The 144,179-nt window shown below is 40.7% G+C and overlaps 1 protein-coding gene across 1 annotated transcript; it reads left to right on the forward strand.

The window, feature by feature from the left end:
• Positions 1-5,171: 5,171 nt before the first annotated feature.
• nxph1 (neurexophilin 1) lies at positions 5,172-101,665 on the forward strand. Its single transcript, XM_059972611.1, has 3 exons — positions 5,172-5,271; positions 5,391-5,543; positions 100,518-101,665. The coding sequence occupies exons 2-3, from the start codon at positions 5,490-5,492 to the stop codon at positions 101,277-101,279; spliced, it is 816 nt and encodes a 271-aa protein (XP_059828594.1). The 5' UTR covers positions 5,172-5,271; positions 5,391-5,489; the 3' UTR covers positions 101,280-101,665.
• The last annotated feature ends 42,514 nt before the right edge of the window (positions 101,666-144,179 follow it).

Genomic DNA, 144,179 nt, shown 5'->3' on the forward strand with positions numbered 1-144,179 from the left:
TTGCCATCCTTGTTTTATTTTTAAAGAATTCTTCATGTAGCAAATGCCTGATCAAGTTCACATAGCCCACACTAATGCACCTGGGAAGGATGAAAGGGAGCTTGTTAAAACAGCTGATAGTCTACATTCAGCAAGGCAGCGGTGCATCATTCCTCCTCCTTCCACTGCCTCAGTAAGTCTGGTCAGCAAGGCCCGCAACATAAGGATGCCCACAGCTGTGAAACAGATGATGACGGGCCTGTGTTTTTACCACTTTCACTTTGGTACGAATGCTAGGAAGTGCCAGTCACCTTGCAGCTTTGACAGTGGCAGTGCATTGGGATATCAGAGGTCTGTGAGCACTGTGGGTTCCAGCTGCCAGAGTCAGCTACTGTTCACTACGGACACCCTTTCAGGGCAATGCTTCCTGTGTGACACGGGTGCTCAAGTGAGTGTGCTGCCAGCATCACCTATTCATGAGAAGGCAAAGAGTGCTGAAACCTCGCTGGAGGCTGCCAATGGCTGTAGGGTCCAGACTTATGGGACATGACAGGTGACGCCTTGCATCAGTGGGCCCTAGTCGATAATAAGAGCTGCCGGCTTGTGGATGTCAGGGACTTTGTGTCATTACCCAGCTATCCCAGTAAGTTCCCCACAAAGACTCTGTTAAGCACATACACCAGTGCATGTAAGTTTGCTTGACTGCTGGCTCATCAAAACTTGGAGGATTCTGCTACCATGCCATCATGACATGACAATGAGGAGGTCAACACACCTCGGGTGAGTCAGAGGCCTCTGCTGGGTCTCCATCCTTTGAACCTAGGGCCTGAGTATTGGACAGGCTCTCAGTGCCCGTTCTAATTAATTCTGGAGGGTGGGCGCTGTGGGGGGCAACATGTGCCCTTCTTGTGTGGTCTGTTTTGTCATGTGCTTTTTTTGTGATGTCATTTCGGAGAACGTTGTCTCATTTTTTAACTGCATTGCATTTGTGCAATGGCAATGAACTGAAATCTGAATCTGAATTGGTGGAAATGTACATAATTCACAACCACCAACATAGAGTTGGGTTTCACTTTAAGTCAGGTTTGATGTGATGATGTAATTACGTAACGTAGTTTTACTGCGCTTTGTGTTCAATGTTTGGAGTACAATAAATGAGTTGCTATGGATTTTATTAAATATAAAACGCATCTGCTGTTTTTTTTTGGCGAATGGCATGTAAAAGGGAATTAGTAACAGAGGATGGAACTGATGGGATTGCTCTCAGGGCCAGTTTAGATTCATTGGACTGACTAGCCTCCTTCGGCGTTATAATAACCTCTGGAAGGAATGAAATAAGCTTTAAAAAAAAACGAATACAATTGGGAAAGAAACACAAAAATTCAACTAGCTTTAAGTATTTTGCTGTTGACAGTCTGCAGCCACAGGGAGGCGCTGTCAGACCACTAATGGGGATCTTGAGCGACTTGGTGGGAGACGACGGAGTGAAGTAATTAATCTGTCCTTTTTACACAGGCGCGGCAGGCAATACGTTACTCAGTCATTCTTTAAACGTGGGTTCTGGTATCTGAGAAACGCTCATTTCCTATAAAATCACACGCACTCTGAATAGATCAGACTCACAAAAGGACGGCAGAGCTTTGCCGGCTGCAGCTAGGACAGATGGAGATTAGGGCACATTTGTCAGCCCTACCGTAAAACAGGAGGGATGGCTGAATCAGCAAAAAAAACATGTAGGGTTTAAATCACATCTAGGTTAGCATTACCCAAATAAAAACGGGTATAATGAGCAGCCATATATGGAAAGCGAAAGGAAGACACCACTTGGTACTACGAGCAACTTCACTATTAATTTAGGCGATCGACGTTGTCGGTAGGGGGCGGGAAAATTGAAGTTTCCAAGGTCGGAGCGCACGCAGGTAAACTAAGTGCATTCACCTCCGACAGTTCGTCTCACGTGCATTACGGTGACTCCGCGCACTGATTAGAAACCCATGCTGATTACACTGGCGGTGGGAAGAAACCTGCACATGACTGACTGTAATCTGTCTATAATTCATTATAAATAACTGCACTCAGATTTATTTTCGCTGACATATGCTATGCGGAAAGGGCAAAAAGACGGAGGATCGGCGCTGTGCGCCTGGCACAAATCGTTCTACAGTATTCTCTGTCATTGTTACTCTCAAGGGGTTATCAGGCGCACCCTGCGTTTTTATTATACATTTGACATCACACAATTCTTTGCACTTCCCACACTACTAGGGATATTAATGATAACAGAAGGGGTCAGGTTTTCGCCGCTCAGTGTTCCCAGGAAGCGTCTGGTGCCGGATTGAAATCGGCACATCTCCGTCGCCCGCTACCAAACGAACTCACGGCGTCCCGTTCGGATTTTCCTGCACGTTTATGCCTGTTCATGTTATTTAAAGAGGAGTAGATCTCAAGAAGTGATGTTTCTCTCTTCTGATTCGGAGTCCCTTTCAAGGTTCCTAGAGCCGACGCTCGACGGGGACCACGGTTACAGTTGGAGACGCAGAAGTTGGAACCCCGAGCCAAATTTGACTGATTACATTTGAATCGTTTGTTGTCCTGTTTCCCTTTTATCATTAGCACACCCCAAAATCACAGAACATCTTCCAAAAACGGACTTTTGGCCCATCTGTCAATTCCGGACAAAGTCCCGCCTTTCAGCATTCAAGCCGTACAGTTTGGCTTTTTAAGCGTGCATCAATTTCCGTTTAAACGTGTGGAGTTTTTCTATCCCTACCACCCTTTCTGGTAGAGTTCTTGACCTTTACAACGTTCTGAGTGTTCTATTTAATCCCTCTTCTAATTCTTTCATCAATTACTTCAGATTTGTGCCTGTCTGTTTTGGCCCTCTGTTAAGGGAAACAGAGTCAAAAACACACTTTATTCATTATGTCTTACGCGTCCTGCTCTAGTCCCTCCCTTTCCTTAATCTTCTCTGACAACAAGCCCGTACTAATTGCTGCGAGTACTCTACATTTCTGGTAGCATCCTAACGAATCTCCTCTGCACCTTCGTCAGTGCAATCGGCTCTTTGAGGTCATACGAATTTCGGAACTGTATGCAGTACACAAGCCGTGGTCTTGATGGTGTAGAGTAGACAAACCTGACAATAATCATCATGATGCTGTTATATTCTGACAAAGGAACTCAGTCCCTATGCCCTTTAACTATCCTATCTACCTCTTCTATTACCTTTCAAGGTCTGTGGACCCACACTGCCTCTGTTCCCCCACCCTTCTCAACATACTCGGAAAAGCATTATCTCACTTAGTACGATGATCAGACTACCCAAGTGCTCCCGAAATAGAAAACATCCCTTCCCTCTATTCTGCACAGAGCTAGTTCAAGAGATTTAAATACTGTAGCTTCGGAAATGGATCCCTTCTCGTACCTCCCTGCCTATGCCCAGTGCTGTCAGATCTCCTCCCCGACAGAGGCTGGAATGATATCAGTATCATGGTTCTAACACACTATGTGTCTTCCCAGGCGGAACCTTAAGTGACCCGCTTCCTTCGGTATCCACAGATCCTCACATTCTGATATTTAGCTGTCTAAGGCGAAACTTGAAGATGAAGATTTTCTCCTCTTGAGGGAGTCGTTTCTCTGTACTGTACTTGGAATTAAAGAAAGCGGATCTGCATGGGGAACTTCCACGGCCCGCCACCCACTCGTAAAACTCATATGCAAATGTACCAGTGAAGAGTGAATTCGTGCATAATGATTATCATATATTACATGATCTCCATTTACTCCGAGTGCATTTTTAAAAGATTAAGAACAAGAAGCGAATGGCGATTTCATCAGCTAATGGGATGCAGCGGGAGGTACGGATTACGTTATTGTTGATTCACTCATTCCCGCCTTTCTGTTCTGAGCTCCGACTTTTGCAGCTACTGTATAACGTTCTCCACTGCAGCGCTCCGCCACTCAGTCAGAGTTCCGCTGTGAAATCGGGACACTAGTGCCCCTGCGTACACGGGAATGAGCCCTACTCCCTTCGATCTGGGTGCGATGTGGGGAGAGTTTAAGAGGCACGCTGTCCTATATATTGCTAAGCTTTCCAGTTCTTGTATCTTCGCAACACGAACGAACGAGCGATGAAGCTCACACCGCATGAGCAGGTTGGAGAGTTTCGTAAACCATAATTATGTCAGCAGATTGAATGCCCATTCGAGAAAAAAAACCTTCTCCGCATCTTTTGTTGACATGAAATCAGAGTCATGTAAAAAATGGACTCCAATGTACTGAAAGGGACGGATTATACCTTACTATCATTACCTCAGTTCAAATGAATCAAAAAGGTATTATTATCCGTCTGACAACGCTCCAGTAATTATATATTATTAATAATGGTGACAACAATTCAAAAAGGATGTTGATTGAGTAAACAATGAGAAAGGTATTTTAGAGTTAGAAGAGTGCAACTAACGAATAGGCTCAGAATGCGAGTGTGGTAGTGATGTTCAGTCCATGACACCCAAACAAAACAATAATCTGTGCAGAACAATGCAAAATGTACTCGAGGTGCTTCAAAATAATGTCACGGACTGGTTCAACTATCTGCGGGAAATGCATAAACATTAGCAAGATAACAATTCAATTTGAAGTGAGAGGAAATAATCTAATCCGTCTGCAGAAATAATAATGTGATTAACATCATAAAATATGTCAACATTATAATTCATCTGATGAAAACCTAGCAATCTAATAATTATAATCAGTCGCTACAGAACTGGTAAATAAATAATAGAAACGTTCGCAGGGAAGTACTGAACGTTGTTATTGCTAATCAGAAGCGATAATGCAAAAAAGCATGCACGAAGCAAATAAGCTAAATTCTGGTGCGTAGATTATTTACTTTCTTCTGCCAGTCAGCACTCTAGAAGCACCTGTACCAATGAAAAAGAAGGCAAAAAAATCTCTTCTAATAGACGAGCCATGCGTGTAAACGCTGTGGTTGCCGTGATGGGTTTGCGGTTTCTCTCTCTCTCTCTCTCCCACCCCCTCCCCCCTTTGCAGGGCCCATGCTCTCCCCTCCCCTCCCTTGCTGCTGGGCTAGGGGTCGGGGTGTTCGAGGGGCGGAGGGTGGCAGCTGCCGGCCTCTGATTGGCAGCCGGCTGCCCGATGTCATGGGCAGTGACGTGCTCGAGTGCAGCCAGCGCGGGCTCGATTGGCGTTTGCAAGCGAGTTGAGGCGGTGGCAAAGAGCGGCTGATCACCAATGATCAGATTTAATCGTCCCTGAATTGAAACTTGGCAGGCACTGAATTATGAGATTGCTTCACTGTTTTGCTGGATTAATTCGCATTTAATCGTATTTTTTTATCTGAAGTAACCTTGTCTAGTGGTCATGGGGTCTATAATTTCATTTTTGTTTAGATGTACAGGCTCGTGAAAGATCCTTCTTTACTCTAGCGGATACAAGGTGGATCTATGTTAAGAAGCAAAGGGAAAGCAGAGGAAGTTTAAGAGGGGAGAATGCAGGCTGTTTATTGGTACACTGTCCTTCTCCTCCAGAGCACACTTTACCTGGTAAGTTTCTGAATGCTTGTTACCTTCAACGTTATGAGAAATGTGGGCATGATAGACTATGTTGCTCCTTACAGTGATACACTTGAAAATGAAATACGGAGTGTCGTCTGATGCTAGTCACTTAGTGATTTGATGCCGTAGGAGAAAAAACCGCGTTTAGCTCGGTGGTTCCTTAACAGAGTGGCAAACTTCGTATTTATAACAAACGTGCAGTTTTCTACTGAGAGTAGAATAAAAGGGACGGTGTAAATGACAGTCGTCTCGAAGTCATTTCAGCTCGTAGGTCTGAAAATAAACGCTGTCAAATTTGCTGATCTTTGACAGCAACCTGAAAGGGATGATATCAACAGCGGGGATACTGACCGGAGTATAACTGAAGGGGGTGAGTGGAATTCAAGAAACTCCTCGCAGAGTTGCTCGCACTTTAGATCGGTTTAACACAACGCGTAGTTGCAATGTGCGGGCGAAATTTTCACCCTGAATCATCATAACCTATGCAAATTTTATCATTTCAAATGTATCGCTAAACCACAAAACAGTAACTTTTGCTACTGTGTTCCTATCGCAAAATAACCATCCGATTTATCGTACCTTATCTCATTAATAATTTTACAAGTAACTTCATTTTATTTGCGTTTTATGTGGCACCATGTCTTTGCAATCTGGGCTTTTTTTTTGTAATAACAGCAAATAAACCGTGTGGAAGAACGAGTGGAGTCTGGCTACTTAAACTGCCGGTCTCTGAGGAATTGTTCCTTGAAACGGAGAGGGGCCGTGGTTGCAGTTACAGAATTACGCCAACAGAGAGTGCAGTAGATAGCAGAATGTTATTCATAGACATACTTCATTGGACGCGGAAGGGTTAGGAAAGGATACATGTTGTTGCTAGGAACCCAGCGCCTTTTTAGTACAATGGATATGAACGCATTATTTCAGTTTACCATCTGTGGAATTCTGAGTTTGAAATTCGATCTTGAATGTGTAACTGATTTGCACTCAAATGATCGGGTTGTTTCCATTGCGCGAGTAAAAGGTTTCGCCGGGAGGTTTCCGTGATCCATTTAATTGACCTGTTCCTCAACTTGTTTGAAAGACTGGATAAATACTGTAACAATCGGATAAGCAGCACCAAAGTAAAACCAAGGAAAAGGGGGGCAAAAGTATAGTTACGGAAAGGGAAGCAAACGACTGAGAATAAATATTAGCAAATAAGTTCGAAAATTCCATGGTAAAACAAAGGGATAAAACTGCAACCTCATTTTATAAGTGTGCGCCCATTCTACTGTTTAAAATAGCACAGTTAGACTGGGGACTCGTGACGGATTCATCTAATGTTTAACTTCTGAAATGCATCAACTTGGCTTTTCTAACATTATTGGTGCTAGAGATATTAAACAATTTAACCGACCAGTGACACCAAAATCACAATTACTCATAATTTTAAAAATCTTTATAAAATGTTCCCCAAGAAAAACTCGACTGGATAACTTTGAAGTCCAAACACATCAAAGGTCGCTGTCCTTACTCTGGAATTGCCGCATTGGTGCACGATTTGTTTTCACGTCCTCTTATCAGGTTAGCCGCATTCATTTTCTTCCAGTTGTGAACTGGAAGCTTTTCAAAATAATTCCTTTCGCAAATTATGCTGATATAATTAACGCTTAGTTACAGACTTCATTAGGTGTAATGCTTTCTGGCTGTAAACTCGTTAATACAGAAAGATTTGTCTAATTCTCACACCCTGCTACTGAAATCAAGTTTTCAATGATTCGTTGCATTAGAATTGTATACATTCAACAGAATTGATATTGGAAGTAAAAAGAAATCTGTTCAATTATGGCAGAAATGTATCAAAGACGGTAATAAAATAATTAAGAGAGATTAAATTGCTCAGGGAATTCGTGCAGGTCTCGACCTATTGAACAAACGGGATTTGAATGAACTGCGGTTCTGGATTCTGGCTTAAACGCATCGGCAACAAAAAGCTGGCTTGTGATGGTCTGATTTCTCGTGGATGCTGCAAAGGCACATCAGTATTGGTTTGACTTTGAGGGTTAGATAAAGGGTTAATTAACACACGCTAGCGCAATATAGGTGAGGCTCCTTTAATCACCCTATCGAAAAAAAATACGTTTTAACACGGCGTTGTTTATTGTTAACAAACATAATTTTATATCACTCAGGATATTATAAACTACAATATCTAATGCTCGAGTCAAATACCATCCTCGTATTCTTGATGAAAATATGTTACCTAGAAGTAGACATTTTAAAATAAAACTTTGCTGAATACTGAAAGATTTAGACAGGGATTTAGCAGATTTAAACTCTGCTGTGTTTAAGCATAACAACAAAAAAGTGGACACGTAACGAGTGTGTTATGAGAGAAAGTAGCGCTTTTATGATAGAATAGCCTGGGAGTTGCCACACTCTGTCCAAAGAATAGATAGTTTTCTTTCACAGCTAACAGTCATGTTCTAGTCGTCACCGTCTCACCTCCCACTGTCACCCCACCCCAACTGTTTGGGTTCGCAAGGAGGCATACACACACGGCTAGAAATATCTCTTACGAGGTATCCTCAGGTTTAAAGGACGCAGTCCTGGACGCTAGCCAGCTATCGGATAGACCTCAAGCCTTGGGCAAGAAAAGCAAATGACGAAGCAACGGACAGCTGTTTTATTTAAAAACAGGATGAAGACGATCATCTGGGAGGCGCCTGAAGCATATGGCGCAGGATGAATGGGCAGGAGCCCAAAGTCATTCCTTCCAGCAAAACTCAAACTGGGACTCAAGATGCGCAAGGATTCCCGTCACATGAAGGCTCGGGGTGGAGACGCTATATATTGGCCACAAAGATAGAGGATATGCGCTTGAAAGCAAATATATTGTGCACTTCTCAACTTTGTTTTTGCTGGCAATACCACAGCTTTGCTCCGGTCCGGGTAGCAATTATTTTGGTGCCTAAAAGGATAATTGAATAGTTTTCCTTTGTACCGTCGACTCCACAAATAATGCAACATATGCCTGAAAAGGTCGTGTCTACTTTCGGTAATCATTAGAGAGTGCCATTTAATTACAGTTTGGGACATTAAATCAGAAAAAAATTCCAAATTGTCAATAATTTTGACGATTGCTTCACTAAAGTTTATTGCCACATTCCGAACATCACTCTACATTCTTCCGGGGGCATTTATGGCAAATCAAAGCAATACTTAATTGTACATATATTGTCCGCCAAACGACATAACTCACATCCGCTGCAAACAACTGACAGTTGCTTTCCTTTGGCAGGGTATCGGCTGTCAGCGGTAATGATCGTTTACCCTCACCGATATCGCCTCCGACGTTTATAAGCAAATTTACAAAATTGAATTTTTGATTGCTATTGTTTAGTTTTAGATAGCGATGGAACGGTAATATACAAAGGCTATGTGAATTATACTTTTAAAAACTTGAGATATAAAGCTTTATTTGCTACGTACATACTTGAGCTCAATTTTAAAACCTTTTTCCCCCCTACAAATATGAACGCCGTTGGTTCATCTCGGATTTTAGAAGAGCTTCATTATTTTTACTTGTTGGGATGGTCACCATCCCCGAGATATCTCGTCATCATTAGATCAATGGTTGGTGCTGTTCTGTGTTCTCTTCTGTACCATACTACCGGAATTATTGACTACATCACCAAGTCCCAAACCCAACCCGAAGGCGGTTGCAAGTTCATTCCCTGTTACTAGTACTGTAAATATAATAGCACCATGGCTTTTATGTCATTATATCTGGTTGCCTGTGGAGGCCTGGACGCACGTGTAAACGCCAGTGTGTCCAATCTGTTAACTCAATGCATATATGCTAATTTCCCTCCAAAGCTCCTCATGCGATGTAATGTCATTTTGTCGTAGCTCATTTTATGAAGATATTGATGTTGATAATAGTGGCGCGCACTTGGCTCTCTTGGAATTCTGGCGAACTCAGCCGTAAAAACGTGCTTTATATTGAAATGATTGAATAGATTTCGCCAAGACAGAAATACGCTGAAATGTTGGGCATAAGTCTACGTAGGATTGGTACACCAGTAACCCAAGTCTAGGTGATGAAGATAAACCATGGGTTGCATCAAGAGGACACTTACTTACCTTTCTTTCGTGGGCAGCATTTGGATTTCCGGGTAGGAGTCGACAGGACAAGACGAACATAAATATGATGAGGACGCGGCCAGGAACCCGAAGTCCCAGGCGTTTATCGCGACCGGTTAATCTCGGCACATTTTGGGCTAACAGCGCATTTTATGACACAGGAAATAAAATTTATGGGAGCAGGAATATTGGAAGCTGCTGTTGCGACCGACCCTTTACAATCTTGACATCCCCAATTATTGCTGATCCGTCCATTGGCATGCAGAAAACAGCATTCTTGTGCACAATACAAGATTATCCTGGTGTCTTACGCCGCGACTCCTGTAATTCAAACAGAGACCTACACATCGCTCTTTAAACAGAAATCTTATATTCAGGACTGACATGTTTACAGATTGCATTTTATCAACATAAAGTTTAAAACAACCCTTTATTGTTTTGCCATTTACTGTACAAGGCGCTCTGTTGTCAGTCAATCAATTCAGCTCGAAAGTCGAATGAATTATCTTTAATGAAAACGTTCCCCGGATGAATATTATCAGCGATTTCTTCTGTTTGCTCTGCTTCCCACAAGTCTAAAGACTTGTGATGCAATTAGATAAAAGATAGGAAACCTGATTCAAAAGATATTCTTTTGATTTCTAAACGTCTTCAAAACTGATTGGCGATCTGCTTGCGCATAAAAATGACAGAGTAAAAGACTGATGCATACACAGTAAGAGTCCCGGTAATTAATAATGGGAAATGGAGTAGCTATTATTTGGAGAGTTGTCAACCAATCATCCATTAACCGGTGATATAATAAAGGCACTTTTTGTGCGATTGTACTGTTCCTTTAAAAGTGACATCTGACTCTTCTGTTTGGTTCCGAACCTCAGTGTAGGCCAGTGGGATCATTACCGGTGGCAGTAACTGTTGCGAATGCCCGTTGTTAATTCAAGAATTTCTTATCCAATTCCACTAAAGTGCAACATTTCGTCAGTAGTCTTAAGCCATAATAATCTAAACTGGGAACAAATGAATATGATAGATACCGGGAGTCTTTCCAAAACTGCGTCCTTGGCTATGTTACATTGCTACCTGTTCTAAAACATTCCCGTTCAAATATGCTGGACTCTGAAGGCGTTCTTTAGAGCAGAGGGAGAGCGAAGATTTCGGTGACTAGGCCAAAAGCCATGTAAAGGCTTCGCCTCTTTAACGCCCATTTAAATGCAACACCGAAATGGATATTCAATGCACCATTCACATTACATGCTTATTTAATGGATATTAATTGCAGTCTCTTGAAATGGAAAAGACAAAATGATGGATTGGCTTCTGGATTTACGATTGAGAGAAGTGCTCGTTTAGTAATTCCGCTGATTTATTAAATGTCCCAGCGATGCGATCATCTTTACATACAAAACAATATTTTTCACTGTCATTATATGATAGCCAATGTGCCTAGGAGGCAGGGACCAGTATTCCAGTAGATTGGCAACCTTGTGTTTTTCTTAAGAATATGGCAAAAGATGAACTTTATTTAAAAATGCGTGTGGTCTTCCATTTAAATTAAGAAGTAAGAGTTTTGAGACACAGTGAAGTGCCGTTCTTTGAGGACCTCTGTTTCAACGTAAGTGCTTTGTCACCTTTTTAAATCGACCACTTGCTGTAATTAAAAACGGACGCCAGTTTGCAGAATTGTACGTATTGAGAATTGAACAGAATTTGATCATGTTGGTTTAACGTTGACTCTGGTTGGTAAAGTACAGGCTTCTTAAGTTTTCTTCGCCTGTTATTAAAATTTCCCCAGTTGTCATTTGCCGAATAGTGGATTTCAAATTTTCTTCTTCCTATTTCCTTCTTTTGATTAGAGAAATGAACAGAGATAATAGTTAAATTCTGGGATCCAGAAAGCCACGTATGACCTGAAGAATGCTGCAGGTTCAGCACGCTCCATTGTTTACCTAAGAAAAGGGTACTCCCGGGAATAAGTGTACCATTCGCCCTACTACCCCCACTCACGACTAACATAGCTGTCTTGGTTTTGGTACATTTAAAATCTTAAAAGTATTTTAGTTTCAAGAACCGGGATTCAGAGGCAGGACAAATCTTGAGACTCGGGTCGATGAATTTCTTAATTAAAGTTTGTCGACCTGAAACGTTAACTCTGTTTCCATCTCCACAGATGCTACCTGATTCGATGGCCTTTCCAGTTTGAATATTTGAGAACGAGATACGAGGGGCTTGTTTGCTAAACGCAAGGCAACCCAGTGCAGTATAGAATGGCAAAGCTGATGCATATCGATGCTAATAAATATCCTCTTGGCGGGGTGTTGTGGTTTATGAAGAGTACACCTTCAGCCGCGACCCCAAACGCCACAACAAAGGGAATAGCATACAGGTCGGGACCCGTACTTGCAAGACGAGCAGACAGTAACAAAGGAGGAATCTCATTCCAAAAGTAAAACGATTGAAAACACGCGCGTTAAGGCAAATGCCAACCTCTGCGAAGTTTCCTTGAAATTAAAACAAAATTCAAAGGACAATCCAGATTGCATTTAGTAACATAAATGACCCTTTCTTTCAAAATTTGTGTAAGCGTATATTTCGTAATTTGCTGTAGAAACAATTATTCATCGAATTGCCAAAACTGAGTACGACGGATGCTGGAAATCTGAAATACAGATATAAAACTCCAGAACTATTCAACAGCTCCGTGCCGAGAGAAACAGAATTTAATTCAGTGATCATTCATGGCAAATTTTTAATGAAATATTAGAGCTGTTTCTTCTTCACAGGTTCGGTCTGAGTATTTCATTTAATTAACAATGGCGAGCATTGTGATTGGATTGTGCATTTGCTCCATTTATGAACTTGAAGTCTCAAAAGACCGCAAACTTGCTTTACGCGGATCTAATCGGTGACCAGATAAGTTGCCTCTGAAGTAAACTCCTGTGATTTTTAACTACAGAGAACTGGCTCCATTTTTATTTCGCAAATTCTGTCGTTGTGCGCACGGCCGTGTTCACTGCAATGCAAATCTTTCCGACTTTCTCCCAATGCACTTAATTGTGGAGGAACACGGGACTTGCGCCATACCGAGACAAACTCTTGTATATACATGGGGAGCTTTACACTGAATGAGAAAGGAGTGACAGAAGTGGAAACGGAGAGGGGAGATCTTAGTCGTTCACAATCCCCACACTATTACTTCCTAAGTTGGCAAAAACACATATTATTAATAGATATAGCAAGCAATGTCTTAGTGCGATCATTGTAACAACTATCATAATCGTTGCTACTGTAAAATGAACATATTCAGTCTTATTCCTTCAAGGTATGTTACATTGCAGTCATTGCCTATTACACTCGTCGTACTCAATAAAGTGTACGACAACTTGCAAATTACGTAATTAAACGGACGTTATCATTGCACATCAAAAAGCGTGCATAGCGAATGCTTGTCGAAGCGACTCCACTTTGAGAAATTCTAACGACGTGACCATGAAAGTACTTAGAAACACGTTTCAAGTTAGTGGAAAGCATCATGACAAATAAACAAAACTTCATTATTTGTGTCTTCTTCAGGGCCATAATTTCAAACACATCAGACGCAGTTCTTCCAATATGCGTGGAAGACAACCTCATGGCACACTAATGATTTGTTCACTTTAACTTCTGCCTCCAAACAATTTCGCGCAATTTTCGAGCTATAAACAGAGTTCATTAAATCTTTCCACACAAAACGTTGCCTTTGGAGAGGGAAAGGCGAAGGGAAGTAATACTGATTAACCAGGTGGTGAGGACAAACAAAACTCTGAGGCAAGGTGCGTAATATTCCAGCGAAGATACAAGGCATTAATTAGCTGCACTCATCACAACCTGGCTCTTCCGACTTGCTCACGGATTCAGGAGCTCGAATTGGTTAATACCAAGCCTCAGGTGCCTTTGGAAGAACGCGAGGTGAGTTAATGAGCAATGCGGGTTGAAGATGACGACAGAGAAATTGCAAGGATGTCCCAGAGATCTGGCCCACGAAGTACTAATGATCCAGCGAACGTGACGGAGCGGTGCGGTTTACTTGCCCTGAAATAGGCGCAAGTCTTGAAAAGTGACCAACAAAGCCACAAGCTACTTATTAAAATATAAAAGGCTCGAAGTACTTCGCTGGTTGGCAGGTAAATATTTTCGAGTCTACCAGTCGGCAGGACAGGACACCCGCCGCTCCACGGTAAAAAGGGAACTGGGCGGTCCTGTCTGTAACTCTGATCAGTAGCTTCGTGCTTCGAAAGACAAAGGCCCGTTCGACGGGTAATTCCCTTTCTACCACTATACCCAGCAGGATCGTGGCCCCTGGTTCAAATACGCTAGCTACATGACATCTGTTTACTTGGAGCAGTTACAAAAAACGCGGGTCAGGCAGCATTTATAGAGGGAAGTATAAACAACTAAAAATGAGAAGGCGCGATCCAAGACGTCGACTGTCCAAATCCCCCGCCCCGAGAGGCTCTTCGCCTATTTGCTTCGGTTTCCAAAGGGGTTACCTCGCCCACCATCATTCTGAGGATAGAGTTCCATTACCATTTCGAAACGTTGATAATGTAGAAAAAAATGGCCTGATATTTATACTAAATGAAATGGATATTGAAAGGGCTTCTAATTTACGCGAAGTCCGTCGACATTTAACGTCATTGAAAGATTGTTGGTTGAAATGCATTTCTATATGTTCAAAAAGCTTTCGTAATCTCTTAACACGCAAGGCTCCCCAAACTATTCAGTTCTTAACCCGGAAGACGGCTGACACGCAGTTAGGAATCCAGAATGTTTCAATGACAACTTTGCATTTTCAGCACAGTAAACTATCGTCAAAAAAAAGGCGAGTCGGCTACCTGGTCCCTCAAGCCTGCCCCGCGCTTTAATATGATCTACTCTAGGCTTTCACTCAAGTTCATTATCAATCCGCAAACATTCCTAATTGCCACCTATTACCAGTCTCAAAGCCATCTTGGGTGTTCAACTCCAGAGCTTCACAACCATCTGCGAGAGAAAAAAGTGCTATGTTCCTTGGTTTTAGATGGCTGGCTCCTTATCCTGAAGTTATATCCCCGCCTTTGAGACTCTCTCTCTAGTGAAGACATCTCAACATCTACCCTATCATGCCCTCTTAGGATCTTATCTGTTTCAAGACGTTCAAATACCATTTTTTCAAAGCTCTTAAGAATACAGACCCAACCTGTTTAGCTTTTCTTGACCGGATAACCCTCTCAGTCCATAAATTAGCTCCTCGAGTCTCCTCTGGACTGCTTCCAGTGCTGCCATATCCTTTCTTAGATAAGGAGTCCAAAGCTGTGCGTAGTGTTGTATCAAATCTCCCTGTGTAAAACTCTACTCCTTTTGCAACAAAGGACATTGTGCCTTTTCACGTGCTCTCAATTAAAATAAATTTGACTCTAATTCACTGAAGGAAACTTTAGGCTCCGATTAACAGAAGCTTGTTGGAAGAGATGGCTGTTTAATCGACCTGTTGGGGGAGAGAAATCTGGCAAGATCGAGAGAGGGAATTCAAGTTTGACTGAAATAATTGGAAAACTCCGAAACCAATAAAATAAAGTAGAAATAAAGGAATGCAGGGGGCTGGAAGGGAATACAGATGCAGGGAAGTAGCGCAACGTGGAAGGGATTGATAACTTTAAAATAAACCGTAATATTATTAGGGTTGGAAGTCTTTGTTGCAAGAGTTGCTACAAATCTCTTCTGCAGTGTTTTGTGGAGATATATTCCCAACTATAAAAATAATTTAATTGCCGTTAAATACGTGGATGTAAGAGCCACTACTGAATAATATGTGAGGTCAGTTTGGAAAGTCAATGTAGATATACTGAAATTGCCTACTATTTCTGTATATCTTCACTTGTGCATATTAAAGGAAATGCAATTTCTCTTGAAAGACTTCCCAATAAAACTATCTCTGCAAAGAATTGTGCACAAATGTGCTTCAAATGAAAAGAATAAATTACATAGTTTAATTGCAGAACAATAGATTCTGGTCCTGCTCAAGTCTGGAGTCTTTCTCCAAATGGTTCAAACCAAAGTACAATGTCCCATCATGAACAATAGGGTCTGATAACAGTTTTGATGAAACACATCTTTATAAAATTTAAAACACTATTATGACTGATTGTGATGGGCACCAAAGCAGCCATTGATGGTGCTACGTGGGGAACTGATATGAGGATCATATGTTCACATTTGGACCTTATATCATGTTATCTCTCAGATTTTATTTCCCATCCTCTTTTTATCCAGGCATTTCAATACTTGATAGGATGCAATGATATCCACCCTTATTCTTTTAAACTCCAGCAAGTACAGGCCCAGAGCTATGAAGTGCTCCTCATATTTTAACAGTTCCATTCCCATGATCATTCTTGTGAACCTCCTGATGACAGCATATTTTTTCTTAGATAAGGGCTTCAAAATTGCTGACAATACTCAACACTACCTGCTCCTCCACCTATCTTCATATTGTCTGGGAACTTGGATGCAAATCCACCAATCCTTCATCCAAATTATTGATATACAATGGAAAAGAAGCAGTCCCAACACCAACACCTGCAGCACACCACTAGTCACTGGAAACCAACCAGAAAAGGCCCAGTTTATTTCCACTCTTAGCCTCCTGCCAGTCAGCCAACCTTCTATCCATGCTAATATCTTTCCCATAATACCATGGGCTCTTACATTGTTAAGCATTCCCATGTGCCTTATCAAGCCTTATCAAGGGCTTCAATAAGTCCAAATAAACAACACCACTGACTCATCTTTGTCTATCTTTTCCCCCTTAGAAGACCATGCTGAGTTTGGCCTGTTTTATTGTGTGCCTCCAAGTATTCCCAAATCTCATCCTTAATAATAGAGTCCACCATCTTCCCAACTACTGGCCTTATATTTCCTTCTTTCTGCCTTCTTCCCTTCTTGAACAGTGGATTGCAATGATCAATTTTCCAGTCTTCTGGAACCATTCCAGAATTTAGTGGTTCTTGAAAGATCTTTACTAATGCCTCTCCAGTCTCTTCAGCTACCTCTTTCAGAACCCTGGGTGTAGTCCATTGGGTCCAGGTGACTTATCTGCCTTCAGGCTTTTCAGCTTCCCATGCACCTTCTCTTTAGTAATAGCAAAACACTCACTTCTGCCCCCTAACACTCTTGCATTTCTGGCATTCTGCTAGTGTCCTTCATAGTGAATACTGAACTAAAGGACTTATTAAGATTCTCTGCCATTTCCTTTTCCCCATTATTACCTCTCCAGCATAATTTTCCAGTGGTCTGATAACCACTTGGCTTTCTTTTACTGTTTATATACTATACCTGAAAAAACATCTTGTATCTCCTTTTATAGCACTGGCTAGCTTACGAGCATGTTTCAGTTTTTTCTCTTTATCTCTTTTTAAGTTGTCTTCTATTGGTTTTAAAAGCTTCCCACAAAATTCTGTTATATTATGTCCCTCTCTTTTGGTTTTATTCTGTCTTTGATTTCTCTTGTCAGCCCTTCATCATATTTGTCAGGCATCATTCATCACTGGAATGTATCTGTCCTGCTCTTTCCAAGTTTTCCACATAAACATCAGTCATTGCTGTTTTGCCATCATTTCTGCTAGTGTCCTCTTACAATCACCTTTGGCCAGCTTCTCTCTCTCCGTAATTCCCTTTTACTCCACTGTAACATTTGATGTTATATTCTCAAAATGCAGGGTGAATCCTATCATATTATGATCACAGTCCCCTAAGGTTTCCTTTACCTTAAGCTTCCTAATCAAATCTGGGTCATTACATAACACCCAGAGAGCTCAACTCCAAGCTGCTCTAAAAAAAAACCCCGCAGGCATCCTACAAATTCCCTTTCTTGGGATCTAGCACCAACCTGATTTTTTGAATCTACCTGCATATTGAAATTTACATGATTTTCACAACATCACCCTTTGACATGTGTTTTCTATTCCCTGTTGTAATTTCTAGCTCAAATCTTGGCTACTGTTTGGAGGCCTGTATTTAACTCCTATCAGGGTGTTTTTACTCTTTCAGTTTCTTAACTCTACCCACACGGATTCTACATCTTCTGATCCTATGTCACCTCTTTTCAATGATTTGATTTCATTTTTTAATAATAGTCACCTCACCCCCCCTGCCTACCTTCCTGACCTTTCAATGCAATGTGTACCTTTGGATGCTAAGCTCCCAAACAAGATCTTCTTTCAGCCATGACTCACAGATGCCCACATCATACCTGCCAATTTCTAACTGCACCAGAAGATCATTTACCTTATTCCATGTACTATGTGCATTCATATGTAACACCTGCAGTACTGTATTCATCACCCCTTTTGATTTTGGCCCCCTGTTACACTTTAACTCATTTCACTGACTGAAATTTTACCCTATCATCTGCTTGTCCTTCCTCATAGCCCCACTACACACTGCATTGACATGTATAGCAACTGCCCCATCCTCAACCCTATCACGCCAGTTTCCATTCCCCTGCTAAATTGATTAAACCCTCCCCCAAGGTTCTAGCAAACTTTCTCCTAGTGCTAGGAGTGCCCTTGGGTTCAGGTGTAACCCATCTTCTTTTTACAGGTCCTACCTTCCCCAGAAGAGATCCCAATGATCTGGGTCTGAAGCAAAACACTGACCCCTGTACCAGTTCCCCAGCCTCGCATTCATCTGCCAGATTATCCTATTCTTACCCTCACTGGCATATAACAGAGGCAGCAATCCAGAGATTTCTATCCTGGACATCCTGCTTTTTAATTTACTGCCTTAATCCCTATTCCATCTTCAGGACCTCTTCCCTTTTCCTGCCAGCATGTACCTTGACTTCCAACTGTTCCCCCCTCCACCCCCCTTTAGAATGCCATGGTTCCATCTAAGACCTCCCTAACAGTGGCACTTGTGAGGCAACATACCATCCGAACATCTCTTTCACGTGCACAGAATGTGCTTTCTGCCTCTCTAATTATGGAAATCCCCTATCACTACTGCACACCTGCTCTCCCCCTTTCTGTTCTGAGCCACAGATCCAGGCTCAGTGCCAGAGACCTGATCACTGTGGCTTCGTAGTCATTGCAAACTTAAAACTTTGTTTATTGACCAATCCTTTGGTCATCCATCTCATTTGCTGTTTGAAACCCATTCTGTGACATGATTTTGCCACATTCTAAATGTCACCAAAGGAGTGGTAGTGACACAATATTACCTTCTCCGTGAACATCATTGGTTTCCCATTTCCATCACTCTATTTGCACAGAGCAATCATGAAGTTCTCAAAAATTATGTTTGCAAGTACTTGTGGGGCAGCACTACTAATAATTTGAGCTACTTTTGTGAAAATTATGAATTCAAATCCAGCCTAAATCTATCCATAAACAAATTCTGACTTTCTTTCCAGTCCTAATGAAGGGTCTCGGCCCAAATGTCGACTGTTTATTTCTTTCCATAGATGCTGCCTGACCTGCTGAGTTCCTCCAGCATTTTGTGTGTGTTGCTGTAAATCTAATTAATTTGATGCACGTGTTTACCCGCCTTCCCTAAACCTGCTGAAAACTAGGGTAGAATTTGCCAAAGAACTTTGTTGTTTCAGTAAGGGAGTTTATTTTTATTTAGTTATTTTATTTAGAGATTCAGTGTGTAATAGGCCATTCAATCTGCAATGAGCTCTGATTTAACCTTAGCCTAATCACGTACTAATCGGTACATCTTTGGACTGCGGTAGGAAACCGGAGCAGCTGGAAAATGTCCACACATTCTGTGGGGAGGACATACGTCCTCCTTACAGAGCATGCCAGGACTGAACTCTGATACCCAGAGCTGTCATAGTATTACGCTAACAACTACGTTATCACAGTGCATCACATCCTGTCCGGGTTGCCACTACATCAGAGTCCAAATTTGGGCTTGCTCAGATACCAGCAAGCTAAATGGATGCACCTGGGGTAAAGAGTATGTGTCAATAGTCTGGGAAGTAAGAATGCTTCCAAAAGAAAAATAGCTCTAATTCATTCATATTTCAAAAATATTTCCTCGTTCCGATATCTAAGTACAGCATAGGTAAAGGTGGACATGGTAAAGATCTAACAAGGACTTAGAATACCTGGGTTTAGTATAATTTCCCTGGTAACGCATACTTAGGCTTTATCTTCTGTAGTTGTGGTTTATAATATTAAGATTAGTGTGAGCCCTACAGCGCTTGCAATATTAAATCTATTATGTAGAACCTGTCCACCCTTAACACCTTGGTCAAGGACGGAAATTTCTGCAAAGTGTCAACATATTTCTGTAACTGAATGAAAAATAGAACTCAATTGTCTCAAAAATCTGCTGTTCATCTTATTTTCAACTGGAAGAGGGTAAATCTGCACATCCAAGCAGTGTTTCTCTAATGTATTGGAGTAAAGTGCTTTACTATGCTCTTCTTATGTAAATTCAAGTAAAGTGATTATGTATCATACCATACAAGTCTCTTGAACTACTGGCCCCATTAAAACTTAATGTTGTTGTATCCAATTACAAACCATCAAATGTTATTAAATTGAATGAACAACTCGGGTTTATTTTGTGGTGTTTGAACATTCGTGTTCCATCTTTACCCCTATTTCCCCTATAAGGGCCTTGACTTTTTGCAAATAAATGGCACCAAAATCTTCTTCTATAATGTACTTGAATTGTGGAGGAAGTTTGTCTATCACTACAGAGTTAAGATGTGATCATTGCAATATGAATATGAACAATTTTTGCATATAGTATTACTTTATTTACTTTCATAATTGTATCTTTCTTTCCCAACTTTCTATTGGCTTACTTTTTATTCGCCATTCTGTTACCTACATGACACCAAGTATAATGAGTAGTCGTCTATTCTAATTGTTATCAGTAGGCAAATTCCCATTCTGGATTCCTACTTCAGATGCACAATAATGCAACCGCGAGTCCCAGAACAGTTGGCTAATGACTACTTCATTGCTATAATGAGCTTTTTTACTGAAACATTAACAATTTAATCTCATGATTTCACGTAACTTTCATTGCATTCATGGGATTTGGACTTGCATCTCAATAATGTTTGAAACCTATATGGATTCGTAAACTCCACGTCTTTCTTTTCCTATCAGCTGTTAATTAGCTCTTGCGATTTATAGCTCCATAAATCCACAATTCAGTAATTAAGTCTATGCCATAGACAATAAAATGTCTGAGTGTTTCAGTTATAATTTATAAATTTGCAGTGGACCAAGAACAGGTTAAATGATGCTGTGAAAGGACATCTCATATTGGAAACATTACGGACACTGTAAGACGTATGACATTTATTTTTAAGATGGCATTGTTTTATTTTTGCTGGTATAAACATATAACAAAACAAACCTATTTATCTTCCTGTAATCTGTAAAACACTGTCTCCTCCTCTAGCCCAACTGCTCTTCCATGAAGTCATCTTAAGCAGACACTTATTAGTCAATTTCTAAGACTCGGCCAGAGACAAGCCCCTGATACATAACCTGCCAAGTGCAATACTTTCAAAAGGATCAGCAATCAAGCACACTGATTGTACACAGTGCAAGGCATTACTTGTCTCTAGTTGTAGCACTTCCTGTTTGAAAATAAAAAGGGATCCAAGGTAATTTAACGCAATCCTGTGAACACTAATCTTCTATCGATGCAACGTGTCTTCAGAGAGCAGCTGTTGAAGAGTAGCTGTCATTGAATACATGGTTATTGACGGACTGGACTGTGATTCATGGGGCACTGATCAATGAAATAAAATTGTAATTGAGGATATTGTGAAAGCATTATAAGGACATTGTTAGTTTACTCCATCCAGTATCCTGATGCAAAGGAAGGAAAACATTCTACTTTAAGGCAACAACCTTAATTTATGACACTTTTCACTCTTTTTCTATTTGGATTTAATATCATGAAACCTCCATAAATTATGCATGTCTTGACAACTGTCAGATTATTGCTATCTCCAAGGTATGGATTAACATTTTTATACGTTGTAACAATGAATAACTTTTGTAACCAGAGTGACTACCTTTTCCAGAGCAGCATTACGCAATCTTTCTTGACATACTTAATTTAATATACATCTTAGCTCAAAGCTTCTCCTCTGCCTCGATCAACAGTAGGTCAAGCAGATCTTTTGGAGGGATTCTTGATACATTATCGTAGGACAGTGGTTTACAGGATTTGCAATTAGCATCAGGTTTTATCTACTTTTTATCCCCTAAGTGATCACCTCTCATTGCTTGCACTTGTGGTAATCAGTCCTGGCTTCTGCAGAACAAATTTTTCTCTGACACTAATGCCAGGCAAGCTCATGCATTGTTTTCCAGCCTTCCACCCCACCTGGAAAGCTGAGGTGGGGACAGTGGTGAAATATCTTTTGATTTAATTTGGCTTAAAATGGGTTGCGTTTTTGATGTTGTCAGGTATCACATTCTATACAAATAGTTTTGGCTGTCAGGCAATTCTGCTCTGTCTTCTCCATGAGGACTAGTAATTTACTTTTAAAAGGCTAAAGAGTCCATCTAAGAAATGGCACCTAATTATAGTGCGCTCCGCTGGACTTTTTTCAGCGATCTGCTCCTGCTTTATGTAAGGATGATTTGCATTCATGCAGGGCCAAGTTTGTCTTTGGAATAACACAGCTTCATGCCCAATAAAGAAAGAAGAACAAAAAAAAACAGCCAAAGCTTGGCAGGACATTTGTAGGGAATGACATAATTGTAATGGGTCATCATTAACAGAAAAGGTTTGAGATAGAGCAGGTCTTAAGCAAATTCAGAGACAAGGAAAGGGGTGAGTGGTAGGGAAATGGACAAAAGGCATAAGGGAAGGGTTTTGATAGAGGAAAACAAAAGACATTGTAGGGATTTTGGTAAAGGGCACAGGCAACTGGTGATGTGTAATTAAAAATATTTGGTTTGCAAGTAGTTCCAATGGCAATGGTAGAATCAACAGTTGCAGCCCCATAAAGTGAGCAGAGGTTAGAATGGGAATAGGTACAGGATTAAAGCTAATCTGATGACTAGTGTTTTCCTTGAACACTTGTCCAAGACTGAACAATTTGAAACTTGTCTTGCTTTCATCAAGTCCATAGTCAATTTTCCTTTCTTTCCACAATTGCTGCATCAATCTTTCAGGCAACTGTCTAGTCATCAACTGACACCTAAAATCATTACTCCTCACTCTCATTTGCTTCCTCACTCTTCCTGTTTCCATTTCTATTGTCTGAAAACCTTATACTGTGTCTCTATTTGTATTTCAACCTCTCCCATTTCCCACAAATTCTCAACTTTTTTTGCTCTTTCCTCTACTTCTGCCTCTGCAATTGTTTAAAATATATTTCTAAACTTTGCCATTTCTGGTATTGTGTGCTAACCCTATGTACCTCTACATGGCTGCAGCTTGCTCGAGGATTTCCAGCTTTCTCTGCTTCTATTTCAGCTGTACAGCCCTTTCTTTCTGAGTTTTTTCTTGTAAGTGTTGTTTTATTGCACTCCTAAATTTGTAATGTACAGTAGGTGATGCTGGTAACCTTGATTTTGGAATTATTATTTCTGAATAGCACCTGAGTGACTGACTTCTATTTATTTGGTCAATTATATTGCTTTTGCCACTCTAAGATGCCATTAGTGAAAACTCGGCTAGGTCCTATGTGCAATGAAAGGCCATGAGGGAGAAGTGCATTTGACTAATTGGTAAACATACGATGGTGCATCGCTTGAGGATAGATTTTTCTGGGTCTGGAGTCACATTTAGATGAGGACTACAGATTTCTTTCCTTAGGAATGTTAGGGAATCAGATTGGCTTTAAAAAACCAGAAAAAACAATCCAGTGGCCTTATGGTCACCCCTTTCACAGGGATCTTTGAGTTTCTCACCGTGCAACCAGCTTGTGGAGTTGTGGTTAACACAACACTTTACAGTACTAATGAGCTGGGTTCAATTCCTGTTGCTGCCTGTAAGGAGTTTGTACATCTTCCCTGTTATCCTGTGGGTTTCCTCTGGGTGCTCTGGTTTCCTCCCACAGTCCAAAGATGTACCAGTTGTTTGGTCAATTGTGCAGGATTAAATGAGGCTAGGATTAAATCCAGGGATTGCTGGGCAGCTGGGCTTGAAGGGCAGAGGGGCTATTACATGCTGTATCTCAATAACTAAATAACTTTTGTGGCAAGAGAAAACCATCTGCTGGGGTTGAATAGGAGACCCCAGAAAAACAGGGTACAGACTGAAATGTTCAATTTGACTTTTCTCCCTCTTTCACATGAAAAGATAGCCAAAACCAACTGAAAGTGATGTGGAAGCAATAGTCTGACTGCATCACTAAACCCTAAAGTCAGGCCAAAGTCTATGATTCATCGTTCATTTAATTCAAGGTGCCTGATCTCACCACATCCTGGAACATAGAAACATTCCATTAATAACTATGACATATATGGCATGACAATCATAAATCCAAATTAATATTGTAAATAAACCACTTACTTCTATCTAGCCATAATTATTAATGATACATGCTATGATCACAATAAAATTAAAGTGCCAGTAAAGTCAATAAGAATCACTTGGATTTAAGATTACAAGGCTCTTGTGGTCAGATAGCGGTCTGTTCTGATGATGCAGTATTGATTTGAAATGTTAACTGTTTCTCTCTCCACAGATTCTGTCTAACTTTCCCAATATTTCAGGCATGTTATTTCTATATCAGATTTCCAGCAGCCACCACTTTGTAGTTTTCAGAACATTGGTACATAGATTATGAACAGGGTAGTTTTACATTTACAAAGCAGAAACATAAATATCTTCGCAAGAAGGTAAATTTTATGAGCAATACTCTTTGGAAACTAAACAACTGAATGACTGCAGCGTAACACCTAAGTGTGGCAGGTGTTGACTACAAAATACATGATGATAGTTTCCAAAAAATAATGTGAACATGGTTCTATTACCAAATGGTTAATGTTCACCATAAGAGTAAAGATTGAATGCTCAGATGTAATTTTATTATAATACATTACTTTGCAAGTGCTATTTACATTTTAACTGAGGTACTGTAGAATCATTTAATGTGATTCTGTAAGAATTTTCAAAGCTCCAAAAGACTAATTTGAATTTAAAACATGGGGAGTTAAAAAATAGCAATGCACAGTTGTGAGGGAGTAATGAGAACCATCCAGGTTTATGGGCTGAAACTAAAACATAAACATTGCTTTGAATTACTGATGTTTCATTAAAGACATATGTTCCTTACAAAGGCAAATTATTGAAGGTGCCAGACATTTGAATAAAAGGCTGCAAAAATGGCAGGTCAGCTACCTTTTTACAAGGGTGCCATTTACTTTTCATTTGCAGTGAAACCTCCTTCAACAGTGATTGTATTGCGAGTTGTTTAATCATATTGACTCACTCAGTATTTGCTAAGTGTTCAGCCAATGAACTCAGAGCTAGTTTTATTAATGTAATTACTCTAAATGTCACTGAATTGCACCACTGCATTAAAATATAAATATTTCTGACAATTGCACAATATATAATCGGATATTTATCTGGTGATTGCATTCAAAGATTATCAATCCCTTTCTAATCAATAGTGTTGGTTTTATAAACTGCACTGAATCTAATTGTGAGACTTGAGTTTTCTTACCTTAAGTTCTTCTAGAGTTACCCATACTCCCCTCACTTCCATCTCCACCTTCACCTTATTTTGGACCAAAATGAAATGTGTAATATCAAGATGTTTGTTTAACGTCTTGGCTGGAATTCTTAACTGTAATTTCGACTATAATAGAGTCTTATAACCTCAAGGCATTCTTGTTGTATATTAAATTAGGTTCAGTTATAGGAAACAGATCACAGATGCTAACTCACCATACTTTACTTTGTCAAACGTATTTGGACTGCTTTGTGTGAAATTAAAGAATAATAGTTTAGTATAAGGCTTCCTCTCCCCTCATCCTGTGACCACCAAACAACCCCATTTCATCACCTCTGCCAAGATTTTATTGTTGCCCATTTCTATCAACTTGTCTAAAGCACGTTTGATAATAACAATGAATAATTCCCTCACAGACTCAATACTCTTTTTAGAGTTGAAAAAAGAAGTCTTTTTCAGGCTTCAAGAAACAGATTAAGTTACGGACATATAGTGAGTAAATTAAGTTGGTACGTGTGCATTTCAATGCTGCCATTTACACATAGATTATAATGTAGGGTATAACTAGAAGGCTGCCAGATGGAAATGTAAATTACAGGAGTAAATAGGAATAAATATACTTCTATTCAATATACTATGTACATATGTCATAGATGAAATAAATTAATAATAGGTTAACACTGTAGGAGAAGGGTGGCTTAGCTTTTGACTTTGTGGTCCATTTGATTGAAAAATATAGGATCACATGGATCACATAAAAAATCACTGATTTAGCTAATATGTCAATGCTATCTATCAACATATGTGTATGTGTATACATATATCTATATAGATATACTAATAAAGCTCTGTGTTCTGATTTAGCAATAATCCAGACCTGAGGCTGTGGTAATAAAATTAGTAATAAGATTAGCTCTTTCCAAAGTAATGATGTACATTAAAATAGGTCTTGTTCAGCAAGAATTAGAATTTAGTAGTCAGGGCTCCTCTGAATTGATTGCAACTGCTGGTAGGGTGCATATTACCCAAGGGCAGAGAAGTTCTGCTCCAGATCTTCATTCTTAAATGGTGAACACCAAGAAAATCCCAAGTTGATATCTTCAGCTCATAATTCACCTCCAGTTCTTCATTTTCTTAACATGCTAAGACGTCCTATATACCTGATAAGGTGGTAGCTAGTACAGTTCTAAGATGCATCGTAAAGATGTTCTGATGTGATCATTTCACAACAATATTGACACGTGATTCAGGTGAAATTATTTTTACAGGCTCTGTTGTTTCCTTTATCTTTCATTGCCAATATTTATCTGAACTCTCTCTTCTGAACTTGTTACTTCCTTGTGAAAAATATTGCTTCAGTTGCACAATGCTTATCCTGTGCACCCCATCAAACTTGTAAGTCCAGACGTTGATTGTCACGCACATCTTACCTCTGTCTGGAGCATCGTGCTCTTTTCATTCTGTAATACACTGCGGCTACCTCCTGAAGATGGCTGAGATGGGGATTAACATTAGGATGATCCTGGTTGTGGTTGTCATGGTCATAGGAACATCCTGGTCAGGGAAAGCTGCTTTCAGTTTCAATGCAAATTGTAATGGTTAAGAATCTAGTTTAAATGAAAATAGTATCATTTATCTTTAAAGAAGGTTTGGAATATAGATACTAAGATGCTGGTGGATATTTGAGAGAGAATGAGGGGTGACAATATAGAGGTTGATAAAATCAAGTAGGATGTGAATGAAGTGGATGGTCAGAGCCTTTTCCAAAATTATAGGGCACAGAGATAAGGTAAGAGGGCAGAGGTTTAAAAGAGACATGAGATACAACTTCTTTACCCAGAGGCCAGTGAGTGCCTGGAATGAGCTGCCAGAGGAAGAGGTCAAGGTCAGTAACATTACAGCATTTAAGGGCATTTGAATAGGTACATAGAGGGGAAGGTCTTGAAGGGTTCTTGAGTGAATGCAGGCAACTGGGACTAGCAGGAAAGATGCTGTGGTCAGATGGGCTGAAGGACTTGCTTCTATGCTGTTTTACTCTGTGGATTATGATTCTAATAAGTAGGGAAAGGAGAGAAGCAAAGATACACACAGCCATATTAAAGCCTTGTGCTTCAACCATTTCCAATGAGCTGAAACTTTAGGCAATATGATTATTAATAAGAGCTATTTCATGAAGAAAGACTTATACTGCTGGCTGACTAGATTCTTGTATTCATTGCTGGTATATCCTGACATTGACATCAAAATCAAAGTCAGAGCGGTAAATTTATTATCGAAGTACCTTTATGTCACCATACTCTAGCTTGAGATTCATTTTTTTGTAGGCATATGCAGGAAAATAAAGAAATACAATTGAATTTATGAGAAACTGTACATAAATAAAGACTGACAAGCAACCAACGTGCAAAAAACATACACTAAGAATAAGTGAGTCTGTAGGTTGTGGAATCAGTTCAGAGTTGAGGTGAGTGAAGATGTCTACACTGTTTCAGAAGTCTGATGGTTGCAGGGTAATAACTGTTCCTAAATCTGAGGCTACATGACCTAAGGCTCCTGTAGCTCCTGGTAGCAGCGAGAAGAGAGCATAGCCTGGATGGTGTGGGTCCTTAATGACAGGGGTCTTTGATGACTTCAAGGTAAAATCAGTTCTAGTATTGGTAGAATTGATTTATAATTTGCTGCACACAATTAAGAGAAACAGAAATACAATTGAAGTTGAGGATGAAAAGCAAAAAAAAACCAATAACTGCAGTTTTTTCATCATTCTTTTGATGAAGGACTATCAGCTGAAAACTTTAACTGTCTTTCACATTCTACAAATGCAGAGTGTCCTCAGCATTTTCTATTTTTAGTTCCCATAGGCCTCATTTTCATTAGCAAAAATAGTTAATATTTTATCATTGAAATGGTTTTATTTCTTACAGTTCTGTATCACAACGCAGTGGTTGCCATTATTTAATAGGTTGCACGTTTATTACTTCTCTCTTCAGGGGCACAAGCCCCTGAAGCACAAGCTTAAGGATACTAAAGGATTAAGTACCTGTGGTACTTGCACTTCAATTCCTTACAAACCTAATGAGACAAATGTACTCCTTTCATGAAACATAAGCAATCAATGATTCATATTTTTGTTTTATTTTTGCCTTCTGTGGCATTTTTTTCCTAAAATAGATGTTGGAAATCTCCTTACAAGCCTCCACCATTATCACTAATAACTGGTTGCTACAAGTTGGATGGTACCAGCCTCAGATATCCATGTTTAATACTTGCTGTTGGAGGCATCTTAAAAATAATAACTTGTAATTACTTTTCTATTGTAAACCCGCTGTCCATAAAGAATCATGTGAATCAATACACACTCAGTGGCCACTTTATTAGGTACCTCCTGTATCTAACGAAGTGGCCAGTGAGTGTGTGTTTGTGGCCTTCTGCCACTCTAGCCATCCACTTCATAGTTCAACATGTTGTTCATTCCACTGTTGTAATGCGTAGTTATCTGAGTTATTGTCACCTTCCTGCCTGCTTGGTTCCTTAAGACTGTTTAGCAGGGGGTGATAGTAGGGATAAGCTCCCACCACCTATTAAATGCTCCCAATGACATAGGTTACAAATAGCCTCTGACAACCATGTCCAGCTCCTGACCTTCACATCTAGCTTTGCTACTAAGCCTGGCAAAACCATTTCTATGGACAGGAGAAAGGGCCAAGGCAGGTTAGTGGTGTGTTAAGACCGCAGTTGCTTTGGACAGCTGGGGCTCTTGAGCCATGGTTGGAAGCTCATCTAGGAGAAGGAAAGTTTTAATCTCAAGCCTCTGCTGCCTTGCGGCTATACCCACTCATGGGGAAGACTTTGTGAGCAAGCCCTGAGGAAAATCTAGAGCTGGAGCTCCAAGGTGGTTCTATGTTTCGATCAATGCTGACCTGCAACTCTTGCAATGCCACCAGTGCCAAACTATATCACCACTGCTTTTTCTTTGGATTGATCAGCTGTGTGGAGAGGGGGAGCCCGCTACATGGACAACAGCCTGCTCCCCATATCGCACTGCCCTGGGTTGCATGTCACATAGGCAGAAGGGATGCCACATCCATCCTGTCAGCTTGAACCAGACTGGCCACACGCTTATTAACAAGGCATTTTCGCACACAGTAATGCCACTCACTGGATGTTTTTGTTTCTCACACTCTGCTCTGTAAACTTTAAAGCTGGGCTTCCCAACATTTTTTTTAATGTCATGGACCAATACCATTAAGCAAAGGGTCCATGGACCCCCAGGTTGGGAACTCCTGCTCTAGAGGCTGTAGAACATGAAACTCTGTGGAGAGCAGCAGTTTCTCAAATACTCAAACCACCCCATCTGGCACCAACGGTTGTTCCATGGACAAAGTCACTTAGATCACAGTTCTTCCCAGTTTGATGTTTGGTTTGACAACAGCAGCACCTGCATGTCTGCATGTTTTTATGCATTGAGTTGCAGCCACATGATTGGCTGATCAGATATTTGCACTAATGAGCTGGTGCACAGGTGTACCTAATAAAGTGGCCACTGAATGCATTGAACCATGTATGATATATACTTTAGCTACAGGAGTTTTTTTGCACTTGGACCAAAATATAATGAATGCAAGTCTCTGTCGGTTACCTGCTTGTATAATCTAACATGACATTCCAGCACAGTATTGCAGGTTGGCTGATTTGTCTGTGTGTAACTTTTCGATATTAAGCTGGTTGTCAGTAGACTTAAAAAATCCCTTAGAACTATTTAGTTTAAGTGTCCAGACTACCATTCTTCAACTCAGTTTATGAAGCTTAATGGAGGCATTGCTTGTTAATAGATGTGCTTTAATCATGTGGGCTGTGTTTCCAACAGTCTTTCATAACAATTATAATTTAAAGTGGAATTAGTGAAGTAAAGTTGAAAGTAAACAACCTATTATCATAAAATTTAAATTACAGCTCCGGGGTGCTTGGCATGGCCCCACTTCTGCAAATGGCTCTGATGACCTCTAAGCTGAATTCTAAATCCACATCAGTGGAATAGCTACTGTAGCTTAAACAGTATTTGAAATAGAGTCTAATTGCCTGGCACAAATTTGACAGGACCTGATTAGATTAGGTCTGGGTTAGTTGAAACTGGGCTGGTTGTTTATGAATGAAACCACTAATTTCCAGAAATACATAGGCTTATTATAATACATCCCCAGTTATGCTAGTAAACATCTTCAACTCAGCTAAAAGAAGAAGCAAAGAAAGGTATGTGTTCCCCAGTGTCACCACAGTAGAGCTGGCCAGTATTGTACAGAATATCCAGCCAAGCTTGAAACCCCACCATACAGAATCAATTTGTTCAGCCGTGAAAATATGAAGTCCATGGGTTCAGCTTGAGTTTTAACTTAATACTTCTATTATGATATGTTAGTTGTAGAGCATTTGTGTTTGGCTCTCCCCAGCTGAATTGATAATCTCAGCTGCAAAAATGTGGGAAAAAAATTGTATGCTGCTTCAATACATTGTTATAGGCAAAGAAAAGTGGCCTTTACAAAGAGTCTTTGAGTTCTTGCATTTGACTTAAAGCAAGACATTGTCAGAAGTACAGGGCTGCAGGGCCAATGCAAGGCAGCGAGACTGCAATAAGAGATTTGATGTTGTTACAAAATTGAAAAAAATGTAATGAATATCTTCTTTGCCCAAAATAACCAACAATGTCTATAGGACATAGTTAATATTAGAATATATCTTTCTTCTTTCCACTTGTTACTTCTTTCCATGTTGCATAATTTGCTAGAGATTTATTAGATAATTGACAAAATATCTATGCAATCTCACTTCCAAAATCACTTGACAACATTCCTCCTCTACCATTGTTGCATTAAGCAGAGAGATTCACACCTGGAGCGCCCTTTGAGCTACCGAGTCTTCCTGAGAAATAAAATCAGAATGGAATTTGTGATGGATCAGCTACACAAATGCAACAAAATATTTTGATTGCACTGAGAACTGCGTCAATAGTGATTAAAAAATTGCTATCCAACCCTATCATCTCATTTTCACATTTTCAGGAAACATTAGGCCAATTGTTGAGTGTAAACTCGTTTTTTATGTCTAGGTTAAGGGTTCACAGACCCCTTGCTTAACGGTATTGGTCCATGGCATAAAAATAGTTGGGAACCCCTGGTCTGGGTACAGAGCCCTATCAATAAGTAACAGTGGGTTTCAGTGGATGTATCTAAGAAATAGCACAAACTTGGGGAATTGCTGTGCATATGCATTATTCAGCATTAGACCATTATGAATCATTTATATGCAAATTTCTCTTGGATAAAGAATGATGCAACACCATGTGAACTGCAACTCCACTGAAAATCAAGAAGTATCTGAGCCAATATTCAATGTTAAAAATGTAGTTGTATAAAAATTCTCCCCCCAAAAGTCATAAATGCTGCATCTGTTACTCTCTGGTAGTTACATGATCATACAGCATGGAACCAGGCCAACTGCATATCTACGCTGACCCATGAGCATCCATCTTATACCATATTTCACCATGTAACCTGCATCCACTATACCTAGATGAATTCAGTGTTGTCTAGACATTTCATCAATGCTGTCAGCCACTCTGCCTCCTTCACTCTGTCCTGCAAGTGCTCACCAATCTCTAGGTGAATAGAACTTGCCCTCAGATCCCCTTTAAATCTCTTCCCTCTTACCCTAAGTTTAGCTCCTCAAATTTTTTTCCATTTCTGACCAGGTAAAAGGTTCTATGGTCTAATGCAGGCATGGGCAAACTACGGCCCGGGGGCCATATGTGGCCCGTTAAGCTTTTTAATCCGGCCCGCAGAACTTGATGAAATTATATTAATAAACCTTGTTAACGTTTTTTCCCCGCAATTCTGGTGTTTTCCCAATAGATGACACACTCTATATACATTTGTGGCGACCCATTTCCTGGCACATCCGAACCGGCTCACAATTAGCCAGCGTAGGGAGATAGCCTGCGGGGATTTGCGAGCACAGAGCTTTGGAGCCTCTGCGCCACGGGGGGCAGGTTGAGGGAGGCTTAAAAGTGAGGCTGGGGATTTCGAATAAAGTTTTTTTCTTCGACTGCAGTTACCGACTCCATGTCGTAATTTTAGCGCTGCATGTAGCACACCGCTACACATTGACCTTTGTTGATGTGCAGCGTATTACTCCACATTTGCGCTTTACTCTTTGTTCGGCTCGACCTATTTGTGTGAACAGGCGTTCAGCGTCATGAACATCAACAAGGCCAGCCACAGATCCAAGTTAACTGACCAACACCTCAGATCCATCCTGAGAATCGCCACAACAAAACTAAATCCAGACTTTGATGCGCTGGCTAAAAAGGGAGACCAACAACACTGTTCCCACTGAAATTAAAAATAAGTTTCTTCATTGTGTTATGTAAAAAATGCATTTGAAAATATTTTTCTCAATAAGCCTTACATGTTACATGTAATTTCTGTTAAGAGATGGACATGAGTAGTGCGCAGGTGCAAGTACGTTCTCAAAATAAAAAATGCGCTCCAGATCAAATAACGTGCTCTGCATACTGGCGCGCTGTCACTGTTTTGTCCCTGTGCTGGTCATTGTTGAGTTTTGGCACAGGGGACAATTGAATAAGAAAGAGCAGGACAAGTAGACCTGCATCTCCTACCGTTTTTAAAATAAAGACAGGCAGGAGGAGAGTGATGATGATAATATCTTGAAGGATGACAGAATTTTCAGTGCTTTAAGATAACTGTTACTATTAAAAAAAGCTGTATTTTATTCATTTAATTTTCAGTGTTTTAAAAGTCATTTCAATAAATAGCTAAATACCATGGGACTTCAAAGACAGTTATTTTGTTGTAATGCATTTGTTCATTTTCAATTGAAATTAAAGCACATGTTTTCTACATATCCCATGATATTTTATTTTCTCTTATGAGGTGTATTACCAAAACACTCTGTCCATCTGCTCCTGGTCCAGCCCCCCTGTCAAATTTTAGAACCCTTTGTGGCCCACAAGTCAAAAAGTTTGCCCACCCCTGGTCTATCCTGTCTTTACCCCTCAAAACTTAATATGCCTCAATCTTGTTTCCTCATAATTTCCTCGATTCCAGGAGAAATAGATCTAGCTTTTCCTCATAATGGAAATGTTCAATCCCAGGCAACATTCTGGTGAATCTGTTCTGTACACTCTACAGTTCTATCACATTTTTCCTCTAATGTGGTGACCAGAAATGCTCACAATACCCCAGCAGAAGTCTGACCAATGTTTTACAGTACAAAGTTGGTGTATAACTCCCCTGCCTTGCCCTTTTATTCAATGCCCTGACTAATGAAGACCTGTATCTCATTTGCATTCTTGACCGCTTAACCACAGTATTAAATTTCAAATTCTTTGGACTTGCATACATGGGTCCCCAGGAACTTAACTTTGATCATGTATATGTTAGCTCTTTAGTACTCCCAAAATACTTAACCTCATATGGAGTTCAGCATTGAACTCCGTCCATAATTTCGCAGCACATTTTACCAACACACTGATATCACCCTGTTTTTTAAGACTAACCTCTAAGCTCTCAATAACTCTTTCAAAATCCATGTCCTCTGCAAACTTTCTGATCACCCCTCTTACATTCAGATCCAAATCATTGAATTGTATGTTATAAATAGCAGGATTCCTATCACTGATTCCTCTGGGACACCACTAATCCAGGCATCCAATCATAAAAGCAGCCTTCTACCATCAACAACACACACAAAATGCTGGTGGAACGCAGCAAGCCAGGCAGCGTCTATAGGGAGAAGTGCTGTTGACGTTTCTGGCCGAGACCCTTCGTCAGGATCCTCGTATTTGCTTCTACCATCACCTTCTTTCTCTTACTGTCAAGCTAATTTTGGATCAAATTTGCTAATTTGCCCTGTCTCGTAGGGGCCTTAACCTTTTGGGACCTTGATGATGGCATTATGTAAATCTATATAAGCCTCATCTACTGCATTGCCTTCAACAATGCGCTCAATTAGCACCTCAAAAAGTCAATCAGATTGTTCAGACAGAATCTTCCCTTGACAAACCCATGCTGACCACTTCTGATCAGTTCTTGCCTTTCATTCATCATTAACCCTGCCCCTCAGAACTTTTTCTCTTAACTACTGAACAACTAATACTATACCATATTTAGAACTAAAACTTCCTACAGATGCTATTGTAGTTACAATTTTCTGAAGGATCTTTCATACAATTTGGCATTTCTAAATATGATTATACTTGAATCTACGGAATCTGTTTGCAAGCTTTGTCATGAGTTTCCAGCTCCCATCATAATCTTTTCATACACAAAATCTGTTAGTTTTGCAAAATGTGTTTCACTATTTTGGAAAAAAATTACCTCAATTCATTTTAAATGTTGAAATTATGATCTTCAATTCTTTCTGGATGAGCAATTTATTCAAACTCAATTCTATAAATCCTTTATAATCTTAAATGCTTCTGTTAAATCAACATTTATTTTTCTTTTATTGAAGGGAAGCATTAAAGGCAGCCAAACTCTTCTGATAATTCAAAAATCAATGAACAGAAGTAATGCAACAATCCTCCTATGACATCCTCTCCAGCAATAGTACCTTTCATAAAATGGAGGCTGATGAAAACTAGACAGAGTACATCAGTTGCATTCTCTCTGAAGCTAGATAACTTATCAGAATTGACATTATTTGAATAAAAAATTATATTTGATACTGCACATGTGTTTTGTGTATCAGAACTATCCAATATCTTTTGAAAGATTCCAGCAAATTGTACATGATGTTGCAATGACATTTAGATGAGTACATGGATCGGAATGGTTTAGTGGGATATGGGCCAAAAGCAGGTAATTGAGACTAGCTTAGGTAGATATCTTGGTTGCCATGGATGAGTTGGGCTGATGGGCTTGTTTCTGTATAACTCCATGTCTGTATCTCTGAAGTTTGATGCACACATTTATTGGTGATTCACATGAATATTATGTCTAATGAATTGGCAGACTGGCATTATATAATGGCAGTGTTTCTCTTATGTACAATAAGTATTAACAAGTGTAAAGATTTTTGGTTGCTGAATACATTAAATTCTATTTTTATTGCACACTATTGTGGGAATTTTTACAGTATGATTGGTTTAACAATCTGTCATTTCACCTGTTTTCCATGAAAATTGTTGTTTCTGTGAAAATATGCCAGAAGTATTGTGAGCACCTGAATGATGTTCTTGGCTATGTGGAGTAGTGTAGACTTAAACAAACACAATAGTTAAAATATCATAGATTTTAGACTGGGGTTTGGGAATCAGTAATAGTTAGAAGGTGTGGAGAACTGACACCGGTGAAGATACTAAACAACAGAGTTTTGAGTTGTATCAATTGTGTTAATGTATCATTTGCTGCTTGTTACTTTGTTCACATTTCTTATAGCTTAACCATTGCTGAATTTCCCTTAAGTACCCAATAGCAATATTTTGGATTTTCATATTAATTATTTTTTCTATAGACCTAGTGGTAGATTAAAAACAGAAGCTAGAAAACAGAATTCCCTATTGTAATTTGAAAACTGCTGCAAAATTCTGTCTGAAAATACATGTGCTTTTGAACCAAATGCTATGATTGAAGAAGGATTTCGTGTTTTCCCGGTGTATATGAAAAATAAACTCTTTTCAGGCTTCTAGCCAGATACAGGTATCAATTTTAACCAATGTTTTGATGACAAACTCTACCAGCTACATCAGGGATGATGCCTAAACATGTCCAGTCTGGTGGTATTTATACCCCCATCGTCTGTTCCTCCTGATTGGTTAGTCCTCATCCATTCAGGTTCCGTTATCCCACCTTGTTTCCAATCGCATTCCACTTCTTACTTAGAGCGAGACCTTAGTCTTTTCCATTAGTTTTATTTCAATGGCTTCCTTCACCAGGTTGTCCCAAAAGCCATTGGCACGGAAAGGTAGTTTTGTGCCGTTGAAATCAATCCTATGTAATCAATGTAATATTCTGCTGCCTTTGATTTCTCTGGGTAACCCAAATGCATAAGCCTCCTGTGCTCCTTAATGCAAGTTTCCACCATGCATCCCATCTGGCCATATAACTAAGTTATAGGTCTCACTCTAAATAAGAATTGGAATTCGATTGTAAAAAGTTGGGATAGTGGAAATCTGATTGGGTGTGAACTACCCAATCCGGAGGGATGAACGATAGGAGTATAAATACGACCAGACTACATATGCCCAGGCATTGTCTGTGACGAAGATGGCAGAGTCTGCCATTAACACATCAGTTAAAGTCAATACCTGGACCTGGCTGGAAGCCGAAGGAGAGTTTATTCGTTATGACTGAAGGTTTCTCCTAATTCACTTACATAATCAGAATATAAATCTTCCGAATGTCTTATCAAGTAACAATGATCTACTGTATTGATGTTGTAGCGGTGTGCTACACGCAGCGCTAAAATTACGACACGGAGTCGGTAACTGCAGTCGAAGGAAAAAAACTTTATTCGAAAACTTCAGCCTCACTTTTAAGCCTCCCTCAACCGGCCCCCCATGGCGCAGAGGCTCCAAAGCTCTGTGCTCGCAAACCCCCGTAGGCTATCTAATTGTGAGTTGGTTCGGATGCGCCAGGAAATGGGTCGCCACATAACTGCCACCTTCCGGGGGTCACTGAAATCCGCGTCGGATAGCAGCAGGCGTATGTCCTCGGGCAGCTGCTCCAGGAATGCCTGCTCAAACATGAGGCATGTGTGTCCGTCGGCCAGAGACAACATCTCATTCATTAAAGCCGATGGAGGTCTGTCGCCCAAGCCATCCAGGTGCAGTAAACGGGCAGCCTGCTCGCGCCGTGAGAGTCCGAAAATCCTGAGGAGCAGGGCTTTGAATTCCGTGTACTTGCCGTCTGCCGGGGGCGACTGTACGAACTCCGCGACCTGGGCCGCTGTGTCCTGGTCGAGGGAGCTCACCACGTAGTAGTAGCGGGTGTCTTCTGAGGTGATCTGGCGAACGTGGAATTGGGCTTCGGCTTGCTGGAACCATAGGTCCGGGCGCTGTGTCCAGAAACCCGGCAGTTTCAACGAAACCGCATGAACAGAGGCGGCGTCGGTTATTTCTGGTCCAAAAATCGTTTGGACCGTCGGGGTCACCAATTGTAGCGGTGTGCTACACGCAGCACTAAAATTACGACACGGAGTCGGTAACTGCAGTCGAAGGAAAAAAACTTTATTCGAAAACTTCAGCCTCACTTTTAAGCCTCCCTCAACCGGCCCCCCATGGCGCAGAGGCTCCAAAGCTCTGTGCTCGCAAACCCCCGTAGGCTATCTAATTGTGAGTCGGTTCGGATGCGCCAGGAAATGGGTCGCCACAATGTAATCTTAACTTGTTCTTGTTTTAAAAAGTATTTTGTGAGATATTTAAGAGTGGCAACCTGTTAAGATGAAAATTAATTTATCACAATGTAACAAAGGGGTGTTATATCCTCCAACTATGAATGACTTGAATTTAAATCATAGAAGTTTAACTTATAAAGCTTTTATGAACCATTTGCAGGAGATAGATGTGTGCACTAATCAATTCTTTTCTTAATATAAAAATAATGTTAAAACACTTAAAAGACAACTAATAATTTAGAAAAAAAATCAAAATAAATGATTACGGGATTTCTATTTAGGCTGAATATGGCTTGAAATGAAAACTCGATTTTATCAGAAAGCTAAGATGTACTTTAAGTTTTTTAGCAGCATAAATACCAATGCAGGATCCAAAATATATTATTATATGGTCATCAAAATTCTGGCTAAACCTGTAAGCATCTTAAGTTTTAGCAACATTGATATATTATCAGACCATTTACAAAGTTTTTTTCCATGGTTTCATGGATCATCAGACCTGATACAAAGTTTTCCTGTGCCGTTGGCAGATACTTACTGAGGTGAACTTTAAAGCCACACCTCTACCTTTTGTACATTCTCAGGATTTCTTTCTTCTCAGGATCATTCACGTCTGGATCACAGTGGGGCTGCATAATTTATCACGCAACTTCTCCATCTGCAACACAATTTCCCTGCCCCAAACTTAGCCAGTGGTGCCATCATTTACAACTGTGTCCCAACTTATTCAGAACTTCTCAGCTGGGCTCCCAAACCCCATCCTCTAAAGCTCAAGTTTACCAAAAAATTTGTGAGCCTCAATTACTTCAGCCCAACACGTCACCTATAAACTGCAAACCTTTCAACATGTGAATTCACATTGTTTTATCCACAATGTCACTTAGAAATCCCTTTGTGATTTAATATACATTGAAATATATTTTAATTTTGCTTGTACCCTTGAAGAATAAGTATTATCTTTTAACTTCATGGAAACTTGTGTAGACTGAATTCCACATTCAAAGTTAACATCCAAGACCCCCTAGGCTGCTGTATTGAATCCATCATGGCATTGGATGTATGCATACGTACTGTAAGCCACACTAGTTTTGATCTCCCTTACCCTGAGGAAAAGATTGTTATCACCCACCTTATTTATACTTCTCATAATTTTAAAGACTTTTGTAAGGCCTATAATTGCACATAATACAAATCTATCCTGGCCAACCCCTCCGTATAACTCAAGGCCTCTAAGACTGGCAAAATCCTTGTAAATCTTTTCTTCACTCTTCCTAATTTAACCCCATCTTTAATGTAGCAGGGGAAACAGAACTGTACACAGTACTCCAAGGGTGGCCTCATCAATAACTTAGCTCTTGGCACAGCTTTCCGTCAACTATGCACACTTAGGCTTGTCTGTTCCATTACATTCCCCACTGCTCTCCTATTCATAGTGAAGGTCCATTGGCGGTTTAGCTTTCCAAAGTACCACACTTCACACTTATCTGTATTGAAATCCATTTGTCACTCCTCCCCAGTTACTGAACTGGTCAAGATGCTTGCTGTATTCTAGAATAATCTTCTTCACTATGAAGAATTGCTTTAAATTTTCCCCCCCTCATCTTAAACCCAAATCTGCTAGTTATAGACTTTCCTACCTGACGGACTGTCTACATTTGTTTTGAGCCTCATGGTTTGATGGTTCCTTAAGGTTGTTGCAGCTGGGGGGAGGGTGGTGTGGTTGGAAATAGGGACAACTCCCATTACTTAGTAAATGCTCCCAATGACAAGTGCCTCAAATAGCCTCTGACAACCAAGTCCAGCTCCCGGCCTTAGCTACTGAACCCAGCAGAACTGTGTCTACTGACAGGGGAAGGGGCAAAGGCAGTTTACTGGCACCTCAAAACCCATTGCTTCGTGCAGACGGGGCCCGTCGGCTGTGGTTGGTAACTCATCTAGGAGAAGGAAAACTCTGATCTCAGACCTCTATTGTCCTGTGGTTATACCCACTCATGGGGAAAGCTTTGGGAGTAAATCCCCGAGGAAAAATCCGCAGCTGGAGTCTGCAAGGCAGTCATAAGCTGTATTCAACGATGACCGGCAACTCCTGCACCACGGGTGCCAAACTATATTGGTCTCTGCCGATCCTTTGGATTTATCAGCTACATGAGGAGCCTGCTACATGGGCACAGCCTGCTCCCATATCGTACTGTCCTGGCTTGTATACCTCATAGTCAGCTGGGACACAACATCCATGGTTGACCCTGACCAGAGGAGGACCTCATGGTTTTATAAACCACTTTAAGGTTGCCCCTCAGCTTCCTTAGCTCCAGGGAAAACAGCCCAAGCCTATCCAGTCACTTACACAAGTCAGGCCTTCCAGTCCTTGTAAATCTTTTCCATACCCTCTCCATCTTAATCACATTGTTCCTGAAGTATAGTGACCAAAATGGCACATAAGTTTCTAGGTGCTATCCCATCAATGTCTTTTAATGCTACAACATGACATCCTAATTCTGATACTCAGTGCCCCAGCCAATGAAAGCAAAGGTGCCAACAACCTTCCTCACCTTGCTAACCTGTGCTGCCACTTTCAGGGAGGTATGTATCTGCATCCCTAAATTTCTCTGTTTTACAGCAGCTCCCCACCCCACCCCCTCGGGGGCTCCAACATTTACTGTGTAAGTATTGCCCTGGTTTACTGTCTCAATATGTGTCAATTTGCACATGTTTGAGTTAAATTCCATCTACCATTTCTTTGCCCACTTTCCCAGTTGATCTAGATTCTGTTGCAGCCTTAAGCAGCTTTTTTCACTGTTCACTGAAATCTGAAAACAAAATCACAGAAATTGTCAGGAACACTCAGTAGGTGAAGTTGCATTTGTGGAAGATAAACTGCTTGGTTAGAAACCTTGAATTGTTTTTAAAGTTACAGGTGCAGCCAGTCCAGATGAGAATTTCCTTCCTTTTCTGTGCTTTCAGTTGGCATTGTGGTCAAGCAGTTGGTTAGTTTATTATTTTCCTGCTTTGTCATGGTGGTCATAATACAACCAAGTTACTTGCTAAGCTGTTTTTGAGGGCAATTAAGTGTGAACCACATTATTACAGGCCTGACTCTCAAAGGCCAATCAAGGTGAGGAAAATAGCTTTCCTTCCCTGAAGGGCAATAGTGACCCAGATGGATTTCAATGACAATCCAATAGTTCCATGGTCATTACTAAAAAGATGATTTTAAATGAAGGGTCATTAGCTGAATGAATGGTTTTTGTGAGTTGTGCAAGATGAGCAGAGCAATGGCAGATGGGATTTAATTTTGAAAAATGGAGTAGATGTGTGCTGGGAGAACTAAAAGGTTCAGAGATGCACAATTATAGGGCCTAGAAAGTACTAAGGAACAGAGACACCTTGATGTACATGTCTAAGGTTCCCTGAAGGCAGCAGCATAGACAGATATGATGAATAAAAAAAGCACAAAGGAAACTTCATTAGGCAGGGCATCGAATGTAGGAACAATGATATTATTGTATAACTATACAAAACATTAATTGTAGAGGTACAGAGCCAATTGAGTCTGTGCTGGCCAACAGCAGATGAACTGGGTAGTTAAATGTAATTGGAGAAATTATCTTTTTCAATACAATAATAATAATTAGTTCAAATTTATATTTGCCAAATGTTTTGATCAGTGACTGCACACAGAAAAGAGTTAAGAAGTATTTTCACACTTAATTAATGCAAACTTAATTCAAGCAATTTCTGAATGCCTTCAGTATAATGCTTGTGAACTCCTGAAATAACCAAATAATAAACAGCGAACTGGTCATTGTTCAATTTCTGAAGCTGGAAATTGCAAATGTATGAAACAACTGGAGCACCTGTGTTAATTCTGCAGGACTTTCCTGTTGCCTGTCAACCACATTCTCCATTCTAATCTGTTTTTCCGTGGTCTCCCCCTCTGTTAGAATGAGACTCAATGCAAACTTGAGGACCAACATCTAATCTTCTGTCTAGAATGTTGCAAACTTCTGGACTCTATATTGAATCCTCAAAGCTTAGGTAACTTATTTCCTATGTTTGTATTTGTTGGAGCAATTTCTGCTTCAGGTCTCCCATCTCTGATATTGACAGAGTTTTGATCTCTCTATTAGAGTAGCCTTAACTACTGGGCACGTTCTGATACAATATATAATACAGGTAATGATGTGTAGTCACCCTCTAACTGCTCTCATTGACTCACTTGACCTGGCCTCACCCTATCACAGTCATTCCTTTTTGGCCTGTCCATCACTCCTGCAACTTCAGCTGGACATAAAACTCTCCTTTATTCTCTCTTTCCCAGTTCTGATGAAGAGTCTCCAACCTGAGATGTTAATTCATTTTCACTTCCCGCAGATGCTGCCTGACCTGATGAATATTTTCAGCATGTTCTGTTTTTATTTCCTATCCTTCAACGTATATTAAAGCAGGTCTTTATTTTGCCATCAAGGATGAACTTTAGCTGAGGCCATGTGATTTCCAGAAAGAGCATTCACACATAAATAACAGCAAAGATGTGTTGAACACTGATTGATATCATTTCTGCATGACCAGCGGTCTCTGTGTGTAAGCTTATCATATGCTCAGAAATGTCAGATTCATTTTGCTCATATCTCACAAATGGATTTATATAAAAACATGCATCACCCATTTGAATTTCCTCGTACTCACATCTTTTTCTCATTTCTGTGGCATCTCAGTTTAATTGTTACTCTTGTTATGTTGAGAAGGTTGACAAGAAATACTCCAGATGTTTGGCACACTGGACAATGTATCTGAGTTGTCATGGGTACAGTGGGAAGGGACTAAATTTCTCCCTCTGTCAAGAAACAAACACAGAGACCCAAGAGCAAGTGTCTGTGGCTGGGAAACCAGCAACTATAGTTTGCTGTGTGACTTTTCAGAATGGTGCAATCTGGTGGAATGGGTTAGCTAATTAATTAGACACTACTTGCTTAGAGGTCCATATCTGATCAGTTATGCTAAACATACTTTTATAGTTGCATCTCTGCATTGTGCTCTGCCTCTGAAACGGGAGGCATTAGCTTCAATGGAATGAATTTGGAGGCATGGGAAAGGCTACACTCAGTGGCCACTTTATTAGGTACACCTGTACACATGCTTTTAATTTAAATATCTGATCAGCCAAACATGTGGCAGCAACATAATGCATAAAAGCATACAGACATGGTCAAGAAGTTCAGCTGTTGTTCAGCCCAAACACCAGAATGGGAAGAAACATAAAAACATAGAAAACCTACAGCACAATACAGGCCCTTCGGCCCACAAAGCTGTGCCAAACATGTCCCTACCTTAGAACTACCTAGGCTTACCCATAGCTCTCTATTTTTCTAAGTTCCATGTACCCATTCAGGAGTCTCTTAAAAGACCCTATCGTATCCGCCTCCACCACTCTCTGTGTAAAAAAAACTTACCCCTGACATCTCCTCTGTACCTACTTCCAAGCACCTTAAAACTATGCCCTCTCGTGCTAGCCATTTCAGCTCTGGGGAAAAGCCTCTGACTGTCTGCATGATCGATGCCTCTCATTATCTTGTACACCTCTACCAGGTCACCTTTCATCCTCTGTTACTCCAAAGAGAAAAAGCTGAGTTCACGCAAGCTATTCTCATAAGGCATGTTCCCCAATCCAGGCAACATCCTTGTAAATCTCCTCTGCAACTGTTCTATGGTTTCCACGTCCTTCCTGTAGTGTGGTGACCAGAACTGAGTGCAGTACTCCAAGTGGGGTCTCACCAGGGTCCTATATAGCTGCAACATTACCTCTCGGCTCTTAAACTCAATCCCACGATTGATAGAGGCCAATGCACTGTATGCCTTCTTAGCAACAGAATCAACCTGTGTAGCAGCTTTGAGTGTCCTATGGGCTCGAACCCAGGATCCCTCTGATCCTCCACACTGCCAAGAGTCTTACCATTAATGCTATGTTCTGCCATCATATTTGACCTACCAAAATGAACCACCTCACATTTATCTGAACTCCATCTGCTACTTCTCAGCCCAGTTTTGCATCCTATCAATGACCCATTGTAACCTCTGACAGCCCTCCACACTATCCACAACACCCCCAACTTTTGTGTTATTAACCCATCTCTCCACTTCCTCATCCAGGTCATTTATAAAAATCACAAAGAGTAGGGGTCTCAGAACAGATCCCTGAGGCACACCACTGGTCACCGGCCTCCATGCAGAATATGACCCGTCTGCAACCATTCTTTGTTTTCTGTGGGCAAGCCAGTTCTGGATCCACAAAGCAATGTCCCGTTGGATCCCATGCCTCTTTACTTTCTCAATAAGCTTTGCATGGGGTACCTTATCAAATGTGAACTAATTGATTTTGACCGAGGAATGATTATTAGTGCCAGATGGGGTAGCTAGAGTATCTCAGAAGCTGCTGATCTCCTGGGACTTTCATGCACGACAGTTTATAGAGTTACAGAGAATGGAGCAGAAAACAAAACAAATGAAGAAAAAACATCCAGCAAGTGTAAGTTTTGTGGGTGAAAATGCTTTGTTACTGAGAAAGGCCAGTAGAAAATGATTAGATTGGTTCAGGCTGACAGGAAGTGGACATAATTCAAATAACTGCGAGTTACAACAGTGGTGTGCAGACGTGCATCTCTGAACATTCAACATGTCAAACCTTGAAGTGGATGAACTACATCAGAAGAAGACTATGAACATATACTTAGTGGCAGTACTACAGGAAGTACCTAATAAAGTGGCTACTGAGTATATATAATGGATTTGAGGACATTAATACACAGATTGTGTTCTTTAACAGTAATTTAGAAGTTGAACTATTATAATTCAAAGTAAGTAGGTTGTGGAAACAATTTTGGCTTAATTGAATAGATATTAACTTGGAACCAATATGGTGATTAATAGTTTTAAAGCAATGGGAAGCAAATGGAAAATGTCCACAATTTGCAGAGCAGTGAACTACATTTTATGTTTGGAGATGAATAATTGGCAGTGGGGTGAGGGGCAGTTGGGGAGAGGGCAGGATGGGAAGATCCAGCTTTGTATCACCAGGGAAATAAAAGAAGGCATCAAACTAAAAAGCACGAAGTTGCCAAGGGTAGTGGGAAACTAGAAGACTGGGAAAATAAAACTTTAAAAACAATGAAAAACTACTAAGCAAGCAACAAGGAAAGATTTATTATGAAACTAGCACAAAATACAAAAACAGAAAGTAAAAGTTTTGATAATGATATTAAGTGGAAAAGGGTGGCTAAAGTGAGTGTAGGTCCTTTGGAAGATGAGAAGGTGCTTAACATGGAGATAGACAAGACCTTGACTGACTATTTTGTATCAGTCTTCTCAGTGAAGGACACATCTAACATGCCAAGGAAAGATGTCATAGATCCACTGGGAGGTGAGGATTTCTATGCAATCACTGTCATGAAAGAGGTAATGATGAGCAAACTAGTAGTACTAAAGTTTGACAAGTCCACTGGTCCTGATGCGATGCATCCCAGGAATGGCGAATGTTACAGTAGATATGCTTGTGATCATTCTCTGGATTCTGGACAGGTGTTGGCAGATTGGAAGACTGTGAATGTCACATTACTGTTTAAAAAAGAATGTAAGCTTAATGTCTGTAGTCAGCAAAATGGATGAAGGAGGAAATAGTAAAATAATTGGATAGAAGTACAGGGTAGTTTCATCAGGCAGACACAGCATAGATTAATAAAGGGCAGATCCTATTTGGCAGTCTTTCTGGAATTCTTTGAGAATGTGATGAACACAGTGGATAGGAGGAAACAAGTGGATGTTGCAAACTTGGATTTCCAGAAGGCATTTGATAAGGTGCCACATAAAAGACTTATGCATAAGTTAAGGATGCATAGAGTTGAGTGTAATGTAGTATCCTGGATAGAGGGGTGGTTAACCAACAGAAAGTAGAGAGTGGGATAGACGGGTGTTTCTCTAGTTAGCAGTCAGTGATTAGCAGAGTATTGCACGGGTCGGTGATGGGTCCATCACTGTTCATGATTTACATTAATGATTTAATGATTTCGAAGAGGGGACCAAGTGTGTAGAATCTGAGTTTGCTTAGTAAGATGAGTGGAAAAACAGATCATGCAGAGGATATGGAGAGTCTGCAGAGTGATGTAAGTAGGCTAATCGACTGGGCGCCTGTGTAGCAGAAGGACTACAACATTGGTAAATGTGAGGTCATCACTGGAAAGAAAACTAGAAGATCAAATTTTTATTGAAATAGTGAAAGATTGCTGGATGTTCAGGGAGACTTGGGAGTGCTTGTGCATTAATCGCAGTAGGTTAATTTGTAGTTGTAACAAGAAGGCAAATAGACCTGGAGGGTGGTTATTCTGTAACTGTGCAGGTTACTGGTGGGGCTGTAATACAATTGAACAGCTTCCTGGGTAGTATACATCAAGTCTACAGGTGGAAAGTCCACATAGCAGTATTTTATTATTCTTGTAACACACTGGAATTGGCTGTTTAGTTTATTCCTAAACAAGTGTGAGCATAATATCTTTATTTTTGTTGCAAAATCTAGAATAATGTTTTTATTGATCTATGGTTGTAGATTTTAGGTCACAAATTGACTGATTATTGGATTTTGATCTACACTTTGTTTTGCAAAAATATAGTTTTTCAAGATCAGACAGTGCCGTAGAAGTAAGCATGGGTTTTCAGTATTCTCTAAATATGCTGAAGCACAGCCAAGTTTTCTTCATATCTGGAAAATACTTGGACATAACAAGTTGCTATTTCATTAATATTTGGAGTTTAACATCAATTATTGCAAATTGTAAATCTTGGCTTTAGTTGGTGCTAGATACTGAGTAAGGCAGCATTTATTCCTACCCTGACCATACAATGTCAATATAAGGTTCATATCCCAGAATATTGAGCTGGTGCATATAAAGAGTTCTCATCAATATAACTTTGAGAGATGAAATATCTCATTTTTGGCTTATAACTTTATTTTATTGCTCTGATCTAATATTTTATCAATTCTTTTTTAGCTTGCCAGATAGTCGCTATTATTAATGGGATCTATTAAAGCACTCTCTCTATTGCTTTGAACCTCACTTGTATCAATTCAGTTGCAAATTTATAGTGCTTATTAGTGCTGGATATTATTTGTAACAGCCAAAATTGGTTATATCTTTATTTCTACACTTTCAGTTCTGGTGTGGCTGAATTAACTAATAGTCCTTCATTTGACAGAAACGCAGGGAAGAAAGGACTTCAAGATAAGTAGGAAAGGACATCATTTGTAAAGAGGGCATAATGTGGCTACAGTGGTTATAGAAAGATTAAGTGTGTGGGCAAATGAGGTTTAATGTGAGGAAATATGAAACTGTCCATTTTGAAAGGAGAAATAATAAAAAATTGAATATTACTTAAATGTTGAATGATTGCAGAACTCAGATGCAGAGTGATTCAGGTATGATAATATATGATTTAAGAAAGACCTGTCTTTAGGTACAGCAAGTAACCTACAAAGTGAACAGAATGTTATTATTCATTGCTCAGGCATTTAAAACATAATGAAGGAGGTTATGCTGCCATTCCCTGGGTTACTCATGAAAACACATATGGATTACAGCTTGGTCATTGTAATGGGTATTGATATTGATGGAGGGGAGTTTCTTTGACTGGTGGCATGTGACCAGTGGTGTTCCACAAAGATCAGTTTTGGGACCTTGGTTGGTTACAATATATACAGATGATCTAGATTAATATGTATATGGTCTGATTAGTTAAGTTTACAGCTGACATTAAAATTGGTGGAGTTGTGGATAAAGTAGAAGATGTTAAAGGATACAGAATAAAGTAGAAGATGTTAAAGGATACAGAAAACACAGGGCAGTTGGAAATTTGGGTGGAGAAATGGTGAGGTTTGATCTGGATGTGTGTGAGATGTTGTATTTAGGGAGGTCAAATGCAAAAGGAAATTATACAGTAAGTGACAGGACCCTTAGGAGCATGGGTGCACAGAGGAAACTTGGGGTGCAAGTCATAGCTTCCAGAAAGTGGCAGCACAAGTGGAGAGGGTGATGAGGAAGACTTGTGACATGCATGCATTCATTAGTTGGGGCATTGAGTGCAAAAGTCATGTTGCAACTGTAGAGAACTTTAGGCCACATTTGAAGTATTTGTGTGCAGTTCAGTTTGCTGCACACCAGGAAGGAGAAAGAGCAAAAAAATAGGTTCACCAGGATGGTCCTGGAATGGACAACAATAGTTATGAAGAGAGGTTGAACAAACTTGGACTGTTTTCTCTGGAGTGTTAGAACTTTATATAATCATGGAAAGGTAAATGGTCATAATTTCTAGCCCAGGTGGAAATGTCAAATACTAGATTGCATAGTTTTAAGTGAGGAGGGTAAAGTTTAACAGAGGTTTGTAAGGGCGCTTTTTTTTTTAAAACGAGAAAGTGGCAGTTCCCTGATCATGCTGCCAGTGGAATGGTAAAAGCAGAAATGATAACAATATTTAAGAGGCATCTTGGCAGACACATGGAATAGAATGATACAGGTCAGATGTAGGCATGGTTAGATTGTCAGTGCAGACATGATGGGCCAAAGGGCCCTTCCCAGCACTGTGCAGTACCATGTGCTATATTCTATGGAACGTGTATAATTTTGGTCTAGACAAGATGGAACTTAATCCCAACTAATGTGCGAGGTGATGCATCTTGGCAAGTCAAATAGAATAGGACTTGTACAGCAAATGGGAAGGAGCTAAGAAATTTTGCTGGAAAGAAGGACCCTGGGGTCCCAGTTCATTGTTCCTTGAAAGAACCAAGATAGGTAAATAGTGTGAAAAAAAGGCACATTGCATGCTTATCTTTCTATGTCGGGCATAGAAAATAAAAGTTGGGACATGGTGCTACAACTCTACAAAACACTGGTTAGATTGTACTTGGATTATCATGTTAATTTCTGACACCACACTATAGGATCTATTTGCACAGGGGAGGGTGCAGAGAAGATTAACTGGTATATTGTCTCGGTAGGAGGACTTGCAGCTGAGCAGTGATCTGATACAAGTAAATATAACTATAAGCTGCATTCGTAAGGCTGGTCCGAATTTAGGGGAAGTATTGTAATTATGCAGTTAGCATAATGCCAATACATTGCCAGTTTGTACTTTCTTCTTGTGACTGTGTGGGTTTCCTCTGGGTGCTCTGGTTTCCTCCCATATTCCAGAGATGTGCAAGTTAGTTGGAAAATTGGTCACATGGATGTAATTGTAACATGTTACCATGCTGTGTCTCTAAATAAAATAAAAATAAATAAAATCTTTTTCCCGTGCATGAGAACAAGGAGGCACAGGTTCAGTGTGAGAGGAAAAAGATTTAAAGGGTTTTAAGGAGGATTGTTTTTTAACATAGGGAGGGGTTGATATCAGCAAACCATGGTGTTTAGGAGAAATTTAGACATACCCTTAAATAGGCAAACCATAGAAAGATTCAGCCCTAATGCAGCTACATGGGATTGGTGTAAATAAGCAAAAAGGCCAGTATGAAGATTGTGGGCTGAAGGACCTTACTTTGCATACTAGAATATAGAAGTGGTGGGTGAGGGTGGGGTGGATACAGGGGAATATGTGGTTCCTTTAGTGATTGTTTAAAAATAAAGGACCAATTGAAGACAGAGAGGAAGGGAATATTTTTTTTCTCTCTCAGAAGGTCATGTTAGTTTAAAAATCTCATCCTCAAAGGACTGTGGAAACGGAGTCTGAATACTTTTAAGCAGAAACAGATAGAGTCTTGATAAGCTGGAGGAGGTAGGTTACTGGAATAGCCAGGAATGCGGAGTCCAGATTACAGCTGTGATCTTAATGAAGGGCAAAGCAAGCTTGAGGAACCAAGTAGGTTGCTCCAGCTCCCAATTAATATGCTCATATGAGGTAATGTTATTGGTTACCTGTCATTTTTAATTTATTTCTGAGAAACTTCTCTTTGATGTTAAATAAATTAGAGTTTGGACAGTTTATTTTGAAGTTGGAGCTTGTTATGTTTAAATGAGATTAAAGGGACCAGGAGAGATTACTTTTACTCAATGTTATGTGGTATAATTGCATTGCTTCATTCGTTTATTTTATATATTGCTGATGTGAGCCTATAACTGTCACAACAAATTAACATTACCAATGAAGCTGTAAATGCTAAGACTGTAGACAGTTAGAAATACACCAATGCATTTTGATCTCTGTGAACTATTAATAATTGTTGAAAGTAAAGTGTCTCATTCCTGTTAAAGATTATTTTGTACAGGAAATTGAGTTACGTGGTGTAGTGGTTATTGCCAATTCTGGCTTACTGAGTACAGTATTGGTTCCTTATATAAAGAGAATGTAAAAGCAATTCGGAGAACATTGACTACACTGATGGAGACACAAGAGACTGGATGCTAGAACTTGCAGCAATAAGCGATTCTGCTGAAGAACTCAGAGGGCTGAACCTGATGCAGGGTTTCGACCCAGAACATCAACAATCCCTTTCCTCTCACAAATGCTGCTTGCCCCATTGAAATCTTCCAGCAGATTGCTTATTACACAGATGCCAGACTAAGTGGTCTTCATGTGGAAATGTTGGACTGACTCGACTGGAGTTTAGAAGAGTATGACAGGTATTGACAGATGCGTACATTTCGGAAATGTCTGGGCATGATTAATGTGGAGAGAATGCTTCTGCATGTGGGAGAATATGGAAATGGGGATAATTATTGTAAAATATGTCAGAACTAATAATATTTGCAACCCGGGGGTGGGGGAAGGTTGTGAATTTTGAACTTCCTTCCTCAAAAAGTCTTTGAATATTTTGAAGTCAGAGGTAGAAAGATTCTTGATAAGCAAGGGGATGAATAGTCACCAGCAACAACCTGGAAAACTGAGTTGAGGTTACAGGTCAACCACGATCTCATTAAATGGAAGAGAAAGCTTGTGGCTGCTTCTAATTCCCAATGTACACAGTTTCATAATGTGGGGTTTGGGACTGGGACACTAGCGACATCCATCTTTGAAAGTTATTTTACCATCTAGCCAAGGCACCTTAATTTTTGATTATTTTTGCATAATGTATAAACTGGCCTTCCAGAAGTGATCCGTTCACAATCAGCTTTCAACAATACAAGCAACTTGAATAATTTTAATAGCATAGATTTTTTGAAAAATCATTTTGTGTTTTTTTGAATTCTGTGTCCTCAAGACTTGAAGTAGATGGGTTAAAGTTGATGGAAAATCAGAGTATTAAAAATCTAAAAAGAAACCTCCTTCATATCCACTCATATCCAATTTTAATGGAAGTGAAATGAATTTTGCTCTTTGGCGGTTCACTCATGTCTCACAAGGATACCACATTTTATGGTTTTCCATGTCAGGAAGATTTCAAGAAACTGGTAAATAAGAACAGGTGAAAGGCTCTCAATGTATCACGTTGTTTAAGTACTTTTTTGTGAGGGAAGAGGAACATGACCATTTCTTACAGGTTCAACAAGCATACCCGTTGGCAGATCTATCACTCACCTCCTCTTCCTCCCTCCTCCCTCCTGACAGAGCAGTGGGGTGATTGTTCTCCTAGCTAAGGATAGTGGTCACAGACTCAAGATCAGTGGAATGCCATGTAGGACAGAAATAAGGAGAAATGAGGTCTAGTTCATTAGACATAGGAGCAAAATTAAGCCAATCAGCCCATCGAGTTTGCTCTGTCATTCAATCATGGCTGATTTATTTTCCTTCTCAACCCCATTTTACTGCCTTCTACCTCTAACATTTAATACCCCTAATAATCAAGAACCTATCATGCTCCACTTTAAATATACCCAATGACTTGGCCTCCATAGACATCTCTGGCAGTGAATTCTACAGATTTGCCACCCTCTGGCTAAAGAAATTCTTCTTCATCTCTGTTCTAAAGGGACCTCCTTCTATTTTGATGCTGTGTCCTCTGGTACTAGACTCCTCCATTATGGGAAACATCCTTTCCATGTTCACTGTATCTAGGCCTTTATATATCTAAGTTTATATTAGATACCCACTTCATTTTCCTAAACTGCAGCAAGTACAGGACTAGAGCCATCAATTGTTCCTCATACATTATTCCTTTTATTCCCAGTATTATTCTCATGATCCTCCTCTAGACCTTCTCCAATTCCAGTGCATCATTGCTTAGGTCATGTATATGGAATAAGGGAGATGAACTTGTAGCACAGTTAGAGAGAGACTGACATGTGTAATGTTGTGGACATCACTTGGCTGTAAGATTATAGCTGGGAGCTTGACATCCAAAGGTACACATTGTATTGAAAGGACAGGCAGGTAGGTAGAAGGGGTGGGGTGGCTCTGTTGGTCAAAAATAATATCAAATCCTTAGAAACAGGTGCCATAGCATTGGAAGGTGTAGAATCATTTTGGGTAGAGCTAAGAAACTGCAAGAGTAAAAAGACCCTAATGAGAGTTATATACAGGCCTCCAAACAGTAGCACAAATGTGGGCTCTATATTATAACAGGAGATAGAGAATGAATGTCAAAAGGGCAATGTTAAGATCATTATGGGGGATTTCAATATGCAGGTTGATTGGGAAAATCATGTTGGTGCTGGATACCAAGAGGAGGAATTTGTACAATACCTACAAGGTGGCTTTTTACAGCAGCTCATAGTTGAGCCCTTGGGGGGTGGGGGGGAATCAGCAATTCTGGATTGAGTGTTGTGCAGTGAAACAAGCTTAAGGAAAAGGAACCCTCAGGGAAGATTGATGATAATATGATATAATTCACCTTGCAATTTGAGAGGATGAAGCTAAAGTCAGTTGTATTAGTATCATTGTAGATTAAAGGGAAGTACAGAGACATGAGAGAGGAGTTGGCCAAAGTTGATTGGAAGGGAATGCTCACAGGGATGATGGCAGAGCAGCAATGGCTGAAGTTTCTGGAAGCAATTTGGAAGCTGCAGGATAGATACATCCCAAAGAAGAATAAATATTCTAAAGGCAGGATGACACAACTATGGCTGACAATGGAAGTCAAAGTCAACATAAAAGTCTAAGAGAGGGCATATAATAGAGCAAAAATTAATGGGATGTCAGAAGATTGGAAAGCTTTTAAAAAACCAACAGAAGGCATATAAAACATTATAATGAGGGACAAGATGGACTATGATGGTAAGCTAGCCAATAGTATTAAAGAGGATATCAAAAGTTTCTACAGATATATAAAGAGTAAAAGAGATACAGGAGTAGATATAGGATCACTGAAAAAACAATGTGTTGGAGAGATAGTAATGGGGGACAAGGAAATGGTGAACAAACTGAATAAGTCTTCACTATGGAAGACACTAGCAATATTCTGGAAGTTCGAGAATGTCGGGGGCAAAAGTGAGTGAAGTTGCTATTACTAGGGAGACTGAAAGTTCTAAAGGCCTACACTCCAGAATTCTTAAAGGGATGGCTGGGAAAAGATTGTGGAGGCATTAGTAATGATCTTTCAAGAATCAATAGATTCTGGAATGGTCCTGGAAGATTGGAACATTGCAAGTGTCACTCTATGCTTCATAAAGGAAGAGAGGTAGAAGAAAGGAAAATTATAGGCTAGTTGGTCTGACCTCAGTGGTTGGGAAGATGTTGTAATCTATTGTTAAGGATGTGGTTTCGGAGTATTTGGAGGCACATGATAAAATAGGATAATTCTGTAACATGTAGTTATTTGAGATACTGTTGCCTTCCTGTCAGCTTGATACATTTTGGCCATTCTCCTCTGACTTCTCTCATTAATGAGACATTTTGAAGTAGATATTTTTGTTTGTTTTTGCACCATTTTCTGTGAACTCTGGAGACTGTTGTGCATGAAAATCCCAGGAAATCAGCAGTTTCTGAAATATTCAACCACTCCATCTGGCACCAACAATCATTCCACGGTCAAAGTCATTTAGATAGATCACATTTCTTCCCCATTCTGTTGTTTGTTCTGAACAACAACTAAACCTTTTGACCGTGTCTGCATGCTTTTATGCATTGAGTTGCTGCCAAATGATTGGCTGTTTAGATACTTGCACTAATGAACAGGTGTACAGGTGTATCTAATAAAGTGACCTTTGAGTGTATTTCTCACAGTTCACGCTATCTGCCCACCCCCACCAACAGAAACTCAGCCATTCAGCATTAAAGTTTAATAAGACTATTGTCTGAAGAGAGGAACTGGATAACACTTATTTACTGCACAGCCTTAGTACATCGGAAAAGATCATGGTGAGCTACATTCTTAAGTCATTGTAAAATATGGCATGGTTTGAGAGGGAAGTCCAGAATGACAACCACTGATGATGAAATGATGTTGTGTACTTGGTGCAGAATACAGAAAGTTGGTGTTCCCATGTGCTTTGGTGTTCTTAAATGTGTCCGAGGTAAAGGTTTGATCCTTGGTGAGGTGCTGCAATGCATTCTAGGAGGTGATGCAGAATGCACCTACAGTTTATTAGTATTTAAGTTGGAGAATCGGGAGCTAATGATGACATCTGCTTCATCCAGGACAATAATGTGGTGAATAAAAAGGTTCAAAGGTTCATTTTTATTGTCAAACTATGCATGTACAATACAACTCTGATATTTGTCTTCTCCAGATAGCCAAGAAATATAGGGACACCATGGAGTTGATGAAAGAAAAGACACCAACTCCACCCCTCAGCACAAAAAAGAAAAGAAACAAAACTCACAGACCCCAAAATCCCCACTCCCTCCCCAGCGGAAAAAAAAAGCGACAATAAAAATTCCCAACCCCTTCACTTACAGAAAAAGACAGCAATAAGAACAATCCCTGACCCTCTCACCCGCAGAAAAAAAAACAAAAAAAGAAAAGAATAATAATGACGGTAACTGCAAATTCTGGAAATCTGAAAAGAGTAAATGTTGGAAATACTTTATGGGTTGGACAGCATCTGCGGGAAGAGAAAACAAATTAACACTTTAGGAAGACCCTTCATCAGAACTGGGAAAAAGAGAAAACAAGTTAGTTTTAAGTTGGAGAGAGGGTGGTATAGGAATGGAAATGGGAATATCTCTTGTAGAATAATTTTACGATTGCCTAAGTGATTCCAATGTTTACAATATTTTCTGGTTAACAAATTATTAGGAAGTTAAAGAGGAGATAGAACAAAAGGATGTGTTAAAACTGAAATGCAGGTCAGAACTGTTGCTGAATCTGAAAGTAAAAGGATCATGTTGGAAATGATCTGCTTATCAGGCAATGTCTATGGAGAGAGAAAACCTAAGCTAATAGGTAAAAAATAAACTAAACTAATACTTTGGATATGAATGATCAGTAAGGTTACAAGGGGATCTATTATTTAGAGAAGTGGGTCTAGGTGTGCCAAATGGATTTAAATGCAGATTAGTGTGAGTTGATGCAGTTTTGGAAATCAAACCAGTGTAGAACTTGTACTATGAATGACAGTACACCAGGGAGTGTTATGAAACAGAGGGACCTAGGAGCATGCGTTCCTTCATTGGTCAGGGCATTGAGTATATGAGTGGGGACATTATGTTGCAGTTCTTTACATCATTGTTGAGGCTGCTCTTGTAGTTTTGGTTACTTTGTTATAGGGAAGATGTATGTAAACTGGAAAGAGTGAAGAAAATATGAGGTTGTTGCTTGGACAAGAGGGCCTGAGTTATAAGGGGAGGTCGGTCAGGCAAGGTCTTTAAATAGTCTAAAAATAGGAAGCATAGATTTAGGGTGAAAACAGAAAGATTTAAAAGGGACCCAAAAAGCAAGTTTTTCCACACAAGGAGGTTGTAAGTGTATGTAAAGAGCTGTCAGAACAAGTGGTTGAAGTAGGTACAATAGTATTGTGGAAGGAACACATGCATGGGTACATGGAGGGATAGGGCTTAGAGGAATATGGGCTGAACACAGGAAATTGGGACTAACTGGGTGGGCAATATTGTTGGCATAGGTTCGTTGGACTGAAGGGCCTGTACCCATGCTATATTTCTCTATGACTCTATGCCTCTAATATTGTAGATAGACAACCTACAGAATTAATCATTTCTGATACAAACTAAAAATTAAGTTTCTTGAAATTGTTGAATTTGATACTGAGTCCTGAAGGTTTCACTGTGCCCATATGGAAGATGAGGTGCTGTTCCTGAGGCTTACATTATTCCTCATTGGTAAAGTGCAGGAAACCACACAGATATGTCAAAGCTAGAGTGGTGAGCAGAAGTTTCAGGAAACTATGTAGATCATGTTGAGCAAAGAGAGCTGTTGGAAGTGTGGTTAATTTGTTCAAGTACAGAGTAATCTACTGCACATTTGACTAATGTGTTCCATGGAGAATATAAATATTTTGTGAAGCACATGCAACAAATGCTGGAGGAATTCAACAGGTCAGGCAACATCTATGGAGGGAAATGACCAGGCAATGTTTTGAGCTCAGAGCCTTCATCAGGACTGGAAAGAAAGAGGGCGCCTCTGATTCTCCACCTCCTACCCTTTATTCCTTAGTCCACTGTCCTCTCTTATCAGATTCTTTTTCAGCCCATTTCCTTTCAACCTACCACTTTATAGCTTTTCATTTAATTCCCACTTGCTGTTCCCCATCCTGCTGTTCTTCTGCTCCGTCTCCCTCTTTCCAGGCCTGTCGATGGGCCTTGGTCTGAAACATCGACTATTCTTTTCTCTTCATAGATGCTGGCTGACCTGCTGAGTTCCTCCAGCATTTTGTGTGTGTTGTTCCAGATTTCCAGCATCTACAGTTTCCCTTGTGTCTTGTCAAGATTTTGAGAAGCTAGGTGTAAGAAAATTTCTAGCAACAAATAGTCAGCAAGTTGAGAATAAATATGGGAAATGGTAAGTTTGTGTCAGCTATGCTGTGAAATGATGCATTCCCAACAGTCGTAGTCTAATGAATCCTTTCAGAAGTTTTGTGCTTAGAATTGAACTTTTGCTTCCTCAAGAGATATGGGAAGGATGCAAATAAATATTCAAAGGATTTAATCACGGGATTCAAAGTACATTTATTCTCAAAGTTTGTATAACTTATACAACCTTGAGATTTGCCTGTTTATAGGCAGCACCAAAGCAGTAACCTGAAATATCCCAATTAAAAAAGGAAAAGACCAACACCCAATGTGCAGAGAAAGAGACAAAAACAGATCATGCAAACTATAGAGGCAAGCAACAGCATTCCAAACTAAATTGAATCCGTAGGTTCAGATCCCCAGAACAGCCAGAGTAGGCCCAAAGCCTGGGTCTCAGATCATCACACAGCCGGGCAAATTACCGCAAAGCTGGCAGACATGAAGCGCAGAGCAGCCAGAGCAATCTCACAGTCTCAGCGCTGCAGTGAGAGGAGTGAACATCGTGGGAGTGTGAGCAAAATTGGCTTAATCCTCATTCTGGGCCTAGAACTTACTGCCTTGTCCAAAACCATCCTCGACCTCTCCAAATCAGCTTGGCATTTAGCGTGATCTAACCTCACACCTGGTTTAGGTGGATGGGAATTGATACTCCTCTGACTTGACTCCTCTCTGAATCACTGGCTCTAACTCCATCTCTGACAGGAACACTGTCTGTGACACTGTTTCGAATACATTACACTCCGACTGCGCAACGCACCAGCACGGCTCGTCCCTTGAGTCAGCTTCTCCCTTGCTCACCCTACATTGCTTGTGCTAATAGTTTACCACAATTTACCTCAGAAAAAGTGTTATTAATGAAGTTATTGGTTGTACTTCTTGCCTTTTGAACTACCAGTAAGCTGCTGAACCTCTGTAGTGCCATCTTAAACTGGAAGTTTAAGAATATGATGAGAAACGTATGCATGAATGGACCGGTTAGGCCAACTGGACATTTGGATGCTCCAGCTGCTTCTTTGTTGACATGTCCTTTAGAAACTAGGAATTTTTTGGAAGTAATTTATTTCTGTGAAGATCTATAACTCATCGTCCAATACCATCATCCATAAGGGTATCACGGTGGTGTAGTGGTGAGCACAACACTTTGCAGTACCAGTGACCCAGGTTCAATTCCTGCCACTCTCTGTACAAGTTTATACGTTCTCCCTGTGACCGCATGGGTTTCCTCCCGGTGATCTGGTTTCCTCCCACAGACCAAAGATGAACAGGTTGGTAGGTTAATTGGTCATTGTAAGTTCTCCTGTGATTAGGCTGGGGTTAAATCAGGGGTTGCTGGGCTCGTGGCTCAAATGGCTGGAAGGGCCTATTCCACGCTGTATCTCAATAACAAAATAAACATATAAATAATTTCAGTGTGTGCAAGACTCTATCTTCCTTAAGAGAGCCAGCTGATCTTCTAGTTTGCTTCTTACACTTCTAATGCCATTTTAGACAATTAGTGTAATCTTAACACACTGATACATTGTGACGCTTATGATATTATTCCAAGAACAATTCTGCAGAAAAGTGTAAACAATAGAGAAAAGTGATTCAGATTATCAGAATGTTTAGTACAATCCTCTACATCTCATTCCAACAAAATAAACATTGATTCCTTTATGTCCTATATTTCCCTTTAGTTTCTCCTTTGTCATTTCTTCAACATCTTGTAGCAGTGGCACTTTAATCAGTTGCTGGATACATTTCTCCTGATTTCAAATGAATATGATTAACTAACATATTTATGACCCTGATGAAGTCCCAAAGAAGTCCTGATGAAGGGTCTTGACTTAAAATGTCAGCCGTTTATTTCCCTCCGTAGATGCTGCCTGACTTGCTGAGTTTCTCCAGCATTTTGTGTGTGTTACTCAAGACTTCCAGCATCAGTAAGGTGTAAACATTTTCCCTACGTTCACCCTGTCAACCCCTTCCAGAGTTAATATAAAATTCTATCAGGTCACCATGTAGCCTTTTATTTCATTTCAAAACCCTCTGACATCAATTTTTCCTGATTGTTATAGTCTTTCATTTCTGGGGTGTATTGTCCTTGCAATATTCCTCTGCCATATGGTCGGGGCTCTATCTCCTCTAAATTCCTGTCAATTGAATGTCAACTAGATCAGGAGTGGTGCCACTCCAGGTCGTGTACCTGTTTTTCATTTCATCTCTGTGAGCAGAGCCTCTTGCAATGAGATGAGCTCCTTAACAACCTCCTACCAGACTGTCTGCAGTCCTTGTTCTGAGTTCTCTCAAAAACCTCAGAGAGAAACAACTGCTTGCCAAGCACTCCTGAGGTATTGTGTAGAGTCCGAATGCCGGTAGCCTATCACATCCCAACAGAAGATGCCATCTCAGCCAATACTAATAATAATCCTTCCCAGCTTGCTACATCCATTCGACTGGTGCATTCTGCAAACCAGTTGTACCATCAGAAACTGTGGAATATAGGGAGTAAGGCCGGTTAATTTCTGCTCCTTTCTCAAGAGCAATTTCCTAAAACCTGTCACCAATATGTAATCATCTCATGGTTCTTCTCAATATCACAGGTAGAGAGGTGAGTAACAGTATGGAGATTAAGAGAAGCATCCTTTATTGATTACTAATGAAGCGCAACTCGGAGCAGTGATAGTACGTATCAAACATCTATATCACATAGTACATTAAGTTATATAGAACCATAGATTAATATGGCAAGGAAACATTGTAGGCTCTTCTGGTCCATTCTGATCAGACCATCCTTTCCGCCAGTGCCTGCATTTTTCCCATAATCTTTCAAGCTCCTCCCCAACATGCACCTATCCATACCTCTTAAATGTTATAATTGCACCTGCCTTGACCAGTTCCTCTGGCAGCTCATTGCAGTTACTCACTATACCCAGAATTTAACTCTCAAGTCTCTTTTAAATTTCTCCCCTCTTATCTTGTAACTTTTCCCTCTAGTTTTAGGCTCCCCAACCCTGTCTATACTGATTATCCATACTCCTCATAATTTGTTAACTTCTATGAGGTAACCTCCCTTTCTCCTACACTCTGGGGAATAAAGATCAGGTGTGGCCGACCTCGCCCTCTAGTCCAGGCAACATCCTCGTAAATCTCTTCTGCACCCTCTCCAGCCTGATGATGTCTTTTCTATAACAGAATGATCAAAACCATACACAATATTACAATGTAGCCTGTCATATCATGTTCCTACTTCTAAACTTGATGCCCTGGCTGATAAAGGTCAGTATGCTAAGTGCCTTCTTCACTACCCTGTGTACTTACTTGGCTGTTTTCAGTGAACTGTGCACTTGTACTGGCAAGAGCCCATTGATGACCCAAGTGCAGAGGGAGAGAAGCAGACACGGATGAACAATTCACTCAGATTTAATAAGAACTAAACAGAACAAGGGAAAATAATAAACACTAGGCCAACAGGGCAGCTAACTAGAAACTCTCAAATTAAACACCATCACTGTGTTTTGAAAGCGGTAACCTAGAACTAAACTAAAATTGCTCCTTTAACAGCAGTTACCTAAAATAAATAATCTTCATTCCTGGAATGTGATCTAAGGTATGCAGGGAGCCTTGTCATTGTGGTGCTTCAGTCAAGACTTGACAAGACTGACGCACAAGGAAAAGAATTGAATACAATTACAAGAAACTATAATTAGCTGGAGGGAATGCATTCTCATGTGGGTGATTGTTGTCCCCTTTCAGCTGCCCACCTATAAAAGCGCCCAGACTCCATGACAATGTCTGTGGCTGGGACAAGTTTCTTTATCCCATGATACTCATTAGTGCCCTGCTATTCACTGTACAAGGCCCAGCCTGATTTGACTGTTCAAAATGTATCACCTTAAGCTTATCTAAGGAAATCTATTTTCCATTCCTTAGCCCTTTTCTCCAGCTGATCAAAATCTCTTTGCAATTTACTGTAATCTGGTTCACTATCAGTAAAACCCCCAATTTAGTATCATCAGCAAAGTTGCTAATTGTTTATAATTGTTACTTAAATCTATATAGATACTGTGCCCCGAGTTACTTTCATCTATCCCAGGATTTACCAACCTTTTTTATGTCATGGACCCCTATCATTAACTGAGTGGTCTATAGACCCCAGGTTGGGAATCTCTTCAAAAAAACTAAACAAAATTCATCAGATGTGACTTCCTGCACACAAAACTAAGCTGACTATTCCTAACAAGGCCTTGACTGTTCAAGTGACTGTAGATCTTGTCTGTCAGAATACCCTCCTGTAACTTCTGAAGTCAAGTTCACTGACCTGTCCTTGCTATCCTTTTGAGCGATTGAACAACATTGAACAACACTGATTTTCCTCGTAAACCTAGTCTTAATCTTTTTAAATTCATTAAGGGATTCATTGGTACCCATCTGACTAAACCAGTCCATGCTTCTTTCTCTTGCTTTACCAGAGTCTCCTGTCAGCCAGGGTCCCCTGAAGTTGCTAGGTCAACCCTTCACTCTAAGAAGAATCCCATGGACTCTTGATATGACTCTTTTTTTAAATTAATTTTTTATGAGTTTCTACAATGCAACAAGACAAATTAAACACTAAAAAAAAGAGATTTATACAGTGCAAAACAAACATACCAAAAGTATAGTTCATAACAATTAAGAAAAGCACCCATGGCAGAATCGTATAAAGTTAGTCACCACCCCACCCTCCCCCTACCCAACTCCAAGCCAACCTTATGATATATAAAAGAGTTAACCAGCACGTTATCATAACAGAGCTGTATTTATAAAAACAAGTTACATTGCCTACTACATAATCTATAATATGTTAACACATTCAAAATAAAACCCATAAATTTTAATCGTAAGAAGCTGGAAGTGAGGGATTTAAACACAAAAGAAGAAAAGCACCATTAATCTAAACGGGAATTACGAAAATGTTCAAGAAAAGGTCCCGACAATTTTTGGAACTTTGATATGACCCTTTTAAAAGCCTCCTAATTTTCAATTGTTCTTTGCCTTTAAATGGAATCACCCAGAGCTTGCCTATTGCCGTAAGTGTTGTCCCTACTCCAGTTCAGGGTCTTAACCTGTGAATCTGTTCAATCTTTATTGATAGCTATTTCAAAGCTAATAGAATTGTGGACACTGGAGCCAAAGTGCTCCCCAGTTGCTACTTCACTAACTTGGCTCGCCTCTTCTTTATGAGGAGTTCCAGTATTTTTATGTAATATCTATAACCAAAGTGCTATAAAGAAGCATGCTTGTATTGTACCTGAGTTGACACACTTAATCAAAACAACAGTATGGTTCAGATATAGAGGACATTACATGGATGTCTTTTTCGAAAGAGTTCCATTATACAGTATCTTTCTTTTTGTATTGTTTTATACTGGTTGTTTTCACCTCCCTCACTTCCTTTAGTTGGGTATAGAAATGGAAACGGCATCATACTTATTTGCTTCTAGGCTGATTCTGCTTGTTATAATGCTTGTGTGATCAATCAGGAGCACAAATAGTGCAATTGACAATATTGTAGGTGATTTAAAGTTGGCCACTGCCTGCTTCAAATGATCATTAACTTCACTTCCATGTGTCACAGAGCTATTTAAAAAGGATGATGCTTTTATCCCATCTTTTTGGGATGTGAAAGAGAGTTCCATGTTTATACTTTAGTTCATTGAGAAGAGAGTCAATAAGGATAATCTGTAGTGACTGAGATAGTATTTATTAGTCTAATATCTAAAAAGCACATATAACCTGCCAAGGCTTATCTTTTCCTTTTGAGTGCATGGTTTACAGCTGCTTTTTAATGTACAATACTGGTCATGTCTTCTACACTATGTGTAGTGTCTTTTATTGCTCTTAACCCAGAAGGTTTTGGCACCACTGCCCATTTTGGATTCTTTCCAATATTTTCTTTGCTTGACCTTGACAAGGAGTCAGAGAATTTTTTTTTTCAGGAGCTGCTGGCTGACAAAGTTTGAAATTAGCTTTAGGTTCAGATGGTAGTGTAGATCTGGTATTCTTTAACTAAATACAATCTGAAGGTACTAGAAAGATATTCAAAAATGGGGATTATTTAGAGGTAAAATATAAAATGAATACATTAATATATTTGCCGAGAAACATCTTCAGTGCTGGCTCAACAAATTGCTAATAATAACTGTGTTTTCTTGTTTTTCTTCAGGGTTTCAAACTTTAATTTAATTCAGCAGTTAAAATTATTGTTTGTGCGCTGCTGAGGCAGAGCTGTTAAGTCTCATTGGTCTGTGATGAATTAGCTGGGCAGCAATAGAGACATTGTAAATGAATTCAGCTCAGTAGATTGGAGAAAAAATATCAGACAGGGTGCTATGCTTGCAAGTACTGATCACAACTATTACATCTATTACCTTCAAATAAAGAAATTATAGGTACTGTTACCTGCATCCATGCCACTCTTCAACCTTACCACAATTCCATTCTCCAATGGAATAACTTTGTGATTATGACTATCTTGATTCACATGCAAAGAGTTCCTAGTGTACACGGAACATCATCCTCTATAGGTTTTTGTCTACAACTGAAAGCTAAGAGTAAAAATCAATGATGTGGGAATATCAGGAAGAATGAATTTAGACAAATACTATAAATTGCTTTTGAATAAATTAATGGCAAAGCCTTTGCAGCTTCCTGCACTGATGTTATTTAAGCATGCTTATGCTGCTCGACTTCTCTTGTTTTATCATCACTGGCATTCAGGCCAGTGTACAGATATGATCATGGATATCTTACAAAGTTCCACTTGGCAAGGCTCTCACTCCAAGCAATCTTAATATATACATTTCAGGATAAGAAGTGAAAATGTAGAAAACGGTCTTTCAAAGATATTGGCTTGTGGTCCTACATAAAATTTAAGATGTGGATTGATAGATCTTTGTAAGTAAGTGTATCAAGAGATTATGGATCAAAGGTGGATAATTAGAGTTGAAGCACACCTCACCCATCATCTAATTGAATGTCAGCAAACGCCCCAGGGTCAGAATAGCCCACACTTGTTCTCATGTGCATAATTGGAGTGCGAAAGATTATTACTTCTCGGCGCAGTTCAGAAGCAGACAGAGATCAGTGCCTAGTCATTTTGAATTAATAAAATCAATGTACTGCTGATATGCACATTGCAATTAGGGAAATAGAAACTGAGTGCTTAACTATGCTTTGAAAGCAACATTTGCAATGATCAATTGCACTACATTTGCAAATCGTTCATGATTTCTTTTATACCTTGACTGTATTCCTGGTGAAAAATTCCTTGCTGAATTACCTGGATCTTCAAAATGAGTGTCTCTGCAGCACATAATCTTCCGAATGCTATCTATCATGTAGTGTGCCCAAACTTAGTCCAATCACAGAAGGTCTATAAAAGATTTTCATAGTTAGAAATGCTATGTCTCTGTCCTAGCCAGCTGTCAAAACTGTCAAAGACTATGGATGTTACTGGCATTTTTCTGACATTCATACTCATTAAAAGACTATTAAAAACTAATCAAACTATTAATTTTGATCGAGAAACAGACATTTTAAAGTGTTTGAAACCAAAAGACTTTTAAGTAAAAGTGATTAATCATATGAAAATTTACCTTGTTGGCATTTCTACTGAAATGAATGGAGTTGCTCTCAGCAGACAGTTTCCCCAGCATAATGGCTGAAGAATTGCAGGGTATGTATGTAGTGATTGTACAGGGATGGAGTATAGTCTGAAAATTTCTCCAACACTTGCTGAAATTGACACATTGACATATTTTTCCATGCCTTCCTCTACTGTCATGATGAGGCCAAATTCAGTTTGGAGGAACAACACCTCATATTCTGCCTGGGAAGCCTTCAACCTGATAGCATGAACATTAATTTCTCTAACTTTCGGTAATTACTCCCCTCTCTCCTTCTCTTTATTTCCATTCCCCTTTCTGGTTGCCTTCTCACTCCTCTTCTCTCACCACCTCCCTCTGGTTTCCTTCTTCCTTATCTTTCCTCTATGGTCCACTGTCCGCACCTATTAGATTCCTTTTCTTCAGCCCTTTACCTCTTCCACCTATCTCCTCTTAGTCCTTACTTCATCCCTTTTCCCCCACACATGGAGCTTCCCCCCTCAGCTGGTCTCAAGCTGTTAGCTTGAGTTATTTCTCCTCCCCACCACCACCTGATTCTGATTGTGCCTTCTTCCTGTCCAGTCTTGGTGAAGATCTCGGCCCAAAACATTGACTGTTCATTCCCCTCCATAGATGCTGCTTGACTTCATCACATTTTGTGGGTTGCTCAAGATTTCCAGCGTTTGCCGAGTCTCTTGTGTCGGATATATCAAACTGGTGTCCTGTAAAATTTCACGAATATTTCAGGATTCTAACTCCAGTATTTTTATATAACCAATACGAGACAATTACATATTTTACCAGTACTTGGACTCACTGAAGGTAATTCTTTCACCCTTCTGCTATCAGGAGAAGAATTGAATCGTGAGTGAGCTTGCAAAACAGAGTCTTGTTCTCTATACTAGGGATCCCATCCTCTACGTTAGGAGTGGGTGCATGTACTTGATCCCTTTCCAGGCTTGCTGATATCAGATATGTCTGTATCTTTGAATACTGCATTTTACATCCTTGAAGATGCCACCCATACCTTTGCTGACTGCATTTGTAGTCAGACCATTTAAATAGCCACGCCAAGTGGATGAGCTCTTTGCTACCAACGACAGTGACAAAGCAATTATGTGAATAATCAAAAATAGATACAGAATAATCAAAGATTCTGGAGAACACAATGAAACCATCTGATCCATTGCACCACATTATTGGAAGCTGAATACTTAGCCCTATTTTAATATCCTTGAATTACCATCAATGGTTATTTCTGTCTGTCTTGGCGATAATACTCATCACCATTTCCCAAATGAGAGATTTTGGAACACTTTTGTAGTCACTGAAATATCACATAATACTTTGCAGATGCTCAGTTTATTGCGTTACAGTGGATTGTAGATGGAAAACTCAAAATTCATGTGTTGGACTGTTTGAGAAAACCTCCCACCTGAGAATCCCTAATGCGAATGTCTGGATGAGAAGCATCAATAAGATTAGGCTATCCCAGCAAGAGGCACCATTGGGTAAAGTGGCTGTGATTTTACTAAGCTGGCAGTTCAAGCCCACACCTTCCTTCAAGATTACTAAACTGAATCTGCAAAGTCAATCTTGTTTGTGCCGGAGATTCAGATTCAGATTCAGTTTATTGTCATTTAGAAACCAGAAATGCAATGCAGTTAAAAAATGAGACAATGTTCCCCCAGAATGATATCACAAAAGCACAAGACAAAACAGACTACACCAGAAAATCCACATAACATTTGGACATCCCCAATCCGGAGTCCGGAGAGGCTGCTGCGTATTAATATCGTGCTACCATCTTAGCGCGTTCCCTGGAAAGGAGCTCCACATCCACCAGACAAACAAGACCAAAAACTAAAGCTACAAGTCCAGCACAAAATCACATATTTACAACATATAGTTACAACAGTGCAAACAATAGCACAATTGTTAAAAAACAGACCATGGGGACAGTAAAAATAGTCCAAAGATGTTAAAAGACTATAAGTTCAAAAGAAACCACCACACTGTTTCCACAAGTCCCCAGGGTCCCGATAGACTCGTCATCCCATGCTGGCGGCAGAAGGGAGTACCCCGCTATGGACTTCCACGGCGCCAGCGTCAGCTTCGCAGACACAGCACCAGTGAAAATGCCCCCACCGCAGCAGACTCTGAGTCCGTCCAACCTCCGAGCCTCCAACTATCCCCTCTGGCACAGCTTCTCCGAGCACCATCCTCTGCCGAGCGTATTAAGACAGCCTCGCCAACGGCCATCGGCAACGCAACCCCGAGGACCGGGGGCCTGTTCTTCCCAGCAGAGTCCCGGACCTCACAGCAGCAGCCTCAACAAAGAAGGTCTTCCTGGAGACTTCCAGATGTTTCTCCATGCTCACACATCCACTTTTCATCCGATTATGATTGCGCATGGCACCCCGCTTCACAAATAACAGATAATCAGCTCCGGAGTGGCCGCTGCAAGCTGCGTCATGCCACCATCTTGTCAGAAGGTCCCAGGATTGAGAAACAAAGGCATAAGTAGCAGTGGTGTCTCAAACAGCATGATTGAGTGACATTAGTGGGTTGAAAGAAATCCTTTCCTCTTGGCTCCTGACTCTAGTGTCACCAGTTGTTAAGGCTGTCAATGTTATAAATGTGTAAAAAAAAACAGAAAATGCTCAAAATACTCAGCAGGTTAGGCAGTATCTGTGGGAAAAGAAAGAAAGCAAACATTTAAGGTCTGACCCCTTTTGTCACCATCCAAGTTCTTCTGAATACCCCCAAAACACTCAAAGTCTACTTAACATGTAAAAAAAGAATGAAATATAAATTACTGATCAAAATCTAAGTAACCTGAAGATTCCCTCAGATCTACCAGTCCAAAAGCACTTAACTGAGTAGAAACTCTGGATTCTTGAGAAAGACCATAAATTCAGGGTTTGATACAATTTTCACTCAGACCCAGGAAACCTAAACTGCACTTGATCATTCACATTGGGTATCCAGCTCTCAGGTGAGGTTAGACTTGGCGCAGATAGTCTAGTCCTAGTGAAATCAATGGGAACATAATAACAGTGGCAAACAGACCATTTAGTTTATTTAAATCCCTTCAATTAGTTTAACTGTGTATGAGCACTTAATTTTCAAGTACTTTTTAATCTAATAATTTTAACAAATATTTTAACCAATAATTCTTGAGTCTTTTTGAAAGTTTGTGAAGGCTAGAGATATTCACTGCCTGTTTAAGTAACACCTTTGGTAGCCACTCAGCCTTGGAGCAGAATGTCATGGCTGGCAAAGCTATTCTAGGGTTGTAGCCAGCCATTTCTGTTGTGGAAACCCAGTGCTGCTCTATGGTACTCTGGGTCACACCGATCTGTTGGGTGCCAGACGTCCAGAAAGTCTGCTTGGTCTGCCTCAGACTGGTCTTCAGAATGCTTCAACTGATTTATATGGCAATTGTTTTCGAGTTTATTAGACTCAAGAGATCTTGGCATGGACTGTACTTAATTAACAAGTGTAAAAAATTCAAGGAATCACGCTATTCTGCTCAATCCCCAATTATTAGGACTTCCGCAGCTGATTGGTTCTGTGACCAATTCTCCTACTTCTTTCCCTGGTCAGAGAATAATTACCTGACCTCGAGCAATTGCATTTAGCCCTCCTGAGCTCCCTGTGTGTCTAGGAAGCTTCATGCCGCATTGGCAGCTGGTGGACCTGATCTCACAGCCTGGGCGGCTTCTCTGCTTCCCTTCTTTTGGCTCAGAACATGTAAGCACACTGGCGTCTTGGGGACTTCCAACAGAATCTATTGTTTGTCTTGGCAATTGATCAAGATGATAAAAGGCGAGGGCTGCTTTTCTGAGTCTGCACTCTGTGGAGGATGCTCCCCCACCAGGCCCTCGAAGAGGATTGTAAACCGCACACCAACACTTTATTTTCAGAGCATTGTCTTTTGGAAAGTGAGCCTGCAAACTGGGAAAACTAATATGAGTGTACGGGATGTGCTAGAGGTCAGAGGTGTTCACATCCATTCTTTTCCACCACCCCAATAACGTGTCCTGTGTGCCAGGACACCCTTTCTATCTGGCCTCTCAGACATGCACCAGCATTAGAAAAAAACACTTAATCTCTTTCTTAAATGGGCAGCTACTCATTTTCATACAATACACTCTAGTTCTGGATTCTCCCACGGGAGGAAACATCCTCTCCGCATCTGTCTTGTCAAATTACTTCACTATGTTCTTTTCAGTGAAGCAGGCTTTGATTCTTCTAAACTCCGGATGTTACAAGCCTAACTTGTAAGGCCTTTCTTCCCAGTACAGCCTGTCCCTTCAAAATATAAGCTCACTAAACCTTCTCTGAACCGCTTCCAATATTTTGCTGTGAATAAGGAGACCAGATCTGTAAACGAAAAAGAAAAACAAATTGTGCAAACAATAAAAGTAAGCAAATAGCATTCAGAACAAAAGTGAGGCACAGACTTGAAGCTTGGAGATTGCCATAGCCTCAGTTCAGCACAAAGCCAAGGAAGCATGGTTGAGCAGTGAGCAGAACTGGCCCACCCTTGCCACTGGTGCCAACAGCCTGCCTTTTCAATCTGTCCCAGTGTTTAAATTGTCCAAACATCAAATTGTTCTTTGCTCTAGGACCCGGGCCCTGTCGCTTTGATATGCTCTAGGCCTGGACCCCACTGCCACTTTTAGGCCTGTACCTGACCCTTCTAAATCAGCCTGGCATTTAGGTCAATCAAATCTCTGGTCTTTCCTTGCTCTTGGTTTTGGTGGACGAGTGTTGCCCCAATTCTGCCTTGCCTCTGCTCACATTGACTCTGCCTCACCTCTGCTCACCTCGACCCTCGACTCTGCCTCGCCTCAGCTTGCCTTGATTGTTGACTCTACCTTGCCTCTCCATTGTTTGTGGTGATCACTTATCAGAAAAAATTTTCAGTAATAGGGTCCAAAGTTGTATACTTTGTTTTGTTTGCACCGATAAGAAGTCACTGGACTTCAGCAGTGCCATCTTAAACCTGAAGTCCACACATCTTTGGTGCCTTCAGAAGATCAGAATCAGGTTTCTGAAATATATTGAAAAAGTAGTTGTATTTGTGGCAGGTTCTTTTGATCCTGGGCATTAAAGTCTCCATGCCAGGTGGTGATGAAAATAGTTTGAATGTAAGTTGTGTATATAGCTTGTAAATAATTATGCCCCTAGAACTGATCCATATCGTACACCACTTGTTAGATCTTGGCAACTTGAAAAATACTTATTTCTGTTTACTCTCTGCTACTTGTCAGCCAATTGATCTTCCGTCCATTCCAACATGTTACCTCCTATCTATGAACCTATCTTTTCCTTAAAAGCTATTGAATGTGTTCTGGAACTCTGTGTATACTCCTTTTTATCAACATTGTGTTACTGTACTTCTCCAATAAATTGATCAAAAATCATTTCCCTTTCATAAACCCAGCTTGCGTTTTCTGATTACCTTGTACCTTGCTAAATGCTTTAACTTTTATTCTTTTGCCTTTACTAAGATCATCTTTAGACATTCTGTGGGTTGCCTTTTCCTATCTACTCTTTGTTTTTCAAGCTTCATTAATTCCATCCAACACTTTATTCTAGGTTTCTGTACGTCTTCCCCTTTTTGCCTTATTCCAACCTTTATACTCTTGATACCTATCTTGCATCATGGTGGTAAGTTTACTTAGTTCCTTTTGCCTTCACAGATTTTACAAGTGCCAGTTAAAACAATAGTTTTCATCCTAGCATATTATTTAGTATAATGCTTGTCAGAAAGTACTTACACCAGTGTTTATCAGGACTGCGGCCTCCAGTTGCACCCAGACAAAACATTGCCATGATTTGCTTCCTCTCATACGACCAAAGAGAGATTAACTTCCAGCCTGCAAACCTTCTGAAAGGTATCATTTGTATCTGGACTACATAGATTGTTGTTCACGTCTCACCTACATTTTACTTTAAACTATCATTTCATATTGAAAATTCAAAATTATGCCAACAACATGCTTTTCCCCTTGGAACCATCAGTTTAACACCAAACACATAGTCAATAATTTCATTTTCAGTGCTCCGGTAAAGTTTGAAAAAAATGTCTGTACAGACATTATCTATGGGTTGCCATGGAGTTAGTATTCTTCCACACCCTGCCTTCTTCAGCTGCTTCACCATTTCAGACTCATTTTCTGTTTTTGCATTTCATACTTGGCTTTCCTATCAGCCTTTTCTCCTGCACTCTACTCGGTTGTTAGCATTTTATTGTTCAAGCATTTTGCCCTGCTTAACCTTTCTTTCATATATTCATATTTGGGATGAAAATACTTATTGATACAATTGAGCGGCAATGCATATATTTCTATTAATATATCTTAAAAGTAGTTATTCCAAATATTTAGGTATTTTTGTTAAGTGCATGCAGCCCACGATGTGAATCAGTAGATTTAAAAGAAAATCAAAGATGATATTATAATAAATTTAGTAGTTAGTGTAGTTTGCTCTTCACTGTAATGCGAATTAAAAAAAGAAACTGTTAAAATGAGTCATTGTACTGGAAAAAAAAACAACTTAAATTGAATAGCCTGAAATTTGAGGTGAATGGATTCATTCGTGCCTAAAGGTTTTATTCTCAGTTTTTTATTTGAATTCTAAGAAATGTAACCAGTGTCAAGAAACAGAGACATCGATGCAAGTATATTGGAGAATAGCAAGTATGCACGTGTTTGCCAGTTTACCAAATTTTGGATTTTTAGTTTTGTTCTTAATGAATTGATCATGTGAGCTCACGTCGAGGTTCAGTGTAAACTCCAGTGGCGGAGAGGGGAGATTAGTAACCTGATTTCCTGAATGAAATGTAGTAAGAATATCTTGTGCAGCTTGGCTTTAACATCATACAGGCTTCAGACTAAAACTATAGTGTTATGGCATTGTTAGTATGAAGCTTAAATGGTTTGCACTGATGCTGCTGATGTCTTATATTCCAGAGATTTACTTTCAGCAGCTGTAGTTCTACAGATGTTATCCCTGTCCTTCTATTCCTACTGACATCATTACCAGTGTTGGATGGTGATCCTTTTGCAAAAATGGAGAGGTAGGTTAGATATGAATATACTTGGATAGAGCAACCAATATCCCACAGATGTTAGAATGCCGGTCTGTCCTACCCAAGCACTAAACGTGGGCCCAGCATCTGATAATTGACGAGAGGCTCTGGCAAATTATGTGGTTGTCAGTTGAGTATGGTGTCAGTGAACTTAAGGTAATTGAAAAGCAAAATGATACAAGTGAAAATCATAATAAAAATTGCAAAAGCAGGAAATCTGAAATAATAACAGAAAAGTGCTGGAAATACTCAATGGGTCTGACAAAGGGTTTCTTTACTTGAAATGTGAGCTCTGTTTCTCTTCCCACAGATGTGGCCTAACCTGCTGAGTATTTCCTGCAATTTGTGTTTTTATTTCAGAATTGAAACAACAACTGGAAGAATTTAGCAGGGAACTTTTTGAGAAATGTTAAAAATGTTGAGAGGGAAAATTAAACACAGCAATAGAAGTTTAATAGATTGGAAGTATAGGGTGCATTTTATTGGTTCCTCTTATTACATTGTTCTCAGTTCCATGTGTCTTTGTCTTCATTGATGATATACATGGAATATGATGATCAAAGATGAATTCTGTATAATGTATTCCTATGGGCGTTGTGAATATGATGTCCCAACAAGGATCTGTTCCTACATTATTATAACTAAGTCTGTGTAATTTCCTGCATAAGGGAATAATGATAATCTGATCCAGAATTCATTCCAGCAGAAGCCAACTTATGCGTGATGATATTCGTAATACTGTTTGATGATTTTCAGTAACTTTGTTATTTGCTTACTGTTTGTAATAATTGGCTGAACTTAATTCCCAAAGCATTACATATAATTATATGAGATCAAAGTCAAAGTAAGTTTTATTAGCAAAGTACGTATATGTTGCCATATACAACCGAGTTCATTTTCCTATAGGCATACTCAACAAATCTATAGAGTAGTAGCTATAACAGGATGAATGAATGATCAACGAGAGTGCAAAAGACAAACTGTACAAATGCAAGTATAAATAAATGGCAATAAATAAATAACAAGAAAATGAGATATTGAGATAAGGAGTCCTTAAAGTAAGATCATTGGTTGTAGGAACATTTCAATGATGGAGCAAGTGAGTGCAATTATCCCCTTCTATTCAAGAGACTGATGGTTGAGGGGTAGTAACTGTTTTTGAACTTGGTGGTGTGAGTTCCGAGGCTCTGGCACCTTCTACCTGATGACTGCAGTGAGAAGAGAGCATGACCTGGGTGGTGAAGATCTTTGATGATGGATGCTGCTTTCCTACGACAGTGTTTCATGTAGAATGTAAAAATGGAAGGAGGAAAAAAGTCAGCCAAAGGAAAGGATTTTGAAATGAGAATATGTCTCTGGTAGTCCTATGGCTCAAACAGTAGATGCATGCTATGGTCAGCCAAAGAGAGGAAGTAAATCACAGAATTCATGAAAGGTGAGCATGAATCATGAAGTTACAGAGATCAACATCTGTGAACTTTGAATCTGGATGTTGACTCATGAATGTAATGCTCAGCTTAGCTGTGGATTTGTTCCAGTGTGTCTAATACAATACATAGGGCACTTTGAACTCCAGTGTCAAAACTGAGGTTGAGTCTTAATCGATTATTTCTCTGTTATCAGTCAACACTTCTATAAAAATATAATTTACTTGTAAACCTTACTTGAAAGATTGGCCACTTTGCATTCTCTTTCTTGAAATGGGGGCACTTAGATGCATGCTTGAGGGATTTAAGTTCACAATATCCAACCTATGATTCCCTGTCCCAAGATAGTCTGCTACCTCTGGTAATGAATTGAATTGACTTTATTACTTACCTCCTTCATATACATGAGGAGTAAAAATCTTAACATCTTTGTCTAAATGTGCAGTGTGTAATTTATAATAAACAGTATGTACAATAGGATAGTCAATATAACATAGAAGTACAGTTGTGTCAGCATGAGTTAATCAGTCTGATGGCCTTGTGGAAGAAGCTGTCCCAGAGCCTGTTGGTCCTGTTTTTTATGTTGCGGTACCATTTCCCAGATGGTAGCAGCTGGAACAGTTTGTGTTTGGGGTGACTCGGGTTCCCAATGATCCTTCAGGCCCTTTTCACACACCTGTCTTTGTAAAGGTCCTGAATAGTGGGATGTTCACATCTGCAGGTGTGGTGGGCTGTCAACACCGCTCTCTGCAGGGTCCTTCGATTGAGGGAGGTACAGTTCCCACACCAGGGAGCAATGATTATAATATATTAAATGCATGCAGATGTGGTACCATAGCTGCCAAAGAGAAATATTCAGCCTGGACAGCAGTATCTGTGCAATGCATTGTAGCTTTGTAGCAACACTGCCACAACGATATAAATGTATATTGAATGCTGTATGATACCAGAACCAAGCTGCAGGTGATACTTTGCTACATTTAGAAAACAATTTGTGTTTGGGCATGTGATTTTATTTAAAAACATTTATAAATAAAAATCAGTTTACTGATAGCAAATGCTTGTGTATTCTTCCTTCTATTAAGTTTTCAGAGCTTCGTTCAATGATTTCCTTCCTATCATAAGGTCAGAATTATGGATATTCCTTGACGAACACACAATAGTCAATTCTGTTCATGTCTCCTGGGTCACCTATCAGTTCATGTCTTCCTACATAAATATTTATACAAGATTGGGATGATGAGTAAAATTTATGTTGCAAAATGCAAAGTAGTGATCATCTCCACCAAGAGAGAGACCAGCCACGTTCTCCTAATAATCATTGACATTATCGTCATTGTGACCTCCACCAACAATATGAAGTCATCTAGTCATATAGATTAACGCTACTGTCATATAGAATAAAGCAGCACAAAAACATTGGCCTAACTGGCCTACGTTAACAACAGTATCCTTCTTAAAGTCCCAGTTGCGCATGTTCAGCGCATAATACTCCAAGGTACTTTCCTCATTTACCTATCCCAGTGCCGCTTAAATGTTGCATTGTAATTGCCTCGTTGACCATTTCCTCCGGCAACTTTTTCCAGCTACTCACTTCCCTCTGTGTAAAGAAGTTACCTCTCGGATCTCTTTTAAATCTCTCCCCTCTTATCCTGTATCTGTCCCCTCCAGGTCTGGACTCCCCAACCCTAGGAAACAACTACGATCATCCACCTTATCCATGCCCCTGAACTTCCATGAAGACATGCCTCATTCTCCCGCACTCCAGGAAATGAAAATACAGCCTGACCAACCTCTCCCTGTAACTCAGGCCCTTGAGTACAAGCAGCATTCTGTAAACTTGCCTGCACCTTCTCCAGCTTGACAATCTCTTTCCTATAATAGGGTGACCAATACTGTATACAATACCCCAAGTGCTGTCTTACCAACAACTTACATAACTGCTGCCTAATGTCCCTACTTGATACCCCAGATAATGAAGACAAGCATACTAAATGCCTTCTTCATCACCCTTTGTACTTGAGTAGCCACTTTCAGTGAATTGAGCACTTGCATTCTCAAGTTCCGCTATTCCACAACACTCATCGGTGCCCCGCTCATTCACTACAATAGTCCTATCCTGAAATGACTGTCCAAAATGCACTTATCTATATTGAAGTCTATTTGCCATTCCTTAGCTCATCTCCAGATCTGATCAAGATCGCTTTGCAATTCAGTATTGACAACCTACTTCAGTATTGACAAGACCCCCTAGTTTAGTATTGTCAGCAAACTTGCTGATAGTAACATACATATCCAAATTACTTAAACAAATAATGGATAATGGCAGTCCCCACATTGACTACTGGGGCACCCTTCCTACGCACAGGTTTTCAGTTGGAGAATCTATCTTTAAGCATAACCTTCTGCTTCCTATCATCACACCAATACTGAATCCACCTCACTAACTCCCACTGAATCCTGTGTGACCAAACCTTGCCGATCGGTCTGCTACACAGGGCGACGTAAAAGGCCTTACTACCATATATATAGATAAAATCCACCACCCTTCATCTACCCCCTCAGTTACCTCTTTGAAACACTCCAAAAAATTCATCAGGCATGGCCCCCCAGGCACAGAAACGTGCTGACTATTCCTGATCAAGCCTTGACTGCCCAAGTGACAGCAGATCTTGTCCCTCGGAATTCTCTCCAGTGATTTCCCTATAACTGATGTTAGACTCACTCACTGTCTCTGGCTTGTCCTTGCTACCCATCTTCAACAATGGAACATTAGCCAATGTCTTGTAACTGTGGTCATCACCATTGACCAGACATTTTACTGGGTCATTAGTGTAAACATTTGACTTGAAGAGTTGTCACCCAATATCCAGGGACTTGCTTCCTGGCTCACTAAAGCTTTTCCACCATCTTTGAGGAGCTGTTTCGAAGTTCAAAGAACTTATATTATCAAAGCACGTATACCATTTACAACTTGAGATTCATCTTTTTGAAGACAGCCACCAAACACAGAAACGTGATAAAATCCACAAAAAGCCATCCAACAAGCATTGTCAAACATCCAGTGTGCAAAAAAAAAAGTACATAAATAACACACAGAAAGTGAAATGCAGAGTCCCTGAAAGTGAGCCTACAGCCACGGAGCCAGTGCAGCCGCCCACAGCCACGGAGTCAGTGCAGCCGCCCACAGCCACGGAGCCAGTGCAGCCATCCACGGCCACGGAGCCAGTGCAGCCATCCACGGCCACGGAGCCAGTGCAGCCATCCACGGCCACGGAGTCAGTGCAGCCATCCACGGCCACGGAGCCAGTGCAGCCATCCACGGCCACGGAGCCAGTGCAGCCGCCCACGGCCATGGAGCCAGTGCAGCCGTCCACGGCCACGGAGCCAGTGCAGCCGTCCACAGCCACAGAGCCAGCGCGGCTGCCCAGGAGCGTGATGGCTACAGGACACAGCTGCAGACACTGATGAAAGTGAGACACGGAGTCATGGGCTGAATATCGATTTGTCCAATGCCCTCAGACTCAATGCCTTAATCTTTTTAGTCTGGCTCAGCGTTTATATCATCTAAGTATTAGTTTGTTTTTTGCTCCTAGGCTCAGGCCCCGCTGCTTCAATTCAGCTCAAAGATTCAATCTGTTCAAAGCCCACTGCAGCAATGTCCATGACCGTACCAGCTTTCTTGAGAGTCCTGTTCACCGAATCCTTCAGGATACCACAGCAAAACAGTCTGAAGGTTCAAAGGCACAGCTCTAAAAGGGAATTACAGGCTACGGATTGCAGTGATAATAGTCCACAAAAACTGTATTTAGTAGAATAGTTAGTAGTTTTGTTTGCAAAACATTGGCGTATATTGGCAGCGGCATCTGGAGCACATGTGGTTATGTAGACATATAGACATGTGGTTATGTAGACATATAGACATGTTTGGTAGAATAATAACCACTTGCCTGATTGATTGTATCTCCACCTGCACTCAAAGGACAAAGCAGCTCCCTTGACTGGTACCTCTCTGCCATTCTAAACATTTACTGACGCCACCACTAACACACCAGGGCAGCAGAGTGTGCCAACTACAAAATATAGTTCTGTCACATTCCAGAATTTCTTCCCAAATCCTGGACTACAAATGTGAAGGAGAATATAAGAAGGTGAACGGAAGATTGCTAACTAATTGCAGGTTCGCTTTAAATATTGCACTGTTTCTTCTGTGCTGCTGAAACTAAATCCTGAAATATCATATCCAGCAACACAGTGGGAGTATTATCATCAAACAAATGGCAATGGTTCATGGTGACAGTCCAACAGCATCTTCTGGAATGGGCAATCAATGAATTGAATTGAATTGACTTTATTACTTACATCCTTCATGACGAATAAAAATATTTATGTGATATCTCCGTCTAAGTATGCAATGTGCAATTTATTCTAATTTGTAACAAATAATATGTACACCAGGACAGTCAATATAACATAAAGATACAATTGTATCAGTATGAATTAATCAGTCTAATGGCCTGGTGGAAGAAGCTGTCCTGGAGCCTGTTGGTCCTGGCTTTTATGCTGCGGTACAGTTTCCTAGATGGTAGCAGTTTGAACGCTTTGTGGTTGGGGTGACTCAGGTCCCCAATGATCCTTATGGCCCTTGTTACACACCTGTCTTTGTAAATGTCCTGAATAGTGTGAAGTTCACATCTACAGTTCATTTTGGTAAGTTAAATATGATGGCAGAATATAGCATTAATGGTAAGACTCTTGGTAGTGTGGAGGATCAGAGGGATCTTGGGGTCTGAGTCCATTGGACACTCAAAGCTGTTATGCAAGTTGACCCTGTGGTTAAGAAGGCGTACTGTGTACTGGCCTTCATCAGCCGTGGAATTGAGTTTATAAGCTGAGAGGTAATGTTGCAGCTATATAGAACCCTGGTTTGATCCCACTTGGAGTACTGTGCTCAATTCTGGTCGCCTCACTACAGGAAGGACGTAGAAACCATAGAAAAGGTGCAGAAGAGATTTACAAGGATGTTGCCTGGATTGGGGAGCATGCCTTATGAGAATAGGTTGAGTGAACTTGGCCTTTTCTCCTTGGAGCGACAGAGGATGAGAGGTGACCTGATAGAGGTGCACAAGATAATGAGAGGCATTGATTGTGTGGATAGTCAGGGGCTCTTTCCCAGCGCTGAAATGGCCTGCACAAGAGGGCATAGGGTTAAGTTGCTGGGGAGCAGGTACAGAGGAGATGTCAGCGGTAAGTTTTTTACACTGAGAGTGGTAAATGTGTGCAATGGGCTGCCGTTGGCGGTGGTGGAGGTGGAAACGATAGGGTCTTTTAAGAGACTCCTGGATAGGTACATGGAGCTTAGAAAAATAGAGGGCAATGGGTAAGCCTAGATGGTTCTAAGGTAAGGACATGTTCGGCACAGCTTTGTGGGCTGAAGGGCCTATACTGTGCTGTAGGTTTGCTATGTTTCTATGTACAGATGCACTGGGCTGTCTGCACCACTCTCTGAAGAGTTCTGCGATTGAAGGAAGTACAGTTCCCGTACCAGGCAGTGATGCAGCCAGTCACGATGCTCTCAATTGTGCCCCTGTAGCACGTTCTTAGGATTTGGGGGCCCACACCAAACTTCTTCAACTGCCTGAGGTGAAAGAGGTGCTGTTGTGCTTTTTTCATCACACAGCTGGTATGTACAGACCACGGGAGATCCTCGGTGATGTGGATGCCGAGGAACTTAAAGCTGTTCACCCTCTCAACCCCAGATCCATTGATATCAATAGGGGTTAGCCTGTCTCCATTCCTCCTGTAATCCACAACCAGCTCCTTTGTTTTTGTGACATTGAGGGAGAGGTTGTTTTCTTGACACCACTGTGTCAGGGTGGTGACTTCTTCACGTAGGCTGTCTCATTATTATTGATTAGGCCAATCAGTGTAGTATCAGTGTAATGATGACATCATTAGTAAAATTTATAAATATATAAAACTTATATTAGTAGAATTTATGAATACAAGGATTGCACTTGTGCATTCTCCAATGAAGCAACAGGAAAAAAGTAAAGATACCCGAGATTGATATAAAGAAGTTATTTTCTGTCATTCTTGCACCCAAGTACGATTTAGTAGAAATTTAATATGGATCTGTTCGTTTCATGGAAGGTTTTATAGGCAGTTATGAACAATGAGGGATTAGAGAGAGTGACATTTCTGATTATTGTGGGGAGAGGGTAGACTGGAGAGAAGCATAATTTAATGATCAGATTGGCCTGATTAATGGGGTTTGTACTTAAGCAAACCACAATAAATCATGCCAAGATTATTACACAATCAGGGTCTAAATTAAGAAATATGGATCCTTAGTGATGCTGAGTTTACCAATCCGTACTGGTTGGGTAAACCTTTGGTACCAGGCCACTTATTTCTTCTATCAGTAGGCGCATTTACTGATAATTTAACTTAATCAAATAGCCAGCGCTAGAACTTGGAGAAGCACTTTCCATGTTCTATGTAACAAAGTTATTTCTCTCCTGTTAATTAAAACATTTAACATTTTGTTATGAGAAGTGGAGGAAGGCGTTTCACTTCCTGCAGTGTTAATATAAGGTTGGGGAAAGGATCTAGGTATAACTCACATGAATCTCAATTGGATTTGTAAAATATTCACAAACTCTGAGATAACACATTTGATCATGTAATGCTTGTTTGCATAAAAGATTCCCTAGTTCTGAGATAAGGAATGTCTGAGAATTACATTTAAAAGGGTGCATAATAACAAAAAAATGTACTTCCTAAAAATATAAATGAATTTGTTTAAAATCTAATCATCACAATAAAATGCAATTATTTTGTTCAAACATGTATTAGGCAATCTATATTTCCATATCACATCTGCACACATTTGAACATCACAGCTGATCTACTCAAATATTTGCATCATAAGCATCATTTAAATAATCCACTGTTCGTTACTGATTGGCATTTACAGCTGTATTTTTTGGAAAAGTTTAACTCCTTTCTCATTGACAGAGAATAAAATAATTAAGGTTTCAGAGCTATGCACATCCATTTCCTGTAACATTTAATGCACACTTCTGTCTGACATTATGAATGGTATATCTGTTTGTAACTTTTAATTTGCAATGCTTCATGGCAGCAAAAAGAATACTTATTAGTATTGTGTGAACCAATATTGCAGTGTGCGTTTTGCTGACCTGGACAATTCTTTTTCTTGCCTGCTTTGGTTAGGGATAGCTTGAGCTGATGATAAATTGCAGTGATAGGAATCATTATATAATCTTTTTTTTCTGGAAATGGTTAGGCCCTGGGAAATGTTGAATGAATTATTATACTGTATTGTGACAAAGAAAACAGAAGTATTATATTAGTGATTTATTATGTAATACAATGGTGCTGATTTCACTTGTAATACCATATTTTGACAGCAGATGAGGCTAAGGCAAGTTCATCTAAAAATGCAAATACAAACATATTGTTGAGAAATAAGTAATAAAATGTCTTGTGCTCATTGTGGAGATAGTACATATTTATTATATTGGACTACTTTTTAATGATAATTAAGATAGATTGCCAGCTGTATTGTGGTGGATCAGGTAAGCATGGGATCTGGAGGACGAGGGAGGCATGAGTTTTTTCATGTAGAACTATGCAATGGGGTGTTTATAATTGAACTGGCTACCTGATCATGATGAAGGGGCAGTGTCTAAGGCAGATCATGTTCACTGGGGAACCTTGTCTGACGTGGACAAAGACTTACAGGGATAGTTCAGTACCTGCAAAACATTCCCAGTGGCAGCGAAGGTTACCGAGGCCTACCGCTTTTAACTCACATGTTCTCAGGCATGCAGAAGCAGTAAAATGCTTTACCAAGCACTACTCCCCTAAGGGTAAGATAATAGCATATTCCTTTAAAACCCTCTTGAGATCTGTGTTAGAAACTGTACAACTACATTTGCGTTAATGCACATGCAAAACGACTCTGCATAGATGTCAGTTTAATTGGATCCTATAATTGGTAACCGAAGGCCTTGTGCAGCAGTCACGGTGAACTCAGCACTTTGTAAACTAATTCCCACTGTTACATTTTCGGCGTTAGTATGGACCCCTCCGTCTGCTTTTTTGCAAGTGAGTGTGGTGATAGTTGAAGCTCAGACATACAAATGCCTCTGAAATGTACTTGTTACCTCATATCATTATTCTCAACCTTGAAGCGAGCACACCACACACAAAGAACACTGAAACATAGTTACTTATTTACCTATTTAAGTACAACATTGGACACATGTACAGTATAACAATCCATGTCATAGCGTTTATGTGTGTGTAAACATTTAGTACCTGTTTCACAGTCATAGTTATCTAATTAATAAACTACTGATGAGGGATATGTTATAATGTTATCTGCTACAGATTTGACTACAATATTAGTAGAGGGGAAAATAAACAGCATATTGTCAAAGAGATTAAACAGTAAGTATCTTTGTTTTATGTAATGGTCTAAAAATATATCATGCTAGAATTAGTTGGGAAAGCCAGAGGGCATCAAATGGGGTTGCACTGAACTAAAGGTGTTCAAAGAAAGGAAAATGAAATTTTAATAGTTGCTTAAAAGTGAACACTTTTGTACACTGTCTGTGATCTTGCAACATATAGTAAAAATTTCATTGCTCCTGACCAGCCTGAAGACAAGACATTTGAAGAGCTGATCAATGTATTCAAAAAGCATTTGAGCATAAAACCACTTGGTCACAGGGAGAACTTTTTTATTTAACAATAGAGCGACAAAAGCTTCTCATTTAAACTGGAACTGAAGAAATTCCGAACGTAATTCATTTGAAGGAATAAGAAGTGGATTTCTCTGTGGTTTGAAAAACAAATGTTGCTGGCAGCCTAGAAACCTTCTTCCACAGGTGTTCTTTACATGCTGCTTGAGATGGAAATTATTTTCAAGCATCCGAGGCAGTTTGAGGTGCAGTAACCATCAGCTTCAGAGTTAATCATGTTGCTCAACCTTCTTGGAGGCAAAAGTAATCAGCATCAATGATATGGACCTTTTCCCAATCCAGGAGATTAATATGAATCACACCTACACATTTTAAGCAACCATTCTCCAACATTAATATTTAAAGTGTCTTTGTTCTATAGATACTAAAATCAGTTCCAAGGATTGGGATTAGTAATGAATTGACTTTGCTGATTCCAACTAGGAAACTAGTCTTCTGCTGACAGCCTGTCTCTCCCTCCTTCTTTGTACCAGCTGCTCTCTGCTCCTTCGCTCAATCATGCCAGGGGAGCGTTATCTAATGCAGCTGTGGCTGGGAGCAACTGGTTGGTGGGAATCCCTTGAAACCAATATGTCCTTCCACATTTGCTGTACCGTTCCCTGGAAACCTGGTTACTGAGAATTCTCTCTCTCTCTCTCTCTCTCTCTCTCATTTATTTATTTATTATATTGGACCATTTTTCATTGATTGAGATTGTTGTGAAGTCCTTTTTGAGTGTAAATTTTAATCATTTAAAAATTTAAACACTAAAGCCATTGCCAACATCCTATACAATTTCCCCCACAATGACACCTGTGTACCTCTGGTGCCAATTTGGAGTGCAGGGGTTTCATTTGGTGCCAAGATGAATTGCTTGCTAACTATGGCATTGCTTCCCAGAATCGTAATATCATTTAAATATGGCTGTAAGTCTACATTGATAGGGAAGAGAGGATAGAAGAAATGCCCCCCTGAGATTAAACAACAGATTAAAAGATTAACATCCATTGGCAATCACAATGAAGAGTTTTAGAAAGAGATTTGAAATGTTTGAGGATGGGACAATCACTTTCCTAAATGATATATTACAGGGCAGAGATAACATGATTTATGGTCTCATTCTGGAATGCATGTATTGAACATGGACCTGAATTAGTAACCACATGAATCCGATTGAACATAATTTGGCTTAACCACATTTTGTTCCCTAGTCTAATTATAATTTAGACAGATCCTTAAATAACCTCAATGAACCAATGAAGAATTTTGCATGGAAGTGGAACTTAAAGGCATTTAAGTGTGCATGTCACAGGGGTGCACAAAAATTGGGAAAATATTTGGAGCTCCTTGAACGGTCTCAGAAAGATCAAAGTATTTGTAGATTTAAAAGAAAAGTATAAAGCACATCTAAGTAGAGAGTTCTTGATATTGCAAAGGTGCACGAAGTTTGCATTGGTATCAGTTGCTCTTGGGCAACTTACTGTCCTAAAGAGGTAGAGGGAAGCTACAAGTTTCACCTGATCTTTGTTGTTTCAGAATATTGATGACAGTGTCTTTATAACAACTTGGCTTATGCTCTTCTGTGAACTCAGACTGTGAAGTTGCTAGGCCCCTCTCTGTTTCCACCTTTTGTTCATTCCTATCAGTTCGACGTGCTTTTGATTCCACTTATTAAAAGGCTGTAGATGTTCGGTTACCATATCAAGTGGTTCTTGTGTATTTTTGAAATTATGAGAAAATCAATTTAAGGACATCTGTAAACAAAGAGGAACCTGTTTCTTACCTAAGGGAAGAGATTAGTCTTAGAGTTGTTGCAACAACACATTGCACATGACCAATTCTGCCACGTAATGCACTTGGGCTCACCCTGTCAGCGATACTCCCTTTGTTCTACTCTTCCCTCTCTCACCTTCTTTATACTTGAAAACCTTACTTGCACTGTATTTTTTCCATTTTCGAGGCATGTTCCTGGACCTGAAACATTAGCACTGTTTCTCTTTCCACGGATGCTGCCTGACCTGCAGAGTAGAGCCAGCACTTCCTGTTTCAAATCAGAACAGGAACACATGTAGATAAACATTTCCCAACACCTCTGGAAGAACAATTCCACAGGGAAAGTGGGTGTTGGATGATGTTGAACATCTCAGTGGGTGTAGATATCATGTCAAAGGGGAAATAGTGCCTAATGAATTGTGAAGTTGGACAAAACTAGAAAACTAGATTTGGAAATGTCAGAAAAAATTGATTGTTGATCAGTGACGGTGGCCAGCTAGCATTTTAAGCATAACAACCTCTCCTGTCTGCCAGTCCATTTGGCTATTACTCTTTGCAAGTCTTCTGTCCATTTGTTCTTCCACTCAATACCACCCTGTCTTGTGGATTTTCCTACCAGGGATACTTACACCATATGGAAAATATTGATTGAGTTTCAGCCAATCAAGTTCTATTAAAATCTGCTTAGCACAATTCATTTAAAACACCTAGGTCACTTGTCCTCAACACTTCAGTGATGAAAACTCAGATGTTGCCGAGACTATTGATTGCATTCAATATTAAAAATATTTTCTGCTGGTACTATTTAGACTCTGACTGCCATTTATATTATACTGGACAGAGTTTCTGAAACTACCTATGAAAAAAGAACTCCTTACAAGTCTTGGGCTTTCTGAAATTGTGGCTTGAATATAAGAAACGTACTGATTTCATTTTAGTTGTAAGATGGAATATATTTAATGGCACAAAATCCAAGATAGAACAAATATCTATTATTTAGCATTTGGCTTCTGGCTGTGGAAATGACTGCAGTCGAGAGATAGCGCAGTATCGAAACTGAGTTTGGCAGCAAATAGGTGATCATGGCTTGCAAGAGATCCTGTTGATGAGTAGATATGCAGGCTCATGCATTCTGACACAGTGGACTGCTCATTAAGATCACAATAGAGTGCTAAGCATAGATGGGAAGTGGTAACAAAGCACATTTCATCCTTTGTTTCCCCAAATAGAATTTCTTTTTAGTTTTGCAATTCCTGAGCAGAACTATGAAAACAGACAAGTTGGACAGAAGATGCTAATATAATTTTCTAATATAGGAATCTCTGACATGCAAAATTGCAGCATCACACAGCTTCAGGACAATCTATTATTATAGTCTGGGTAGCTATTTCAGCTTGCAGAAGGATGGCTTCAGGGCATCTTTATTACTGGCAAGTTCCCTCAGACCGATATTCATTGATTTACAGTGAGAAAATTACTGGAGTTCTGCAAATTATCTCTGAAAAAGAAAATGGTTTAATTCTCAAAGCAGCGTTTGGCACAAATCTTGTTCCAGGATTTATTTTGTCTACTTACAGTGGAGACTTTTCTTTCTTTCAATCCAAAGCTCTCAGATTTGTGGATGACGGTATGACAACAAGATCTTGAACTTGCATGAAAAGATTTGTTATTCTAATTCTAAAATCTAATAAATGTACATTCATCCTTGTAAATTAGGTGCCTCTTATGCATCCTTAAAATGCAATAAAGTGACAATAACATTTATCTGCCTGAAATAAAAGCAATCAATAATTGGAACTATTCCACAGCGCTGCATTTCTGAAACTGCTCTTTCATGGTACAATCTCCATGACATAAAATTGACCATCAAAGAGTTCTTCATAAGTCCCTTTTTATTCTCCCAACATTTTCATTAACTTTTCCTAGATTCTACCACTCCTACACACCAAGGTCAATTTTCAGTGTTCAATTAACCTACTAACCAGGATGTATTTGAGAAGTGGGAGCAAACCAGGGTCCCTGGATGAAACTCATGTGGCCTGAGTAAAGTTATGGAAACTCCACACAGTCAGGATAAATCTAGTTCTCTGGAGAATTCCACTGGGAAAGTGAATGGAGGAACATGTTGAAATTCCCAGAGGGTGGAGTTATCTCTTCAAAGAGGAATTAGTGCCTAATGAATTGTGGGGTTGAGGAAAATTAAATATGATAATGTCAGAACAAACTGATTGTCAGACAGAGTTTGTGATCAACTGGCATTTTAAGCATAATAACTCCCTAACCTACTAACCAGCAAACGTTTGAAATGTGGGAGGAAACTAGAGTGCCTCAATGAAACCCATGCATTTGTGGGGAAAATATGGAAACTCTACACAGTCAGGATTTAATCTGGTTCTCTGGAGCTTTGGAGCAGCAGCTCAACCATCTGCCCCACTGTGCTGATGCTGAGATCTCTGGCTCGATTCCAGCATTGCTTTTGGCCAATAATCTTTGCTTGATAGAATCCTACTGAGACGACACTTGGCCACTATAAATTGAGCTTACTGTGCCATGTGCATTTGAAGTGTGTAATGTTAAAATAAAAGTGGGGAGAATAAAAAAAATGGGATTAGGTTAAAATGGCCAATTGATGCAGGTTTAATAGGCTGAAGAGCCTAATTCTGTGTCTTACTCTACGTCTCTATAATAATCCTTCTCACAAACCAAAACTTGGTTCTAGCACTGTTTGAGTACATCTCAGCATAGATCAGTGATGTGCTATAAATTCACGGCTATGATGTCTGTCAGCCTCTTTGTGGCAGCAGATGTGAGCGTATCCAAGTTTACATGGGCATGGGCAAGGCGTGCATTGGTTCATTTGTTTATTCTCTTTAATATTTTCTGCCCCCCCTTTACATTTACTCTTTACGTTGATGTCCTGGTGTATCTGCATCTGTGCCCAACAAACTTTCCAGAGTAATTGAAAATCAAATAACTGCAGATGCTGGAAATTTGATGAAAGATCTTCAACCTGAAATGCTGACTCTGGCTCCTTCTAGAGATGTTGCTAAAGTTGCTGAGTATTTTCAGCATTTTCCATTCTTATTCCCAGAGTTGCCTTTGGCTTCACTGACTTCCGTAGTGTTTTCTTTTGAATTGTGAACCAGAAATTGAAAATTAAAAGAACTGTGCAATGGACCACAATATTTCTGGTACATGGCATGTATGAGTCTCATATCTGGATATTGGATTCTCTGAGCAATCATTTTATTAAATCCAGGTAAAGAAAATATGAATTGATGCTAGCAAGTGATGAATGGTATACAGTAACTTGGCATTATGAAGACGATTATAGTACATGTTCTGTTAAATTTATATTATGTGACGAGCTGATATTTATTCCAGTTACCAGGTGGCTGCGTGGTCAAATATTCCCATTTATGATAAGTCACAGATGTCAACGTCGTGGTGCCTCTACCTCCTCTGTATTTTTAGTTCTCTTCTGTAAATGGCGAAGCAAATACTAAGCATTGTTTATGATGGCACATGCTCACATGCTGGTTACAGTGCATATTCTGAAGGTATTTATGAGGAAGTGCGATCCAAAGGGGCAGAGGTAGTAATGGATATTAGATGGGGATGTGAAAAAATGCAGTGAAGGAAATGACTATACAGAATAGGTTAGAGAGAATACCTTTGTGATGCATTAGGCTTCATATACGCTTCGTTTACTTGGGCGCTTCCTACCGTGAATCTATAAGCTCTCGCTAATATCCTGCTCGTCCCTTTTTAATCACTTTTCCTTTCTTCTTGCTTGGAAAGAATAACTCCCTATGGTTCACCATCGCTGTCCCATGATGCAGCTTCTCCTTTGTTCTGTACAAATTCCTCACTCTTCCAGGTTCCATTTTGGATTGGGCCCTTAAATTGAGATTGTAATGTGACGATATACATCCATAATTTAATGACTAACTATAAAGTATTATGACAGTAAAATTGCTCTGTGAAAATACGTCAGACATTTTTAAACTGTCATAAGGTATTCCAAAGATCTGGGTCTAATTGTGCCCTTGTGTAATTATCTGGGCCACACTGATTATATAATAAGATCATACTTATTAAATTTAATTTTAATAGGTCACATTGCTATGTACGACCATCACAGCTTTAACTGATGTTACATCATTTTCTTTTTGCTCAACTCAAAGTAGACGTACAACAAATTGGGATTTAGTTAGCATACATAGTTCATATATTGCAAAATAATCCTTAATCCATAAGTTATGACCCATGATTTAACAAGAAAGCTTCCAATACATTGATGTAATGGAAGTCATGATCACAATCTTGCATTACAGCTACAGGGTTAATTTCTGCTCTTCCTCTCTTTCTTCAAGGTGACAAGCAGCAGACCTCTTCAGAGTTGTTAGTATCTATTGAGCTACAGCAATAGATTATGAGAGCAAGTACTTTCTTGTCTTTCCTTTGTAGTCTTAACTTGTCAGCTGTAATGCGTGGCTCATCAATATATGAAAATATACTGCCAAAACGTTCAATGCTCATTTATAAAGCAAAATCTTAAATAAGCATACTGATCATTAGTTCATCTGAGAAAGTAATCAATGGCTTGTACATAAATTATCAAGCGACTGAGTTTGACATGAAATAAATCCGATGGACAGCAGCACTGGCATCATTTTTCTCTTGGATGGATACAATCAGTCCCCATGTCTCATATATTCTTTCGCAACAGTGAGCGAGAGTGAGAAAGCATTTATGTTACCTCCAGATTTCAACTCCCCAAACCCCTTCACAGAATGTGCTCCATTTCAACAATGATGGGACTTGGGTGTTCTCAGTGCAGTGTTTGCAAAGTTGCGGTGTGTGGCAGGTCAGACCCTGCACATGTGAGTGATATCCCAACAGTTGATCAGCCGAAACAAGCTGTAAACCCATGGAGCTGTCAACAGCTACTAATCAGTAGCAATTGAAAAGAGGTCGCCATGGAACTAAATCATTTAAAAATTATTACTTTTGAAAAGAAAACTGCTCCAGGAATAAGGCTGCCTTTTAGAGAGGATCTTGTTAGAGCCAAAAGCAGATTGTAATAGCAACTTCTTAAATTTTTTTCTATTACTTATGCAGTGTTCAAGGGTTCTATTTAACGGTGAGATGGAAAATACATGTCCTTACCTTAATATTTTTTGTAAGAGCAAATGAATGTTGCTGTAGATAGTGTGAGTGCTCTGTTGATAGTTAGTATTCGTTCCTCAGCATTTCTTATTATTCTTTGCTAAAATTAATTAGTAAGCTTTTCTTGACAGTGAGTTTATTTGAATTGTTAAATAGAAAAGACTGGATTTTGAAATAACAGTAACGGTGAGGCTATCAGTACATACAGTCATTGGGGAATAAATTGGAAGCAGTCTTGGGGTCCATTCATACACGTGTTAAAATCACCAAGCTGCTGAGTTTTCTGTTTGCCAAAAAGCATTGTATTTACAAGATCTCACTGACTTTATTTAACTGCTGGTAATTTCACCTCCCCTGTCCCCACTCCACTTTTGTTTTCCCTTATTCCTCTCGCCCCTCACCCTTTCTAATTCCCCTGCACCAGCCCCATGACCTGCCCATCATCCACACTTTCCTCCCTTTGGTGCCCCACCTCCTTCACTTCAGCTCTTACTGTCCTCTCCTATCAGAATCCTCCTTCTTCTGCCTTTTGCCTCTTCCAATGATCCACTCTCAGCTTCGCACATCATTCCTATTCCCAACCCCACTACCCTCATCTCATCTACCTACCTTGCCCCTCTCAAGTGGAGGTACCTATCACCTGGGAGCTCATGCTCTTCCCCCTCTTCCCACCGTTTTATTCTGGCTTCTGGTTTCTTCATTTTCAGTGTAAAGGGGGGGGGGGGGTTCTTTTTCTTTGTTACTGCGTATGTTAATCAAAATGGCTTCTTTGTTTTGTTAAAAGTAGGAATGCTTCTTTTTTGCGAGAGAGTGCTGGAAGCTTGATGGGTTAAAATTTATTGATAATGAGAATTGTATTCCTTTGTTAACCAACTGGGATTAATGTTGCTCTTTCTTCTGAGTCTGTAAGCAATTGTTGGCGGGCTTTTGGGGAGATGGGCACGAGGGGGTGAGAGAGAGAGGACGCGATGCTGTAAACTGGGCGAGGAATGGATTCCAAGCGGGGGGTCCAAGGCCAGGAGGTACCCTGAGGAGAGGAAACAAAGATAGACGTGCTTGGTTGACCACTTCGGGTGGTCCTGAGCTGCGAGTCGAGGAGTTCGGAGGGGATCGAATGGTGGCCAGAAGACTTCAGTAATTGAGCTCCAACGGTTGTGCACGAAGTGGTTTGGACTTTGATAAGTTTGGCGCCTTTTCTTTATTTTCTTTTCCTTCATGTATACTGTATTGTTATTAATTATTAATAAGATTAATTATAGTAATCTTTATAAACTGTAATCATTTAATCACATATGGTGTCCTGTTTGTTCTTTGGCAAGGTGGGGACATCACACAGCATCCACACCAGCTGATTACCCAGTTTGGTGGGGCCAAAGGCTGCTCCCCCTAGACGAGAATGAGCTGAGTGAGCCTGAGATGACCTATGGGGTTACACCAGTCCCAATGAAGTATCTCAGCCCATATATCAATTGTCCATTTCCTTCCATTTTGATTATCTGAGCTGCTGAGTTTTTCCAGCATTATGTGTGTGTGTTACTCTAGATTTCCAGCTTCTGCAAATTCTCGTATAATCTCACTGTAGGTGTCCCTATATAATAGATACCCAATAAACTCACCAACAAAGTACAGGACAAGTAGCATTTTAATGGTGAAGTAAGACTTGTTTGGTATTCTAGACAGAAGTGTGGAATTTTATTCATATACACAGATGCAATAACAATATTCAAAAGATATTTGAATGGATAGGAGGGGTTCAGAGAGACATGGGTGGAGTGTGGGTAAATGAGACAAGGTTGATGATCATCATCGATGAAATGGGCCAAGGGGCATGTTTCCATGCTGTATTATTCTATAACTCTATTGTTAAAGATGTGCGTAAAAAGTTACAAATGACCAAATTCAGGATCTTTATATCAGCTTTTTAATTACCGTGGTTTATCATATGTTCTGGTTTCTGGTGGGTGGCTCTTTTTTTTGTTGTTAGTTGGGTGATTTTGAATTGGGGTGGCCTGCAGATACTGAGCAGAACTGAAAAATACCTTCTGATTTTGTGTTTTCACTCATCTTGCTTGTTGCAGTTTGCACAACTTTAGTTTGTGCTTGGGGAAGTGGAGGATGATGCTTTTTTTTCTTCAAATGGGTTGCATGGTTCATTGTTTCATGGCTGTCTGCGGGGAAGATGGAATTCAGGGTTGTATACTGCAAACATACTTTGATAATAAATGCACTTTGAATCTTCATCCAGTGCACTGTGCTTATCCCCTGTTGGAATGTCAGTGGTTTAACTTTAATAATTTTTAATTATTTTAAAATTTTCTGTAGTCTAATAGATATTTGGTGAAGTCACTCATCGAACATAATGCAGTTCTAGGACACTGCAAGAAATCCAAAGAAGTTAAATGGCTCACTGTGGTGCACTAAATTAGGTAATGAACTACAATTTCCTGAGAGAGGAAAAGGTTTTGTGGTAGAGTGTTGATACATTTAGATCTTGCATTGTGTAAAATCCATTCTCCAAATTGCTTTCATTACTCCTTTATTGCAGAACACAAGTATGATATTACAATTCAAACCGCCTACTGTTGGTTTTAATCTGCAATAATTGTAAATGGGTAGCATTCATCTTAAAACAAAAAGTTTCATGTTAATTACACAAACAAAAGAGGCATTCTATTCTGATTTTTAATCATAGTATGCGGCTGATAGAATTACTGAGCACAATTGTTTGAAGTGAGGTTGTGGGATTCTAAAGTAAACTCTGATTCCTATCCCCACTGGAAATACTGGCCTGTTTCATATTTTGGCAAAATAGTGAAGAATAATATGACGAAATCCACACTCAGGTTAGAGGAACAATGCCTTATATTCCATCTGGGTAGCCTCCAACCTGATGGCATGAACATTGACTTCTCTAACTTCTGTTAATGCCCCTCCTCCCCTTCTTACCCTTTCCCTGATATATTTAGTTTTTCCCCCCTCCCTTTTTTTTCTCTCTCTCTGCCCATCACTCTGCCTGTTCTCCATCTCCCTTTGGTGCTCCCCTCCCCCTTTCTTTCTCCCAAGGCCTCCTGTCCCATAAACCTTTCCCTTCTCCAGCTCTGTATCCCTTCTGTCAATCACCTTTCCAGCTCTTAGCTTCACCCCACCCCCTCCAGTCTTCTCCTATCATTTCGCACCCCCCCCACTTTCAAATCTCTTACTATCTTTCCTTTAGTCCTGACAAAGGGTCTCGGCCTGAAACATCGACACTGCTTCTTCCTATAGATGCTGCCGGGCCTGCTGTGTTCCACCAGCATTTTGTGTGTGTTGCTTGAATTTCCAGCATCTTCAGATTTCCTCGTGTTAGCTAATATGATGAATGTTATTTTGTAGGTATATTGTGAAATCCATCATTAAGGTCCCAAATCACCTAGGACATACCTTCTTTTTGTTGCTACAATCAGCAAAGAGGTACAGAAGCCTGGTTATTGCAGCAAAGTCCAGTTTTTGTAATTCAGTAAAACAAATTTTATCATTTCAGAGACTTCAAAACTGGATGCATTTTTTAAAATTTAAGTTGGCTGCAGTGTCAAGGATGGCATTGTGCTTCTTGAGGGAGACTGGATCTGCAGTCTTCCAGGCAAATGAAAGCGTTCTGTCATAAACCTGACTTGTTGCTTGAAGATGGTGAAAAATATTTGGGTTTTCAAGAGGTGAATTACTCACCTCAGGATCCCCAGCCTCATCACCTGTTCTTGCAGTATTTATGTCCATGACCCTCCATCGTTGGGCAATATTGAGTTCCTTCAGCTGAGGTCAGCATTCAATGCTTGTCTTGAAGTGCCCCTGAGAAGGTGGGGGTGAACTGTCTGCTTAAACTTCTGCAGTCCTGGTTTAGATACTTCCTCAGTATTATTCGGGAGAAAGTTCCAGTAGTTAGATCCAGCAAGAATGAGGAAACAGTGATATACCAAGTCAGGATGATGTGTGACATGGGGGAGAACCTGCAGGTAGTGGTGTTCCCTTGTGCCTGGTGTGATTGTCCTTCCATGTGATAGTGATCGTGGGTTTGGGACATGCAATGCTATGCATTTTGTAGACACCACACGCTGTAGCCACTGCGCCCTCAGTGATGGAAGGAATCACTGCTTACGTTGGTGAAAGGTGCACCAGTTGAGTGGTCTGAAGAGTCATGTATGATGTCAAGCTTCTTAAGGGTTGTTGGATCTGCAGTCAACCAGGCAAGTGGAGAGGATTCCAGCATGACTTGTGCATTGTAGATGGTGGATAAGATCTGGGTTGTCAGGAGGTGAATTACTCACTTCGGACTTCAAACATCTCACCTCTTCATGTTCCTGCAGTCACAACATTTATATGCTTGATCCCTGATCTCTACTCAGCATTGACCTCCAGGAATAATGATTTTCTTTCAATCATTTATGACAGTCTTTCTTTTTCATTGCAATATGTACTGTCTTGGTAATAATAATCCCATTGAATCTTATGGATAGGTGGTTTGACTCTCTTTGGAGATAATCTTTGCCTGACACTCTAGTGGCATGAATGTTAATTGCAACATATACTATGTTACACAAGATGTAGTTTTGTGTATTTGGTGAGATGTTGTGGCTAGGCTAGAACATGATGCAATCATCAGGGAACATTGTCACAAATTATTGAAGGAAAGGCTTTCATTTGGTAACTGAAGGTAAGTGGGCCTAGAACACTATCCTGTGACGATGCCTCAGTGGATGATTGATATCCACTGACTGTAACCATCACTCTTTGTGAGATAAAACTCTAGCCATTGGAATTTAATTCCCTCGATGCCCATTGACCATTTTATCAGGGTTGCTTGGTGCCACTTTCTTTCAAGTTATGTCTTGATGTCAAGGGCAGTCACTCTCACCTCACCTCACCTCTGGAACTCAGCTCTTGGTTCCACATTTGGTTTAAGGCTCTGATGAGATTTCAAGTCAAATGGTTCTGATGAAGCTTTGATGGAGCAGTGAGCAGGGTATTGGTGTCTATATGCCTCTTGAGAGCAGTCAATGACACTGTCCATTGTTTTGCTAATGATTGTGAGTAGATTGATTGGACAGCAATTGTCCAGCAGATTTGTGCATAAGTCATACCAAGGTAATTTTACACATTGCTGGGTAGATGCCACAATTTTAACAACATTGTAAACAGCACTGCCAGAGGAGGAGCACAGATCTTTAGTACCACAGTTAAGACAGTTTTCTGATTTGATAGCCTATGTTTTATCTAGTACTCTCAACAGTTTCTGGGTATCACTTGAAATTGGGCTGAAGAATGCCATCTGTAAAGGGGCTGACCTCACAAGCAGGCATAAATAAGTCAGCTAATAGGCATTTCTGGTTGGACATGATTGTGAATGTTTCAGCTTGGTTTTTGATACGTGGTAGACCCTGCCATCATTGATGATGAGGATATTATTGGAGCATCCTCCTCCTATTAGAATCTTAGTTCTCCACCACCATTTTTGACTAAATGTGGAAGGACTACAGAGATTTGATCTAATCCATTGTTTGTGAGATTTCTGTCTATTTCTTGAAAATCCAAAAACAACACAGAAGATGATGAAACTCTGAAGTAGCCCATTCTGATGAAAGGTCTGACTCTTGAAATTTTAATTCAGTTTCTCTTTCTATAGAGGCAGGCAAATTTGCCAAGTGTTTCCAGTCTGTTGCATTCTGTTTTTGCTGAACTGCACTCATATTCTCCATCTTGGAGCTTCACAAGATTGACACCTCCTTTTTTTGGATATGACTGCTAGTGTTCCTGGTTTGCCTTCTGCTCTCCTCATTGAACTGGGTTTAATGTACGGCATGATAGTAGCAGAACAATAAGGATGTGGTCGATCATAGAATTACATAACTTGCTAGTGAACATTTCTGCTGTTGCTGATGGTCCAAAATGCTTCATGAATGTCTGGTTTTGTGATGCCAGATCTGGTCTGAGTCTATCCCATCTAGTATAACTTAGAGCTATTTAACTCAATAGAGGATGTCCCCAATGTGAAGATGGAATTTGTCTGTACAAGATTTATGTTGTGGTCACTTCTACAAATGCCATCATAAAGAGACGCACCTGCCACAGGAAGATAGGGGACAGCAGTCTAAGTAGGTTATTCAGACTTACAGCTCAAGTTCAGTTAATGGGGATGCGACCAAGCTAGTGTAGATGGTGGTTGCTGAAATCTCTCACCCACAATGTATCCTGAGGACCCTTGCTTCTTGATATATTATTGGTATTGGTTTGTTATTGTCACAAGTATGGGAATATAGTGAAAACTTTGTTTAGGAGCTCAGAAAGACATCTGGGGAACTAATAGACGACATTTTGGGCTCAGACCCTTCATCAGGACTATATGTAGAATATAGTGACACTGTTACAGAAAAAGTGCAGTTGAACAGCAAGGAGCACTGAGGCATTGACTGAGGGAGGACTGTATATGGTAATCAAAAAGAGGCGACCAGTACCACTCTGAAAACTCTTCCTCCACTTTGAGTGATCATGAGCAGGAGATTAACAGAAGTCGGTGGGGATATTGAAGAATAAGAAAATCATTCTCAGGATTGAAAAAATATTTACCAAAGGAGTAGCTCCTCCCATGACAATGGTACTCTTGTTCTTCAATGTCGTACAGCTGTCTACTGACATTCTGCAAACCTTTCAGAAAGCTTTGTTTTAATTGCTCAGGTAAATCCTTCCTTCTACTGCATTATCTGCTTCCTCTCTCTTCTCCATCACATCGGCATTATTGTAAGGTATAATATGGCTGCTAATTCCCTCTCCATTGTTTCCAAGGCCATGTCGAACTCCATTCTAATCTTTTGTAACTTTTTATAACTTCAAGAGCGTGTTTCTTTGCACTGTTAGGAATTTTGTCAATGCTGCTGGAATTGTGATATTTTCAAACATCAGACAATTGTTCATTTATATTTTCATGTTCCATTCATAAGAGACTGATATTGAACTTAGCAAATCAAAATGACTGATTATTAGTGTAGTGAATCTATTATTAAAATAGCTACAGTAAGTTGGGTTAGTATTTTTAAATACATTATTTGTAAATGTTCTTTTGCCATCTAGTGTCAGACATTCATAGTGCACCAATCTTTATGTGGCTGATGTTTCTATTAAGTTACTAACAAAATCAATCATTTGATGAAAGTTCAGATGTCAACTGTCCTTTTAACAGAGTGACCAATGAACAGTTTAATCTCATGTCTTCAATTATGTTTCACTTGAATGTAATAAAACAAAAAGTGTTGATACTTCATTATTTTCTTCTGCTCCTTGTGAGTTGTGTGAGTCTTTTGAACCTGACATGGGATTTATATATTACATTTACTAATGTGTGTAAGCCAACATGGATTCTGAAAGAAGCAGCAAGTTGTTCTGCATTGTGATAACTTTAAGAGAAAAGGAGTGAAGGATAGTGTCCAATGAGCCACTTACTACTGTCCCGAAGTTCTCCCACCCAAAATGTCCATCAGTTGAGACATCACATTGATGAATCACGGTGCTGTCTCTCCTGCTAGATATTGCTCCAAATACATTAAATATGGCAGATGTTTTAGACAACAGAGCACTTGCAGTGGGGAGATCCACTTTCTGTTACTAGTAGTAGCTTCCCAAGAAAGCTTCCTAAGCTTTGGTTCTGTCATCCTCTCTCCTTAGTACTATTGGGAAATCAAGCACTCTGGGAGGAGGGACACTTGGGTGAGATGCGGTGTGGCAGATTATTGTCGATTCTGCTGTGCCTTCCATTGTTCCAATCCTCAGACACTGCTGCCTTTATGAGGCTTGCCTTCATTTTGAAAGGCATTGGCAATATTACAACAATACATTACAAGCTGCCAATGAACAGAGCAAGTTATGTTGGCAGATCCTTATTTAACTTCACTTGGTAGTAGATGAAATGAACTTGGGGTTATTTTGGTGTCCATGTGATCATGGTGCTAATCACAATGCAAAACAATGCAATGAAAGTAAATCTCACTCTATCATTTTTAGATTGAATCAGAATAATTGTGCGATTTTTGTACGATAAAATATTGAAATACTGATCGCTGAAGAAGGTCCCTCTGAGCTCATTTATCGAGAAAGCAACTAGTTTCACTACAATCCCAGTGAACAATTCTAAAGTTATCCTGTTCGTAATCCTACCTGCAACATTAACACTCAGTACTGCACTTAACAATAAGTACTCCTGTTTGAGTACTGTTGGGAGGGATGGCCTAGCTGGGGGAAGCAACAGTGGTTATGCCTCTGGCACAGAGTCTGGCCCTGTGGCTTAGAAGGGTAGGGAAAGGAAAAGGAAAGTAATAGTGATAGGAGACTCTATAGTTAGGGGATCAGACAGGTGATTCTGTGGATGCAGGAAAGAAACGCGGATGGTAGTTTGCCTCCCAGGTGCCAGGGTCCGGAATGTTTCTGATCGTGTCCAAGATATCCTGAAGTTGGAAGGTGAACAGCCTGAGGTCGTGGTACATACTGGTACCAAGGGGTTTAAATGGGGTAGAGTTTGTTAGGTGTATTCAGGAAGGTTTCCTTACACAATATGTAGATAAGCCTACAAGAGGAGAGGCTGTACTTCATCTGGTATTGGGAAATGAATTTGTCAGGTGTCAGGTCTCTCAGTGGGAGAGAATTTTGGAGATAGTGATCACTATTCTATCTCCTTTTCCATAGCATTGGAGAGGGATTCGTTGACAAGTTAGGAAGGTGTTTAATTGGAGTGGGGGGAAATATGTGGCTATCAGGCAGGAACTTGGAAGCATAAATTGGGAATAGATGTTCTCAGGGAAATGTATGACAGAAATGTGGCAAATGTTCAGGGGATATTTGTGTGGCATTCTGCATAGGTACATTCCAATGAGACAAGGAAAGGATGGTAGGGTACAGGAACCGTGCTGTACAAAGGCTGTTGAAAATCTAGTCATGAAGAAAAGAAAGGCTTACAAAAAGTGGAAGAAACTAGGTAATGATAGAGATCTAGATTATTATAAGGCTAGCAGGAAGGAGCTTAAGAATGAAATTAGGAGAGCCAGAAGGTGCCATGAGAAGGCCTTGGCAAGCAGGATTAAAGAAAACCCCAGGATTCTACAAGTATGTGAAGAGCAAGAGGATAAGATGTGAAGGAATAGGACCAATCAAGTGTGACAGTGGAAAAGTGTGTATGGAACCAGTGGAGATAGCTGAGGTACTTAATGAATACTCAGTATTCACTATGATAAAGGATCCTGGTGATTGTAGGGATGCCTTACAGTGGATTGAAAAGCTTGAGCATATAGACATTAAGAAAGAGGATGTGCTGGAGCTTTTGCAAGCAACAGGTTGGGTAAGTCTCCAAAACCGTTTGAGATGTACCCCAGGCTATTGAGGGAGGCAAGAGAGGAGATTGCTGAGCCTCTGGCAATGATCTTTGCATCATCAATGGGGACGGAAGAGGTTCTGGAAGATTGGAGGGTTGCGGATGTTGTTCCCTTATTCAAGAAAGGGAGTAGGGATAGCCCAGGAAATTATAGACCAGCGAGTCTTACATCAGTGGTTGGTAAGTTGATGGAAAAGGTCCTGAGAGTCAGGATTTATGAACATTTACAGAGATGTAATTTGATTAGGAATAGTCAGCATGGCTTTGTCAAAGGTAAGTCGTGCTTTATGAGCCTGATTGAATTTTTTGAGGTTGTGACTAAACACATTGATGATAGTAGAGCAGTATATGTAGTGTATATAGATTTCAGCAAGGCATTTGATAAGGTACTCCATGCAAGGCTTATTGAGAAAGCAAGGAGGCATTGTATCCAAGGGGACCTTGCTTTGTGGATCCAGAAGACAAAGAGTGGTTGTAAACGGGTCACATTCTGCATGGAGGTCAGTGAGCAGTGGTGTGCCACAGGGATCTGTTCTGGGACCCCTTCTGTTCGTGATCTTTATAAATGACCTGGATGAGGAAGTGGAGGGATGGGTTAGTAAATTTGCTGATGACAAAAAGGTTGGGGGTGTTGTGGATAGTGTGGAGGGCTGTCAGAGATTACAGTGGGATATTGATAGGATGCAAAACTGGACTGAGAAGCTGCAGATGGAGTTTAACCCAGATAAGTGTTCATTCTGGTAGGTCAAATATGATGGCAGAATATAGTATTAATGGTAAGATGTTTGGCAGTGCAGAGGATCAGAGCGACCTTGGGGTCCGAGTCCACAGGACACTCAAAGCGGCTGGGCAGGTTGATTCTGTGGTTAAGAAGGCATACGCACTTTCATCAACCGTGGGATTGAGTTTAAGAGCCGAAAGGTAATGTTGCGATTATGTAGGACCCTGGTCAGACCCATTTGGAGTACTGTGTACAGTTCTGGTCACCTAACTATAGAAAGGATGTGGAAACCATAGAAAGGGTGCAGAGGAGATTTACAAGGATATTGCCTGGATTGGGGAGCAGGCCTTATGAGAATAGTTTGAGTGAACTTGGACTTTTCTCCTTGGAGCGATGGAGGATGAGAGGTAACCTGAAAGAGGTGTATAAAATGATGAGGGGCATTGATCATGTGGATAGTGAGAGGCCTTTTCCCAGGGCTGAAATGGCTATCATGAGAGGGCATAGTTGGAAGCAGGTACAGAGGAGATGTCAGGGGTAAGTTTTTTTATGCGGAGAGTGGTGAGTGCGTGGAATAGGCAGCTGATGATGGTGGGGAGGCAGATACGATAGGGTCCTTTAAGAGACTCCTGGACAGGTACATGGAGCTTAGAAAAAATGAGGGCCATGGGTAACCCTAGGTAATTTCTAAAGTAAGTACATGTTCGGCGTGGCTTTGTGTGCCGAAGGGCCTGTATTGTGCTGTAGGTTTTCTACATTTCTATTATTCTAAGACCTAGTCACAGCTAGTCACGACTTTGAGTAGGACCGTCAACAATTTTAATTGTGTAATTTTGTGGGGTCACTGAATTTAGCCATTATGCCATTGCAATGGTGCTCCAGTGGTATGGACCCCAAACTCTGTCAATTCCCCACCCCAATCTCATTTTTTTTCTCTTTAAGAACCTTAAAATCAACCTTTTGAGCAAGATTATTATCATCTGCACTGATATCTCCTCACGTGCCCTGCTTTCTATAATATGTTTGCCAAAGTTTAGTGAACAATTATCAAATGTTAGACACATTAATAAATGTAAGTTCCAGCAGGCCAGATATTCACAAATCACAGGTCACAATTTGAATTAGTTCAACATGTGAATGAGTTTTATTTGGTTTTGGCTTTAGAATGTCTAACGGTGTGATAGTTTTGAGGATGTAGATTGGATCAGCTTGCCAGTGGGGTGGAAGGAAAAATATCATGGCCTCAACAAATTGCTCTTGCAGCACTATTTTTCCCAGCAGGATGTGACTGGAGGTTGCTTATCTCCAAAGTGGAACATGCAGGTTTGAATTCAGCTGAGCGATATATTACCTTGTGTTGATTATTAATCAAGACAAGACTTCGTTAACTCAGCAAATGTTTAGGACTTCTTTAGATCTGGTCACCACATTTGGGTCAAAAGATTGAGGGCTCACTCTATCCGTCTGATGGGCAGCTCCACCATCTGCTCAAACTGCTATCATTGAATGAATGCTTGCTAATGACTATATACTTGCTGCAAGTGCAAATGTAAATGGGGAAAGTGTTTGTCATATCCCTGTGCCTATACTCATCCGTCAATAAAACAGTCTTTTTATCTTACTGTTTGTTTGGACTGCTCTGTAAGATGGAATCTTATAATATTTGATAAGTCAATGCACAACAATGCATTATATTTAAACTAGTTCTATGTATTTATTTAAATTGTTCAGGTTCTATTTGAAATGCAAACTCTTTTGTAATTACCATCTTGTGTAAAATAATATTACCAGCATAGCAAATGAGATTATCTGCTCATATTTCTGATGTGTTTGAAACAAAAATTCATTGTTAACTCTTTTTTTCATTATTATAGGTAATATGTGTTCATGGAAATAACCCTCAAAAATCAGAACTTCTAAAAACTGGCAGCCCTAAGAACACACAAAAGCACATATGGACAGAAGGTAGCAAAGATCTGTCTATCAGTCGCCTGCTTTCACAGACATTATCTGGCAAAGAGAATGCTACTGCTGTGGACCTGCACTATGAAACTCCAGTACCTTATTCGGACCAGGATATTTGGGATTGGTTACGAAATGCCTCAGATCAGAAGGAGCCCCACCCTCGTGCTAAGAGACGCCCTATAGTAAAAACAGGAAAATTCAAGAAAATGTTTGGCTGGGGAGACTTTCATTCCAACATCAAGACTGTCAAGCTAAACTTACTCATCACTGGCAAAATAGTGGACCATGGGAATGGTACTTTCAGTGTCTACTTCCGCCACAATTCCACCGGCCAGGGGAATGTCTCTGTTAGCCTGGTGCCCCCTACAAAAATTGTGGAATTTGACTTGGCTCAACAGACGGTGATTGATGCCAAAGATTCAAAGACATTTAACTGCCGCATTGAGTACGAGAAAGTAGACAAGGCGAAGAAGACTACACTTTGTAACTATGATCCATCGAAAACTTGCTACCAGGAGCAGACCCAAAGCCACGTGTCATGGCTCTGCTCCAAACCTTTTAAAGTCATATGTATTTATATTTCATTCTACAGTACAGATTACAAACTAGTGCAGAAAGTGTGTCCTGATTACAATTACCACAGCGACACTCCTTACTTCCCCTCTGGCTGAGTGTGTCCAATAAAACGGTTACTGTAATTATGTTACTGCAATGAATTCTATATCTTTGTCTTCATTTGTATGAATGGTTTGTACTGTATATAGTTAGCCAGTGTTATTTGAGCTACCTATGAACATTAATGTGTAACTGTCTCTCTTGCTTGTTTATGGGTTTAAAGAGCAAATGCAATGAAAAATAATCTTTTATTTGTGTAGCGGTTATAGCTTACAAGAAACTCATGTACAAAGAAGCAATTATTAAAATTAATGTAACTGGTGAAGAAACAATTTAAGAGGTATACATATGCCATATTACTCATTGTCTGTATTAAAGTATTTTATTTCTGAAAGATGGTATGTAAATAGGAATAAAATACTAATAGATTTCAGTTTGAAAATGTGGATACACCCTAGTTATGTTACATTAACAATATTTGCTACTTTTCCAGGGAGTTCCTTCTTTAATTGATGAAATTGTGGGTATGATCTTTTTTTTTGCCTCAGGATTTTACCTGGCTGAATCTTGCTGAGTGAGGCGGACACCCAAACAGCAACAAACTTCCACAAACCAAGAATTTGATATCGCTGCTGATAATAATTACTTACAATGAATTTTGTTTGAGTGGTGATGCATCCCCCATGTCAGCTGCAGCACCCTTAGTATTTGGCAAAGATATTCAACTGCTGACAAAGTTGACTAATTTGAACCCAGCTTTTTCTTCAGACACAGGCTGAACAACAGACAACAGGAATAGAGTATTATAACACTTGCAGTTCCACCTAACACAACAATTAAAACTGTACATTAATTGTTTAAGTACCAAAATGGGGTCCAATCATCAACACAGTAATAAAACATCCTATCAAACTTCAGAAAGAAATATGATGACTGACCTTTTATAAAGGTATAATATTGGTAAAGAAGCTCAGGTAAAAGAGGAGGAATGTCGGGTGACAGTTATGATTGCAAGCTGGCCGTGCATTTTACATCATATATCTCTCAAGTGTAAGCTAGGCAGCCAATTTGATATCAATTGTTCTGATCGAATGCAAAATTTGTCAAGGTATGATCGAGGTATGGAATCACAGATTATAGTATAAACCAAGTGTTAAGTCATAACAGAATGTTCTGCACACCAATTGAACTTTTAATTCTATAATAACAATTCATTTTATAATTTCATCAGATATAGTTTTGCTTCAGCTTATAAATTAATTAGTTGTTTCTAATATTTAATAATTTATATAAGTTGTTATGAATGATTCCTTATTGACACATCGCCTACCTAAGCTGTACAATGGGGAGAACATTTCAAAGGCATTATCATTCAGATGAGCCAGCTCTTTATGTCCCTCTGTGCTCCATCCTCTATGCAATGTTTGATATACTATGAAACATGAAATTTGCAGTTACTCGGCATCAGGAGTTGTCTGATGGCTGTTACTCCTGCTTAAGATAACACATTAGTCCATAGTACACACTGGAAACACCAAAAGTAAAGAATTTGTAATGAAGAATAATGTGTAGGTTACCCTCTCACACTCAGTGGCCCCTTTATTTGGGATAGGAAGTGGCCACTGAACATATTTCTGTATGTCTGTGGTCTACGCTGCCGTAGCCCATCCACTTCAGGGTTAGATGTGTTGTGCATTCAGAGATGTTCTTTTCCACACCACTGTTGTACAGCTTTGTTATCTGAGTTACTGTCACCTTTCTGTCAGCTTGAACCAGTCTGGCCATTCTCCTCCGACCTCTCTCATTAGCAAGGCATTTTCACCCACAGAACTGCTGCTCACTGGCTGCTTTTTTTTTGTTCTTCACGCCATTCTCTGTAAACTTTGTGCAGAAAACCCCAGGAGATCAGCAGTTCCTGACATACTCAAATCATCCCATGTGGCACCAACAAATATTCCATGGTTAAAGTAAAGAAGATCCCATTTCTTCCGCAATCTGAACCCCTTGATTATGTCTGCGTGCCTTTATGCAATGAGTTTCTGCCACATGACTGGCTGGTTAGACATTTGTATTGATGTACCGGTGTACCCAATAAAGGTGTGTGTGTGTGTGTGTGTGTGTGTGTGTGTGTGTGTGTGTGTGTGTGTGTGTGTGTGTGTGTGTGTGTGTGTGTGTGTGTGTGTATGTGTGTGTGTGTGTGTGTGTGTGTGTGTGTTTGTGTGTGTGTATATATAGAGGGGCAGGGGAGTATACAGTATGCATGTGTGTGTGTGTGTGTGTGTGTAAATATATATATGGAGGGGTGGGGGAGTATACAGTATGCGTGTGTGTGTGTGTGTATATATAGACTTTGTCTAGTCTCTTGTGTCATCTCAAGCACAGCTTTTCTGGTCTATGCACAGCATGGGGCTCTTCCGTTCTTTGCTTGAAACCCACATGCCTGGACCTAACCTCACAGAATTGGGCAATTGCCTAAAAGCAATAAAATGTTTGCCTCATAGCTCCTTGAGAGAATTTCAACTTCCTTGGTTGTCTCCGCAGGGCATCAACAACTTTCCTCAGAAGTACTTCAGGGAAGAGTTTGATATTCTCTTGAGAAGCCTCGCATGCAGGAACAGACTTTGAGAGGTTCAAAGTGTCGTTGCTACTGGTTCACATTGTTGATAGCACTACATTATAACAATTAGATACAGACACAATGCAGAGAGTTAAACTGAGGTCTTCATGCTCAGGAAACTTGTTTCTGAAGGCTGGTGGCATGGCAGGCACCTCAGTTAATTTATTAGACTCCAAGTGATCTCTACTAGCAATTAAATAACCAATCTACCATTCTAATAACAAAGAGCTGTTAGAAATGCTACAACACTTTTATTTAATTGTTTTATTTAACTATATATTTTTGAGATTTAGCCCAGTTAGTCTTATGGGTTTAGGTATTTTTACAATAGCACTGAAGTCAATAGCAGCTGCACAAAATTCATCTGATGTTATCCAATAACTTACTGATGAAGCTTGAAGGTAAAAGTCAGAGAAAGACAGAAATTCCAGTGAAATGGTCCTTACAATTACTTTTAATTTCTACTTTGCCTTTATAAACATATTTTAAAATATTCAAATAAACAGGAAAATTGACATGCAGGGCCTGGATGGGTAAAAATTACTTTCCTGTTCTAGACTGCTATCTTGTATCTCTGCTGAAAATAGCAGGGCGGCTCTTTTGACAGCCTTGAAAATAACTGAGGGGATTAAGAAGCTAGTTTCCCGCATTCCCATTGCTTGAAATGCAAGGAAGCGTTTCCCTCTGACTTCATTTTTTCCAGATGGTGTTTAGCACGCTGCTGAATATTGAGTCCCAGCAGTAGGGGAAGCAAAGTCATAATGACTATTCCCAGCTAAAATGTACATTTGCTTCCTATAGAAGGGAGGGGTGCAGCATATGCTGACACATGTGAAATAAACATTGAAAAATGGCACAACGTAGTAGAGACTGAGTTTCAAGGTTATCAGGTACTAAGCTAGAAGGAATACAAAATAGCAGAATTGCCTTGTATTCACAGGGGACTAGTGGTCCTCTGGATACAAAGACATTGATAAAAGTTTACTAGGAGATTCCAGCTCCAGGGATATGATGCAATGACAAAAGGGTAAGTCTCTAAGAAGAGTGGCGAAAATCGATGAATGCACTTTTAAATATCACTTGCTACCAACTACACCACTGGCCTTGAGCTCTGCTCATGAACTACATCATCTTCAATGAGCTACCATCAGTTTCTGCTGGTTAGGATACACGCGCATCATCCAGCAATGCAGCAACATTCCACCTGCATTTCATAACTGGTGCATACTGCCAACCATTCCACTCTTACAGCTACATCGTCCAATAAGCTGGTCAATATCCAGTGACACAGTTTTCTCTCTCCCTCAGGAGAAAGCAAGAGAAAATAATGAATGGTGGAGGGCGTTGGCACAATTTGGAGCCCTCGTCAAAGGTAATGGTGGTGTCCACGATCGGACCAACCTTCGTGGAGTCTGTGGTGAGGCTCAAACTGTCAAAGATATCATCATATTCTCCTTCTCATAATACACATCCCATCACTGTTTTATGTATAATTTCTTCTGATTTACAAGTGCAGGCAGGATAAGGATCTTTCCCCCCTTCTCCACAACACATCATTTTTCATTCTGGATAGTCAAGGCTGGCAAGTTAATGAAGGAAGGAACAGTTATCTCTTTATTCCATACAGAATCCTCAGCTCAAATGCTGATACTGTAGGTCATTGTAGAAGGGCAGAATCTACCTGTGGTGAGGGAATGCACATGAACAGTCTTCAACAAGGGTAGTGTGGGTGCTGGTTGATTGGAGGAGTTTGAAGAGGCATGATGTAGGATACAGCTGATCGATGCACACAGTGAAATACTTAGCTTGTTGGGAAGCTTTTCAGGAAGCCTGCATTCCGATTCAGGAGCTGGGAAGCATCGTGCATCAACTTGGTACAACATGCTGCTCAGATTCTGGATGTCCCTCTTTTCACAAAGGAACTCTTTTGCACAATTGTGGACCCAGGCACCAGAGCCTGACCTTGATGTCACAATAAGTAGGAGCACAAATAAGCCACAGGACTGTTGAGTCTCCTTCACTAATGATTTCCCTGCTCTGTTTCCATTATTATCCTACAGTCCAAAACTGGCCTTTAATCTGCTTAATGACTCAGCTCCTATTGATTTTGTCTCTAAGTTAATAGCTCTGGCTTCTGGACACTAGTCCAGCAACTTAACCAACCTTCTCCTGCACATTAGAGAATTGAGCTCTCATGATGCTGAGATTGGGGTTTGACTCCTGCTAAGTACTACAGAATGGTTTGGATAATGGTATCATTGTATCACTCATAATGTGTACCTGATTTTATCTGATGGTATGGCTTTCATTGCATGCATGCTTTACATATGCTCATGGATATTGATGGAGATATTAGGGGTATTGTTACAGTATTATCCTTGTTGCTCATTTCTATCACTTTGTTTGCTTTCAAATGTTTAGTGCAGTTGGCATATCACACTGCAATGTGATGGATACTGGGGATACCACGGCTCTGTTCATTGCCTTTGGCTGAACTGGAAGACGCAGAGTTTACTTTGGTTGCAGTATAAGGATGTATCTCAAAAGGAAAGCAACCCATGGCATAGCAAAGCCTGTTTGCAGCAGAGCAACATGCTCGCCTCATTTACCGCTTATTGGCAGGTGGCAAAACAATAGAGCAAAATCCATGTAGAATCACAGAGTCCAGAGAGGTACAACACAGGCCCTTTGGCCTGTGATATTGTACTAACCCTTTAACCAACTCTAAGGTCAATCTAACCCTTCCCTCCCACATAGCCAAGAGGAAATCTGCAGATGCTGGTAATCCAAACAACACACACACAATGCTGGAGGAACTCAGCAGACCAGGCAGCATCGATGGAAAAGAGTGCAGTCAATGTTTTGGGCTGAGACCCTTCAGCAGGACTGGAGAAAGAATGATGAGGAGTCAGAGTAAGTAGGTGGGGGGAAGGGATGAAGAAACAAAAGATGATAGGTGAAACGGGGGTGGTGGTGAAGTAAATTGATAGATGAAAGAGATAAGTGGCTGGAGCAGGGGGAATCTTATAGGAGAGGACAGAAGGCCATTGAAGAAAGAAAAGGGGGAAGAGAACCTGAGGGAGGGAGGTGATGGGCAGGTAAGAAGATAAGGTGAGAGATGGAAAAGGGGATGGGGAATGGGGAAGGGGAGGGGTGTCATTACCAGAAGTTTAAGAAAGCGATGTTCATGCCATCAAGTTGGAGGCTACCCAGATGGAATAAAAGGTGTTGCTCCTCCAACCTGCAGTGGCCTCATTGCAATAGTAGAGGAGGACATGGACTGACATGTTGGAATGGGAATGGGAAGTGGTATTACAATGGGTGGCCACTGGGAGATCCTGCTTCTTCTGGAGGACGGAGTGTAAGTGCTCAATGAAGTAGTCAGTGAGACTCGACATAGATTGGGAGATGGCTTTACCAAACACCTATGCTTCATCCACCAGAAAAAGCAGGATTTCCCAGTAGCCAACCATTTCAATTCTACTTCCCATTCCCATTCCGACATGTCAGTCCATGGCCTCCTCTACTGCCATGATGAGACCACACTCAGGTTGAAGGAGAAACACCTTATATTCTATCTGAGTAGCCTCCAACTTGATGGCATGAACATCAATTTCTTGAGCTTCTGGTAATGCCCTCCCTTCAACATTCTCCATCCCTTTTTCTTTCTCTCACCATATCTTCTTGCCTACCCATCGCCTCCCTCTGGTGCTTCTCTCCCCTTTTCTTTTATCCATGGCCTTCTGCGCTTTCCTATCAGACTCCTCCTTCTCCAGCCCTGTAGCTCTTTCACCTACCAACTTCCCAGCTCTTTACTTCATCCCACCAATCCCCCTCCCTGTTTCACCTATTACCTTGTGTTTTTTCCTCCCCCCCCCCCCACCTTCTTACTCTGAATCCTCATCGTTTTTTCTCCAGTCCTGCTGAAGGATCTTGGCCTGAAACAGCAACTGTACTCTTTTCCATAGATGCTGCTTGGCCTGCTGAGTTCCTCCAGCATTTTGTGTGTGTTCCTCTCACATAGCTTTCTATTTTTCTTTCATGCTTGTGTCTACCTGAGTCTCTTAAGTGTCCCTAATGTCCCTAATGTATCCCTAATGTATCTGCGTCTACCACCAGCACTGGTAAGATATTCCATGCCCCTATCACTCTCTGTGTCAGAAATCCTCTCTTTGATATCCCCCTATATATTCCTCCAAACTCCTTAATGTTATGCCTCCTTATATTAGCCATTTCCACCCTGGGACATAGTCTCTGCCCATCCACTCTATCTCTTCCTCTAATCATCTTGTACACCTCTATCAATTCTCCTCTCTTCCTTCTTCACTCCAAAGAGAAAAGGCTCAGCTTGCTCAAGTTATCCTCATAAGACCCACTTTCTAATGCCGGCAGCACCCTGGTAAATCTTCTCTGCACCCTCTCTGCATCTTCCACATCTTTCTTATAGAGAGGCAATCAGAACTGAATACAATACTCCAAGTGTAGTCTAACTGGAGTTTTATAGAACTGCAATGTTATCTCACGGCTCTTGAATCTAATCCCTGACTAATGAAGGCCAATGTACCATATGACTTTTTAACCACTGTATAAACACATGGAATCTTTTAGGGATATATGGATATGAATCCCAAAATCCTCTGTTCCTCCACACTGTTAAAAATCTGCTAATAATCCTTTATTCTGCCTTTAAGTTTGACCTTCTAAAGTGAATCACTTCACACTTTTCTAAATATACAGTATGTTTATGTCAATAGAAAAACCTTGAAAGCAATATAGCCTAATCTGCAATTTCAGTTGTAGATGCCATTAACTGTACACTTTAGAGAAGAAACCCTAACTACTGTAGAAAGAGCTTATAGAGGGCTCCATGTTGAGACATGGAAGGAAATGTCCTGGTGCATCATGGGCAGAGAGTCCTGTTTCCACCTTTTCATTCTTGTAGCATATTCTCCTGTCTGCATGGCTTCTGCTCAATTCATGTAGCCCTTCTTAATTCTAAAACCTGTGTTTGAGAGCAAATAGTTTATGCAGAAGTTTTCTGATCAACCTTGCATGCTTGGCATTTCCCCTGTAAGTTCTTTTGAGATTTTGCTGCACCAATAGCTTTGAAGATGTGTCCCAATGACCAGAAACAACAAATTTGTATGAATTCATGAATTAGTATTATTGGCAGGAAAAGAGAGTGTTGGAGTGAGAGGATGTGTGCTCTGACATGCAGGAACTTAAGTGGAGCAATGAGTTCAATAATTATTTTCTACCGTTGCATTCATGACTTACATAACCTTCCATATTCATATGACTACTTTCCATTTTTGATCTAACAGAATGTTATCAGATTGACATTTGTGATGCTCCTTGAGATGGTATCCTACTTTAAAATTACCACAATAATGTTTTATAAACTCTTTACCCATACTATTATATATGTAAAATAATCTATTCCACGTTCCAATGAATCATCTTCTTAATTGCCTCTTCTCCCCTCTCCCCAACTTTCTTCTTCAAGATTTCCTTTAGACTCAATAGAACTCAAGTAGCAAATTTGTACATTCAGTGGCCAATTCATTTGGTTCACCCGTACACCTGCTTGTTAATACAAATATCCAATCAGCCAATCATATGGTAGCAACCCAATGTATAAATGAATGCAGACATGGTCAAGAGATTCAGTTATTTTCAGATCAAACATCAGAATGGGGAAAAATGTTTAGCCAAGTGACTTTGACTTTGATTGTTGGTGCTAGACAGGGTGGTTTGAGTATCTCAGAAATTGCTGCTCCTGGGATTTTCATGCAAAACAGTCTCAAATTTTACAGAATGGTGTGAAAAAGCAAAACAAAGATCTAGTTAATGTCTGTTTTGAGGGAAAAAATGTCTCGTTTATGAGTGTGGACAGAGGAGAATGAGCAGATTGGTTCAAGCTAACAGGAAGGCTATAATGCATAACAACAGTGGTGTGCAGAAGAGCATCTCTGAATGCACAACACATCAAACCTTGAAGTGAATGTGCTACAGCAGCAGAACATATAGTGGCTACTTTATTAGGTGCTGGAGGTACCTAATAAAGCGGCCACTGAGTATATGTTTCAAGTGGGAAATAGTTATGTTCCAAAAAGCTCAAGTGTTTGAGTGTACTAACAGAATAATTTTCACAATTGACTGGAAGTCTTATCAGTTGACTGTAAGCATGCAGACAAAGTCACAATGAAGCATGTCTATGCCAAGTCACAGTATAGCTGTAAACTTTTTTTTATCTTTGCATTTGTCTTATCTCTTTAGCACAGTGCTCAGTTTGGTGAATGCATAAATTTCAATGCTGTTATCAACATACAGGTTGATAAATTAGTTATTGACTGATATGTTTGCTGGTGCACATAACGACCTGTCAGTTTATTAATGTATCACATTACACCATACAGTTCAGTTCACATAATGACTCCACAGTCATTACTGAATCATGGTTTGATGCTGCAGTAAATCTAACTCATATAATCTCCGTGCCACCTTTAAGCAGAGAAATGAAATGAGATGAAACTATGAGATTCTATCTTGGACAAAAGATGCTGAGGGACAATGAATAGCATTAACAGTGTATCCAATTTAGATATTTGTCTGTATTGCAAGATTCAGAATATGGAAATTGGAAGGAATTGAAAGAAATTATGCCTCAGAAACATATGAAGATCTTGGTTGTGTTTTGACGGGGTTGAAAATGAATATTGCACCAATATTGACTGTGTTAGAGTGGTTAAGAAAGTATGAAGAAGCCCATTTTAGGGAATTATAGAAACATTGAAAATAGGAACAGATGTTGGAAATCTGGTTCTTCGAGTCTTCATGACAGTTCAATACATTCGTGGCTAATTATTCATTTAAGCAATCCATTCCTGTCTTCTTCCTGCATCCTGAAAGGGCATATCATGGGGGCAATATTCATACATGCACATAAGAGGTTCAGTCATAGTCAACAGCTTTGACTTCTATTGATTCCACCTGGATTGATGGAGTGGGTAACACTCTCACAATGGAGATGATTGTATTTATTCCTCATTATGTAGTGGTACCATTTTGAAAAAATGTTTTCAAGGAGTCTGTCTGCTTCAGATGAGATGCTCCTTTTAATGGTGGACAACTGGATGGCAATAGTCTGTTGTTCATTGGCGGCGGATGGTACGTACAGCAAACATGACAATCAGATTGGCATGGAAAGCCACATCACAGGTATTAATTATGTTTATTGCTGCCTTATGATTTCCATATTCTGTGATCACCATCCCCATGTTTTGGCTCTTTAGATTAACAGTGTGAGTTTCAACATCATGGCTGGTGATAAGTAGTGATGACACTCTCCAAACATAAATAAGCTTAGAGTCTCACACTGAAATGGATGGGAACCTAGAATGGTTCAGTTGTTAAATTTAATTGAAGTATATTTAGAGATTAAAAATAAAAAAGAGCATTATTGGTCTATTGGTGAACCATGCCACTATTATTCTACCTATGGACGAGTGGAAATCAGGGACAAGGGTAGAAATGATAAAAAAAAAAATCTTCAGTTACCAATCTATTGATTGATTGAGAAAGGGACAGAGCAAATGAAGAAAGGGAATTGAACTACTAAACTAAAAGCATGTAGATTTACCTGTAAGGGGAGAGAGGCAACATTGGACACAATGAGTTAAATATGGGTGTGCAACTTGGGAAAGATGCCAGTAACATGGTGAACTTCAAGACCAAATGAAAAGAATATAGTTTCTTCCTGAGCTCAGTCCAGGACATGGCATTTTTGGTGAAAAGCTTATTCAAGGGGAGCAGTGAAGATGAGAGAAGTAGTGGCATAGCTTCCATAGTTTGGGTGTTTCCATACTTTTATACCTGTCAATGTGAGTCAACACCTTGAATGAGAAAGAAGAACAAGGTGGAAACTTCAGGAAAGTCAGTGGAATTTTGAACAAGCTGACTCCAGAGAAGTTTGACAAGCTATGCCTTGAGCTCCTCAATGTGGGCATTGAAGGGATAATTCTATTGATAGCACCTCGTGTCAGACTAAAGGACATCACCGAGGAAGTTTGCAGGAAAAATGGGAGTGAGTCAGAAATGGTGGTGTGTGCCAGTATCTCATGTCAAGAAAGAAGAAGACCTCAGAAGACAGATTTAAAGCAGTCAGGAAAGAGATTAGAAAGTAGGGTCTCAAAAGTGGTAATCATATTTTGGCAACTATAGAAGTAGGAGAAGATAAACACATTGCTGGAGAGATGGTGCAGGAGATGGGCTTCAGTTCCCTGGAGTAGAACAGGTCTTTTCTGAGGGAAGTGGGACTTTAACAGAGGTGGGATTAATGTTGTGTAGAGATGTTTAATTGGACAGATGGATGGAAACAGGTATAGCATTGAGATGAATAAAAAATAATAATAAAACTTAGAGATTTAAAAGGCACCAGAAAAATGAATGACTTTTTTAGATTAGACCAGTGTACATAGGAGATCACAAAGCCCGAAACAGATTTACAGTGAATTGCATATCATGACTGGAAGTATATTAGAAACAATTGCAGAACTGTGGGTGCAATTAGAAATGTGGAATACGGTATGAACAGGTGCGGGTGCTAAATATTCTTTATTAAAAGGTGTTCAGAAAAGGTAAAGAAGGTAAAAGAGAATGTGGGAGAATGGCTATATTGATTAAAGAGGCCATTGCAGTGCTGGACAGAAAGAATACCTTGTAGTGTCCAATGACAGAATCTGTTCAGTTAGTTTTAAGAAAAAATAAAGTGCGATCATTCAATTGGGAAAATAGTCCCCCATGTACTGCTGAGGACACACTAGGGGGGAAAATTGGTAGGAAATTTGTAATGGATTTTAAGTCAAAGTTGAGTTTATGTCATCTACCCTTCTGCATAATGAAAAAATCTTACTCGCAGTAGAATCACAGGCACATAACTTCATAAAAATTATGTTTGTTAAGATGTAAATTAAACATAAACATAAATTATATCCAGGTTTTTCAAAGTGATCAATATGGTCATGATATTGCTGAACTGCAGTGAGTAGGGTTTTGCTGGTTGGTTCAAGAACCAAGTAGTTGATGGAAAATAATTGTTCTCAAACTTTGTGATGCAGGACTTCAGGATTCTGTACCTCTTTCCTGATGGTAGCAAGAAGATGGCATAACCCCAGTGGTGGAGATCTTTAAAGATGGACGTGCCCTCTTGAGGCAGCACCTCCTGTAGTTACTGAAGGTTGTGAGGGATGTGCCCATAACGCATTGGACTGAGTCCACTACACCCTGCAGTTACTTACTTTCCTGTATATTTAAACTGTTGTATCAGACCATAATGCAACAAGTCAGAATACTTTCTACAGTATATCTGTAGAAGTTTATTAGAGTGTTCAGTGACAAGCTGAACCTCCCTAACCTCCTAAGCCTCAGCTGTTGACTGTTAGCAAAACTAACTATCTTGATCAGACATATAAACGTGGACTCCGAGAAGACTGGGATCAAACTCACTTTCTTTACAAGATATATCACGGGGAGTCCGCCTCGCAATCCGGGCATCCTGGAAAGTAAAGTTCCTTCTTTTTATACAGTACAGAAACAAGGTGTTAGTAATATTAGTCTTAATAACACAAAAAACACAGGAGCAAATAGGTATGTACATACATTACACAAGGTATTTTTAATCATCGAGCAGACAGTAACAAAGTCATATGAACGTATGTTTCTCTTTTCTGCACTCAGTGCTGTGTCTTGATTATAACAGTTTGTCTGGTGTAAGTCTAAGCTTAAGACATTGGGTTTCAGAAGTTCATTAGGTTACAAAGTTCAAATAGAAAAATGCAACTTAGCTACTTAATTCATTAACCCTTTTGGTGACCCTTCACCAGCTAGTTTTGACTGCTTTTATGGTTGACGACGTGCAAAATTTTAGCAACACCAGAAGAATAGGGAAGTTTCATATTTTCGTAACTTGAAGTGTCAAAATGGAAAAGTACTAGTAACTCTGGTCTTATCAGATAAATAATCCTTTATTCTTCCACATTGACTCACTTGACTGTTGAACGTTCAACCTCCTTTCCCTTCCAGAAGTTAACAATCAGATCTTCCCTTCCTCCACCATCAATGCTCAAAGAAAGGGGCTTCCCTTCTGTGGTGAACTATGTGCCTGTTGGGACACGCCCCCTGCTGACTGCTCCTGTGGCTCCTCCCACAGGCCCTTGTATAAAGGAGACCTGCGGCCTGAAGATCGGCCTCAGTCTCCAGGACCTTGTATGATAGACACTCACTCCTGGTTCCTTCTTCCAGTCAATAAAAGCCGATATCTCGCCTACGTCTCAGTGTGAGTTATTGATGGTGCATCAATTTTATTGACTGGAAGTTTTAAAACATGGAACCCGTTTTGCGTCCGGACCGGTTGGATTTGGACCCTCAAGACCCTGACGCAGCTCTCGCTTTTGAACACTGGCTTGCATGCTTCCAATCGTACTTGGCGGAGCTTCGTGCGACTGAACCCGCCGTTATGCACAGAATCCTACTCTCGAGGGTCTCCTCCAAAGTTTACTCCTTTATCCGGGACCTGCCGACCTACGAAGGGGCACTGGACGCCCTCAAACGACAGTACCTGCGGCCGGTGAACACCGTCTACGCAAGACATCGCTTAGCTACCCGGCAACAGCGGCCTGGCGAATCGTGCGCTGAGTTTCTCCGAGCACTACAGACACTCGTCCGAGCTTGTGACTGCAAGACGCTCACGGCAGAACAGCATGCGGAGCTGCTGGTGCGAGACGCCTTTGTGACGGGACTGAGGTCAGTGTACATGCGCCAGCGGCTGCTGGAGAACTCGGATCTTACCTTAAGCTCGGCGATAGAGAAGGCCAACGCTCTAGAAGCTGCGCGGCATAACGCCGACGCTGTCCAGTCGCGCGATTCCCCGCCGGTTTCGTGGACGCCTCAGACCCCGCCACCGCCGGCTCCCGGGAGCGAATTCGCCAACGCCGCCGCCAGTCGCGATTCCACGAGCTCCCCGACCCAGACCACGGCTGTGGCCCGTAAGAAACTCGTGCTTTGTTATTTCTGTGGCCAAAAGAAACATCCTCGACAACGCTGTCCAGCGCGAGAAGCGACCTGCTCCAGCTGCGGAAAGCAGAGCCACTTCGCCAAGGTCTGTAAGTCTCAACCTCGAGCGGAGTGCAGCGCTGCGGGTGAAACGTGGGGGCCGCCATCTTGCATGCCGGGATGTGGGCGGCCATCTTTGTCGACGTCAGCACGCCCCGCCCCCGATCCTCGGATGCTGACCGGGTACCCCGGATGTGAGCGGCCATCTTTGTCGGCGTCAGCATGCCCCGCCCCCGACCCTCCGATGCTGACCGGGTACCCCGACGGCGATCCAACTCTGGCCACTGTGACTCTCGACCAAAGCGCCCCACACCAGCTTGCAAGATCCATGATGGACATCCAGGTGGAGGGGCATTGGACTGGATGCCTGTTTGACACGGGCAGCACTGGGAGTTTTATTCACCCGGACACAGTGCAACGCTGCGGACTTGCAACGCGGCCGGTCAGTCGGAGGTTCCATTTGGCCTCTGGGTCGCAGTCCGCAGACATCCGGGCGGGTTGTGTAGCGACTTTGGTGGTGCAAGGCACAGTATATCGGGACTTTGAACTGCTGGTCATGCCTAATCTGTGTGCACCTGTGCTATTGGGGCTGGACTTCCAGAGCCATCTCGAAAGTGTGACTATGGTATACGACGGGCCCCTCCCACCACTCACTGTCAAGAATCCTCAGTTTTGTGGGACTTCTTCACATACCCCGCTACTGACCACACACACACACGGACACACACATCCCATCCAGAACCAGGCCAACAGCTGCGCTACCGACACTTGCAGCCTCTCCACTCTCAAGATCCCTCCCCCACCGCTGTTCGCCAACCTGACCCCCGACTGTAAACCTGTGGCAACCAAAAGCAGGAGGTACAGCGCGGGGGACCGGGCCTTCATTCAGTCGGAGGTGCAGCGGCTGCTCAGGGAGGGGATCATTGAGCCGAGCACAAGCCCTTGGAGGGCCCAGGTGGTTGTTGTTCGGACTGGGCAGAAAAATAGGATGGTGGTGGACTATAGTCAAACCATCAATAGGTTTACGCAGCTTGACGCATACCCCCTACCCCGCATCGCGGATATGGTCAACCAGATTGCTCAGTATAAGGTGTACTCGACAATAGATCTGAAATCCGCTTATCACCAGCTCCCCATCTGCCCAGAGGACCGCCCCTACACCGCCTTCGAGGCGGGCGGCCGGCTCTATCACTTCCTGCGCGTCCCTTTCGGTGTCACGAATGGTGTCTCTGTCTTCCAGAGGGAAATGGACCGGATGGTGGACCAGTACCAACTGCAGGCCACATTTCCCTATCTGGATAATATCACCATCTGTGGTCATGACAGGCCAGATCACGACGCCAACCTCCAACGGTTTCTCCAAGTGGCCGCAGCTCTGAACCTTACTTATAACAGGGACAAGTGTGTTTTTGGTACCACCCGCCTTGCTATACTTGGGTATGTCGTGGAAAACGGGGTTATTGGGCCTGATCCCGAACGTATGCGCCCCCTGTTAGAGCTCCCTCTTCCCACCACTCTCAAGGCCCTCAGACAGTGCCTGGGGTTTTTTCCTATTACGCCCAATGGGTCCCCCATTACGCAGACAAGGCTCGCCCCCTGGTCAAGTCTACCTCGTTTCCCCTCTCTGCTGAGGCCTGCGCGGCCTTCAACTGCATTAAAGCGGACATTGCCAAAGCTACGATGCATGCAGTGGACGAGACCGCTCCCTTCCAAGTGGAGTGTGATGCCTCCGATTTCGCTCTGGCTGCTACCCTTAATCAGGAAGGCAGACCAGTAGCATTCTTTTCTCGCACCCTCCAAGGCTCTGAAATTCGGCACTCCGCGGTGGAGAAAGAAGCCCAGGCCATAGTGGAGGCTGTTAGGCACTGGAGGCACTATCTTGCTGGCAAAAGATTCACGGTGCTGACCGACCAGCGCTCGGTTGCGTTCCTGTTCAGCAACCAACAGCGGGGCAAGATCAAAAATGATAAGATTTTGCGGTGGAGGATAGAACTCTCCACCTACACCTATGATATCCTGTACCGGCCTGGCAGACTCAATGAGCCCCCTGATGCCCTATCCCGGGGAACATGTGCTAGCACACAGCTCGACCAGCTGTACGCCCTTCATGCACAACTTTGCCATCCGGGGGTCACCCGATTTTACCATTTTGTGAAAGCTCGGAACCTGCCGTACTCCCTGGAGGACATCAGGACGATGATCAGGGACTGCCAAATTTGTGCCGAGTGCAAACCGCACTTCTACTGTCCTGACACGGCACAACTTGTCAAGGCCACCCGCCCTTTTGAACGCCTGAGTGTTGACTTTAAGGGCCCCCTTCCCTCCACTGACCGCAATGTCTATTTTCTCAGTGTTATTGACGAGTTCTCACGGTTCCCCTTTGCCATCCCCTGCCCCGACACCACTGCCACGTCCGTCATAAAAGCCCTGCGCCAGCTCTTCACTCTGTTCGGGTATCCCTGCTATATCCACAGTGATAGAGGGTCCTCCTTTATGAGTGAGGAGCTGCGCCAGTACTTGCTAGCTAGGGGCATTGCTACCAGTCGGACCACGAGTTATAATCCCCGGGGTAATGGCCAGGTAGAGCGGGAGAATGCCACAGTGTGGAAGGCCACACTTTTAGCCCTCAAGTCCAAAGGGTTGCCGGTCTCTCGATGGCAGGAGGTCCTCCCTGAGGCACTGCACTCTATCCGCTCTCTGTTATGTACGTCCACCAATGCCACCCCTCACGAACGCCTATTCTCTTTTCCCAGGAAGTCTGTCACTGGGACCACCCTACCAGTTTGGCTGACGTCCCCGGGGCCAGTGCTGCTCCGGAAACATGTGAGGAGCAATAAATACTCCCCGCTGGTGGAGAGGGTTCACCTTCTCCATGCGAACCCCCAGTATGCTTACGTGGTCTTACCTGATGGGCGAGAGGACACGGTCTCCATCCGCGACCTGGCACCCGCAGGTGCAGCAGACCACTACCCTGAAGGCTCTCCGGTAACTGTGAACCCTGCACCAGAGGTGACACCGTACTCACCAGGCCCTACACAGACTCCTCACGACACTTGTATACCGGGCGTTTCGTACGCATTTATACCAGGCGCCTCGCACATGCATGAGGGATCACCGGCGCCTAGTGGGCAAGAACACGCGCAACCCCCGTCCCCTGTGCAATCGCCAATGTTGCCGGCACCTATGCGGTCACAGCCGGTGCTACGTAGATCGCAGCGACAGATTCGACCGCCTGATCGGCTTGACTTGTAAGAACCTTCGCTACATGAGGACTTTTTCAAACGAAGGGGGGGTGAATGTGCTGAACTATGTGCCTGTCGGGACACGCCCCTGCTGACTGCTCCTGTGGCTCCTCCCACAGGCCCCTGTATAAAGGAGACCTGCGGCCTGAAGATCGGCCTCAGTCTCCAGGACCTTGTATGATAGACACTCACTCCTGGTTCCTTCTTCCAGTCAATAAAAGCCGATATCTCGCCTACGTCTCAGTGTGAGTTATTGATGGTGCATCACCTTCCACCACCATCAATGCAGATGTCCTCCTTTTTCAAAGAAAGGGACTCCCCTTCCTCCACCATCAATGCTGCCCCCATCTGCATCTCTTCCATTTCATGCACATCTACTCTTACCCATCCTCCTGCCCACTGCCAGGAATAGGGTTCCTCTTGTCCTCATTTATCACCCCACAAGCCTCCACATCCAGCATATAATTGTCCTTAACTTCCACCATTACCAGCGGGATCCCCCCACCAAGCACATCTTTCCCTCCCTTCCCCCCCACTTTCTGCTTTCCACAGGGATCGCTTCCTATGTGACTCCCTTGTCCATTCATTTCTCTTCACTGATCTCCCTCCTGGCACTAATCCTTGCAAGTGGAACAAGTGCTACACCTGTCCCTTCACCTCTTCCCTCACTACCATTCAGGACCCAAACAGTCCTTCCAGGTGAGGCGACACTTCCCTATGAGTCTGTTGGGGGTCACATACTGTGTCCGGTGCTCCTGTTGTGGCCTCCTGGTTATCAGTGAGACCTGGTGTAGATTGGAACACCACTTCACTGAGCACCTACGCTCCATCTGCCAGAAGAAGTGGGGTCTCCCAGTAGCCACCTATTTTAATTCCACTTCCCATTCCCATTCCAAGATGTCAATCCATGGCCTCCTCTTCTATCACGATGAGACCACACTCAGGTTGGAGGAACAACACCTTGTATTCTGTCTGGGTAGCCTCCAACCTGATAGCATGAACATCGATTTCTCGAACTTCCAGTAATGCAGCTCCCTTCTCCTTCACCATTCCCCATCCCTTTACCCTCTCTCACCTTAACTCCTTGTCTGCCCATCACCTCCCTCTTGTGCTCCTTCCACTTTTCCTGTCTTCCATGGATTCACACACCCAGAGCCTGCTTTCATCATCGCTGAAGACTTTAACCAAGCATCACTGACCAGAGCTTACCCAAAGTTCTGCCGACACATCAAGGTGCTCACATGGGGAGGAAGCATACTTGACCACTGCTACTCTCCCTTCCGTAATGCCTACTAACTACTTCTCCACCCTCTGTTTGGCAAGTCTGACCATTCCTGTATCTTTCTCCTGCCCACCTATTGGCAGAAATTGAAGCAGGGAGCAGCCATAGTAAAAACTATCCACTGCTGGTCCAACCAATCAGACTCAATGTTATAATACTGATTTGATAGCATCACTTGGGAGGTACTTTGAGCTGAGAATATCTCCCAATACACAGGGGTGGTAGCAAGTTTCACTTGGAAGTGCTTTGGAGAAACCGGTTGTGGTCTACCCAAACCAGAAGCCTTGGATAAGTAATTCAGTGCCTGTTGCTCTCAATGCAAGGATAAAGCCTTCACCTCCGGAGACCAACAAGAGCTCAAGAGATGCCACAATGAGTTATATAGAGCTATCAAGGTGGCAAAATGGGACCACAGGGACAAAACCCAGTCACAACTCTACGACAATGACACACGCAGCGTATGGCAAGGACTGCACACCATCGTGGACTTCAAGAGGAAACGCAGCAGTACAGCCAACATTGCTGCCTCGCTTCCGAATGAGCTGAATGTTTTTTACACTCATTTCGAGGTTGATAGGTCTGAACCCCAGAGGAGAGCTGCTGATGAGACCTGCACGTTGGTCACCTCTGAGGGTGAGGTACGGAGAGCATTCCACTGTGTCGACTGCCGCAAGGCAGCAGGGCTGGATAGCATCCCAGGGCGTGTCCTTAAAGTGTGTGCTGAACAGCTGGCTGGTGTGTTTACAGACATTTTTAATCTCTCCCTCTCCCAATGTGTAGCACCCTCCTGTTTCAAGTCATCCATCATTATCCCTGTACCTAAGAAATCCAAGGTAGTATGCCTGAATGATTGGCATCCTGTCGCACTCAATTCAATTATAAGCAAATGCTTTGAGATGCTGGTTAAAGACTACATCTGCAGCATGCTACCACCCACACTGGGCCCCCTACAATTCACCTACTGCCAGAACTGGTCTACCAATGACATCAAAGCCACGGTACTACACACCATCCTCACTCACCTGGAGAAGAGGGATACATATGTTAGAACGCTGTTCCTGGACTTCAGTTCAGCATTCAAAACCATAATTCCTTCCAGACTTGACAGGAAACTCAGAGACCTCAGTCTGTACCCCACCTTGTGCAGCTGGATCCTAGATTTCCTTCTGGATTGCCGACAGGTGGTAAGGATGAGCTCCCTCACCTCTGCCCCTCCGATCCTCAAAACAGGTGACCCTAGGGTTGTGTTCTGAGTCCCCTTCTCTACCCCCTTTACACCCATGACTGTACTGCCACACACAGCTTCAATCTGCTGATCAAATTCGCAGGTGACATGACTTTGATCAGCCTTATTTCTAGCAGTAATGAGACAGCCTACAGAGGAGAGGGTGACACCCTGACAGAGTGGTGCCAGGATAACAACCTCTCCCTCAATGTCCAAAAAACAGAAGAGCTGATTGTGGATTAGAGGAGGAATGGAGACAGGCTCGGCCCGATCAACATCAATGGGTCAGCAGTTGGGAGGGTGGGCAGTTACAAGTTTCTCGGTATACACATCACCGATGATGTCACCTGGACTAGTCATATTGGCTTTGTGGCAAAAAAAAAGCACAACAGTGTTCTTTCCACTAAGCTAAACCGCAGCATTAAAGCCAGGACCAACAGGCTATGGGACAGCTTCTTTCTACAAGCATTATACTTTTAAATTCACATGTCTGTACATTGCAACAGAGTCATAATGCAAGTTTTATACTCCCTCATGTTGTGGGATGTATGTAAGATTTAAATAAATTCTATTCTAATTCTATTCTATCCTCTGCTATGAGATTCCCCCTTCTCAAGCCCTGTATCTCTTTCAACAATCAAATTCCCAGCTCTTCACATCCCCCTTCCCAGTTTTACTTTCACCTTGTGTTTCTCTCTCCCCTCCCTCCTTCTTTTAAATCTACTCATCTTTTTTTCTCCAGTCCTACTGAAGGGTCTTGGCCTGAAACATTGATTTCACTCTTTTCCATAGATGCTGCCTGGCCTGCTGAGTTCCTCCAGCATTTTGTGTATGGTGCTTGGATTTCCAGCATCTGCAGATTATCTCTTGTTTGGAATCAGATCTTTAGTTTCACTGACGGTGACTCAACACCACCTGTGATTTGGCCAACAATAATGGTGCTGTCTGCAAATGACTGGTTAGCCACACAGTCATGTGTGTCCAATGAAAGGATCAGCAGCAAAGCATACAGCTTGTGGTATACCGGTGTTGATGGTCAGTGAGGAGAAAATGTTGGCAATCCTCAGTAATTGAGGTCTGTCAATGAAGAAGTCGGGAATCCAGTATCAGAGGAAGGTACAGAGGCCCGGGTCTTGAAGCTTGACAATGAGTTTGGAGGGAAGATTGTGTTGAATACTGAGCTGTAGTCTGTGAACAATAGCCTGACATTTGAGTTCCTGTTGTCCAGATGACCTTGAGGAGAGTGAAGAGCTGAAGGAATCACATCAGCTGTTGACCTGTTGGGTCAGTATGCAAACTGAAGCAGACCCAGATCATCTCTGAGGATGAGATGATTGTGCCATAACCAATCTCTCAGAGGAGTTTTTACAGTTTTTGTAAGTGTCACCGGGTCGTAGGCTTTGAGGCAGGTCACCATGCCTTTCTTGGGCACCATTACAATCGATGCCTTTTTGATGCAGTTGGGAAACTCATATGGCAGAAGAGATTGAACTTGTCCATGAGTAGTCCAACCAGTTGGTCTGCACAGATCATTAGTACTCAACCAGGTACACTGTTAGGTCCCTAGGCCTTTCATGGATTCACCCATATTAAAGATGCTCAGATTGGCCTCAGAAACTGAGATTATGAGGTTATCCCCTAAAACCCTCACTAATTTTTATAGGTGCACCGTAGAAAGCATTCTTCTAGGGTGCAACACAACCTGGTATGGAAGTTGTCCTGTCCAAGACCAGAAGAAGTTGCAGAAGATCGTGAACCTAGCCCAGCAAATCACACAAACCAATCTTTCATCCTGGGACTCACTTTACACCACACACTATCGGAGCAGTTCTGCCAGGATAATCAAGGGTAAGTTCCACCCAGCCAACACACTTTTTGACCCACTTCCCTCCAGGAGAAGGTTCAGGAGCATGAAGATACGTACAGCCAGATTTGAGAACAGCTTCTTTCCAACTGTGATAAGACTGTTGAACAGATCCTGACCCAGATCTGGGCCGTACCTTCCAAATATCCAGACCAGACTTGCACTACCGTACTTTCCCTTTTCTATTTTCTAATTATGATTTATAATATAAATTTTTATTATATTTACTTTGATTTGTACTTCAGGGAATGCGAAGTGCAGAAACAAATATCACTGTGATGATTGTACGCTCTAGTATCAATTGTTTGGTGACAATAAACTGTTTGTATTTGTATTGTATTTTTATCCAGAGATGTGTGTCTGTTATAATTCCTCTTATCAAAACATGTAAAAAGGACATTGAGCTCATCCAGGAGTGATGGATGATTGCCACTTAACATGTTGACAATAACTAGGTACTTAAATCCATTGCACCATAGGATGGGATAGTATTAATATAGGGAAAAAAGAAGAAGAAAAAGAAGAAGACATTTTGCTTCAGAGGATTATATTGCCACCAAACTTCTGGTCAAAAGAAGAAAGGGCCATTGATTTAGGGAATGGCATGGGCAAAGTGAAGAAGTATCAGTGGAAGAATATTTAAGGACCAAGTAATGAGAGTATGAAAAGATTCAGAATTGCAATGAAAATAATATACACTGTTCTAGGGTAAAAAGCATCAGTTGAAGAATGGTCATGTTCAGTTAGGTGAGGGCTAATTTGTTTCAGATAAACTGGAATGAAAGGTTACCAGGCAAAACTGTAAATAAACAGTAGGTTGCCTTTAAGATGCAGATAGTTCAGGATTATTCAGGCTGTTAACACAATGAGAAGTAGGGAATGTGAAAAAATAGAAGATGAAAAAGCATGATAGACAAGAAGGGTGACAGATATAAAAAGGAAATCTAATCATCTTCTCTCAGCATGCTAACACTTGGAAAGAGGAAATTTGGGACAAATCACTGACCAAAAAGTTCTGTTCATGTTGGAGTGTGTATGACTGAGGTATTCAATGGGAATGTCAGTCTCTACTATGAATACATAGCAGCTTTTATCCTAACCTTTAGTGCTGTCTGTGGTAAATTTGCATCTTCTTCCTGTGACCTCATGTGTTTCCCAGAAACCCCTGGTGTCCTCTAACATCCTAAAGATCTGTGGACTCATAGGTTAATTTGGCTATTTTACATGCTCCCATTGTGTTGGGGTGATAGAATATGGGGGAATTTGAAGGGAATGTTGGGAAAATAAAATAAGGTTGGTGTCACACACACAAAACGTTGGAGGAACGAAAGTACAATCGACGTTTCGGCCCAAAACGTTGACTGTACTATTCTCCATAGATGCTGCCTGACCTGTTGAGTTCCTCCAGCAGTTTGTGTGTGTGTTGCTTGGATTTCCAGCATCAGCAGATTCTCCCTTGTTTAGGATTGGTACATGTAAGTATAATTGGCTGCTTAATAGTCAATATGAACTAGAATGGCCAAAAGGCCTCTTTCTGTGTTGTGTGACTCTATAACTCTCTGATTCTATGTAGAAGTTTCTGGAGTCTCAACAAAGGAAGATATTGTTGAGATGTTAGATAGCTTAAAATTGTTAAATATGAGGTAGTAGGAAGACTAACTATATGTAAGGTGGATAAATCTTGTGGTTCAAATGAATACTTCCAAAGCTGTTTAGAGAAGTAAGTTAAAAAATTACAGAGGCCCTGGACATTTCCTCTAAGCATCTTTAGATTCAGGGGTAGTGCCCAAAGACCAGAAAGTTTCAAATGCTACATTTTGTTCACAGACCAATCAGTTAAACCTCGGTTGAGAGGAAACTTAAAAAAAAGTAATTAGAGGCAGGACTCTCTATCAGTTAGATAATTTAGGGAAAGCCATGGAGGATTTGTTAAAGGCAAATGATGTTTAACCACCCTGAAAGGTTTTGTTAGCAAGGTAGCTGAAAGGATTGATGAGGTAAACACTGTTGATGGGCAGTGTAGGGACTTTGATGAAGTGCTGCATTAAAGACTTGTCATTAAGATTGAAATCCATGGAATAAAAGTAGCTGTAGAGCAGACTTGGGAAATTGGCCAGAGTATAGGAAACAGGGTTGTAGTGATGGGATGTTTTATGGCAGGGGGAAAGGTAAGGTGGAGTTCTTCAGTTGCCTATTATGACTTGGAGTTGGGTAGTCACAGGACAGATTTCAAATTTTGAAATTTGTATATTTACAGGCAAAACCTGTAAATATAACAAACTGTGTGAAGGATAATAATAGTAACAGACTATCTAGTGGAATGTGCAAAGATAACAAATAAAGCTTAAATCAGAAAAATATGATAAGTTGACATTTGGAGGAAGCAACAGAGAGCACTAAATGAACCAGAGAGCAGAACTCTAAAAGGAAGTATAAGAACAGAAAGTTCTGGGGCATACATCATTAGTTTGTTGAAGGTGGGAGGGCAGGTTGAGAAACATATATGGGAGCCTGAATTTTATTTATAAAACATCAATTACAAGAACAGGAAGTCAGTATGAATCTCTACATAATAGTAGCTTGACCCAATTTATGGCATTGAGCCCAGTTATCAAGAAAGATGGGAAGAGCTTGCACAGGATATAAAAACAATGATTGCCATAATGGAGACCCTGAAGAAGCTGGGCTAATTCTTCATTGGACAACGGAAATTGAGAAAGGATTTGATGGAAATCTTAAAAAACTGCACAGAGGAGATAGAAGGCAAATGTTCCTGTTGGTGACAGAGTCAGGAACTAGATAAACCTCACAGGAAAATTAATTTACATGGAAAACAGATTACACTGTTAGTGGTTAGTAGTAGTCGTCGTAGCGGTAGTAATTTCATCCAGCTGTGATGTTCAAGAAGGAGACGGATCAGTACTTAAACAGGGGACAAAAAATAAATAGCAGGGTCCTAGGACAAACCTATCTGGATTGTTGTTGTGAAGAATCAGCACAGGCCAAAAGAGCCAAGTAGTCTTTTTCCTTTTCACTAGTTAAATTAAAATAAGTAGTGCAAAAACTGAAATAAAAAAAATAGTGGGTTCAATGTCCATTTAGAAGTCAGATGGCAGAGGGGAAAAAACTGCTCCTGAATTGCTGACTGAGTTCCTTCAGGCTTCTGTACCTCCATCCTGATGGTAACAATGAGAAGAAAATATATCCTGGGTGGTGGGGTTCCTTAATGATTGATGCTGCCTTTCTGAGGCTCTGCTCCTTGAAGATATCATAGGTGTTATGGAAGCTAGTACCCGTGATGGAGCTGACGACCTTTACCACACTTTGTGGTTTACTTAGATCCTGTACAGTAGCACCCCTCCTCCCACACACACATACATCAGATGGTGATGCAGCCAGTCAGAATGCTCTTCATGTTATATCTGTAGAATATTTTAAGTGCTTTCGGCGATAAACCAAATCTCTTCAAACTCCAAATGAAATACAGCCACTGTCTCTGCCTTCTTTACAGAAGCATTGATATGTTGGGACCAGGTTAGATCCTCAGACATATTGACACCTAGGAACTTGAAATTGCTCTCTCTCTACACCGCTGTCCCCTCTATGAAAATTGTTGGTCTTACCTTTCCTAAAGTCTATAATCAGCTCCTCGGTCTTACTGATGTTGAGTGCAAGGTAGTTGCTGTGTCATCACGCCGCTAGTTGGTATATCGTGCCCTTTTGTCACCATCTAGCAGCAGTAGTTGTATCATTAGCAAATTTATAGATGTCATTTGAGCAATGCCTAGCCACACACTCATGGGTATGGAGAGATTAGAGCAGTGGGCTAAGCACACATTCCTGAGGTGCAGCAGTGTTGATAGTCAGCAAGGTGGAGATGTTACTTCAGATCCACACAGGTTGTGGTCTTCTGGTTTGGCAGTCAAGGATCCAATTGCAGAGGGAGGTACAGAGGCCCAATGTCTGTAGCTTTTCAATCAGGACTGTGGGAATGATGGTGTTAAATGTTGAGATATAGTCAATGAATAGCATCCTGATTTACAGTAGGTATTTGTGCTGGCCAGAAGATCCAAGGCCGTGTGATCACATCCACCATATACCTATTGTGGCAATAGTCAAATTGCAGTAGGTCCAGCTCCTTGCCTAGACAGGAGTTGATTCTAATTATGACCAACCTCTCAAAGCATTTCATCACCATAGATGTGAATGCTATTGGGTGAGGTGATAGTCATTAAGGCAGCTCACCCTACTCTTCTTGGGCACTGGTATAACTGTTGCCCTTTTGAAGCAGGTGGGAACTTTCAACCATTTCAGTGAGATATTGAAAATGTCTTTAAATAACCCTACCAGTTGGCTGGCACAAGTTTTCAAAGCCTTACCAAATACTCTATTGGCACCTGCCACCTTGCGAGGGTTCACACTCCTGAAAGACGGTCTGATGGTGGTCTCAAAGAAAGAGATCACAGGGTCACCAGCTGCAGCAGGGATCCTCACAGCTGTAGTTTTATTCTCCCTTTCAAAACGAGCATAAAAGGCATTGAGCTCGTCTGGCAGTGAAGCATCACAGCAAATCACAATGTTGGGTTTCACTTTGTAGAAAGTAATGTCCTGCAAACTCTGCCAGAGTTGACGTGCACCCGATATCACCTCCAACCTTGCTTGGAATTGTTCCTGCGTTCTTGAAATAGCGTCCACAAGTCATACCTGGTTTTCTTGTGCAGACCTAGGTTTCCAGACTTAAATGCCACAGATCTAGCCCTCAGCGAACCACAGACCTCCTGGTCCAAGCACTGCACTTGATTGGGAATGTACTGCTATTTTTTTGTAGGCGCATCCTTGTTTACACAGGTTTTAATGAAGTCAGTGACAACTGCAGTGTACTCATTCAGACTTGAAGATGTATCCCTGAATACCGTCCAGTCCTCTGATTCAAAGCAGTCCTGCAAGTGCTCCTGTGTTTCTCTTGTCCATATCTTCTTGGTCCTTACTACTGGTGCTGCCGTCTTCAGTCTCTGCCTATACTCGGAATAGAAATACAGCCAGGTGATCATACTTTCCGAAGTGTGGGCATGTGATAGCATGGTGAGCACTCCTGATGGTGGTGTAACAGTGCTGCAGTGTGTTGTTTCCTTTGGTACTACAAATGATTTGTTGATGATAATTATTTAGTGGCTTTTTTCAAACAGTAATATAAAACCGAATGCATAGTATGTATGATTTGTGCTATGTGCAAAGTTCTGAAGGTGAAAATTAGGATTAGAAAAATAGAAACAAGCTGAAGGTATTAGGAGAAAAGCTCAGAAAATATTAAAAAAAATACAGTAAAGTATCCGATAAATGTGTCAATAAAAGGAGAAGTGTTAAAAGTGTGGTGAGAGGCTAAGAGGATTCAATAGAGCTTATCTAGAAATATCTTCAAAAGGGATGAGTTTCTAGGAAATGTGAATTAGTAACTTTTATAAGTGTCCATACTCAAGTCATTGAAACCACTGTGGAGAGATACAAAAAGCAATCAGAAAGGATTGACCTTTAATTCGAGGGGCTGACCATAAATGTTGATGGGTGGAAAATCATTCTTCAAATGTGCTAAACTTTGACGACACAGCTCTGAGCATCACACTCCATGAATCTGAGATTCATTTCTACGTACTTTTAGATACTTAACTGTATACAAACTCGCTGTGGAGTGCTGAGGGCAAGGCTGAATGTGTACTCCATTTTCTTACTGCTATGTCGAATCTTACCTTCATCAAATTTTTCACGGGTGTTATGCTAATCTAAAGGATAAATAAGGAAGTCCTGAACTTATGACTCCTCCACGCTGGAACTATTGTTACCAGGTGGCCAGATGAAATCATTCAAGGATGTTCACAAAGCCTTCTTGAAAACATACCACATCTTTATTTGCTTAGTAGAATCTTTGGCCTATAACCTTCATGATGACATCAAGAACTGCAAGTCTATTTGTTGAGTCCACAAACTGCATGGTGGATGAATCAGAAACACATCATCTCTCAAACTACCACCTAATTTCCCTTTCAAACCCCTCCTGGCTGCCTATGGGCGAATCTGCAAGCCCCACGTTGGCCTCATCAGCCACTCATAGAATTATAGCAAAATCACTCATTCCTGATCTTGAGGGATTGCTGCAGAAGCAGATATACTAGCTTTGTCACCCCACTACTTTCAAATCTCTTACTATCTTTCCTTTCAGTTAGTCCTGACGAAGGGTCTCGGCCCGAAATGTCAACAGTGCTTCTCCTTATAGATGCTGCCTGGCCTGCTGTGTTCCAACAGCATTTTGTGTGTGATGCTAGCTTTGTGATAGTTTAAGAAATGATTTGACTGGTGTGAACTACTGCAAAACAAATTAGTACCTCATGTACGGTCTGCTAATGTTGTCCATTTTTATAGATTATATTGGCAATATTGCATTATAAACTGAAGGATATTTGTGCATCAATGAGTGCTTTATTATGGTAATTATCAAGATATTTCATGACAAAATTAAGTGATTAAATTCCAAAACTAAGATGAGACCTGCTAAAACACAGAAATGTTGATGCTATTTCACTGCACATCTTGCGTGTCACATGGACTGGCTTTCTTGATTTGAATTCAGAAAAGTTGAGGGGCTGGATTGATGCAGAATACAGTTCATCATTTCTGTCTGGCATACGTTAAGCAGCATTGAAAGGTCTGCTATTAACAAGGATGCAACCTTTTAACATCACAATTCAAAAAAGTGGCAATTCATAATTTGCCTTTATTATATATGTCCCTAGTAAAAGGATTGATCTGATGAGAAAGAGATACATTTTCTTTCAGTGTTGCATTATCTAAGGTAAGGTTTCCCAAACTGGGGTCCATAGACCCCTTGGTTAATGGTAGGGGTCCATGGCACATGAGAAGTTGGGAGCTGCTAGTCTACGGGTTATTGAGTGCAACAAGCTGGTTTTGTTACTATTAGTACATGAATGGTTAATTTGCTTACATTAAATCTGTCAGTTCACCATTTTAAGACAGATACTAATGCTGGGATAGCCAAAATAGATTATGACATAAATCAGATAGTATCTCCATACATTTTCTGGGATTTAATTTTCTGGATTTTAACCTTAGATTTTGGTCTGAGCTATATATTTAAGTGATTTCAACTGATTCCACCAGTAATTTGTTTGAATTTAGGATACAAGTAATAAAGAAGAGAAACAGAAAACCTGAGCTGTGATTAGTGCTCGCGGTATGAAAGTGCACCTGCCAATTAATTGGTAGCACCATAATTTTTCACATTCTGCTAGAACAATTAAAAGCTTGTTAGCTACTAATGATTTCAAATGACAGCAAAACACTGAACTGGTGGTTTAAATAACAGCCTTTGAATGGTAATTTCTAATGTATTAGGGAGAACCTGGGAGTTAATTCAGAAATCCTAAACTACTTATCATCCATATTGAAGCATAGTAATGCAGTCATTCTCTTTATGCATTTAAAGTGATTTCACTGAGTACGTGGACTGGTCAGAAGTCAAGGATTAAAAGCAGATATTTAATGTGAACTTAGCATAAGTAGTGGCTTTAAAATTACCATTTAAATACGACAAATCATGGAACAAAAGACGTGGAAAAGGATTGCCTGTAACAGAGACAATAATGCATTAGCTGATCCAATTTAGTTAGTGAATACCATTTTGATAAAAACTAATTATATCAAACGATGGAATAGATGTTTTCAATGTTTTCCATGCTCCTTTATTTAATTTTAGACCCAAAATAAATTGCAGTATGGCACAAAGGTGGCTGGAGTTTTACTGACAATGTAAGAAATCAACATAGAATGATGAATTTCAGCAGGCCTGGTTTAAAGCTACTCATTACATTACAGGTGAAGACCCAAGTTGCTGAAAACCCTCAGCAGGTCAGACAGCATCTGTAGAAAGAGAAAGAGAGTTAATGTTTTAGCTTTAATATATTTTACTAGAATTTCAATGCTAATGTTTCTATTTCCATAAATATTAGCTGCCCTTACAAATGCTTCCATGTTGACTGTTCATTTCCCTCTGTAGTTTCTGCCTGACCTGCTGAGTTCCTCCCACATTTTGTGTGTGTTGTTGCAGATTTCCAGCACCTGTAGTTTCTCTTATGTCTGAGTGTGGAGAGGATGTTTCTGCTTGTGCAAGAATCCAGAATTGGAAGGCAATGATTGAAAGTATCGGGTAAGGCACCCATCACGAGAATACCATTCTTTCTATCTTCACTTTTGTTTCTCAAAAGATAGTGCAAGCAGAGTCTTTGGATATTTTTAAATACAAACAATTGGTAAGCTAGGGTGTGAATGGTTATCAAGGGCAGACAAAAACGAGGTTGCAATTGGAATAGTCCTGGTTTTTATTAAATAGCAGAGCAGGCTTGAGGATTATTTGACCCACTTTGGCTCCAAGTTCATACGTTTGTAAGCTTGAGACTTCTTAATGTATTTTACAATTAATTAATTGCACTCAGCTTTGATATTTTGATAACAGGCCAGCCGATTCATGTACAGTAGGCTCCAAGGTAATGCTGACTAGATAATGGACCTCAATGAGTTGGTTGAAGAGTAATTATTGACCAAGGCAATGAGTTAGTGCTAATTCTTTTCATCAAACGTATTTTCATCAGATTGTTTTACATTCTTGTCCTTTCTGGAATGAAAATTAAATCCACAACTTTTTGACTTGGACAAGAGAATTTCCTCAATCAAAATGAAGAACAACATTCCAACTGTTTCAAGTCTTATTCTAAGATTAAATATGTTTGGAATCAACGTGCAGACTAAAGCAAAAAATGAAATGCACGGTTCATTGAATTCACAGCATCAAGATGAAATCTTTTAATATGATTGATTTCTAAGCTAATGAGTAAGGTTAATTCTCCTTTTTTAACAGGTAATTGTCCCAAATCTTAAATATTTTTTCTGTGTGAGGAAAAAGGATCTACATGCATAGGTGAGATGGCAAAGGTATTACTAAAGGGGGTACCTGGCCTTGTTGCTTTCCATTATCCTGCTGAGACCATCTTAGGTAATTTCTCTTTAAGCAAAAATGAAACAGAAGTGGCCCAAGTGGAGTAAGGACCACATATGTGTAAATTACCGACTTTGCATATCATTTATCTCTCCAGAGTTCTAGAGAATTACAAGGTAGCCAGGAAGGAGCTTAAGAGTGGAATATTTTTTGTTTCTGCACTACTTATTTTTAATTTACCTATTTTATATGGTTTCTGTTATTCAGTTTTTTTCTATATTCATCATGTATTGTACTGCTACTGCAAAGCTAACAAATTTCGCAACATATGCCAGTGATGTTAAACTTGATTCTGATTCTGAGCTAGAAGGGGACATGAGAAGACCTTGGTGAGGTTTCATGATCATCTGAAGGGCTCAGCAAACCAGGCAGGTAGGGTATCTTTAAGAGGATGAAGATTCATTCATCACCATGCTGGAAGCGAGGTGGGGCGGTGGGGGTGGTGTATTACAAGCCAAGCTCAAATACAGAGGGATGAAACCTTCTCCATGCAGCATTTTGTTGGTAAATGTGCACTCGCTGAAGAATAAAATTGAGGACCTGAGGGCAAGATTGCTGTATCCTGTTGAATTTTATGTCTGACCAAGATTTGGCTTTCTCTGGGCATGCCCGAAACAGTGAACAGAGCCGAAGGCTTCTTTATTTTACAGAAATAGGAACAGTTACTCTCTCTCAACAATCAGGCTCTTGAACCAAAGGGGATAACTTCACTTGCCCCATTATTGAAATGCTTCCACAACCAATCAACTTACCAGTATTTTCAAGGACTTCACCTCATGTTCTCGTTATTTATTGCCTATTTATTTATTATTATTGTTTCTTCTTTTTGTATTTGCGAAGTTTGTTGTCTTTTGCACTCTGGTAGAACACCCTAGTTGGGCAGTCTTTCATTGATTCTGTTATAGTTATTATTCTATAGATTTTTTGAGTATGTCCACAAGAAAATGAATATCAGGGTTGTAAATGATGATGTATATGTACTTTAATAATAAAATTTACTTTGAACTTTGAAACCCCTGAGGCATTCTATGTGTATGGTCAGAGTGAGGATAGGACTAATCAGAGAATGAAGAGGAAATGTGCCTGGAGTCAGAGGAGGTAGGGAAGGTCCTTAGTGAATGCTTTGCTTTAGTAATCTTCACTGAGAGGATGTTGATGTTTATGAGGATAGCATATAGCAGGCTGATATTTTAGCACATCATGATGTTAAAATCAGATCTTTTGAAAAACATTGCGATAGTTCAGTCCTCAGGGCGAGATGGGATATATTTCAAGTACTATAGGAAGCAAGAGAAGAAATTGTCCCTCCTGGCACTTATCCTTGTAAGCAGAACAAGTGCGACACCTGCCCTTATATTTCCTCCCTCACCACCATTCAGGGCCCCAGACAGTCCTTCCAGGTGAGGCGACACTTCACCTGTGAGTCGGCTGGTGTGGTATACTGTGTCCGGTGCTCCCAGTGTGGCCTTTTATATATTGGTGAGACCCGACACAGACTGGGATACCATTTCGCTGAACACCTACGCTCTGTCCGGCAGAGAAAGCAGGATCTCCCAGTGGCCACACATTTTAATTCCATGTCCCATTCCCATTCTGATATGTCTATCCATGGCCTCCTCTACTGTCAAGATGAAGCCACACTCAGGTTGGAGGAACAACACCTTATATACCAGCTGGGTAGCCTCCAACCTGATGGCATGAACATTGACTTCACTAACTTCCATTAATGCCCCTCCTCCCCTTCTTAACCCATCCTTGATATATTTAGTTTCTTCCCTCTCCTTTTTTTTCTCTCTTTCTGCCCATCACTCTGACTGTTCTCCATCTCCCTCTGGTGCTCCCCTTCCCCTTTCTTTCTCCTTAGGCCTCCCGTCCCATGATCCTTTCCCTTCTCCAGCTCTGTATCCCTTTTGCCAATCACCTTTCTGGCTCTCAGCTTCATCCCACCCCCTCCGGTCTTCTCCTATCATTTTACATTTTCCCCTCCCACTCCCACTTTCAAATCTCTTACTATCTTTCCTTTCAGTTAGTCCTGACAAAACATCGACAGTGCTTCTCCCTATATATGCTGCCTGGCCTGCTGTGTTCCACCAGCATTTTGTGTGTGTTGCTTGAGAAGAAATTGTTGTGCCTTTGGTGATGATCTTTCTGTCCTCACTGACCACAGGAGTAGTACCAGAAGGTTGGAGGGTGGCAAATGTTATTCCTTTGTTTAAGAGTAGGGATAAAACAAAGAATTATGGACCAGTGAGTCTTACTTCAGTGATGGGCAAATTATTGGTGAAGATTCTTAGAGAGAGGATTTATTAGTATTTGGAGAAGCATAGTCTGATTAGGAATAGTAAGGCTTTGTAAGGGGAAGGTCATGCCTCACGAGCCTGATTGAATTGTTTGAGGGAACTTGGGGTCCAGGTCTGTAGGTCCCTGAAAGTTGATGTGCAAATTGATTAGGTTGTTAATCAGGCAAATGGTACGTTGGCTTTCATTAGTTGAGGCATTGAGTTTAAGAGCGGTGAGATAATGCTGCAGCTCTATAAAACCCTGGTGAGACCACATTTGGAATATTGTGTTCAGCGCTGGTCAACTCATTATAGGAAAGGATGTTGAAGCTTTAGAGTGGGTGATGAAGAGGTTTACCAGGATGGTGCCAGGATTAGACAGCATTTCGAATGAGAGAACTACGGCTTTTCTCTTTGGAGTGAAGGGGGATGAGAGTATAAGATGGTAAAGTTATACAAAGTGATAAGAGACATAGATTGAGTACAGGTAGTCCCCGAGTTACGAATGTCCGACTTACGGACAACTTATACTTACGAACCGAGGAAGGAGAACGCCGACCGCCATTTTAAGTCGTTGCCATTGACACTGTGTTGAGTGTTTAACTTTGTATTTGGCTTAAAATTTTCTTAGTAAGATTCACCCTAACCCTGCCTCCCCCACGTTCCGGTGGCACAGTGAGATTAGCGCCGGGCTGGAGAACAGAGGTTTCCGAGTTCGATCCAGTGACTGACCGCTCCCGTGCCGGGTTGATGTCGATCCAGTGACTCCCGTACCATCCGTGCCGGGTTGATTTCGAGCTCGCAACTTGACCTCGTAAAAAAAAAACACTGCCACCTCCAGTTTAAATTCCCACGCGGAATATTGTGGATGATCAAATACCCAAATCCAGCACAGCCCCCACTTGTCCCATTCAGCCTCTCTCAGTGCGGTGGTCCTTAAGACCTAGTGGACCTCGGGAGCCGGCGGACGTCGGAACTCGACGCCTGCAGTGTTTCTGTTCCATTGACGGGAAGCGATTGCGATTGAGAATAAAGTGGAAATAATAAAGCGTTTGGAAAGAGGTTAAATGCCATCAATCATTAGAAAAACGTTAGGCTACACTTGGTCAAGGATCGGAACAATTTTGAAGGATAACAGTTAAAGTGAGAAGAATGGAGCATGTGAAAAGCCCTACCCCGATGAAAGCTACAATTATTACCAAGCAATGCCGTGGTTTAATTATTGAAATACATATGTTTCTTAAGTGTTTTATATGCATAGAAAGGTAAAATATATACTATATACTAAGACAAACGTTTGACTAACTGGCGCTAAATAATACCGGATGTACTTGTTACGACTTACCTACAAATACGACCTAAATACAGACTCAGGAACGGAACTCGTACATAACCCGGGGACTGCCTGTAGATAGCCAGAGACTTTTTTCCCAAGCTGGAAATGGCTAATGCAAGGAGGCATAATTTTAAGGAGATTGCAAGAAAGCATAAAGGGTTTGTCAGAGGTAAGTTTGTTTAACATAGGTGGTGGGTACATGGAACACCCTGCCAGGATGGTGGTAAAGGCAGATACATTAGGAACATTTAAGAAACAAGTTTAAATTTATTGTAGTTCAACCAGATACATACATTCTGCTAAATGAAGCAATGTTCCTCTGGATCAAGGTGCACAACGCAGTACATATCACAAATAACTCACACTAAGCACTAAAGTAATATTATCACAAAGACATCAATAATTAATAAGGTGTGTTTAAGACACAAATCAGAAAGTATACTTGTGCTACTGCACTTCATGCATGACGTGAGACCGATGTGATGGCAGGATGTTCAGCAGTCTTACAGTCTGGGGAAAGAAATTGTTTCCCATCCTAACAGTCTTAGTTAGGCACATGGATGATAGAAAACTGGAAGGCTATGCAGGAGGGAAGAGTTAGTTTGATCTTAGAGCACATTAAAAGTTTGGCAAAACATAATGGGCAGAAGGTCCTGTACTGTGTTACAATATTTTATCCCTTGAAATTATTAAAGAATTCATATCATACGATGATATTTGAGAAAAAGTATCATTCAGCTTAATATCACTCGTTGGAATTTCCTTTCGATAACTTTGGCAGTTATTATTCTTGGCAGTTGGATATTATTTGGATAATTCTGTTTTTAGTTGCACTATTGCAGGTTCTAATTTTGAACTAAGTTAATCATAGCAAGAGCTTGAATATTTAGTTTGAGTTCAGTGAAATTGGTTAATGCCTGTTATTTCAGTTGTGAAATACATTAGGTTTCATTTATTCCCAATGTGGTAGTTAAATGAACGTAAGAACTGGTGTACATTTGAAGTCATACTAATATGAATATTTAATAGATTGCTTTTGCTGGACCTTAAAAATCATTTTTTTGAAGTAATATTGCAACAAAATGCATGGTAAAAATGGATATATTGATTGTAATTATGAAAACTGCATTTGAAGTGCTGATGCCTACATTTTTGGATTAATGTTTGAAAAATCTATTCACACAAACCTGACGTCACATTTTCACCCACCAGAGGCATTGCCAATAACACCAAATAAATGCTGGTTAACTCTGGCTACAATTGATTTACAGAATGCTGGGTCTGTTCTATCCAGACAGGTAAAGACTGGAGTGAAGATATATTCCACAAATTGATCCCACAGCATCTCTTGATCTTCTCATTTAAAACAGTTAAACTGTCAACTCTTAAACTGTCATGTATGATTCAGAAAACTTCCTCTTGTGTTCAATGTCAATTACTCATATATTAACACAAAGGGAATCTTCCCTCTGAAATTGCAATGTCTTGTCCAAGTATCCTACTGGTCACCTCCAACCTGGTAAATATTGAAGGGAAAGAAGATTTGAAAGCTATCTCGGGGATTTTGCATTCATTGACTGTTTGGAAATTTGGCAGAACACAGGTTTAATGCCCATAATCCTTTAAGCCTTCAGTAGATCTTTGTGAATGCTATCAGACCGCTCTCATCAAATATGGCATGACCCTGGTGAACATGATTTACCTCACTTCCATGGTTTTAAATGATTAAGTCAAAGGGGTGATGTCATACACTTAAACTGGTAAAACAAGTGATTTTTTTTCCTTCCCAGTGGATAAAGTTGCTTATTTAGGGGGATTTTCTCCAGATAAATGTTGCATAGTGGTAATGTTTTGAGTAGTGACTAGAATTCAGTCAGGCAATTGGCTGGCAGCCTTCACATGACCTAGGCCCAGATTGTTCTGTTCCTGAGTGGGTTTCCTGAGCATGATATTTCCAGCTGAATGTTATGTATCACAGGACTTTAATCGAGAGTAACTTATTATATTTATTTATCAGCATGCTTTCAGTGCGCAGTAAGTTATTTAAAAGAAACTCCAGAAAAAAAAACTGCTGTAAAGCTTGTGTCCATATGGCATAAATCTCTCACAAGGACAGTTTTGTAAAAGAGCTCATTGAGGAACCCATCCTATCACTCAGATATGGTCCACAACTGCGCCGTTGTTTGAAAAAAATTGAAAGCCATGTGCAGCATTCTGAGAGTAAAATGTAATTTCTACCTAGTTGTCATCTATTTCTGACAGTTATATTGATGAAAAAAAAACAGAAAACAATTTCTCTTTTTCATTGGCAGAAACTGAAAATTGAGTGCTGTGAATGTAGCCATAATTGTACTAATTGAAGGATTGACTTGTACCAAGTAGCTACTTTCCAAAATTTCTTGTGTGCTAAACAGCTGCACTAAAAGGAGGATTTAATACTTCCTACACGTTGTTAAACTAATACTTAGTCATTAATCTCTCTTTTCTGATTTATAGAACTGTGTTATAGAACTGTGTTATTATAGTCAGTGATGTAATCCTTGAGGAAATTTTGCAAATGAAATAGCATAAGATCTGAAATGGAATGTGATAGCCACACTGATTTTGTAATACTGTTGAGCTGACAAAGATAATTCTAAAGCCATCTCTTCTGTATAATGTGACAAATAGTATTATGTAATGTTTAGCATTTTGTACATAGTAGAATGTCCAAGAGCCTTTACAACACTGAGTGAACTGAGATATAAGAACAGATGAAAAATCGAAGGATTTAAAAAAAAAATCACCTTAAAGGAGCAAAAAAATGTAGTGAACCATTGAGATTTAGTGAGATACTTTCATACCTTAACAGTTGTATGTGAAGCTGTCAATAGTGGGATGATTAAATTCCTGAATGGCCAGAAGGAGAGGCACTGTTAGTTTGGGGGGTGAAGGGGAAGTAGCTGGAGGTATGGCAGTATAGGAGTTAGCGTAATGCTATTACAATGCCAGTGACCAGCAAAAATGACCATTCACGGTCTGCGAGTCATCAGCAGGTTCCAGGATTGTACTCTGCATCCAAAATTCATAGAAGTTTAAACAATAAATGAGCTTCTGAGGTGAGGTGGAACAGGGTGATGTGCTTACGTCGCTCGCTAAATGCCCCCACCAGGGGACCAGTGTCTGGCCAAGCTGAAGGGGTGTTCTAGAATTATCTTTGTGAGAACCATATATTTGGCATTAATGGGAAGTATGTAATTGAAAGGTTGGTTATTGAAAGTACATTGAAAGTTTATTTTTTTCTTAAATTGCATTAGAAAGGGGGTAAAAGGCATATTGGAAGGTCACCTTTGATTACCAAAATGAAATTTTAGAACTTGCTCATGGTCAGCATTCCTGACTTAATCTGGGACCTGGTAGAGGCCTGTGAGCACAAAGGTGATGGTGAACAGGGCCTGGATGTGATTTGGACTTTGGCAACAGCTTACAGAGAGTAGAATGATGGACTCTTGCTGTAAGGGCAGTGGTATGATCAAGTTCAGAGGTAACAAAGATAGGGGTGAGGAGTTCAGCCATTAGATACCTAGTTGCCCTTTATTTGACAACAAAAAAAGTGACTTAGAATGTAAAGATGGTATATGAAAGTAAGCTAGCCAATAATATTAAGGAGGATACCAAAAGTTTAATCAGATACATAAAATTTAAAAGAGAAGCGAGAGTGGATATTGGACTGCTGGAAAATGATGCTGGGGAGGTATAAATGCGGGACAAGGAAATGGTGGACAGACTGAATAAGTATTTTACTTAAGTCTTCACTGTGGAAGACACCAGCAGTATGGTGGAAGTTTCAGGTGTCAGGAGTTGTGAAGTGTGTGAAATTACCATTACTAGGCAGAAGGTTCTTGGGAAACTGAAAGGTCTAAAGGTGAATGAATGAATGAAATCTTACTTCGGTCAGTACAAACATAACAAAAAGCATAATTTTCAACGATGATTTCCTAAGACAAAATTAAATAATAAAAATCTTTAAAACAGACCGAAATGTAGATACAGTAAGTCAGCTGGACCAAGCAACACACACAAAATGCTGGAGGAACTCAGCAGGCCAGGCAGCATCTATGAAAAAGAGAAAATAGTTGACATTTTGGGCTGAGATCCTTCAGCAGGACCTACTGTGACTCACCCAAAATGTCGACTCCTTTCTATAGCTGCTGCCTAGCCTGCTGAGTTCCTCCAACATTTTGTGTGCTGCTTGGATTTCCAGAACCTGCAGATTTTCTCTTGTCAGTCACCTGGACCAGATGGTGTATGCCCCAGGGTTCTGAAAGAGTTGGCTGAAGAGATTGTGGAGGCATTAGTAATGATCTTTCAAGAATCTCTACGTTCAGGAATGGTTCCAGAAGACTGGAAAATTGCAAATGTCACTCCACTCTTCAAGAAAGAAGAGAGGCAGAAGAAAGGAAATTATAGACCGGTTAGTCTGACCTCAGTGATTGAGAAGATGTTGGAGTTGATTAATGAGGATGTGGTTTTTGGGTACCTGGAGGCACATGATAAAATAGGCCATAGTTAGTATGGTTTCCTCAAGGGAAAATCTTGCCTGACAAATCTGTTGGAATTCTTTGAAGAAATAATGAGCTGGATAGGCAAAGGAGAATAAGTTGATGTGTCCTTGGACTTTCAGAAGGCCTTTGACAAGGTGCCACACATGAGGCTGCTAAACAAGCTACAGCCCCATGGTATTACAGGAAAGCTTCCAGCCTGGATAAGGCAGTGGCTGATTGGTAGGAGGCAAAGAGGGGAATAAAGGAAACCTTTTCCACTTGTATATTGGTGACTAGTGGTGTTCTGCAGGGATCTGTGTTCGGGCCAATTCTTTTTATGTTATGTGTCAATGATTTGGATGATGGAATTGATGGCTTAGTTGCAATATTTGCAGATGATACAAAGGTATGTGGAGGGGCAGGTGGTTTTGAGGAAGTAGAGAGGTTACAGGAAGACTTAGACAGATTTGGAGCATTGGCTAAGAAGTGGCAGTTAGAATACAGTGCCAGTGCTTGTAGAAGAAATGAAAGGGTTGACTACTTTCTAAATGGAGGTTAAGTAGAAATATATGAGGTGTAAAGGGACTTGGGAATCCTTGTGCAAGATTCTCTAAAGGTTAATTTGCAGATTGAGTCGGTGGTGAGGAAGGTGAATGTAATTCATTTCAAGAGGACTGGAATATAAAAGCAAGGATGTAATGTTAAGACTTCATAAAGCACTGGTGAGGCCTCACCTGGAGTACTGGGAGCAAATTTAGGCCCCTTATCTTAGAAAGGATGTGTTGAAACTGGAGCAGGTTCAAAGGAGATTCACGAAAATGGTTCCAGGATTAAATAGCTTGTCACATGAAGGCTCTGGGTCTGTTTTCACTGGAATTCAGAAGAATGAGGGGTGTCCTAATTCAAAACTATTGAATGGTGAAAGGCTTTGACAGAGTGAATATGGAGAGAATGCTTCCTATGGTGAATGCGCCTAAGACCAGAGGACATAGCCTCAGAATAGAGGGACACCCTTTTAGAAAGGAGACGAGGAGGAATTTCTTTAACCAGATAGTCATGAATCTGTGGCATTTATTGCCACAGACAGCTGTGGAGGTCAAGTCTTATGTATGATTAAGGCAGAAGTTTATAGATTCTTGATTGGTCAGGGCATGAAGGGACATGGAGTGGGGGGGAGGTAAGAGATTGGGACTGAGAGGGAAATGGATCAGCCGTGATGAAATGGCAGAGTAGACTCGATGGGCCAAATAGTCTAATACTGCTGCTGTGTTTTATGGTCTTATGGAATGTCAGAGGGCTTGAATCAGATGATGATGCACAGATGTATGGTTTGTTGCCTATTTCAGGATGGAATGTGACACTGAAATTGCAAATATTCAGATTCAATTTCAGATGATGGCCAGGGTCCATGGGTCAGCAAAAAATAAATTCAGTCTTCTCAATATTTGGCCAATGGGAATTTCTACTCATTTAGCACTATACCCTGGTTTTACTTTCCTTTCAATGGTAGATTTACATTTTGTAGAGCTTCCTCATGGTCAGTGTATACATCAAGCAGCAGATAAAATTTCTGTGGTCATCTCAAACTAGTTGACATACAAGCCAACTATTAGCAGTCACCAAAAGAAACACCCAAAATAAAACATTTCTTAAAGTGAGAAAGTCCCAATTTTGTTTTCTCCTTTTGGTTATGCTGATCCCATGTTAGCACAAAAATGCAAAATAATTTTAGCATGCCATTTCCTCAGTTATCAACATTTAGGATGACATTAGGGAGGAGCAGGAGGAAGATGATATGTGAACCAGAGGACAAGGATAGATCAGTGTATGAATCCAGAAATGATGACATTTTGGACATGGAGAGAAGCTGATGGAAGTGATTTTCAATAGTCTTGATAAGTGCTCACTGTTCTTTTATTGTGAACTATACTTTAGCTAAATGGAAGGTCCCAGCTAATCAGGAACATTGAGTTGGGACTGATGGTAATGTATATGATCATTCAATCACATGGATAAAATTGAATGAACAATCAATGCCATTGCCCTACCGACATATCCTAAGTGACTGTAAATACAAGTTCTGCTGTAAAACTATTAACAAAACTCCCTGACTTACACAATTGCAGGAAATCTCCAGAATGTGAATTTTAAATCACAAGCTTGACCAGCTTCACTTCACAGCTGATATTTCCATGGTCCCAGTAGCAATAAAACCAACATATTCAATCAAATGTGTATATACATTTGACAACATCGGTGCCAAGCTGTACCAGCCCTTGCCCTTCCCTTGGACAACATTGGTGGTGTGGCGAGGGGAGACTTGTAGCATGGGCAACTGCTGGTCTCCCATACAACCCTGCCCAGGCCTGAGCCCTGGAAACTTTCCAAGGCGTAAATCCATGGTCTCTCGAGACTAATGGATACCTAAATATATAAACATTGTGGCCTTCCATCCTTCCACTCTGGATTTTCAGCATCTGCATTATCTCTTGTGCTTATCATTTGCTGTTTCACTGTGAAGTCTCCAGTCCTGATGAAGGGTCTTGCTTGAAATATTGATGGTTGATTCATTTCCGTAGATGCTGCCTGACTTGCCTAGTTCTTCCAGCATTTTGAATGTATTATTCTTTCTTTAATGCCTCTTTTTAAATATTCTAATGGACATTATTTATGGTTTTGTTGAAAGTCTACAAAAATTGCATTTCTACCAGAAAAAATAAATTTAATTTAATCCCTAGCCTATTAGTGGATTAATATTAAACCTATGTTATTTAACTTCTGATCATCATCTATTAAATATTCCTCTTACTGCCTTTCATAATTGGACACATGTCAGCTTTGGACATCACTTGCTTTACAGCGAAACTTTGTATCATGAATAGCTGTGATGCTTCACTTCCAGATGAGCTCAATGTGCTTTATGCACACTTTGAAAAAAAGGAGAATAAAACTCTCATGCACCATCAATAACTCTCGGAGACTGCAAGTGAACGATAGGCTTTTATTACAGCAAAAGAGAGCACGACATGCTGAAGACTGAGGGAGGAGCAGTGCCCCAATCGCCTTTATACCGGGGTCTGTGGGAGGAGCCACAGAAGCAGTCAGTAGAGGGGCGTGTCCAGACAGGTATATGTAGTTTACCACAAAAACTACATCTATGTGAAGCCCTGCAACATCTTGTGACCTTGTGAACCTGTGCCAACCAACTAATGAGAGTGTTCAAGGACATCTTCAGTCTCTCACTTCAGCAGTCAGAAGTTCCCAACTGTTTTAAAAGGGTGACAAACATACCAGTACCCAAGAGATGCAGGGTGAGCTGCCACAAAGACTATCACCCAGTGGCACTCAGCTACTGTGATGAAGTGCTTTGGGATGTTGGTCATGGCTAGAATCAACTCCTACCTTAGCAAGGACCTGGACCTGCTGAAATTTGCCTATCGCCACAATACATGTGCAACAGGTCAAATCTCATTGGTTCTCCACTCTGTCTTGGAACAGCTAGACAACAGTAATTCATAGGTCAGGCTGCTGTTTATTGATAACAACTCAGCATTAAACACAATCAAACACTTTGGTCTAATTAATAAGGTCCAAGATCTGGGCCCATGTACCTCCCTCTACAACTGGACCCTGACTTCCTCACTGGGAGACCACAGTCTGTGCAGATCAGAAATAATATCTCTTCCTCACTGATAATCAACACTGGAGCACCTCAATCATGTAAGCTTAGTCTACTGCTCTACTCTGTCTATGCCCATGATTGTGTGGATAGGCAAAGCTCAAAAGACGTCTATAGATTTGCTGATGACACAACTATTATTGGTAGGATTTCAGATGGTGATGAGGAGGCATATGGAAGTGAGATAGATCAGCTGGTTTAGTGATACCATGGCAACAACCTTGCACTCAACGTCAGTAAGACCAAGGAATTAATTGTGGACTTCAGGAAAGGGAAATTGAGGAAACACACACACATCTTGAGTGAGGGATCAGCAGTGGAAAGGATGAGCACTTTCAGTTCCTGGGCATCAGTATCTCTGAGGATCTATCCTACATCCAACATATTGTTGCAATTAGAAGAAGGAACAACAGCAGCTATATTTCATTAGGAGTTTGAGGATAATTGGTATGTCACCCAAAACATGCACAAATTTCTGTAGATGTAGCAAGGAGACTATTCTAACTGGTTGCATCACTATCTGGTATGCAAGGACCACTGCATAGGATTGTAACAGAACTGCAGGAAGTTGTGCACTCAGCCAGCTTCATCATGGTCACTAGCTTCCTCAGCATCGAAGATGCCTTCCAACGGCAGTACCTCAAAAGGCAGAATCCAGCAGTAAGGACCCCCATCCTCCAGGACATGCCCTCTTCTGATTACTACCATCAAGAAGGAGGTACAGGAGCCTGAAGTC

The sequence above is a fragment of the Hypanus sabinus genome, chromosome 6 (genome assembly GCF_030144855.1).
Source record: "Hypanus sabinus isolate sHypSab1 chromosome 6, sHypSab1.hap1, whole genome shotgun sequence".
In the NCBI taxonomy this organism is placed as follows: Eukaryota; Metazoa; Chordata; class Chondrichthyes; order Myliobatiformes; family Dasyatidae; genus Hypanus; species Hypanus sabinus.

Coding starts and splice junctions, on each gene's coding strand:
- nxph1 (XM_059972611.1), top strand. CDS start 5,490: ATGCAGGCTGTTTATTGGTACACTGTCCTTCTCCTCCAGAGCACACTT. Junction 5,544..100,517: donor TCCAGAGCACACTTTACCTG/GTAAGTTTCTGA, acceptor TCATTATTATAG/GTAATATGTGTTCATGGAAA.